Source organism: Tachysurus vachellii, chromosome 7 (assembly GCF_030014155.1).
Source record: "Tachysurus vachellii isolate PV-2020 chromosome 7, HZAU_Pvac_v1, whole genome shotgun sequence".
Lineage (NCBI taxonomy): Eukaryota > Metazoa > Chordata > Actinopteri > Siluriformes > Bagridae > Tachysurus > Tachysurus vachellii.
In genome coordinates, this window is record NC_083466.1 from 20,734,985 (window position 1) to 20,879,163 (window position 144,179).

Below are 144,179 nucleotides of genomic sequence, written 5' to 3' on the forward strand. Positions count from 1 at the left end.
CCACTGTTGGTCCCCTGAGCAAGGCCCTTAACCCTCATTTGCTCAGTTGTATAAAAATAAATGAGATAAAAATGTAAGTCGCTCTGGATTAGGGTGTCTGCTAAATGCTATAAATGTAAATGTTAGTTTTCATCTGCAGATGGATTGTGTTTGCCTGTTATCGGTTTTTGTCATATATTTGTCACCATACACACACACACCTTCTGCTTCAGTTCACGTCCCCCAAGAAGATGTCTTCCGTCTTGCACGTTCCTATTTTTAGTCTCATGCTGCTTAATAATTTTTCATTAATTGATCGACAGCCCAACACATTAATAGTGGCACCAGATTCATTCCGCCACATTTGTTAACAATAAATGAAAAATATACAGTGAAACCCAAAGGTCTGAGAGTTTTAGAAATCTTTGCATATGTTCCACAACATTTAAAGTAACGACAGACTGAAAGAAGTCTGACTTTGTTATAAATGTGTCATTGTTGTAGCTTTGCAGGGATACTGTATAAGAGGAATAAAGCACTCAAGCATACAGTTTTATGGAAAAATAATCAGCTCAGATAATCAGATGAGTTTTGTCCCTTATGTAAGAGCTACATTTACAAAAACTGTAACAAGCTGATCAGTTCATTTATTTATTCGTTTTTAAAAGAACACAAGAACTAATTAATAGACATTTTTATTTGTAAATAAAAAAGGAATTTGAAATCCAGACCCAATTGCAGGGATAACGTAAAAAGGGGATTTATTAAGAAATACAACAAACGCATGGAAAAACACTGGGGAAGACAAAGCAACTGAGATAATAAAACAAACAAGGAGTACAAAAACACCCAAAAAAAACACAAGCACAAGACAACAGGTATACATAAGGAGGACAATCAGACACACAAGAAACAGGTGTGCTGAGGCTGGAAGGAATTAGACACAGGCGGGGCAGACACATGAACACAAAATATAAACAAAAAACACATGGCACCAGTAGAAAGTCCTAGCTAGATCCTGACATTACCTTATGAACAGATGGCAACAGGATGTATTATGGGGAGAACACAAGCTAGCAGATGTGGTGTGATGCTCTGGACAATGTTCTGCTGGAAAGCTTGTGTCCTGTCATTCATGTGGATGTTACTTTGACACACACCATCTTCATAAACATTGTTGTAGACCAAATACACAACTTCATGTCAACAGTGTTCCCTAAGTGCAGTGGGCTCCGTCAGCAGGATAATGCTACGTCACAATGCAAACATTGCTCAGGAATGATCTTGCACAAAATAAAATAAATCCTAACGACTAAAAAGTAGAAACATTCAGAACTCATACATGTAGAAATATATACATGTAGACTTTCTCTAAGATAAAGTTTGCTTTAATAATGTCTCACTGAGCTCGATATCACTTAGCATAGCTATCTGTCTTTACAAACAGAAAAATAAAATAAAATGTATAAACTGTATATTTCAGGTTGGTTAATCCTGTTTCTTGCTCTGGTCAATTTGATCTCCTCAAGATGATTTTTCACAGCAGTCATAAAATGGTCACGTGCATCAACATGAAACGTCAGAACGTTTCACTGACCAATCAGGTAGCACTTACACTATGAATATTAATGAAGCTCCCTCTGCTGTCCATCCTTTTAGACATGAGCTTATTATTGCTGATAAAGAGATTTTAACCTGAGATTTTTATTTCTAAATAAAATATGAATTTCATTGTACAGAGTTTTTTTTGTTTTTATCTGTAAACTGTAAATGATCTTTATTTATATGTGATTTGTAATGACAAAGTTCCCTAATCATAATATCATATAATCATAAAAAACAGACTGTAGGCTTACAATTAAAACCAGGTATTAAAATAATCTGTACAGAACTTTGAAATGGAATATGTATTTCTAAAATTTAACCAAAAAAAAAGTAACAATTCTTTTTATTCTCAACATTTAATACATTATTAAGTTTTAAATACAGGCGAGATGATCAATGGTGCTGAATTTTCACCTCCTTCATTTAGACAAGGACTGAAGAATGGATAGAGTTTCTCAGTGAAAGTCTGAACAGTGAAAGAGTAGATATGAGATCTGGACTTCACATCATAAAAGGAGACCAGACCCTCCTCATAATCCACAAACACCCCCACAACCTCCACCTTCTCTCTCAGTGTGAGGGGGACAGAGGGATCAGCACAAGCCTTATACTGATTCTCATTCCTCAGAGCCACAGTCCAGAATCCATCCTGAGGTTTCAGTTTAATCTCCCCCTTCTTCCTGTTAATGTTCTCTGTGGCCACTCCAACATCCCAGTCAGTTTTCCCTCTGACCTGCACCTCATAATAAAATCTCCCTGAGGAGAAACTCTGCTTTCCCAGAACAAAGATATAATGATTAAACCTCTGTGGTGTATCAGGGAGATTCTGTAGTTCATCTCCATGTGTCACTTGTTTTCCATCATCAGACAGGATGAGATATGGATGAGCTGTATCAGGATCCAGAGTCACCTCCACTGAGAGAAACACACAGTGTGTGATATGAGTAAACATTCATTCATTCATTCATTCATTCATTCATCTTCTACCGCTTATCCGAACTACCTCGGGTCACGGGGAGCCTGTGCCTATCTCAGGCGTCATCGGGCATCAAGGCAGGATACACCCTGGACGGAGTGCCAACCCATCCCAGGGCACACACACACACTCATTCACTCACGCAATCACACACTAGGGACAATTTTCCAGAGATGCCAATCAACCTACCATGCATGTCTTTGGACCGGGGGAGGAAACCGGAGTACCCGGAGGAAACCCCCGAGGCACGGGGAGAACATGCAAACTCCACACACACAAGGTGGAGGCGGGAATCGAACCCCGACCCTGGAGGTGTGAGGCGAACGTGCTAACCACTAAGCCACCGTGCCCCCCTATGAGTAAACAGGTAAAAAATATTAAATCATCATCCAGTGGATCAGATTCATTATTGATTTATAAAAATAATTTGAAGAAAATTTTTAAGATTTCTTAAAAAAAGGAAACAAACTGGTACAGTTTATAATTAAGGAGTGTGTCAAAGATAATATGTTTACCTTCTGAAATTGAAGTGATTTACGAGTGAAGTGATTTAAACTAAAAGGTTTAGGTAGATGATTAAGATTGTAGAAATACTGGGCAGATTTTAAAACTCATCACACACACACAAGTGTCATGACGCGGTATAGAAACGGACCCAAACGCAGGATAGCAAAACAAACGGGGTTTTAATAACAAAGGAAACACTAAACAATACACGGACTAAAGACAGGACAAGACAACAGTAGATTCCGCGCTGCACAAGGCACAGTTAAATACACAGGGTAATCACAATAGGAAACAGGTGTGTAGACAGGGAGGAGCAGACGAAGGCAGGGCAGACACGTGACGAGAAACGTAAACAGATGCACGTGGCCAAAGTCCGGGTGACAACAAGTCTATGTGAAAGTTTTTTGTTGTTTACTTTCATGTGCTACATGAAGCTTTTTCTGTCATTAGTATGAGCATTTTGAGGTTTTTCTGATTCTGATGAGAATATTACGGAGGCCGAGAAGTGCAAAACAAATTAACAAATCCGAAAACACATTAACAAATCCGAAAACAAATTAACAAATCAGAAAACAAATGAACAAATCCGAAAACAAATTAACAAATCCGATAACACATTAACAAATTCGAAAACAAATTAACAAATCAAAAAACAAATTAGCAAATCTGAAAACACATTAACAAATCCGAAAACACAACGACAAGTCAGACAACCCGGAAGAGGTTGGTATAGTTTGTGAATGGAAACTTACCGATCATCGGACGAGACACCTTTCATTCACAAACTATACCTACCTCTTCCGGGTTGTCTGAATCGGTGCACGAAACACGTTAACAAATCCGAAAACACGTTAACAAATCCGAAAACACAACGACAATTCAGACAACCCGGAAGAGGTTGGTATAGTTTGTGATTGGAACACCTACCGATCATTGGACAAGACACCTGTCACTCAAGGTATACATGAAGTTCAACAGTCTGCCACAGGGAAAAGTTGGAATGGATGGATGGAATGGATTACTGTGGATTAATTCTGTTATATTTAATCGGAGAACTTTACACATTACACATAAGATTCCATACCTGTATATCTTGAGTGACAGGTGTCTTGTCCAATGATCAGTAAGTTTCCATTCAAAAAACGATACCTACCGTTTCCGGGTTGTCTGACTGGTCGTTGTGTTCTTGGATTTGTTAATGTGTTTTTGGATTTGTTAATTTGTTTTCAGATTTGTTAATGTGTTTTCGGATTTGTTAATGTGTTTTTAGATTTGTTAATGTGTTTTCGGATTTGTTAATGTGTTTTCGGATTTGTTAATGTGTTTTCGGATTTGTTAATGTGTTTTTAGATTTGTTAATGTGTTTTCAGATTTGTTAATGTGTTTTCGGATTTGTTAATGTGTTTTTAGATTTGTTAATGTGTTTTCGGATTTGTTAATGTGTTTTCGGATTTGTTAATTTGTTTTGCACTTCTCGGCCACCGTAGAATATAAATTGTTTTCCTTCTGCAAATGTACTTAGTGATATATTTGTGTTTGTGTTTTTTCACTGAGGAAAGACATACTGTAGAAATAGTCACAGAACATAAGAGAAAAACATTTGAGGAAAAATTGCATGAGTATAAAACTCACTTTTTGGCTAGACTGAAGATTTTTACCTTTGACAGGCAAAGAAATCATTATTGTATCATGCAGTTTAAAAAGGTTTTAACATTTCTGTTTAAACATACATGTTGCCTGAATTATTTTATTAGTGAAATGTAAGAAGATAAGAAGTAAAGTAGAAAAGGGTTTAAGGGCTTTAGTGCATGACAGTAATAAGGAGCTATAGTGAGGAGGATAATGAGACACTTTAATACTCCTTTTATCTGGAGAGATCTACAGATGAAAATAAGTCTGATGATGCAGTGGTGTAATGCTGATATGTACATTTTAATATGAGAGGAAATCAGAAAGCTCAGTGTACCTGCATACTGCTGAATCCTCTTCAGTTCTGTGGAAACTAATTACAACAAAACATCACTGTCATTAGATTTCAGATCAGTTATTGGTATTTTTTATTTAGCAAAAATGATATAAAACATTATGTTATTAGAGACTCATTGGTCAAATCTAATGTACAAAATAATTTCTCACCTGTTTCCTTTAACTTGTCATGAAGTGTTTTAGTGAGTTTCTCATTCAGAGTCTGCTGAAGCTGAGACAGAGCTGTCCTCACAGTGTCCCCACTCACATCAGTGTTAATACTGATCTCAGTACAGTTCTTGGTGTGTGGAGGGCTGCACATGGAGGAGTAAATCTACAGTAGAGCAGGAGAGAGGAGAAATCCCTCAGCATGGTGAGTGTTGTTCTGTGATGTTCTGCATTGTCAGTGAGCAGAAAGAGGAACACTGACCTGTAGGAGGTGGAGATGTTCCTCAGTGTGTGAGAGCTGCTCCAGCTCAGTGTCTCTCCTCTTTAGCACACTGATTTCCTGCTCCAGCTCTTTAATGAGTCCTTCAGCCTGCGTCTCTGCTGCTTTCTGCTTCTCCTCCATCACCTCCAGCAGCTCAGCCTGACTTCTCTCAATGGAGCGAATCAGAGCAGTGAAGACTTCAACACTGTCTGCTTTCTCTTTCTCTGTGCTTCTCTAAAAGAGGAACGCATTTTCACTTCTATCAGATAACACTGTAAGTGTACTATGTTCATTTCTACATACTAAAAAAAACTACTGAATGTATCAGATATAAACTCATGTCATGTTCATACACACTTTTCTTTGCTCTGCTGAGTGTTTGATCTCTTTTATCTTCTTCAGTCGGTCCTGAATCATCTGCTGCACAACTGTGTGTGTTTTCACCAGCTGAGTCTGAGGAAAGTGCAGAAGACACATAATTTTGTTAAAGTAGTAATTTGGCTAAATTTAAATTGTCTTTAAGAACAATTACTGGAAAAAATACTTTACATTATCTATCATAATGTCCAAAAGTTGATGTTAATCAGTGTTTCTCACCTTCCTCTCTCTGCTCTCCTCCTCTATAGGAACAGTGTTGTGATTCTTGTGGTCTCCTTCAGTACAGAACTGACACACATACGTCTGATCATCTCTACAGAACAGCTCCAGAGCTCTCTCATGTTTCTGGCATATGTAGTCCTCCAGGATCTCCACAGGGTTTATTAGCTTGTGCTTCTTATGTTTGGGCATATTATTATGAAATTCTAAATGGGTTTTACACAAACTAGCACCACAATCCAGACAGGATTTCAGGGCCTTCAACTTCTCTCCACTGCAGGCATCACAAAGAACCTCAGGTTTGTCAGAACCACTTTTCTTCTTGAAGTGATCTGCAACCTCTCTCAGTGTTGTATTAATCTTCAGTTCAGGTCTCTTGGTGAATTTCTCTTTACATAATGGACAGTGACAGTGTTGACTCTTGTTCCAGCACTGTGTAAGACAGCTCTTACAGAAGTTGTGTCCACATGGAGTGGTGACTGGATCAGTGAACACATCCAGACAGATCGAACACAGCAGCTGATCTTCAGACAGCAGACTGCTGGAGTCATGAGAAACTAGATTTGATAGAAAAGAAAAAGTTACACATTGTTGATAAATGGTGTAAATGGAGTAAACTGCATCTGTAGTTGAGGTGTGAAAATCACTGACCAGAATGTCTACAAGTTTTCCTAAACTGTGTAAAGGCACTTGTTGGGGTGTCAGTTACCGTTAGTGTAAAAATGTTATTTTTGTAGATTAAATTCATGAATTTTTCAGTAAAGGTTATTTGCAAATATAGCACTTTTGGACCTCAATGTGTATATTAAAATGTTGTATTATACAATATATAGTTAATAAACACAGAAAACTAATCATGCATAAGCTGTATAACTTACATGAACGTGGTTCTTCCATGCTCCTCCTTCTTCTGCCTTTTGTTGGTAATGAAGATTCAGCCATTTCTTTCTTTCTGTGTGTTTAAACTTTTCAGTAATAAATCCCAATATTCACTTCACACATGTAACAGTATGAATCATCTTGGTGAGATTGTAATAAACACAGAATTTCACAGATCTTTCTCATAGCTCTCAGATCAGTGAGTGTATCATTCACAGTTTTTCACTTCTAGATATGATTGTAGGTGTTTATATTTCACCCACATGCTCAACACTGTACTCTGTACAAACACACACACACACACACACACACACACACACACACACACACACACACACACCTTTTCCAGTTCATTCAGAGTAGCTCAGACATATAACTTTATAAGTATATATTATATATAGCATAAGATATAATTGTTTTTTTTTTTGTATGTATACTTGTATTTAAATCTTCATGCTGTAATCAGTTCAAATATCCATTTTAGAGCACGTAATGAAACATGACAACCTTTGACCCTGTTTTTTAGTCTCAGTTGATCACGGATCATTAAAGGCAAAGATTTATTTTTAAACATATTTAGCTCGTATTTTATAATCAGCTTCTATTTCAGTGTCACAGTGTGTTAGAGACCCTGTTTTTGTCTGACATTTTTAATGTGCAGTTTATTCTGATAAATCACACACAGACAAAACCTCTGAACTACACAACACTCACTGATGTACATAACTTTATTTTACTTGCCTCTTTTCAGGGAGTCAGAATTCACTGCATTATAATACTTTCAGACTCGGTGAATATCCTGTAGATAATTTCAGAAGTTTATGTAAAAATAAAAGATTTCTTCTTGACTAGAGAGCTAATTGTTTTTCACTTTCACTTCAGTCACGTCCTTGTTCACTTCATAGTGGTTGATAAAGGGGCAGTTACACATATGATCACAAAGCAGTTAGTCTTCATCTCACTATCTTCACTTGTGTATTATACAGTCATTCAAACTGCACATGTAATAAGAGTTATGTGGTTTATTTATCCTGCACATTAACCTGATAACTGGATAAAATCGTTTTTCAACAAACATCATTCAAAATTATGTCATCTTTCTACCAGCAGATGGCAGCATTTAGTGATCCAGGCCAACATGGCAGAGGGAGGAGGTGAACATTTACAAGCAGTTTTACAGTTTACAGCTTTTACACTTCTAAATATAATTGTTTAATATAATCTGACGACAAAAATATATTACATGTAGTTTAGTCAAAATAATACTAAAGATGGAATAAAAAGTCCATAAAGTAAATAAAAACAGTTTTCTCTGATGGACTTGTATACTGTAACTTCATTATTGTGAAGTCTGACAGGTTTGAATACAAGCTGATAACTCAGTTTATTTCACAACAGTCAAAAGGGAAAATCTCTGTGAAATGTGCTAATTTAAAGCCAGACTGGTTTGGATCTTGGAGGTTGTTCTTTACATCAGGGGATTGACATCTACTCCATGCAGCTTTACACAGCAATTAACTGAAGAATAGCACTTGGACACTGGATACAGGTTTCTCATCTCAACTCACTCCTTCACTCTTCTTTTCGTTTTTTATCAGAACAACCTACAATACCGGGGGCACGGTGGCTTAGTGGTTAGCACGTTCGCCTCACACCTCCAGGGTCGGGGTTCGATTCCCGCCTCCACCTTGTGTGTGTGGAGTTTGCATGTTCTCCCCGTGCCTCGGGGGTTTCCTCCGGGTACTCCGGTTTCCTCCCCCGGTCCAAAGACATGCATGGTAGGTTGATTGGCATCTCTGGAAAATTGTCCCTAGTGTGTGATTGCGTGCGTGAATGAGTGTGTGTGTGTGCCCTGCAATGGGTTGGCACTCCGTCCAGGGTGTATCCTGCCTTGATGCCCGATGACGCCTGAGATAGGCACAGGCTCCCCGTGACCCGAGGTAGTTCGGATAAGCGGTAGAAGATGAATGAATGAATGAACCTACAATACCATCTAGTGGACACAATAAATTCCCCCCTTTGTATGAAAGAAATGTTATAAATTCAACAGCAAGTAATAACAACACACAACAGCATTGTTTACTACTTTATATAACAACAAGAATCTATTTTTTCTCTTGTTTTCTAAATTAACACAAAAAATTAAATTCCATTGTTTTGACTTTAACATGAACTGATGAAATCCTTTGTTCTTTTTTTACGCAAGCTACATAGTCTTTTATCCATATTGGACTCTTCTTCATCATAACACTCCTTGGGGATGTGTGTTGATGCGTTTGAGATTTCTCAAATGAATCTCCCTTCTCTTTCCCAGCACACTTGGAGAAATTGACTCCAATCACTGAGAAGGAACTTTATCTCCTGGTCGAAAAGAAGGAATTCTTGCACAGTCCTTGGGTCTCTCAACAGGAAAACCTCAGCTTTTGATGGTGAACTGTGATGGTTATTTTAGGAAAAATGTAAATAGCTATGAAATAATTAAATATTCTATAATTCAGATAACTAGCAGACCATTAATTTTACATTTTAAATCATTTTTAAGTGTTATAGAGCTGACAGTTTGTCATTGTTTCAACGACTCAGATATGAAGACACTGTTATAATACAAATGAACAGAGAACCAGTGGAGACTTTCATCCCATTGTGTACTCAATTAATGAGGATTTGAAGCTAGTGGGTGCAAGTGTTGAGGATGCAGAAGATAGGGTTAGGTGGAGAGAGATGATTCGCTGTGGCGACCCCTGAAGGGAAAAGCCGAAAGAAGAAGAAGAAGAATTCTATTATTCACACATATTCTAATTTTTTCACAATCACAGTACATATAGCTTGAATTTGATACCATAAGACACTCCAGCTTACATTCATCAAAGTTAAATGGTGCTGATCATGTTAGACAAATTAATAACTTTCCCAAATACAGAGTTTTACCCATATACTGTACATATAAAATAGAAAAAAAAAATCATTTTTTCAAAGTCAGATTTTCAGCACTAAAGAGGTTTATATTTTATCACTCAGGCCAAAGTACGTTTTATCAATGACTCACATTGATGATTGTTTCCTTTAATTGTGTTTATTAAAACCACACAGATACGCATAGGAATAATGCAGCATCTGTATCACAAAAGGAAACATCATTTTATATTTCCTCAGTAGTTCTGATCTGTACGTTGTAGAGATTATTGACAGAGTTGTTTTTTAGTGTTTACGAGAGGGGTTGAGGTTTAAGATTCTAACATACTCTGAACAAATTAAGAAGTAATCATGGTATTTTGTGCTACACCTCTGTGGCATTACATGATTTATAAAACAATAAACCTTAATGCACTAAATAAAATTATCTGTGTTCTTATTATTAGGTCTAAGTAACATTCTATTATACTTTATTGCATTAGAAATATTTGTGCATAATTTGAATGGCTTTACACATATATTGTTACATACATTATACAGTACAACATCCTGTTTGATGCTGAGCGCAGCTCTTATATGATATCTATTGAATTAAGTCAATCTATTTCTATAAAGCAGTTCCATTGCAAGGGCATTTTAATGGAAGTTTCAGACCAGAAATTTAAACGCTGGTAAGTTTAACTGTCCCTGTTTATTGATGTCACATTATTCCTAAATCCATCATGAATTAAAAAGGTTTAAATGACTGTATGAGACCTGCCAAAGACCTTTTAACATTAGAGCTGGAACACAAATAAGAAAATACACCAAACAGAGCCAAATTTCATTTCAATACACCAAATTTCATTTTTTAAATGAAAAATCTGAGTTCATTAATAATTGTATGCTTACTATCAGTTAGCAATATTTATTATATAGGCCACTGAAAAGTGCACTGAACTTTTAAAAGAGAAAAAGGCAAAGATTTTGAAATAAGGCCTAAAATGAAGTGTCACATCTGACATTACAAATTACCATGCTCAGCTTTCCTCAACATTTTATTAAAATTCAGTAATAAAATATTTAATACATATTTCATAAGTATGTTAATATTATTCATTACTGTTGGTGAAATTCAATAGCAGTATAATGTAATCAGCAAAACTAACAATCACTGCATGATTTAATATTGTATTCTCTCAGTGGATGTGACTCTGGATCCTGATACAGCTCATCCCAAATCTCATCCTGTCTGCTGATGGAAAACAAGTGACACATGGAGACAAATGACAGAATTGCATGACAGAGGTTTAATGTGTCCTTGGAAAGCAGAGTTTCTCCTCAGGGAGATTTTATTATGAGGTGCATGTATAAGTATTAATTACTCTATTACTCAACTCACTTTGGGCTTCTGAAACTTTGTCATTAGAAGATTTATATTGTTATATTTTGAGATATTTTTATCTTAGTTACTTTAGGTCTTGGAATGAAAAAGTGAATATATAAATAAACATATACATCATGCAATTGTACCAGGAATTACTGTTGATCACAAGAGAAAACACACCACAGTCAAGCCAGACAAACAGCAAAAATAACAGTGTGCCAATAAATAAGAAGACAACTAGCTTCAATAATACCCTGAATTTTCTTCACATTAAAAAGTGATTTGATTTTAAGCTCAGTAATTATCCTGATACTGCCATAGTGAAGAGATTCATCCTTGTTATTATACTCATAAGGTTTAAGGACAATCATTTTAATGTGACTTGTATTGTAAATTGTAAATTCACTTTTGATAACATAGTTCCAATAACATAAGCATAAGCAGATCTGTGTCATAATATACTTTCAAATATATCAGTCAGGTGAAAAGAGATCATGAGAGTCATGAGAGAACTTGTGGAAAGAAAATACAGGACAAGGTGTGCTGCCTGTTATATATAAGACACAATATTTGACCTGGACATCTGAATGAACCATTTGTGTGTGAGATACCATGGATCATGGTGCTATATTAAAGCAAAGACAGAGCTGAGGACTTAGTAAATAGTCCTAGCCACATAAAGTGCAACTGTGCAACCTGGTGCAAACAGTGCAGGACAAGACAAACAAGACAGACAAGACAGTGCTGGACAAAAGACTTACATTACAAAAAATTACAAGACAATACAAAAAAAAAGACAATAAACAGAAATAGTGCCGACCAGTGTAAATACTGTATGTTCAAACTATATTGCGTGTGCAGAAATACTAAAATAAACACAGTGTTATAGCAGCAGGTCCCTGAGATATTGTGAAAGATTGTGCAAAACAGCAAAGTGACCAGGTGAAGTTTTCCGCTAGATGAACACCAAGAAATTTGGTGCTCTTGACGATCTCTACAGATGATCCGTCGATGTTCAATGGAGAGTGGTCGCTCTGTGCTCTTCTGAAGTCAACAACCATCTCTTTAGTTTTATCAACATTCAGAGACAGGTTGATGGCTCTACACCAGGTTGTTAGATGTTGCACCTCCTCTCTGTATGCTGACTCGTCGTTCTTGCTGATGAGATACACCACGGTCGTGTCAACGGGGAACTTGATAATATTAATGAAAAATCATTCATTTTAAAGACAGTTAATTAGAGAATTAATTAGAAAAAAGAGCCAAAAAGAACAGTTTGTTGGCAACTTCTATTGTTCTAGACTTATCGATGCATTTCATCTGTGAATATATTATTTTATGTGTTCCCTTTTTGTAACCTGGGTGGATTTTGTTGTTAACTATTTTGCTGTTAAGGAAACAAGTTAAGTGTATGTTTAATTAAGACAGATTTTTTTTATTTTTATATATGGCTGTTGTTAACCTTTTACCCTACAGCAGGTCGGTAGTAGAGAAGTCAGTCGGTCACTTAGCTGGACTTAACTATCTCACTGGTTGTGTTGGGACTGAACTAATAATGCTTCAACAAAAGGACCCTTCACCAGCTACTCTTTAACCAGCACCGTGCTATCCTTCAACCTTATGGAATATACACCAAAGGTCACTAACAGGCGGACCGCGGTCCGGGTCCGGACCCAGAAGCTGTCCAATACGGGCCCGGACCTACAGCCAAAACAAAAGGATATGATTTAAAACTTGACGAAGCGCTTCTATTTTACTAGGCGCAGCTTTTGCAATCTTTACGGTAACGGTAGTGGAAACGCACAGACCAATTGCATGCGCGTTAAGCCATCCCACGTGATACCACTCAGCCAATCAAGTCCGTGCATTCCTGAAGTAAACACTGCGACTTAACAGTGCAAGACAGATGAGAGAGAATTAGAGTAAAGTTACACGTGAAAGAAAGATAGTGATACATGTAGAAAACAAAGGGAGAGAAACAGACGAGTGAGACGGAGAAAGGGAGAGAAACAGACGAGTGAGACGGAGAAAGGGAGAGAAACAGACGAGTGAGACGGAGAAAGGGAGAGAAACAGACGAGTGAGACGGAGAAAGAGAGAGAAACAGACGAGTGAGACGGAGAAAGGGAGAGAAACAGACGAGTGAGACGGAGAAAGGGAGAGAAACAGACGAGTGAGACGGAGAAAGGGAGAGAAACAGACGAGTGAGACGGAGAAAGAGAGAGAAACAGACGAGTGAGACGGAGAAAGGGAGAGAAACAGACGAGTGAGACGGAGAAAGGGAGAGAAACAGACGAGTGAGACGGAGAAAGGGAGAGAAACAGACGAGTGAGACGGAGAAAGGGAGAGAAACAGACGAGTGAGACGGAGAAAGGGAGAATAAAGAACAAATGCCGCTCTCCAAAAAAAGAAAAGTGGACAGCGTTTGCCTTTAATCCAGAATATACAGACTCATTTATGTTCCCACTTCACACTAAACCAGTGTGTCTCATATGTTCAGAAACCGTGGCACTTATTAAAAGTGACAATGTGAAACGCCATTATGAGACAAAACAAAGGTTTTGAACAAACATTTCCACTCAAATCTGAAGACAGCGTCCCTGAGACAGCTTTCCCAGGTCTGAGGGAAGTAGCCCTATACATCCTGACCATGTTTGGCTCTACAATGAACATAATCCAAACTAAATATGGTTCCAGGGTCACTAATGAGCACCTCCACATGTGTATGAGAGCGGCCCTGACTCCATTCAAGCCCAGGTTTAACCCTAACCCAAGCCAAGCTAGAGCTCAGTTCTCTCACTGAGATATAAAAGGGAAAGTTAAGCACTTTATTTAAACATACACAATGTTCACATTTTATTTATTTTCTCCTATTTTGAAATGTAGCCTTACTTTTATTTATTTAATGAGAGAACGTTATACATATCTACAGTCATACATATGTTCAGTTCTATGTTATGTGTCAATAAATATTGTCAAAAAGTTTTTGAATTGTACTGAATTTATTTGATTTGACAATCAGGTATTGATTGCTTGCAGATGTTGATACAACTACTAGGCTACATAAATATATATCACACTAACGAGTTAGACATTAAGATCTTCCGGACCTTTGCTTCAAGAAATTTTCTCTTACTGGACCTCTATAAATTTTAGTTGAATACCTCTGCTCTATGGGGTTTACTTACTTCCCTTTCTCTGCTGAGCCTGGCTCTCTGCTGTGTTTCTCAGGCAGAGGGTGAATGTCACTTTGCTCTGCCACCACTATATACATATATACCTACATAATTATTTATAAGTGATTATTATTAAACTTTGTAATTATTAGACTTTTGGACTTCACTGTGTATTCAGCATTACATTATACATTTTTAAGTTATTTATAAAGTTTAATGGACTTATGTAATAATCATTAAAGATGACTCGCATTTTTTTATCAAATTATTAGTTTTGTTAAAGGCATCAATTGAACAATTTGTAAATATATTGTTTTATAACACAGTAATATTTGATGTGTATGAAAGAAATGTCAACAGCAAGTAAAAACAACATACAGTTGTGCTCAAAAGTTGGCATACCTTGGGAGAATTTGCAAGATGTGTACCATTTTATAAAGAAAACATGAGTGAGAAGGCAAAACAAATTTATTTTATTGCTTATAGTACTCAAGTTAATATGTAAGGCATAACAGAATGGCACAATCATCAAACAAAACATAACAAAAAAGAAAATAAGTAAATAATCGCTGTTCAAAAGCTTGCATACATTTAGTACTAAATATGGTGTATTGCCCCCTTCAGCATTAATGATGGCATGCAGTCTTTTGTAATAATTGTGCATTAAGTCTTTAATTCTCTCAGTTGGTATAGCTGTTCATTCTTCTTGGCAAAATGTGTCCAGTTCCTGTATTTTTTTTGGGCTGCCTTGCACAAACTACACAATTGAGATCTCCCTAAAGTGGCTCAATGATATTGATGTCAGGAGACAGTAATGGGCTCCAAAACCTTCACCTTTTTCACCTGTCAATCCTGCCTCACACTTTGGATTATTGTCATTTTGGAACATCCGAGAGCTTTCCTTGTTCAGCTTTCATGCTGTAGAATGCAAACTGTCTAGTATTTTCTGATAACATGCTGCATTCATCTTGCCATTACGTTTTGCTAATTTCCTGTGCAACTGGAGCTCACTCCATAGTGTTTATGGTTGTGACTATAAAGTTAAATTTTGGTCTAAATATTAAATATTAGAGTTTTTATGATAATTCACTAGGAAATCAATATCAGATGGTTAAAACAGAAAAGTTTCATCAACCGAAATAGCACAATATCGTGATCACTTATCCTATAAATAATAAACAATCTGTTACAGATGGAAAGCAATAAAAAAATTCCGCATAATTATAGGTATATTTGATATTATTTACAGTTATGAACAATTACACAATGTATGCTTAATATCATCTATAAGCCATCCATCAGCCATAAGTCACATTAAGCTCCTCTTTACTGAATCATAACAAAGTTTTTCAAACAGATTTTTTTCAACCACATTAAACCTTTGGGCTTAATTTTTAATCATGTTTAAAGAAATACATTTGAACCAATTCAATGTGCAGCAAAGTTACCGGAAGAGACAAACAGGAGGCTTCTGTAGAAAAAAGGTGTGACTAATGAAAAGTTATCACGTGACAAAAATGAAACTAAAAGTGTTGACTTAGACAAAGAAGCTTCTAGCGTCGTCTTACGATACACTGACTATTAGGGAAAATGCTTTGGTGTGTGACTCTTATTCTTGTCAGCTTTACTGAATCTCGATCAGGTATGAAAACTGTGTGTGTGTGTGTGTCTGTGTTTGTGTGTGTGTGTGTGTGTGTGTGTGTGTGTCTGTGTTTGTCTGTGTGTGTGTGTGGAGTGACAATATTAAAAATGATACCGTTTACTTGAAGGCACAATTTATGTCACATTTTAAATAGAAAAACAAAGTTCATCTGCAGTTGAATTTCCTGTCTTTCAAGTTACAACCCTGACATATTTTAATCTCAATAGAAATTCACCATTTGCTATTTCACTTCCTCTGGCGTCGCGTACAGAGCCTGACAAAGCTACATAAATGTGATCACAATTCCTTTTGCATTTGCGTTTCCAACATCTGCACGTAAATAAATTATTATGGGGGGGTTATATTATGTCATTCATGGTCAAGCGCCTCGTGGTCAGTGAACAGGACAGAACACGTGTGAATTATTTCTCTACTGATTACCTCTTACTGTAAAGACATAATTTTAGACAGGTTAAGTGAGTTTGTGGTCTTAATAAATAGCAACAATAATAATGTTGTTTTCACCAACCTCAGAGAAGTGAATGAAAGGCTTTCTGTCTGTATTCAATAACAAAAAAGTTAACAACAAAATCTAAATGTTTGTTCTCCAAAAAAACCTGATTAGCTGCACTGTAAGTGGTGGAAGTATAATCTCTCTGGATTGTAACCAGTTCTGTACATCTCTCTGAAATGGTTTTACCAATGCACACAGAAAGAAAGGTCTAAACTTTCAATATTAGTTTTACAATTTTACACAATTTATAATATATTAATACACAATTATTCACCTCAAGATTGAATTTTAGTTTTAAAAACTTGTTTCTGGGATAAATCTCATTTAAGTTAACTTTCTTAGTCTTTGTAGGAAGAGGAGTAGATGGATATATTTTAATAGGGTTTGGGTAAAATGCTTGTAAAAGATTTAATACAACTCTATTTGTATATTTTTTATCACAAAAGTACTGGGAAAACCTTGGAGTACTCTATCTTTAACCATTAGTTACCGACAGACAATATACTGTTTTAAGAAAATAGCACACTGGTAGACACGGGCAAGAGTAAAAAGGTTCACAATGTATTTGTGATGTTGCACAACAGGACCCAACGCTCCTCATGTATAAAATTGTATTTTATACAATATTTTATACAAACAATCTCTGGTAATAACAATTTCTAGTCACAACCAACTTCTGGTCCTGCACACAGAAGGTCAGAACTTCACAAACAGCTTCTTAATAAAAATGTCCATCACAATACCAAAAATAATGACTATTTTGGATGAAGGACTTTAACAATTTTAATTTTAAACATCATTTATAATCTTGAAATTAATTGGATTTATACTCCATCTACATATTTTTAATTAGGTCCACTTTTAATTTAAAATTTACTCTATTTATTCATTTTATCATACATGTTTATTAGTAAGGAGAAGGCTGGGTAAACTATCTATCTTAGACAGAAGGATCTTGCCAAAAATTGTAAGATCTCTCTTAATTTGAATGTTGTATTAAGACTTTAGTTTCACATCTCACATATGACTAGATTCAACATTAAACCTGAATCTTTAGAAAATTGTTTAACAGAATGCAGAGCTAATGGTATTTGAGATATTGGAAACGCAAATGTAAAGGGAATTGTGATTATATTTAAGTTTTGGCAGGCAGAAGTGAAATATCAAATGGGGAATTGCTATTGGGATTAAAATATGTTTTTACATATGTTTTTACAACGACAAGTAAGAAACGCAATTGCAAATATTATTTGCTATTCCTTTTTAATATTGTCCAAAAAAATCACTGCATGTGTGTGTGGCTGTTTAATAGAATTTTAAGCTCGTTTTATCAAATCTGATATTTTGTGCTTATATTTTTATTGAGTCGTATGTGAAGATTCTCAGTCATCCATGTGAGGTTATCTGGAAGTTGAGTCATGTCAAGTGGACATCTTTCTAATTAGATCACAACGTTTCACTGCTCATCTGAGTAACTTCATTAGCCTGAGGGAAGTTTGCAGGAAATTAGAAAGAAGTCCAGTTGATATATTGATATGACTCCAGGCTCAATTACCAAACTCTGAGTCATATGTACATTTAGTTAGAACATTTGTCTTTGTGAAAGCTGATTACTGGAGTGACACATGGCAACTTAAAGATCTTTAAATAGAAATTCTTCTATGTGAAAAATGACATAGGCCACCACTTGGCAACATGCAGCAGATGTACAAAGCACATAGAAATGTATAAAACTCATGCATTAAACTGGCAGTACGTTCAGAGAGGCTCAGAAACAGCATCTGCAAATTCTTCCGCATACTGCACACATTAACAAACTTGAAGCCACACCGACTGCATGTAGAAACACGCTGTCTTCTTCTTCTTCTTTCGGCTTTTCCCTTCAGGGGTCGCCACAGCGAATCATCTCTCTCCACCTAACCCTATCTTCTGCATCCTCAACACTTGCACCCACTAGCTTCAAATCCTCATTAATTACATCCATATACCTCCTCTTTGGCCTTCCTCTTTGCCTCCTGCCTGGCAGCTCCATGTCCAACATTCTCCTACCAATATACTCACACTCCCTCCTCTGAACATGTCCAAACCATCTTAATCTCGCCTCCCTAACTTTGTCCCCCAAACGTCCAACATGGACTGTCCCTCTGATGTACTCGTTCCTAATCCTGTCCAATCTTGTCACACCCAAAGAGAACCTCAACATCTTCAGTTCGGCTACCTCAAGCTCTGACTCCTGTCTCTTCTTCAGTGACACTGTCTCTAAACCATACAGCACGGCCGGTCTCACCACTGTCCTGTACACCTTCCCCTTGATTCTTGCTGATATTTTCCTATCACACAGAACTCCTGACACCTTTCCCCACCCACTCCAACCTGCCTGCACTCGCTTCTTTACTTCTTTCCCACTCTCTCCATTACTCTGGACTGTTGACCCCAAGTACTTAAACTCCTGTACCTTCTTCACCTCTTCACCCTGTAACCTTACTGTTCCACTTCCCTCCCTTTCATTCACACACATGTACTCAGTCTTACTACGACTGACTTTAATTCCTCTTCTCTCCAGCGCAAACCTCCACCTCTCCAGGTTTTCCTCCACCTGCTCCCTGCTCTCACTACAGATCACAATGTCATCTGCAAACATCATCGTCCAAGGAGACTCCTGTCTGACCTCCTCTGACAACTGGTCCATCACTATAGCAAACAGGAAGGGGCTCAGAGCCGATCCCTGATGCAGTCCCACCTCCACTTTGAACTCCTCTGTCTGACCTACAGCACACCTCACCACTGTCCTGCTCCTCTCATACATGTCCTGCACCACTCTGACATACTTTTCTGCTACTCCTGACTTCCTCATACAGTACCACAGCTCTTCTCTTGGCACCTTGTCATACGCTTTCTCTAAGTCTACAAACACAAAGTGCAACTCCCTCTGACCATCCCTATACTTCTCCATCAACATTTTCAGAGCAAAAATTGCATCTGTTGTGCTCTTTCTGGGCATGAAGCCATACTGCTGCTCACAAATTTCCACCACCTTCCTTAACCTAGCTTCCACTACTCTTTCCCACAACTTCATTGTATGGCTCATCAACTTTATCCCCCTATAGTTGCTGCAACTCTGCACGTCACCCTTATTCTTAAAGATCGGCACTAACACACTCCTTCTCCATTCCTCAGGCATCCTCTCACTTTCTAATACCCTGTTGAACAAACTAGTTAAAAATTCCACTGCTGCCTCTCCTAGACACTTCCAGACCTCTACCGGGATGTCGTCAGGACCAACTGCCTTTCCACTTTTCATCCTCTTCAAAGCCTTCCTGACTTCATCCTTTCTAATCTTATCTACTTCCTGTTCCACAGAGTTCACCCCTTCTACTCTTTTTTTACCTCTGATTTTCCTCATTCATCAGCTCCTCAAAGTATTCCTTCCATCTCCTCTGTACACTCTCCTCACTTGTGAGCACCCTTCCATCTCTATCCTTAATAATTCTAACTTGCTGCACATCCTTCCCATCTCGATCCCTCTGTCTAGCTAACCTGTACAAGTCCTTCTCTCCTTCTCTAGTGTCTAACCTAGTGTACAACTCGTCATATGCCTTCTGCTTGGCCTTAGACACCTCCCTCTTCACTCTGTGCTGTAACTCCTTGTATTCCTGTCTATTCTCTTCAGTCCTGTCCATATCCCACTTCTTCTTGGCTAATCTCTTCCTCTGGATACTATCCTGAACTTCCTCATTCCACCACCAAGTCTCCTTATCTTCTTTCCTCCTTCCAGATGACACACCCAGCACCTTTCTCCCTGTCTCCCTGATCACTTCTGCTGTAGTTTCCCAGTCATCCGGCAGCACTACCTGACCACCCAGAGCCTGCCTCAACTTCTGTCTAAATTCCTCACAACATTCCTCCTTTTTCAGCTTCCACCACTTAGTTTTCTTCTCTATCTTTGACCTCTTCCTCTTACAGACCATCAGAGTCATCCTACACACCACCATCCTATGCTGTCTGGCTACACTCTCTCCCACTACCACTTTACAGTCACTAATCTCTTTCAGATTGCCTCTTCTACAAAGGATGTAGTCTACCTGTGTTCTCCTACCTCCACTCTTGTAAGTCACTCTATGTTACTCCCTCTTATGAAAATAAGTGTTAACCACAGCCATGTCCATCCTCTTAGCAAAATCTACTACCATCTGTCCTTCAAGGTTCCTTTCCTTAACTCCAAACTTGCCCATCACCTCCTCATCACCTGTGTTCCCCTCACCAACATGTCCATTAAAATCCGCTCCTATCACCACTCTCTCACCCGTGGGAATACTCTCAATCACCTCATCGAATTCACACCAGAATCTCTCTTTCTCCTCTAACTCACAACCTACCTGCGGGGCATAACCACTAACAACATTCAACATCACCCCTTCAATCTCTAACTTCAGACTCATCACCCTGTCTGACACTCTCTTCACCTCCAGAACATTCCTCACAAACTCCTCCTTCAGGACCACACCTACCCCATTTCTCTTACTATCCACACCATAATAAAACAGCTTGAATCCTGCTCCTATACTACGAGCCTTGCTACCCTTCCACTTGGTCTCCTGTACACACAGTATATCCACCTTCCTTCTCTCCATCATATCAGCCAGCTCTCTACCTTTCCCTGTCATAGTACCAACATTCAGAGTCCCTATTCTCAGTCCTACACTCTTACCTTTCCTCTTCTCTCTCTGTCTGTGCACTCTCCTCCCTCCTCTACTTCTTCGACCAACAGTAGCCCAATTTCCACCGGCGCCCTGTAGGTCAACGGCGCCGATGGCGGTCGTTGTTAACCCGGGCCTCGACCGATCCGGTATGAAATTCTTACTGACAATTCGCATGGTTAGATTTGGCAATGTTTTATGCCGGATGCCCTTCCTGACGCAACCCTCTCTATTTATCCGGGCTTGGGACCGGCACAGAAGTCACTGGACTGTGACCCCCATGGCTAGATTATGTAGAAACACGCTGTAATCTGAGAAAACATCAGAACCACTGCAATAAACTGAAAACACAGCATACAATGGAAAATGGAAATGGAAATGTTTTAAAAGAACATGTGCTATTAAGTTGCCTTCAAGTAGTATATAATTATTCTACATTCCATTTCTGGTCATAATACAAGCATCATGTGTAAATGCTTTGTTGTTGTAAAGTACATAAAACCTGCACAACGCCAGGTTTATTCATACATATTTTCTTCTCTTTTTTAACTTTTATATTAACAAAGCACAAATTATTTAGGTACCTTGCTAACGATAAAATAATTTTCTTGTTTATATACATAAATGAAAATGACCAGAATGGCGAGTTCTAACAATTAAAGAGTTTAAGTAAGATTAACATGTTCACATACAGTAAAGTGCATGTGTGCAACCTTGTTCAAATAGTGCAAGACCTGAGACAGTCAAACAGACAATACAATACACTTCCTGGTGGGGAAATTCTTATTTATAATAATTCCTTTAGCCCTTGAAGACAGCATAACTACTTGGCAGAGCATTTTATTTATTTTATTTTATATATGTATTTTACTGAATTCATTTGTTGATTTATATCTATTTTACATCAGAACATCAATCATCCACCAGAACAGTGTGACTCTGATAACTGCCTGTTGGAAACTACTAACATGTATTTAACTTTAATGTTTCCCATTAATGACCTGTATTTCTTTAATGCGACCTTAAATGTTTTTTGTAATACATAAATATTATATATATATTTTGTCTGACAAAAACAAGTGTTTTTCTGTAAAAATATGTAAAAACTTGCTTCTATATTTAAAAATAATGTATACAATTAAATAAAGTCAGTCATGTTACATGCACAGAATATAGTGATATATTGTATTTGCTCTTTATTACAGAGAGTTTACAGGTTATTGGTCCAGAAGCTCCTCTTGTTGCTGTAGCTGGTGAAGATCTGGTTCTGCCCTGTTTTATCAAACCCAACACCAGTGCTGTGGACATGACAGTGGAGTGGTTCAAACTATATGTAGAAGACTCATTAGTGCATCTCTATAGGGATCATAAAGACAGAAATGAAGGTCAGGCTCAGTCCTATACAGGAAGAACATCACTGTTTAAAGAGGAGCTACAGAAAGGCAACACTTCACTCAAACTCTCAGATCTCAGAGTCTCTGATGAAGGAGAATATAAGTGTCTTGTTGAGGACAAATCCTGGTCCGATGACATCACTGTGAAGGTCATTGTAGAGGGTAAGATCAAGTTCTGTGATGAAGGTTTCACAAAATTTCAGAAAAACTAAAGTTTGCCTTGTCTTGGTTTTAGTTTTAGTGTTGGACCTCTGTTGGGAAGATTTAATTACTGATGTTTATTATTATTGATGTTTTCTTTTCTAATTGATGTTTATTACTGTCTGTTTGTATCATTAAAATCTAATATTATTTTTTTCTTTGATTGTAGCTCAGGGAAGCCACCCAGTGATAATGATGGAGAGATATGATAACTCAGGAGGGATTAATCTAGTGTGTGAGTCCAGAGGCTGGAACCCTGAACCTGATGTTCTGTGGCTGGACAGAGAAGGAGTCACTCTGACTGCTGAAGATACACAGATACACAGAGACACTGAGGGCTTCAGTGTGAAAAGCCGCATCACTGTTTATGATTATAGCGACTCTAACAGGTTTTACTGCAGACTTCAGCAAAAACATCACCTGATGGAGACAGACATTATCATCAATAGTAAGTGTTTGTGAATATAAAACTTTTACACTTAAGTTAGATTGTTACATTTTACTGTAATCATTACAGATTAAGGTAATTAATAATGACACATGAGCTTGATGAACACCATTTACGCATCTGAACTTACATGTTATTTTTATTTTATCCATTAACAATAACTGCAACACTGTTGTGTGTAATAATACACCTTGTACCTATAAATTAATTGAGGGTTTAAAATATGTGATGTGTTAAATGTGGGTTTATTTTAGGTAAAGTCTTTCATGCTTGGAAGTGGATTGTCGGGATTTCAGTTTCAGCATGTCTTATTGCTGTTGGATTGATCGTAACTGCAGTTGTTTGTCACAAGAAAGGTAAAATTTAATAACACCACAACATTAAGCATAAACATGATTACTGATTACTCTCTTAATGGTTTATTTTAGTTTATATTTTACATCACATCACAAATCTGTCATTTTAACTGGGGTGTGTAGACCATCATATTAGCAGAAAATTACAATCCACAATCTACAGACATTGTAATGCCAGATGTCCAGTAGAGGACATAAGAGGACATAAAATGATGATAGTGTATGTACAAGTAAATGCTGCTAAAAATAAATCACTTCTAAACAGAGCAGAGAAACAGATAAAATCTACTCGTAAAAAAAAAAAATAATAATAATAATAATAAAAACACATGGAAGGAATTCTTTAATTTAATAATTCTTTTATTAATATTTTGCTTAATTAAAATACAAATTACAAATTTACTGTGTGTCATTCTCTATGCATTTTATAACTTAACCACAACACAGCCACCAATCTGTCAGTCACTTATGTAATCTGCAATCTTTTGTGTTGTCAGTGTTGCAGTGTGTAATCATTTTTGATTCATTTATATATAGATTTTCCACAAAATATTTCAAATCGAAGTTGTTTCATCAAATCTTTTTTTATCCACAGAGATGCAAAAGCAGACTATTATCTCTCAAAAAGGTGAGAGATAATTTTTTGTGCTTTTAAGATCATACCTATGATGTAACTGAGCAAGTTAAATAGTGAGAGGTGTCTTTAGAGATGTGTTCATAAATAAAAGTACACAAAGGTATATGGGAAGTTTGTGAGGTTGTTTAGGCTGCTGTAGTGATGTGGGTTTCACACAAAAAGTGTTTAAAACGGGTTTAAGACAATGTTAACTGTTTACTGAAATTATTATAATAAGTTGACTGATCTGAGATATGAGTTTTTATAAACTGAAAATTCAGATATCTGAAACTTTTCTGATATTTACTTGTAAAAAAAAAATTGGACACCATTTATAATTTTCATTTCAATTCAAAATGATGTGCCACTTTCAGTCTATTTCATAAAATCCCAATAAAATACACTTTTGTTTGTGGTTGTAACATGTCAAAATGTGGAAAAATTCAGTGGGTATGAATACTTTTGCAAGGCACTATATGAGTTTTTACAAACTAAAAAAAAACTTGACACTTGAGAATATTGAATGTAATGAATATAAATCTTATTAACACTTTAGTTTTAGATCATTAAAATGGTTTGTCTGGCAGTCATATGGGCTTCATAAAATCAGTAAGAATGACCTATAATAGATATAAACCACAGTATAGGGCAAAAATGTGCTTACCTGCCTTCTGTGAGGTTTATTAATGATATCTACTTCTTACAAGGTCATGGAACTGAATGGTCCGTACATTTGTACACATTTTTAATGGAGCTCTAGTCTATAAAGTTGGATAACTTTTTCTGACAGTTAATGAAATTATCTTTTAAAATGTTAATTTATTTACTTATTTACTATTTTAGTTTATGTCAAATTAAATTTTGTTTAAAGATATGAAACTGTTATATGTGACATACAAAAACAGATGACTCAGTAACGGGGCAAATACTTCCCCTGTATGCAAGTTAGCAGATTACATTATTTTGTAGAATAATATTGCATGTAGGTGAGCACAATGTCTTAGACACCACATTTCTGCTGTCAGCTCTTCAACTATAGCTGACTAATAAGTGTAATATGAATATATTAATTCTGTCTGTTTTCAGAGAGGCAGATACAGATGCTGGAAGCTGGTAATTATACCTGAACTTCTTAACTATTTTATACAATGTCTGAAGCGCTGTGAGTTGAGATCATGAGTTTCTGTCATCAGCACTGCATGTTATACTGCTGCTTTAATGTTGAGACTTCACCAGGAGTGACTGTGGTTATATGAAATCTGATGGCGAATGCTATTTATTTCATCTATAAAATCTATTTAATCTGATGGTATTTGCTATTTTGACTGACTTTGATTAAAATGATGAACTATGTAAGCTAGCATTTTATACATTTGATTGTGGTTTAAAATATTTCAAAAATATTTTTTTAAATAAATCTGTTTAATCAAATCGTTTTATCTTCAGAAATGAAAAAGGAGAAGGAGTACACAGGTGAGATTTTTTTGTGCTTTTAAGAACATATGGATTGAAAAAATTATAGATAGAACATGAATCAACATCAACAGACTCCAACCTCCAACAGACAGACAGTTAAATAGTGAGAGGTGTCTTCAGTTATGTGTTCACACTGAATAAATGTCATCACAAAGGTATCTGGGAAGTTTGTGAGGTTGTTTAGGCTGCTGTAGTGATGTAGGTTTCACACAAAAAATGTTTAAAAGGGGTTTAAGACAATGTTAACTGTTTACTGAAAATTTTACAGATGGGTATGTGTGTGTGGTCAGAAGTAAATAAACGACTGAGATGGACTACTATTCTTACTGATGACTAAATGATCACTAAACACAAATATCTGACATTTTAATAGGGTATAAACTTTTAATTTCCATTGTATTGGCAGAAAATTACAATCCATAATCTACAGACATTGTAATGCCAGATGATCCACTAGAGCAGGGGCCTTCAATCTTATACACAAAGGTCTGGTGTGGCTTATTCCTCTTATTCTTCTTCAAAGTAGAAGAATAAGAGGCATTGCTTGATATCTGAGACTGGATATGAGCTGATTAAAGTGGAGTCAGTTGTGTCTGAAAGCCTGCAGCCACATCAACACTTTGTGGGTAAGATTGAAGAGCCCTGAACTAGTGACACAAAATACATATATAAGTGTGATGGTAGTTTATGCACAGATAAACGCTGCTACAAATAAATCACTACTAAACTGAACAAAGAAACAGATCAAATCTACTCAAAATATTACTGGAAATGAATTATTTAATTTCAGTAAGTATATTAAGCATTTGGTATATCAGAACAATATTATAGGAATCTGGAATGACATTCCATTAATGTTTATAAATCAATTCATTATATGAAAGAAAGAAAGAAAGAAAGAAAGAAAGAAAGAAAGAAATGGTAATGTCATTTTAAGGCCACCTGCATAGAGCTTTTAAAATACATTCAAAAGCATAGCATAAATATTTTATAAAGCAGTCTCAAATTTCTTTGTCAAAGATATGAAGATATGAATCTATTGTATGTGACATGCAAAAACAGAGGACTCAGTAACAGGGCAAATAATTCCTCTGTATGCAAGTTAGTGGATTACATTTTTTTGTAGAATAATATTATTATGATAATCATAATTGAATTTACAAATAATTCACTAAAGAACTGAACGTAAGAAACAAATCAGATCAAATTAAATCTGGTTTACACACACACTTCTTGAATAGAAAATAATAATAATGTGTTAAACAGTATCAAGTATCTAAATAGATCTCTAATATTAATATTTTTCTCTTTTCAGAACTGCAGAGACTGAGTGTGGAATACGGTAATTACACCTGATTTTATAAAAATTTAGGATTTTCTGTGAGTGTAATATTTACAGTTCCCTCCAAATGTGTTGGGTTGTAAAGTCAATTGTATTTTGCTCTACACTGAACACTGGTTTGAGATCAACATGTGAACATGCAACAATAGATCAGATTTTCAGCCTCCTGACATTTACAGCTAGATGTGTTAAACAACTCAGAAAATGGCACCTTTTGTCTGAACCTGTGTCTTTTCAAGTGAAAGAAATGATTGAAATGTGACTGATACGTGTCCCTTGTTGCCCAAAAGTGCACTGTTAGATTGATTCACGATGAAGTACAGAGATGAGCTACAAAAGTGATGGAATGGAAGAAAGGATCTTCTCATGATCCAAAACATATGAGCTTATCTGTGAAAAATAGCGTCATGACTTGGGCTTTCATGGCTGCTTCTGCACTCACTAATCTTTATTAATGATGTAACTCAGGATGGTAACAGCAGAATGAATTCAGATGTTTACATTCTGTCAGACAATTTACAGAGAAATTCACCCAGTCATATTGGAAGGAACTTCAACATTCAGCAAATGACCCAAAACACACTGGCAGCAAAATACTGGACTTAATCAGGGGGAAAAGTGGAAGGTTTTATATTGGCCAAGTCAAAAACCAAACCTTAACCAAACTGAGCAGCATTTCACCTCCATTTCACACACAAAACTAACAATAACTGAAAGAAGCTGCAATACAAGTATTGAAAGCATCACAAAAGATAAATGCAGCAAATGAATAAAAGATGTAATTTTTGTACATTATTGTATATGTTATGATGTGTTTGTTTAACGTTACTTTATTTGGACTATATTGTCATTAAACTACATGTTTTCACAGAGTTATTAAAGAAGAAGCAGTATGCAGGTAAGAATAATTCTTTACACTTAAAGGCCCCAGATTAAAACCATCCTAACTGTAATAATACAGCACAGAACTACCCACTTTTAGGGCTTTTGTTGCCCCACATTGCTTCCACATGGTCCTCTGCTTTCAGGTGCGAATCCACACAGGATGCAAAACAAACATAGAGACAGAGACATAAGCAGGTCAAAGTCACAGCACAAACCTCATAACACAAGCAGGTAGCAACAAGTAGCCAAAGTACAATAATAGTCCACCAGCGCAGGTCTTTAATCCACGATGGTCACTGTCCATAAACAGGAAATAATACACACACGGGAAATAATCCACGGGGAAAATGGGAGAGCAAAAATAGTGAAAAAAAAACAAACAGAAAAAACACCAGAGCCGAAAACCAAAACAAAGTGCAGCAGCAAAAAGAGCACGACTGAAGTCCACAAAAACAGGTGAAACAAAAAGGAAAAGTAACTCCAACCTGGTAAAAGTCCACTCGGGCAAACAGCAGCGAGTCCCTGAGAAATAACTAGAACAGGAGGACGGTGAGAAAACTCACAGATCACGACGTAACTGTAGAGAGATCATCTGGTGAAAATCACACAGAAACACTTAAACAGCGCTGCCGGGATTCAGTGGCTGCTGACCGGTAAGTGACGTCACCAATGACCGCCGCAAACTGGAACTCCGGAGGAATCCGCTGACATCAAGTCAATATTCACATCTATTTTTTTTTTTTTACATCTATCTGTTCACTAATTTACATTCAATATTACAGTGTTTCAGCATAGAAAAGTCAAGTTTATCGTCCGTGTTACTCAGTGTTAGGTAAAGACAATCGAGCCTGGAGCATGTTGTACAGTTTTGTGTCCTGACATTAAATAAACACACAAAGGTTTTAGTCCAAATTACAGACTTGGAGTAAATCACTGTTCTTTCCCCTTCAATGTTCAGCTTTATGATTGGATTGAATTCAGCTTCACTGGATGATGATTTAATATTTTTACCTGTTTACTCATATCACACACTGTGTTTCTCTCAGTGGATGTGACTCTGGATCCTGATACAGCTCATCCATATCTCATCCTGTCTGATGATGGAAAACAAGTGACACGTGGAGACACACGACAGAATCTCCCTGATACACCACAGAGGTTTAATTCTGTCTGTGTTCTGGGAAAGCAGAGTTTCTCCTCAGGGAGATTTTATTATGAGGTGCAGGTCAGTCGAAAAACAGCCTGGATATTAGGAGTCGCGAGAGAGAACATTAACAGGAAGGAGTGGTCGATTATAAAGACTCCTCAGAATGGATTCTGGACTGTGTGGATGTGGAATGAGAATGAGTATAAGGCTTGTGCTGGTCCCTCTGTTCCCCTCACACTGAGAGAGAAGGTGGAGGTTGTGGGGGTGTTTGTGGATTATGAGGAGGGTCTGGTCTCCTTTTATGATGTGAAGTCCAGATCTCATATCTACTCTTTCACTGGTCAGACTTTCACTAAGAAACTCTATCCATACTTCAGGCCTGGTTTTAATGAAGGAGGTAAAAATTCAGCACCACTGATCATCTCTCCTGTATTTAAGACTGAATGAATTTTTAGTCAAATTTTCTTATAAATTTATTTATTTATTAAATGGTAAGAATAAAAATAAATATTTCACTTTTTTAGTTACATTTTAAAAACACATTTTCCCTTTTAAAATTCTGTACAGATTATTTTAATACCTGTTTTTTTATTGTAATCCTAAAGTCTGATTGTTATGATTATGTGACATTATGATTGTGGAACTTTGTCATTATAAATCACATATAAATAAAGATCATTTACAGTTCACTTTGAGTTTTACTGAAGAATTTAATTTGATCAATAAAATGTATAAAGTTCAGCTGCTGATGTCTGTGTAGATAAAAACAAACTAAACTCTGTTTCTCTTTAAAATTTCATCAAACACAATCAGATTCATATTTTATTTAGAAATAAAAATCTCAGGTTAAAATCTCTTTATCAGCATTAATAAGCTCATGTCTAAAAGGATGGACAGCAGAGGGAGCTTCATTAATATTCATAGTGTAAGTGCTACCTGATTGGTCAGTGAAATGTTCTGACGTTTCATGTTGATGCACGTGACCGTTTTATGACTGCTGTGAAAAATCATCTTGAGGAGATCAAACTGACCAGAGCAAGAAACAGGATAAAACAGACACCGGGAAAACAGAACACTGTATTAAACACGAGTAGAACAAACAACAGCTCAGTACAGCAGTAAAATACTAGACAATATATAATACTTCACGACGTAAACTAGCGTGAGCAGGATTTAAATGTCCACAAGCACCAGAAGTGACACTGTGACACTGTTAAAGTGTTAGAGCTCTGTCTCCCTCTGGTGGTGAGAAAGTGCAAGTGGAACTGTTACAATATAATAATAACAATAATAACAATCATAACAATAATAACAAAAATAATGGTAAACAACATAGATCATAGTGATTTTTGTATCAGGCCACACAATTTTTAGATGAACAAAAATACTAAAAATATGTAAATGTAATGTGACGTGTTTCTTATTACCCAGATGTGTCCTGTTAGATTGATCATTTAAATAATAAATAGTTCTGAACATCTACACTTGGTTTTAGTCTCCAGTTTTACTTGTGAAGACTGAATGTGTTGTTAAAAAGGAAAACATTTTATATTTCTCATCTTTGACAGACTCTATTATATTATAATTGTGGATTCTTTGTGTTTCTGTGTTAATGAAATGATTAAATAAAATTTGAGGCAGTGGACCATTCTGTATACTTCTCTGTTAAAATACTCAAATGAATAAAAATTACTTTTAATGTCACTGATGTGTAGAAAAAAATGTAAAAGAATATATAACTTATAGTTTACATAAAATATGTTTCTCATCAAAAATGTGATTTTAGTGTTTATACTAAACTAGCTTGAATTATGTAAAGTAAGCACATATAAAATGTTCCATATTAATATAAATGATGTAAATACTGTAACTATAATTGCTGTATTAATTGTTGGATGCTGCAGAATTCCACTGGCTTGGGTTTGATCCTTTGTTGCTCCCAAGTGAGAGTGTGGAGATTTATTTATACAGAGCTTTTAAAATATTGTGGTGGACCAGTTGGTGTTGGATAACTTTTTCTGACCGCGAATGAAATTATCTTTTAAAATGTCAATTTATTCACTCAATTTTTTTGTAGATTTCTGCTGTCAGCTCTTCAACTATAGCTGACTAATAAGTGCAGATGCTGGAAGCTGGTAATTATACCTGAACTTCTAAATGAGTAGAATATATAATAACAATGTTCAGATGTATAACATTGCATAGCTAGATGTGATTCATGGGCAGAAGCAATATTTTTCCAGCTTTAAAATAGGTTTTCTTGAGTGTAAACAATAACTGCAGTTTAGCAATAAAATATCAGCTGATAACTTATACAACCCAAATTCCTAAAGTTGCCAGGTTTTTTAAATTAAATTAAAAATTAAGACTTTCAAATCATATGCGCCAATATTTTATTCACAATAGAACATTGATAACATAACAAATGTTTAAAGAGAAAATTTTTAAACTTTTATCCATTAAATGAATTTCAAATTTGATGCCTGCTACTGGTCTCAAAAAAGATGGCATGAGGAAATTAATGGCTGAAAAGCAAGACATTTTATAAATATTAGCTGGGAGAACATCTAGCAATTAAGTTAATTAATATTAGGTCTGTAACATGATTAGCTATAAAAGAAATGTCTTAGAGAGTGTAAGAAATTACAGAAATTGCACCCAAATTCCACTCCAAGGTACACATCTAAAAGAGCTCATTCCTAAAAAGGTTTAAGTATCATAAGGTAATACGTTCAGGACTCTAAACGTATAAACTTGATTCAATTATAAATATGGGAACATGGCAGCAGGACATTAAGCATCACCATGAACAAAGGGTCTACGTGACTGCGATTACCATTTAAAGTGACCACTTGGTTGATAACAATACCAAGCCAAGGTCTACGTGGCCGCGATTACCATTTAAAGTGACCACTTGGTTGATAATAATTGTAACAATACCAAGACAAGGTGTACATGACCATGATTAACATTTAAAGACAATCAGCTAGACAACAAGGTGTAGCCCAGCCATTTGGGAGACATTCAATTCTTACACTCAACACACATTCAAAGCAGAACTTCATTTAAATTACCAAAAGGGAAAACTGTATATAATGCTTGAGCAGGATTTGCTCTGGGTTCTTGTTGACTCCGATGAACCCAAAGTACCTGATGTATTTTGTCACTGCTATGCTGGAATAAACTTCTTGTCCTTCATTAAGATCTTCAACATTATCGTCTTATTTTTACACTACAGTACGCATTTTTTATTTCTTACAAGAGTGTCTCAGAATTAAAGATAGGCAGAGATTCTCTAATCTGTGAAAGATTGCGAAATACTTTAAAAACAATGTTCCCCAACATCAGATTGCAAAGGCTTTGAAAATCTCATCATCTACAGTGATTAACATCAAAAGATTCAGATAAACTGGAGAAATCTTTGTGCTTAAGGGACAAGGCCAAAGGCCTTTATTGTGGGCTTCAGGCCCTCAGACGACACTGCATCACTCATCGGCATGATTGTTTCAATGACATTACTAAATGGGCCCAGGAATGCTTACAGAAACCACTGTCGGTAAACACAATCCACCTTGCCAACTAAAGCTCTATCATGCAAAAAGGAAGCCATATGTGAACATGGTCCAGAAGCACCATCCTGTCCTGTGGGCCAAGACTCATTTAAAATGGACTGTTTCAAAGTGGAAGTGTTTTATGGTCAGACGAGTACAAATTTAACATTCTTGTTGGGAATCACGAACACCTTGTCCTCCGGACTAAACAGAAGGGAGACCTTCCAGCGTGTTATCAGTGTTCAGTTCAAAAGCCAGCATCTCTGATGGTATGGTGTGCATAAGTGCATACGGTGTGGACAGCTTACATGTTTTGGAAGGCACTATATATGCTGAAAGGTATATAAAGGTTAAAAGCAACATATGCTCCCCTCCAGATGTCGTCTATTTCAGGGAAGGCCTTGTGTAGGACTTGCGCAGGACAATGCAAAACCAAATACTGCAGCTATTACAACAGCATGGCTTTGTCGTAAAAGTGTCCTGGTGCTAAATTGGCTGCTTGCAGTGCAGGGGTCTCATTTATAAAACTGTGCGTAGGATCCCTACTAAAAGTTTACGTACGCCCAAAAGCCAAAAATGGCGTACGCCAAAAAATATTCCGATTTATAAAACCGTGCGTACGCACTCCTCTAAGCAATGTACCCTTTATAAATCACTGATCACCCGCAGATGTGCGTACGTGAACCAGCCTCAATTCCCACCCTGTACATGCCCATTTTTAACCATAAATAGTCAATGCAACTGCGCAGGCACGAGAGTGGACCTCGTTATAATGAGTTTCTTCTGCGCTCTGCGGGTTTAAAAATGGGTTGAAGAGCCAGCGTCTCAGGGGGTAGCCACTGTCGCCTGCAGGTTATAATTATATTAAAAGCAACATTGTTATAATTATATTAAAAACAAAATTGTTACAGTTTCTACTTTTTAATATTGTTAAACTCACCAAAAAGCCAGCCATCATGTACTGCACCTGCATTTAGTCTGTTCCCTAAACTGCTATGTGTCAAGATAAAGGAATCATGTGTTGAACCAGACCAGCGTGCCACAATGTTTGTGAGGGTCATGTTGGAGTCACATATGATTTGCACATTAATAGAATGCACATGCTTTCTATTAACATAAGCAAATTCATTTTCAGATGGTGACCTTATAGCAACATGAGCGCAGTCAATTGCGCCGATTGCATTTGGGAAACCAGACATTGCTGCAAATTGCATTTTATTTTCGGCCTGTTCTCGCACAATGTAGGGCAGGGGTCGGCAACCCGCGGCTCCGGAGCCGCAAGTGGCTCTTTCATACCTCTGCTGCGGCTCCTGTAGATTTGGAAAATAAATATTTAATTTAAATTTATTTTATTTTAGTTAGTTAGTTTTAAAAAATGTAATTCTAAGATTATGCTCTTGTAACATTAAAATAATCCGTGTTTAATTTTTTTGTCGCTCGAAATATGCGTCATATTTTGTATTTCTCAAAATCAGCTTTCCTCCGCGTTGGACAAAATACACAAGTCTCATATGTGCGAACACCTGAGACAGATTCCAAGGGACCGTCTGCAAAGTGCAAAACCCGAAAAGCGAATACAAAAAAACAGTCAATAACTTCACTGTAATACACTGTACTGTCACCAGCTCACACATCACTGATGTCCTGATAGTTATACTACAACACTTATTTGGGAGCAATGTCTTTTTGTATAATTTTTAATGATTTTTCATAATAAAAAAAATCAATAACTTCACAGTGCAGTGTACAGTGTATTATTACACAGTACACAGTGTACAGTGTATAATATACAGTGGTTATTGACTGTATTTTTAGTTTTCGCTTTTCGGGTTTTTGCGATTTGCAGACGGTCCCTTGGAATCTGTTTCTCAGTCGTCTGCACATAGAGACTTGTGTGTTTTGTCCACCGCAGAGGAAAGATGATTTTGAGGAAAATTGTGTTGTAGCTGCGTCTCTACATTACTACGATAGAAAAGAGGTGTTATTTGTGTAATAAGAGCGTTTAGCTCAGGAGTTATTGACTCGGGAAACTCCAATCTGTGAATATGCGCCAACTTTACTTAAGTGTTAAAATTTTGATGTTGTTTTGAAGAGGAATAAATTAGACATTGAACATTTTATTTGAAAGTAACCTTCAACCCAGCGTCTTTTTTGTTAAGGTTAGTTCAAACTGTTCAAAATATTTTTGTTTGCTTACAGAAATAAAATTTCGTTTACTCAGTAGCAGTTCATTGATTTCATAAATGCAACACACTACAGTTTTTTCTATACTTTCCATAAAGGTAAAAAACGATATATGCGGTGTTATCTTCATTTTAGATGTCAAAAGGGTTTTGTGGCTCCCTGTGTTTTTTGTTTTTTTTTTGTGGGAAACGGGTCCAAATGGCTCTTTGGGTGTTTAAGGTTGCCGACCCCTGGTGTAGGGGAACCTGATGTATCGACTACCCATATTAAGTATACCATTCAAAACGACAGATATTATGGCACTCAGGGACGGCTGTGATATACCAGACCTATAGGGTGAGATGATAGATTCCAATAGAATTATTTCCTATAAAAAAGGTCTTAGAGACAAAGTTGAGGATTACTTATAGTTTTTTTATATAAATAATTTACCTGTCTGCCAATTCCCGCTGGAAACAGCCGGTTGCCAATAACCCCAGAGTTGTGAGGATTTGTATTTGGACTGGGATGGCATGGTTCCGGCGTGTTGCCCTCTCTAATACTAGACCCAATTCAGCACATAGATCCAAGAGCACAGCTCTAGGGAATCTAAATCGGCTTATTAGCCAGTCATCATCATGGCCAGGAAATCGTCATGGTCCCTGAAAACTCATTCTCTCCTTATTCTGCCATTGGCGTAATCCTCCAACAGTGCCAGCAGTGCCATCATGAAGCATTACATACCCGGGTCACCGGAGGATTTATATGTTTCTAGCAATTAGACTGATCATTAACACCTAAAATTTAAGACGAAAATGTTATAGTGAACACATACGTCTTCATGACGGTTTTGTAATGAACACCGTAATAGTTAGGACCGATGATGAGTAGCGATTGTGCTTCATGACTGTATTTGCAGACTTTGACATTTTATGATAGCTATATGTACATTAAGGAAAATATTTCGTTTTTACACTGTGTTCTGCAGTTCTCTAATAAAAGGGTATTTCATGCTATTCTGTATCACATGTAGTTGCGCCATCTCCTCCTGCGCTCCCGTTGTGGACAATGTGACTGTAAGACAGCGCTGATTATTATTATTTATTTTTTGAATACATTTAGAATTACGTTTGGATTTTACTAGATGTATATAGCCTAAAACAATCGGCACAAACACTGCTGGATTTAATCTTCATGATAATGTGGATATAACGTATGAAATGGAGTGAAAATTAAATGTCATTACTTCTTATAATCGTTCTTCTCACATTTATTTTCTACAATCTAACTTCACTTCATGACCTCACCATCTGTGTCACCAATTCCCTTTGTCTCTAGAATGTGCATACGCACAGCTCAAAGTTTGCTTAAAGGTGCGCACATTTTCCCGTCAAGTTTGTTTTTTATAGATCACAACCTTTGCGCGAAAACTGGCGTAGGTACGTTTCCAGCCCCGTTTTGTGCGTAGGCACGCTTTATAAATGAGACCCCAGATCTACCGTATCCACTCTTTCACTGGTCAGACTTTCACTGAGAAACTCTATTCATTCTTCTGTCCTGGTTTAAATGAAGGTGGTGAAAATTCAGCACCACTGAACATCTCCTGTATTTAAGACTTAATGATTTTAGTCATATTTTCTTACAAATTTATTTATCTACTAAATGGTGAGAATAAAAATAAATAATTTACTTTTTTAGTTCAATTTTTGAAACACATTCCCATTTTAAAGTGCTGTACAGATTTTAATACCTGGGTTTAATCGTAATCCTGCAGTCTGTTATTTATGATTATTTGATGATTGTGGATGTATAAAATGTATAAAGTTCAGCTGCTGATATGTGTGTAGATAAAACCAAACAAAATCCTGTTTCTGCTTAAAACTTCACACAAATACAATCAAATTCATATTTTATTTAGAAATAAAAATCCCTGTTTGCATGTTTTTCATATTACTGGACTGTTTCTGACTTTGTTTGATGTCTGTCCTGCATTGCCCTGTTTGCCCTGTGTTTCTGACTATTGGACTGCCTGTAATATTAAACTGTGCCTCCCTTGTTTTAAGCCAGCTCATATTAAAGACCTTTAACTTCACCCTGGTAATTCAACCAGAGTGAGGATGTCTTCCAGGTCTACCCCTGTCAGCTGAGCACACCACCATCCTCTCTGTTGTTGACCGATTCTCCAAAATGGCTCACATCATTTCCGTGCCCAAGTTTCCGTCAGCCAAGAAAACTACTCTGCTCATTCTTCAGCACATTTTTCACTTGCATGGCCGCCCTTTCACTCTTCCAGGCTGCCTACGGTTACCAGACACCACTGTCCTGTAGAGGAACTGCAGGGTTATCACCCTTTATCACGCTGGTCAGAGGGTTTGGCTAGCCACCAGATACCGGCTGCTTAAAGTCGTCTGTAGGAAGCTTGCTCAATGCTTTTTTCGTGCCATTTCCCATCTCCAAGGTTCTCAACCCAGTGGTGGTCTGACTCAAGCTCCCCAGAGATCTGCGTATTCACCCTACCTTTCATGTCTCTAGACTCAAACCTGTTTAAGCCTGCTCGCTGGTTCCCTCCACCAGACCACTGACAGAGGCCCTGCCTACACGGGAGAGAGGCCTGCAGTACCTTGTTGACTGGGAGGGCTATGGTCCTGAAACCCGCCACATTCTTGATCCAACCTCATCACGTGAGCACCCTGATCAGCTAGGAGAGACATCATGAGACGCCCTGTGGAGGGAGGGGTACCGTCAGCGTGTTCCCCATGTCACGATGTGCACTTCCGGTTTTGATGACGTCATTCAGAGGCCATCTTGGATTTTTTCTTCCGGGGCGGTGGCCATTTAATGTTACTAGGCAGTATATATGGCTGCTTGCACATGATTTTTGCCAGATGGTTTTTTCAGTCCATCTGAAGTCATGGAAGTCATCCCGCCATTGTTCCTGATCCTACTCTGCCTGGATTTGTCTTTGCCAGTTCCTGGTCCCTGATTCTGCCTGCCCTATGATACATCTGCCTGGTTTGACCCTGCCTATTTTTCTTGTTGCTATTTCCTGTCTGCCCTGTTCTGCTGTTTTTGGTTTTGGTTTCTGCCTTTTCCACATTGCCCTGTTTGAATGTTTTTCGGATTACTGGACTGTTTCTGACTTTGTTTGATGTCTGTCCTGCATTGCCCTGTTTGCCTGTGTTTCTGACTATTGGACTGCCTGTAATATTGAACTGTGCCTCCCTCATTTTAAGACAGCTCATATTAAAGACCTTTAATTTGAAATTTGATCTGTGTCTCACATTTGGGTCCTCACCTGCCATTCCTGAAATTTTTATTTTGTGCAAAATCTTTCCTGAGCAATGTTTGCTGTGTGACGGATCATTATCCTGCTGAAGGAGCCCACTGCAATTAGGGAATACTGTTGACATGAAGGTGTATATTTGGTCTACAACAATGTTCAGGAAGGTGTTGTGTGTTACAACTTGAATTCTGGAAATGTTTGGACATTTTTTAAATTTGAATAAAATTAAAAATAAAATACTTTTAATTTTAATTTGAATAAAATTAAAAATAAAATACTTTTAAATCACATAATCGAATATTTTATTCACAATAGAACATAAATAGCATAACTTAAATGTTTACACCGAGAAATGTTACACTTTTATACACTACTTTTATCCACTAAATTAGCTCATTTCAAATTTGATGCCTGCTAAAGGTCTCAAAAAAGTTGGCACAGGGGCATATTACCATGGTGTAGCATCTCCTTTTCAAAACAGTTTGAAGATGTCTGGGCATTGAGGTTATGACTTTCTGAAATTTTGGTGTTGGAATTTGGTCCTATTCTTGCCTGATTCCAGCTGCTGAAGATTTTTTCTTTGCCTTTGACGTTTTTTTAATTTAATGATGCGCAAAATATAGGTGAAAGATTTGGACTGCAGGCAGGTCAATTGATCACCTGAACTCTTTTATGACGGGGGGGCGCTCAAGCCCCTGCCCCTTTTGTCTAAAAGTGTAAAGTGCCCCTCTCTTATTAGTAGTATTATTATTATAAACAACAATACACTTCTATACCATTTGCCAGTAACAATAATAATTAACACAACACAAAAAAAAAAAATTAGGCAAACTTATTTACTCGGAGGTGGAGCGGAAGGCGGATTTACCTTTACACACTTTGCAGCCGCATCTTAGCCGCAAGTCTTCAAAACAAGAGCAGCAGACAGGTAACGTGGAAAATGGACATTTATCCTACCATAATGTTGTTGTACACTTAGCGAATATGCTAGCACGGGATTTATGATTAATTATAATATAAGTATTACTCGAATGCTGCCACGTTTCTGACATTGACATGTCTTATTTTTTTATCCAAGGCCACTAATAGGCACTAGCATAGTTTAGAATGTGCTCATGTCATTAGCTCGAGGAAATGCACTTAGTGAAATTAAAACTAATTCCACATCCAACTCTAACATAAAACACATTTATATCTTTGATTTAATGATAACTAACGCTTCATCCATGTAATACAAATAAAGTTTTCAATATCAACAAAACTAAACATGAATTCAACATGATTAACTTATTGATTCTCACTGTTATCATCATCTCCTTATTTTTGTTTGATGTGTGCATTCCATGTCTATCAACAAATTTAATAGAATGCCAAGGAAAGAAAGGATCAAAAGAAAAAACACAAGGAACTCTCTGATGCAGCTAAATGTAGCATCCCTCTCACAAGTTGGCTGAGGAGAGAGAATAAAGATGACGGTTCTGTTTGTTTGTTTGTTTTTATGTTTGTTTTTGTTTTTTTAAGCTAGTAAGCTATTACTTATATTACAGTCTAAACAATGCTTTTGACATTTTTGTTAAATGAATAAATCACCCAAATTGATTATTCTCTCATTTAATCATCTATATGTTTCAATTCTGTATGACTTTCTTCTGTTGAATATTTACAAAATTTGTTTTGTCCATATACTGAAAGCCAGTGGTGACCAAAATGGAGTCCCCATTAATTCCATTCATTATATGGCCATTTGTTTTTCATAGAGAGCTGCAGTTCACATAAGGAAAGTATTGAAGAGATTCAAGGGAAAGCAGCTGAGACCAGTGAGAAAGATAAAGGAGATGTTAGAGCCAATGAGGAAGAAAGTGGGGAAATACAAGGAGACATTAGGATCAGTGAGGAAGAGGAAGAGGTGGAAAGGGAGGTACAAGAAGAGATGAGTCAAGAAAATTACAGAGAGATAACAGAGGAAGGAGCTGCAGGAGCAGATATTGAATACCAGATTCAGGGTACAAGTGAACAAGACATTACAGTTTCCAACAGACCCAGCTCATGTTGATCAGCTTAAAATACAGGTTAATAGCGACTACATACAGCTCTGCTGCTCTCTTGGGCCATGTCAGCCAGTAGCTGGCTTTCCAAAAAATCCACAAGGAATCCTAAAGTGCCTAAAAGACAATGAGATTGAGTCTGTTTTCCCCTCTCTTTCTGAACTCCTAAAAATGTATGCAACATTGCCTGTCTCTACTTCTACAGTTGAGAGGTCATTTTCTAAGTTAAAACTTGTGAAATCCAGTCTTCGAAGTCTATGTAATGAAGAGAGGCTTTCTACCTCTCCATTGAGCGAGACATTCCAATTAATCGTGATGGTCATTCAAATATTTTAAAAGACAGCAGATGGACGAATACTTTAATATTTAAATACAGGTAATTTCATAAATGAGTTAAAATCTGTACAAAAATACATTTGGTTATGTTTTTTGAAGTAATATTTTTGTCTTTTTTTTTTTAGTGCCCTTTTTGGTCTTTCCGCCCCTGCCCCTCTGCAGGTCTGTGCACGCCACTGCCTTTCAGCATTCATAGTGCCTGCCAGAACATGCAAGCTGCCAACACCATATTATACCACTTATGCACACCCATACCATCAGAGATGCTGGCTTTTGAACTGAACACTGATAACACGCTGGAAGTTCTCCATCCTCTTTAGCCCGGAGGACAAGGTGTTCGTGATTCCCACAAGAATGTTAAATTTGTACTCGTCTGACCATAAAACACTTCCACTTTGAAACAGTCCATTTCAAATCAGCCTTGGCCCACAGGACACAACAGCACTTCTGGGCCATATTCACATATGGCTTCCTTTTTGCATGATAGAGCTTTAGTTAGTGTGGGATGTGGTAGCCTAGTGGTTAAGGTGTTGGGCTACCAATTGGAAGGTTGTGAGTTCTGTTCCTACGTCCAACAAGCTGCCACTGCTGGGCCCCTGAGTAAGGCCCTTAACCCTCAGTTGTATAAAAATGTAAGTCGCTCTGGATAAGGGCGTCTGCTAAATGCTCTAAATGTTATTTGGCATCTGCAGATGGATTGTGTTGGCCTGTTATAGGTTTTTGTCATATATTTGTCAAGGGCCAAATTGCAATAGCTGTGAGCAGTTTATACTCCTCACTTCTATGTTGAATCACATTAATGTGTGTGTGTGTCCACTGCTGCTGCATGTGACTGTTTTATGTTAAATCATCCAGAGGATATTACACTGACTCGTGTTTCTAGTAGCATTAATACATTAACATTTGTACATTTTACAGAAACAGTCATATTGGGAGCCTATTATAGGAAGATGAAGACAAACTGTTTTGTGATCATATGTGTAACTGAACCTTTATCAATCTCTATGAAGTGAACAAGGAAGTGACAGAATTGAAAGTGAAAAGCAGTTAGCTCTCTTCGAGAAGAAAGAGCATTTCCCCTGAAAAGAAGCAAATAAAATACAGGTACAGTATGTAAAGTTTAAATGTTTCGTGAATTCGATTACTTTCATTCTTAACTAATGAGGTCTGGGAAAAAACTCCAAATGCAACTAAACAAATAATCATAACTACATTAGAACTGCTAATGAAATATTCACAAATGTTACCTAGTAAATTATTATATTCTTTATATTCTGTGGCACTAAGCTACAGATCCACTAAACATTTACTGTGTAATTTCCACAAAGTGTATTTCAAATAGTTTAGCAATCGATGGATTTAAAAAATGATTGTTGTTATTAAATCTCCTGTTCCCAGTAATTTACGCAAAACAGAATATACATATACAGCTAAAATATAACATATGGTTGTGGAATGTCATTTTTTAACTATGATCATATCAAATAATCAAAAGTGATTTAAGTTCATCTTTAATTTAATGAAACCCTGTAACAATATTAAAGCTTATATAATAAATGTGTAATATAATGTAATTCTAATAAAAATGTGTAACGGTGGTGCCCCTGACTTACTACATTAGCAGAATTCTTTTTTTTTTTTGGTTGGTACTATGTTCGGGTGCCAGTAAGCACCTGTCAATCTTTATAAAGTCCGTATAGCTGTAACAGCACCACACCCACACACACCTTCTGCTTCCATTCATGTCCCCCAAGAAGATATCTTCTGTCTTGCACGTTCCTATTTTTATAGTCTCATGCTGCTATTAATGTGTTGACAGCCCAACACATTAATAGTGGCACCAGATTCATTTCACCACATATGTTAACAATAAATGAAAAATATCCAGTGAAACCCAAAGGTTTGAGAGTTTTAGAAATCTTTGAATATGTTCCACAACATTTAAAGTAACGACAGACTGAAAGAAGTCTGACTTTGTTATAAATATGTTATTGTTGTAGCTTTGCAGGGATACTGTATACAGTAAGAGGAATAAAGCACTCAAGCATACAGTTTTATGGAAAAATAATCAGCTCAGATAATCAGATGAGTTTTGTCCCTTATGTAAGAGCTACATTTACAAAAAACTGTAACAAGTTGATCAGTTCATTTATTTATTAATTTTTAATTTAAAGAATGCAAGAACTAATTAATAGGCATTTTTATTTGTAAATAAAAAAGGAATTTGAAATCCAGACCCAACTGCAGGGATAACGTAAAAAAGAGATTTATTAAGAAATACAAAAAACACGTGGAAAACACTGGGGAAGACAAAGCAACTGAGATAATAAAACAAACAATGAGTACAAAAACACCCAAAAAAACACAAGCACAAGACAAAAGGTATACATAAGGAGGACAATCAGACACACAAGAAACAGGTGTGCTGAGGCTGGAAGGAATTAGACACAGGCGAGGCAGACACATGAACACAAAATATAAACCAAAAACACATGGCACCAGTAGAAAGTCCTAGCTAGATCCTGACATTACCTTATGAACAGATGGCAACAGGATGCATTATGGGAAGAACACAAGCTAGCAGAGGTGCTGTGATGCTCTGGAAAATGTTCTGCTGGAAAGCTTGTGTCCTGTCATTCATGTGGGTGTTAATTTAACATGCACCATCTTCCTAAACATTGTTTTAGACCAAATACACAAGTGCAGTGGGCTCCTTCAGCAGGATAATTCTCCGTCAAACTGCAAACATTTCTCAGTAATCATGTTGCACACAATAAAATAAATCATAATGAATAAAAAGTAGAAACATTCAGAACTCATACATGTAGAAATATATAAATATAGACTTTCTCCAAGATAAATTTTGCTTTAATAATGTCTCACTGAGCTCGATATCACTTAGCATAGCTATCTGAATGAACAAACAGAAAAATAAAATAAAATGTATAAACTATTTCAGGTTGGTTAATCCTGTTTCTTGCTCTGGGGTCTCATTTATAAAGCGTGTTTTTTATAGATCACAACCTTTGCGCGAAAACTGGCGTACGCACGTTTCCAGCCCTGTTTTGTGCGTACGCCAGTTTTCACGCAAAGGTTGTGATCTATAAAAAAACAAACTTGACGGGAAAATGTGCGCACCCTTAAGCAAACTTTGAGCTGTGCGTACGCACATTCTAGAGACAAAGGGAATTGGCGACACGGATGGTGAGGTCGTGAACTGAAGTTAGATTGTAGAAAATACATGTGAGAAGAACGATTATAAGAATTAATGACATTTAATTTTCACTCCATTTCATACGCTATTTCCACATTATCATGAAGATTAAATCCAACAGTGTTATTTGTGCCGATTGTTTTAGGCTATATACATCTAGTAAAATCCAAACGTAATTCAAAATATATTAACAATAAAATAATAATAATAATAATAATAATAATAATAATAATAATAATAATAATCAGCGCTACTCCGTCCAGGGTGTATCCTGCCTTGATGCCCAATGACGCCTGAGGATAGGTACAGGCTCCCCGTGACCCGAGTAGTTCGGATAAGCGGTAGAAGATGAATGAATGAATGAATAATCAGCGCTGCCTTACAGGCCGAAATTAAAATGCAATTTGCAGCAATGTCTGGTTTCCCAAATGTAATCGGCGCAATTGACTGCGCTCATGTTGCTATAAGGGCACCATCTGAAAATGAACTTGCTTATGTTAATAGAAAGCATGTGCATTCTATTAATGTGCAAATCATATGTGACTCCAACATGACCCTCACAAACATTGTGGCACGCTGGTCTGGTTCAACGCATGATTCCTTTATCTTGACACATAGCAGTGTAGGGAACAGACTAAATGCAGGCGCAGTACGTGATGGCTGGCTTTTTGGTGAGTTTAACAATATTAAAAAGTAGCAATGTTGCTTTTAATATAATTATAACCTGCGGGCGACAGTGGCTACCCCCTGAGACGCACTGAGGCTCTTCAACCCATTTTTAAACCCGCAGAGCGCAGAAGAAACTCATTATAATGAGGTCCACTCTCGTGCCCGCGCAGTGATTTGCATTGACTATTTAAGGTTAAAATGGGCGTGTACAGGGTGGGAATTGAGGCTGGTTCACGTACGCACATCTGTGGGTGATCTGTGATTTATAAAGGGTACGTTGCTTAGAGGAGTGCGTACGCACGGTTTTATAAATCGGAATATTTTTTGGCGTACGCCATTTTTGGCTTTTGGGCGTACGTAAACTTTTAGTAGGGATCCTACGCACAGTTTTATAAATGAGACCCCTGGTCAGTTTGATCTCCTCAAGATGATTTTTCACAGCAGTCATAACACGGTCACGTGCATCAACATGAAACGTCAGAACATTTCACTGACCAATCAGGTAGCACTTACACTATGAATATTAATGAAGCTCCCTCTGCTGTCCATCCTTTTAGAAATTTGCTTATTAGGGCTGATAAAGAGATTTTAACCTGAGATTTTTATTTCTAAATAAAATATGAATTTCATTGTACAGAGTTTTGTTTGTTTTTATCTGTAAACTGTAAATTATCTTTATTTATATGTGATTTGTAATGAAAAGGTTTTCCTAAACTTAATGTCATATAATCATAAAAAACAGACTGTAGGATTACAATTAAAACCAGGTATTAAAATAATCTGTACAGAACTTTGAAATGGAAAATGTATTTCTAAAATTTAACCAAAAAAGTAACATTTATTTTTATTCTCAACATTTAATAGATTATTAAGTTTTAAATACAGGAGAGATGATCAGTGGTGCTGAATTTTCACCTCCCTCATTTAGACAAGGACTGAAGAATGGATAGAGTTTCTCAGTGAAAGTCTGACCAGTGAAAGAGTAGATATGAGATCTGGCCTTCACATCATAAAAGGAGACCAGACCCTCCTCATAATCCACAAACACCCCCACAACCTCCACCTTCTCTCTCAGTGTGAGGGGGACATCAGGATCAGCACAAGCACTGTATTGATTCTTATTCCACAGCCCCACAGTCCAGACTCCATTCTGAGGTTTCAGTATAACATCCCCCTTCCTGTTAATGTTCTCTGTGGCCACTCCAACATCCCAGTCAGTTTTCCCTCTGACCTGCACCTCATAATAAAATCTCCCTGAAGAGAAACCCTGCTTTCCCAGAACAAAGATATAATGATTAAACCTCTGTGGTGTATCAGGGAGATTCTGTAGTTCATCTCCATGTGTCACTTGTTTTCCATCAGCAGACAGGATGAGATATGGATGAGCTGTATCAGAATCCAGAGTCACCTCCACTGAGAGAAACACACAGTGTGTGATATGAGCAAACAGGTAAAAAATATTAAATCATCATCCAGTGAATTCTATTCATTATTGATGTATAAAATAATCTGAAGAAGATTTTTAAAAGATTTCTTTAAAAAAGGAAACAAACTTGTACAGTTTATAATAGGAGTCAAAGATGTAAAAATATAAAATGTTTTCTTTCTGACATTGAAGTGATTTACAAGTGAAGTGATTTACTCTGAAAGGTAGACATTTAGGTAGATGATTAAGATTGTAGAAATATTGGGCAGATTTTAAAACTCATCACACACACACACACAAGTCTATGTGTGTAATGAGGATTTGTATGGCTGGTGATCCATTTGCAGCGTATTTATTAACAAACACCCCCAAGTGGCGTCCACCTCCACTATGAACGGATGGTCCGGATCAGGGTGGCGGAGGATGGGGGCCGAGGTGAAGCTTTCCTTCAGGCGTCGGAATGCTGTCGTAGCTTCAGGGGACCAGGTAAGCCGAGTTGACGCCTTTTTTGTCATAGACGTGAGCGGTGCTGTGATCATACTGAACCCGCGGATGAAACGGCGGTAGAAATTGGCGAATCCCAGGAAGCACTGTAACTCCTTAATGCTCTGCTGTCGGGGCCACTGCAATACCGCACGCACCTTGGAGTCATCCATCGCGACCCCCTCGGCTGAGATGACGTAGCCTAGGAAGGTCGTTGAGGTCCGGTGAAATTCGTACTTCTCTGCCTTGGCGTACAGACGGTGCTGGATGAGGCATTTTAGTACTACTCGCACGTGCCGGATGTGTTCTCCCATGGTCTCGGAGTAGATCAGGATGTCATCTATGTACACAATCACCCAACGATCTAGCATATCGCGGAACACGTCATTAATGAATGACTGGAACACAGCTGGACTCTTCGAAAGGCCGAACGGCATGACTAAATATTCGTAGTGGCCCGATTGGGTCGAGAAGGCGGTCTTCCATTCGTCCCCCTTTCTGATCCGAATGAGATCAGAGGGTGACCGGAGACCTCCATCCTTTTTTTTCACAAAAAAGAAGCCTGAGGATGCCGGGGAAATGGAAGGTCGGATGAACCCCTTCTTGAGCTCCTCCTCGATTTAGTCATTCATGGCCACTGTTTCTGGCTGTGATAGCGGGAAGATTCTCCCTCTGGGTGGAGTTGTGCCAGGTAAGAGCTCTATGGCGCAATCGCCGGGTCGGTGTGGCGGCAGTTCGTTAGCCCGTATCTTGCTGAAGGCCTCCGTGAGGTCCAGGTATTCGGCTGGGAGTTCGGGGGTGTTGGAGACGGAGCACACAGTGATCGCGGTGTTGAGTTGAAGGAGCTCTGCTGTGGCCCGCCGATGTTGGATGCACGCTTCATCCCAGCATGAGATTCGCAGGTCTTTCCAGGAAATGACGGGGTTGTGGAGCTGAAGCCAGGGGAGACCCAGAATGAGAGTGTGACGCGGAGAGTGGATAATGTGGCAACGGATGAGTTCTTGGTGGTGAGGTCCCACCTGCAGCCGGAGGTCCTCCGTGATGCGTGTGATGCGGCCTTCACAGAGCGGCCGACCGTATATCGCCTCCACTGCCAAGGGGGAAACACATGAGGTTACTGGTACGTCGTGAGCTTGGGCAAACTCCCCTGACATAAAGTTCCCTGCGACACCGGAATCGATAAGAGCGGACAGACTAATCAATTCCCCTCATATTACGATTTGCACTTGAACTTGTGCGCAGATTGGAGATCGGGGAGTGAGGAGATCAGAACTCACCGAGGTGTTCCACCTGCTAGGAGGTCTGGTGGGGCAGGCAGCCAGTCTGTGTCCGTTGTGCTCGTTCTTCAGACGTGAGGTGTGTGAAGTCGAGCTGCATCGGTTCGGGGTCCGCAGGTCGGGGCACGCGTGTGGCTTCGGGTCGGGGGGCGTACGCGGATGCTTGGCGAGTTCGCATTAGATTGTCGATCTGCATGGAGAGATCCATGAATTCCGACAGGTTCCTCCCTTCGTTCCGGCAGGCGAGCTCGGCCTTCAAATCCGGGTTCAAGCCCTTGCGGTACCGCAATCTCAGGGGCCTTTCCTCCCAGCCTGCCTCGGCAGCGAGAGTGCGGAAAGCCAGTGCGTACTCCGCGGCCGGACGGTCTCCCTGGGAGATGGCTAGCAGGCGCTCCTCCGCGCTCTCCCCCGTGGCGGAGTGGTCGAGAGACGGCTTGGAATTGTGCGAGGAAATGTTCGAACGTGGGGAAGACAGAGCCGTCCTCTCCCCAAACCGCGTTGGCCCACTCCAGTGCTTTCCTGGTGAGAAGGGTGCATACAAACGCTATGCGGCTGGCGGCATTCGGGTACAGTGCCGGTTGCTGCGATACGAAGAGCGAGCACTGCATCAGGAACCCCCGGCACTTTCTGGGATCTCCGTTTAACTTTTCCGGAAACGCGAGCCGGGGGTTGGCGACGGTTGGAGCTGCAGCCGGAGCGGCTGGAGGGAATGCCGCCGGTGGTGGAGGATCCCACACAGGCCCTGTAACGCCGCGGCGAGCGAGGTGAGTCGCGTCAGTTGTTGGTGGTGCCTGGCGAGCTGCTGTGCTTGGGCGGAGAGCTGGGTGGCGAGCTGGAAGACGGCTGCTGGATCACTCGGTGGCGAAGTATGGCTGGTGATCCATTTGCAGCGTATTTATTAACAACTCAGAAACAGACAGGCAAGATCAAACACAGCAGATACGATATCGTAGGGCAGGCAAAATCAGAAACAAAAGAACAGGCAGGAGGTCAGGGCAGGCAGCAAACAATCAGAGAAACAAGGCACAGAAACTGAGTCGAAAACCGGAATCAAAACAAACAGGAAACGCTCAGAATGACTGCTAAAGCAAATCGAGACTTCGCACTGAGGTCAGGTTCAAGTCCGTATTTATACACACCGGCTGATAGGAAGCAGGTGGTGCAGCAATTAGAGTTCGCGATGGGTGCTGGGATGTGTAGTCCGGAAACGGTTAATATTCCGGAGACGCTTCTCTCCGTTGCTGGTCGGGAAGTGAGGCAGGTGCGCTGATCGTGACAATGTGAAAGTTTTTTGTTGTTTACTTTCATGTGCTACATGAACCTTTTTCTGTCATTAGTATGAACATGTTGAGGTTTTTCTGATTCTGATGGGAAATATACTGTAAATTGTTTTCCTTCTGCAAATGTACTTAGTGATGTATTTGTGTTTGTGTTTTATCACTGAGGAAAGACACAAAAAGTCACAGAACATGAGAGAAAAACATTTAAGGAAAAATTGCATGAGTATAAAACTCACTTTTTGGCTAGACTGAAGATTTTTACCTTTGATAGGCAAAGAAATCATTATTGTATCATGCAGTTTCTGTTTAAAAATACATGTTTCTTGCATTATTATTAGTTAAATTTAAGAAGCTAAAAAGAAACGTAAAAAAAGGGTTTAAGGTCTTTAGTACATGACAGTAATAAGGAGCTATAGTGAGGAGGATAATGAGACACTTTAATACTCCTTTTATCTGGAGATCTACAGATGAAAATAAGTCTGATGATGCAGTGGTGTAATGCTGATATGTACATTTTAATATGAGAGGAAATCAGAAAGCTCACTGTACCTGCATACTGCTGAATCCTCTTGAGTTCTGTAGAAACTAATTACAACAAAACATCACTGTCATTAGATTTCAGATCAGTTGTTTTTTTTTTTATTTAGATTTTGCAAAAATGATATAAAACAGTCTATTAGAGACTTATTTATCAAATCTACAAAATAATTTCTCACCTGTTTCCTTTAATTTGTCATTGAGTGTTTTATTGAGTTTCTCATTCAGAGTCTGTTGAAGCTGAGACAGAGCTGTCCTCACAGTGTCCCCACTCACATCAGTGTTAATACTGATCTCAGTCCAGTTCTTGGTGTGTGGAGGGCTGCACATGGAGGAGTAAATCTACAGTAGAGCAGGAGAGAGGAGAAATCCTTCAGCATGGTGAGTGTTCTGTAATGTTCTGCATTGTCAGTGAGCAGAGAGAGGAACACTGACCTGTAGGAGGTGGAGATGCTCCTCAGTGTGTGAGAGCTGCTCCAGCTCAGTGTCTCTCCTCTTTAGCACACTGATTTCCTGCTCCAGCTCTTTAATGAGTTCTTCAGCCTGCCTCTCTGCTGCTTTCTGCATCTCCTCCATCACCTTGAGCAGCTCAGCCTGACTTCTCTCAATGGAGCGAATCAGAGCAGTGAAGACTTCAATACTGTCTGCTTTCTCTTTCTCTGTGCTTCTCTAAAGGAGGAACACATTTTCACTTCCATCAGATAACACTGTTAGTGCACTATGTTTATTTCTACATAATAAAAAAAACTACTGAATGTATCAGATATAAACTCATGTCATGTTTGTACACACTTTGCTTTGCTCTACTGAGTGATTGATCTCTTTTATTTTCTTCAGTCGGTCCTGAATCATCTGCTGCACAACTGTGTGTGTTTTCACCAGCTGAGTCTGAGGAAAGTGCAGAAGACACATAATTTTGTTAAAGTAGTAATTTGGCTAAATTAAAATTGTCTTTAAAAACAATTACTGGAAAAAATACTTTGCATTATCTATCATAATGTCCAAAAGTTGATGTTAATCAGTATTTCTCACCTTCCTCTCTCTGCTCTCCTCCTCTATAGGAACAGTGTTGTGATTCTTGTGGTCTCCTTCAGTGCAGAAATGACACACACACATCTGATCATCTCTACAGAACAGCTCCAGAGCTCTCTCATGTTTCTGGCATATGTAGTCCTCCAGGTTCTCCACAGGGTTTATTAGTTTGTGCTTCTTATGTTTGGGCATATTATTATGAAATTCTAAATGAGTTTTACACAAACTAGCACAACAATCCAGACAGGATTTCAGGGCCTTCAACTTCTCTCCACTGCAGGCATCACAAAGAACCTCAGGTTTGTCAGAACCACTTTTCTTCTTGAAGTGATCTGCAACCTCTCTCAGTGTTGTATTAATCTTCAGTTCAGGTCTCTTGGCGAATTTCTCTTTACATAATGGACAGTGACAGTGTTGACTCTTGTCCCAGCACTGTGTAAGGCAGCTGTTACAGAAGTTGTGTCCACATGGAGTGGTGACTGGATCAGTGAGCACATCCAGACAGATGGAACACAGCAGCTGATCTTCAGACAGGAGACTGCTGGAGTCATGAGAAACTAAATTTAATAGAAAAAAAATTTTTACACATGGGGGGCACGGTGGCTTAGTGGTTAGCACGTTCGCCTCACACCTCCAGGGTCGGGGGTCGATTCCCGCCTCCACCTCATGTGTGTGGAGTTTGCATGTTCTCCCCGTGCCTCGGGGATTTCCTCCGGGTACTCCAGTTTCCTCCCCCGGTGTGTCCCTAGTGTGTGAGTGAATGAGTGTGTGTGTGTGTGTGCCCTGCGATGGGTTGGCACTCCGTCCAGGGTGTATCCTGCCTTGATGCCCAATGACGCCTGAGATAGGCACAGGCTCCCCGTGACCGAGGTAGTTCGGATAAGCGGTAGAAGATGAATGAATGAATGTTACACATTGTTGATAAATGGTGTAAATAGAGTAAACTGCATCTGTAGTTTAGGTATGAAAATCACAGACCAGAATGTCTACAAGTTTTCCTAAACTGTTGAAACGCACTTCTTATGGTGTCAGTTACTGTTAGTGTAAAAATGTTATTTTTGTAGAATAAATTCATGAATTTTTCAGTAAAGGTTATTTGCAAATGTAGCACTTTTGGACCTCAATGTGTATATTAAAATGTTGTATTATACAATATATAGTAGTTCTGTGTTACATTATACATTTTTAAGTTATTTAGTAAAGAAAATTAAGCCATTTATTGAGATCATTTTATAACAATATGGTTCATAATAGTGACCGTCCTTCATAAAATCATGTAGAATATTTATAATCACTAAACAGTAATATTTAATAAACACAGAAAACTAATCATGCATAAGCTGTATAACTTACATGATCGTGATTCGTCCATACTCCTCCTTCTTCTGCCTTTTGTTGGTGATGAAGGTTCAGCCATTTCTTTCTTTCTGTGTGTTTAAACTTTTCAGTAACAAATCACAATATTCACTTCACACACATAACAGTATGAATCATCTTCATGAGATTGTAATAAACACAGAATTTCACAGAGCTTTCTCAACACGCACACACACACACACACACACACACACACACACACACACACACACACACACACACACACACACACACCTTTTCCAGTTCATTCAGAGTAGCTCAGACATTATGTCAAATTTAGTCTTTAGGCATAAGATATAATTGTTTTTTTTTTATGTATACTTGTATTTAAATCTTCATGCTGTAATCAGTTCAAATATCCATTTTAGAGCACTTAATGAAACATGCCAACCTTTGACCCTTTTTTTTAGTCTCAGTTGATCACTGACCATTAAAGGCAAAGATTTATTTTTAAACATATTTAGCTCGTATTTTATAATCAGCTTCTATTTCAGTGTCACAGTGTGTTAGAGTCCCTGTTTTTGTCTGACATTGTTAATGTGCAGTTTATTCTGATAAATCACACACAGACAAAACCTCTGAACTACACAACACTCACTGAAGTACATAACTTTATTTTACTTGCCTCTTTTCAGGGAGTCAGAATTCACTGCATTATAATACTTTCAGATTCGGTGAATATCCTGTAGATAATTTCAGAAATATATGTAAAAATAAAGATTTCTTCTTGACTAGAGAGCTACGGTAATTATTTTTCACTTTCACTTCAGTCACTTCCTTGTTCACTTCATAGTGGTTGATAAAGGGGCAGTTACACATATGATCACAAAGCAGTTAGTCTTCATCTCACTAGCTTCACCTCTACTCATGTGTATTATACAGTCATTCAAACTGCACATGTAATAAGAGTTATGTGGTTTATTTATCCTGCACATTAACATGATAACTGGATAAAATCGTTTTTCAACAAACCACATCATTCAAAATTATGTCATCTTTCTACCAGCAGATGGCAGCATTTAGTGATCCAGGCCAAAATGGCAGAGGGAGGAGGTGAACATTTATAAGCGGTTTTACAGTTTACAGCTTTTACACTTCTAAATATAATTGTTTAATATAATCTGACGACAAAAATATTTTAGATGTAGTTTAGTCAAAAGTATATTAAAGATGAATGAGTAGTCCATAAAGCATGGCTGCCAACCCTCACGCAATTGAGACTCACGCAATTGACCCAAATCTCAAGCTCTCACGCCACACCCCCATATTCTCACTCAGTCTCGTGCAGCAGTGAGGAAAAAAAATCGCGCCGCATGAGCAACGCGCAGAGAGAAAAGACAGACAGCGTAGTGAGCTTTTGTTACAATTGTGAGGTATATACACAATTTATTCCCATAACCTGTGTAGTCAGCCGTTCTCCCTCCCATCTGCACCGTGTGAATTGTGAACGCAGGCAGGTCAGTGAGTTACAGGGCGCTCCGTGTCTCCGTCCAGTTTAGACTAGTAACTAATAGGCCTATGTGTTATACAGTACAGTTTACATAGAATTAAGTTAGCATTAGCAGAGTTGTTTGTTTTGCAGCGCTGAGCAGTTATTTTACATAACTTTACCATAAAAAAAGTACAAAAGCATTTCCAGATGACAAATATCTGGACATGCCTAGTAGTTGATGTTAATTATTGTTTTCTAAGAACAGAATGTCAAGTCAATGACATCCCATATTAAAATGATTTTATTTATATCAATCACAACTCATCAATCATGTCCAGATATTTGACTGGTGGTGGTGTCAGTATGGATAAATTAGATTTTTCTGTTATAGGATGTTATCTAAAGTTTCAGGGACAGACAAGAAAAGAACGCTTGTATCAATGTGGGCAGCTTATCAGCCCTCCAAGAAGTCATGTGACCCTGAGAAGCAGCAGGAAAAGACACAGGAGGAACTTGAAAGTCTATCTGAGACTTTAGAGCAGGAAACAGATGAGCCCTTCAGATAAAGGAGAGAGACCAGGCCAAAAGATTAAGGCCCAGAGCGGAGCTGCATCCTATCGATGCACCTTTAAAAATGAATGGTCAGAAAAATGGCCATTCATAACAAAGGGCACACTAAGTACACATATATCTCTAATGACAATCAAGATGGCAGACTTGGAGCCATTCTTCAAGTGGGAGTCATCCAAATCAGTGATTAAGGCTGCAAAATCAGCCACCAGCACTTACAATAGAGCACATGTTAATCTATAAACATTTTCTTTACAGATACCAAATCTGTAAACAATTCTGTACAGATACCAAATCAATATATACTTAATATATATATATAGATATACTTTATAAGCTTAATAAAAAAAAATTCCAAGCCAAGCCCCTCCCCATAACAAAAGCCCCGCCCCCAGAATCTCACTCTAAGCTGAACTCAAAAGTTGGCAGCCATGCATAAAGTAAATGAAAGCAGTTTTCGGTGATGGACTTGTATAACTTCATTATTGTGAAGTCTGACAGGTTTCCGAATACAAGCTGATAACTCAATTTATGTCACAACAGTCAAAAGGGAAAATCTCTGTGAAATGTGCTAATTTAAAGTCAGACTGGTTTGGATCTTGGAGGTTTTTTTTACTGAGAATCTTCATGCTGCTGGATCGGCCACGCTGTCATCTGTCCTCATCCTCCTTGACCTTTCAGCAGCATTTGTTACAGTCAACCACAAGACTCTTATCAACCCTCAGGAGTCTTGAAGTTTGTGCAGCAGCATGAGACTGGTTTGCTTCTTAACATGAAAGGTTGCTCATTTCAGGTAACATGGAGGGGATTGACATCTGCTCCATGCAGCTTTAGTGTACACTTAACAATCAACTAAAGAAAAGCGCTTTTACACTGGATACAGGTTTCTCATCTCAACTCACTCCTTCACTCTTCTTTTCTTTTTTCTTCAGAACAACCTACAATACTATTTAGTGGAAACAATAAATTCCCCCTTTGTATGAAAGAAATGTTATAAATTCAACAGCAAGTAATAACACACAACAGCATTGTTTACTACTTTATATAACAACGGAAAATTTATTTTCTCTCTTTTTTCTAAATTAACACAAAAAATTAAATTCCATTGTTTTGACTTTAACATGAACTGATGAAATCCTTTGTTCTTTTTTACGCAAGCTACATAGTCTTTCATCCATATTGGACTCTTCTTCATCATAACACTCCTTGGGGATGTATGTTGATGCGTTTGAGATTTCTCAAATGAATCTCCCTTCTCTTTCCCAGCACACTTGGAGAAATTGACTCCAATCACTGAGAAGGAACTTTATCTCCTGGTCGAAAAGAAGGAATTCTTGCACAGTCCTTGGGTCTCTCAACAGGAAAACCTCAGCTTTTGATGGTGAACTGTGATGGTTATTTTAGGAAAAATGTAAATAGCTATGAAATAATTAAATATTCTATAATTCAGATAACTAGCAGACCATTAATTTTACATTTTAAATCATTTTTAAGTGTTATAGAGCTGACAGTTTGTCATTGTTTCAACGACTCAGACATGAAGACACTGTTATAATACAAATGAACAGAGAACCAGTGGAGACTTTCATCCCATGTCTAATCTGAGAGAGCAAGCATCATAGTAAATTCATTCATTCATTCATTTATTCATTCATTTTCTACCGCTTGTCCAAACTATCTCGGGTCACGGGGAGCCTGTGCCTATCTCAGGCGTCATCGGGCATCAAGGCAGGATACACCCTGGATGGAGTGCCAACCCATCGCAGGGCACACACACACACTCTCATTCACTCACGCAATCACACACTACGGACAATTTTCCAGAGATGCCAATCAACCTACCATGCATGTCTTTGGACCGGGGGAGGAAACCGGTGTACCCGGAGGAAACCCCCGAGGCACGGGGAGAACATGCAATCTCCACACACACAAGGTGGAGGCGGGAATCGAACCCCGACCCTTCGTGCTAACCACGAAGCCACCGTGACCCTCATAGTAAATTAACCATGGAAAATGAAACTTTTTTTTAATCCATATTACTTTGTGATCTTTTTCTTAGTTTTCTGTTATTTTTACATTGTGTACTCAATTCTATTATTCACACATATTCTATTTTTTTTTTCACAACCACAATACATATAGCTTGAATTTGATACCATAAGACACTCCAGCTTACATTCATCAAAGTTAAATGGTGTTGATCATGTTAGACAAATTAATAACTTTCCCAAATACAGAGATTTACCCATATACTGTACATATAAAATAGAAAAAAAAAAGAATTTTTTCAAAGTCAGATTTTCAGCACTAAAGAGGTTTATATTTTATCACTCAGGCCAAAGTACGTTTTATCAATGAATCACATTGATGATTGTTTCCTTTAATTGTGTTTATTAAAACCACACAGATACGCATAGGAATAATGCAGCATCTGTATCACAAAAGGAAACATCATTTTATATTTCCTCAGTAGTTCTGATCTGTACGTTGTAGAGATTATTGACAGAGTTGTTTTTTAGTGTTTACGAGAGGGGTTGAGGTTTAAGATTCTAACATACTCTGAACAAATTAAGAAGTAATCATAGTATTTTGTGCTACACCTCTGTGGCATTACATGATTTATAAAGCAATAAACCTTAATGCACTAAATAAAATTATCTGTGCCCTTATTATTAGGTCTAAGTAACATTCTATTATATTCTATTGCATTAGAAATATTTGTGCATAATCTGAATGGCTTTACACATATATTGTTACTGTAGTACATTATACAACATCCTGTTTGATGCTGAGCGCATCTCTTATATGATATCTATTTATTTATATCACATTATTCCTAAATCCATCATAAATTAAAAAGGGTTAAATGACTGTATGAGACCTGCCAAAGACCTTTTAACATTAGAGCTGGAACACAAATAAGAAAATACACCAAACAGAGCCACCTATTTTTTAAATGAAAAATCATCATTTTCATTAATAATTGTATGCTTATCAGTTAGCAATATTTATTATATAGGCCACTGAAAAGTGCACTGAACTTTTAAAAGATAAAAAGGCAAAGATTTTGAAATAAGGCCTAAAATGAAGTGTCACATCTGACATTACAAATTACCATGCTCAGCTTTCCTCAACATTTTATTAAAATCCAGTAATAAAATATTTAATACATATTACATAAATATGTTAATATTATTCATCACTGTCGGTGAAATTCAATAGCAGTATAATGTAATCAGCAAAACTGATAATCACTGCATGATTTAATATTGTAATAACTGTGTGTTTCTCTCAGTGGATGTGACTGGATCTTGATACAGCTCATCCCAAATCTCATCCTGTCTGCTGATGGAAAACAAGTGACACATGGAGACAAATGACAGAATTGCCCTAATGCATGACAGCGGTTTAATGTGTCCTTGGAAAGCAGAGTTTCTCCTCAGGGAGATTTTATTATGAGGTGCATGTATAAGGGAAAACTGACTGGGATCTTGGAGTGGCCACAGAGAACATTAACAGGAAGGATAAAAGAATATTACACAGACTCCTCTGAATGGATTCTGGACTGTGATCCTGTGGGATGAGAATCAGTATAAGGCTCGTGCTGATCCTGCTGTCCCCCTCACACTGAGAAAGAAGGTGGAGGTTGTGGGGGTGTTTGTGGATTATGAGGAGGGTCTGGTCTCCTTTTATGATGTGAAGTCCAGGTCTCATATCTACTCTTTCACTGGTCAGTCTTTCACTGAGAAACTCTATCCATACTTCAGGCCTGGTTTAAATAAATTAGATAAAAAATCAGCTGCACTGATCATCTCTCCAGTATTTAAGAATGAATGAATTAAAACCTCAAATAAATTGATAACAAAAAAGTTTTAAGTTTCTGAGTTTTACTTTTTAAAGACAAAAACCTAAATTGATTTGGCATTACATACAAATCTCTCATTAAAATCTGTACATAAAATTTATACTGAATGTATTTTTTTAATGAATAATATCAAACCATAGAGTCTGTGATTACAATTTCAATTATTTATTATTGCAACTTTTATGCAACTTTAATTACTCCATTACTCAACTCACTTTGGGCTTCTGAAACTTTGTCATTAGAAGATTTATATTGTTGTCTTACAGAGCTAACACTCTTAGGTGTTATTTTGAGATATCTTTATCTCAGTTACTTTAGGTCTTGGAATGAAAAAGTGAATATATAAATAAACATATACATCATGCAATTGTACCAGGAATTACTGTTGATCACAAGAGAAAACACACCACAGTCAAGTCAGACACACAGCAAAAATAACAGTGTGCTAATAAATAAGAACACAACTAGCTTCAATAATACCCTGAATTTTCTTCACAGTATAATGTGATTTGATTTTAAGCTCTTTAAACATCCTGATACTGCCATAGTGAAGAGATTCATCCTTGTTGTTATACTCATAAGGTTTAAGGACAATCATTTTAATGTGACTTGTGTTGTAAATTTTAAATTCACTTTTGATAACATAGTTCCAATAACATAAGCATAAGCAGATCTGTGTCATAATATACTGTCAAATATATCAGTCAGGTGAAAAGAGATCATGAGAGTCATGAGAGAACTTGTGGAAAGAAAATACAGGACAAGGTGTGCTGCCAGTTATATATAAGACACAATATTTGACCTGGACATCTGAATGAACCAGTTGTGTGTGTTACCATGGATCATGGTGCTATATTAAAGCAAAGACAGAACTGAGGACTTAGTAAGTAGTACTAGCCACATAAAGTGCATCTGTGCAACCTGGTGCAAACAGTGCAGGACAAGACAAACAAGACAGACGAGACAGTGCAGGACAAAAGACAGTGCAGACAAAAAATTACGAGACAATACAAAAAAATACAATAAACAGAAACAGCGCCGACCAGTGTAAATACTGTATGTTCAAAATATATTGCATGTGCAGAAATACTAGAATAAACACAGTGTTATAGCAGCAGGTCCCTGAGATATTGTGAAAGATTGTGCAAAACAGCAAAGTGACCAGGTGAAGTTTTCCGCTAGATGAACACCAAGAAATTTGGTGCTCTTGACGATCTCTACAGATGATCCGTCGATGTTCAATGGAGAGTGGTCGCTCTGTGCTCTTCTGAAGTCAACAACCATCTCTTTAGTTTTATCAACATTCAGAGACAGGTTGATGGCTCTATGCCAGGTTGTTAGATGTTGCACCTCCTCTCTGTATGCTGACTTGTCGTTCTTGCTGGTGAGACACACCACGGTCGTGTCAATGGGGAACTTGATAATATTAATGAAAAATCATTCATTTTTAAGAGAATTAATTAGAAAAAAAGAGCCAAAAAGAACAGTTTGTTGGCAGCTTCTATTGTTCTAGACTTATCGATGCATTTCATCTGTGAATATATTATTTTATGTGTTCCCTTTTTGTAACCTGGGTGGATTTTGTTGTTAACTAGTTTGCTGTTAAGGAAACAAGTTAAGTGTATGTTTAATTAAGACTTATCTTTTTTATTTTTATACAGTGGCTGTTGTTAACCTTTTACCCTACAGCAGGCCGGTAGTAGAGAAGTCAGTCGGTCACTTAGCTGGACTTAACTATCTCACTAGTTGTGTTGGGACTGAACTATTAATGCTTCAACAAAAGGACCCTTCATAGCTACTCTTTAACCAGCACTGTGCTATTCTTCAACGTTATGGACTGTTTACACCATCATGGGGGTTGGAATATATTGTCCAGTGCCTCCATTGAGTGGAGCTGCTTGAATGGACTGTATACTTTGGGGACCTATACGGATTGAAAAAAAAGAAAAGAATACGAACATGGAAAAAAAAGAAATATGGGTAGCCATTGTGTTGAATGTATTTCTGCCTTCTAATAACACTGTGAATCTATGGTAATATTTTTTTAAACCTGTGTGTTGATGTAATTTGTATCCTTCATGTCATCTTGCTGGAGTGGTGTTAAGATTAATCAACATCCAGATTGGGGGTAGTGTTGTGGGAGAGGGCAAATAGGAGCTGCCGCTTTAAAGGCAGGGTCTCCGATTTTTGAGAAATGAAATCAAAAATCAAAACAAACGTGTAGCCAATACACGTGGGCGGGGCTTGTCAATATGCGGCAGAGACAGTGTTCAGTGCGCATGTGTGACATTAGCAGAAAGCGGTTTTAACATTGACATGGAGGATAAAAACAAAGAAAGAAAGCGAAGAAAGGCTTACGATAAGGCAAGAAGGAGGACCGTGTTAATATAGGATCAGCTTTCCAGCGCTGGAGAGAACTGAAGGAGCGGGAAGTTGGCCGCATATTCACAGATTGGAGTTTCTGTTGCCTGGGTTACGTACGTATGTGTGGGCGGAGCTATCAAAACGGGGTGGAACCCATTTGGGTTAGGGGCGTGTTTGTTTCGGTGATTTTATATGTCAACATTCGCTTTCAAATATCGGAGACCCTGTCTTTAAGATCGCTAGGTGTTGTAGTCCACATTGAAGTGCAGGGCCGGCCCTGCGCATTGGCAGATTAGGCAAATGCTAAGGACGTCGCCCACCACTAGGGGCGCCCGTGCGCCCAAATTATTATTTTTATTAATATATATATATATATTTTATATTAATATATATGTATATATATTTTATTACCTGAGAAGTATTTTATTTATATATTTATTATATATATATTATTGCTGTAAGAAAGGCAAGGAAAGCAAGGTCTCCGTAATATAGTTTTTTTTATATAGTTTGTGTGTTTCCAAAATATTTTCAAAATAAAGAAAAACAGGACAAAGCTGTGCAGTTTGTTTCTGTGTAAGTTTATGAACAAAATGATCGGAACCCAATTGTCTGTGATTCCAGGGGCACCAGGTGAAATCTTGCCTAGGGCAGCAAATTGGCCAGGGCCGGCCCTGTTGATGTGCATTGTGGGTAATGTAGTATGCGACATGTGCTGAGGTGACGTGCGCTCTCACTGTGTGCTGTGTAGGTGAAATCAGGGGGAAAGTTTGTACTCTGTTTTGTTTAAAGTTCACTCAAGTCAGTCCATCGGGGAGCTGTTTTTCACTGTAAACCCTGACCACACGATAACGAGTAAAAGAACGGCATGCATCGGTATTTCTCATTTTTTGCACGAACATGAATTGACGAGTTGTTACGCTGCTGAAAGTAACAAGAGGGAGTCTGCAAACCTGAGCGACTTGTGAGGGTGGCGATGCTTCCTGTAGCATGAAGAATTTGTAATGAAAAGAGGACAGTGCATTAGATCCTCTATGGGGTTTACTTACCTCCCTCTCTCTCAACCATCTTTTTCTGCTGTAGCCATTGGAGGGTCAATTCTGCCTCACGCTTTGGATTATTGTCATTTTGGAACATCCGAGAGCTTTCCTTGTTCAGCTTTCATGCTGCAGAATGCAAACTGTCTACTATTTTCTGATAACATGCTGCATTCATCTTGCCATTACGTTTTGCTAATTTCCTGTGCAACTGGAGCTCACTCCATAGTGTTTATGGTTGTGACTATAAAGTTAAATTTTGGTCTAAATATTAAATATTTTTATGATAATTCACTAGGAAATCAATATCAGATGGTCAAAACAGAAAAGTTTCATCAACCGAAATAGCACAATATCGTGATCACTTATCCTGTAAATAATAAACAACCTGTTACAGATGGAAAGCAATAAAAAAAAACAAAATTATATATATTCTATATTATGCAAAGTTATGAACAATTACACAATGCTTGCTTAATATCATCTATATGCCATTAACCTCCTCTTTACTGAATCATAACAGTTTTTCAAACAGATTTTTTCAACCACATTAAAGCTTTGGGCTTAATTTTTATTATGTTTAAAGAAATACATTTGAACCAATTCAATGTGAGCAAAGTTACAGAAAGAGACAAATAGGAGGCTTCTGTAGAAAAAAGGTGTGACTAATGAAAAGTTATCACGTGACAAAAATGAAACTAAAAGTGTTGACTTAGACAAAGAAGCTTCTAGCGTCGTCTTACGATACACAGTCTATTAGGGAAAATGCTTTGGTGTGTGACTCTTATTCTTGTCAGCTTTATTGAATCTCGATCAGGTATGAAAACTGTGTGTGTGTGTGTGTGTGTGTGTGTGTGTGTGTGTGTGTGTGTGGAGTGACAATATTAAAAATGATACCGTTTACTTGAAGGCACAATTTATGTTACGTTTCAAATGGAAAAACAAAGTTCATCTGTAGTTGAATTTCCTGTCTTTCGAGTTACAGCCCTGACATGTTTTAATCTCAATAGAAATTCACCATTTGCTATTTCACTTCCTCTGCCGCTAGCTTGTTGTAGTTAGCCTAGCACGCGAGCTCGAGCAAGGGATTACACAGTGTTTACGGAGCCTAAGCCGGAGCAGAAAAGAGCGTCTGACGTCGCGATGGATGGTCTCAAGCCGCCTCCAATACTTTGTTTGGATTCAACCAACTTAGCGAAAACTCGGAAAAGTTGGAAGGAGGAGTTTACGTTGTATACGGACCTCACTATACCCGATGCAGAAGAGACAACTAAAGTTAAGTTGTTTAATTACCTCCTCGGAGAGAGAGGGAGGGAACAGTGATACATCTGCGCGGAGGACAGTGAGTACAATGATGACGCTGTTTGATAAACATTGCAATCCGCAACTGAATGAGACTGTTGAGCGATATAAGTTTTTTGTTAGAGACCAAGGACAAGACAAAAATATTGACAGATGTGTCACAGATTTGAGAGTATTGGCCAGCACATGCAATTTTGGTGACATTAAGGACTCACTAATAAGAGACCGCATTGTGTGTGGTACTCAGAGCCCTGTGATGAGGGAAAGACTGTTAAGGGAAGAAAACATAACGCTGGATAAGTGCATGCAAATATGCAGAGCTACTGAACTGTCTAAAGAGAACAGCAAAACCATACAAGGTAAAACGGTGGAAGAAATACATGCACTGAAGAAGAATCCAAGGAGAGACAAAAAGGAGGAGATTAACTGTAACTTTTGTGGCAACATACATGAGAAAAATAAACACAGATGTCCAGCCTATGGAAAGAAGTGTAAGAAATGTGGAAAGGAGAACCACTTTGCTGCAAAATGCAAGTCCAGGTTTGAGAAAAACAATAAAGGCAGACCGGTACACACAATTTCAGAATCAAGTGAGTCGTGTGAGGACATCATGACAATAACAGATGTCAGTGAAAACCAAGAGACAATAAATCAAGTGAAAGAAGCACACAGCAAAAGTCAACATCTCTTTGCAGGTATGTTGTTGGACAAAAAGCTAGTTAACTTTCAGATAGACTGCGGTGCTACGTGTAATGTTATCCCAATGCAACTGTTGAACCCAAATATACAATTGGATAACACAGAGAAAATACTTGTCATGTACAACAAAAGCCGATTACAACCACTTGGAAAATGTAAAGTCAAACTCCGAAATCCGAGAAATGATAAACTGTATAGACTTGAGTTTCAAGTGGTGGACCAGGAGGACAGGATCCTGCTACTGGGAAGAAAAGCTAGAGAAGCCATGAAGTTGATCAAAGTACAGTATGAAAACATACTGGCGATTGACAGTATAGTGAAAACACAACGTACAGACAAAACGACTGACAACAGTGAGCAGCTGACAAATATGGAGAAAATAAAAACAGAGTTTGGAGATGTTTTCACGGGTGTTGGCTGCCTAGAAGGCGAGTACAACATTGAAATAGACAAAAGTGTACCACCAGTAAAACTGCCTAAACCAGAGTGCCTGTTGCAATGATGACCCCACTCAAAGAGGATCTAAAGAATCTTGAAAGCCAAGAAATCATAGCACCTGTGGAGCGCAGCACTGACTGGATAAGCAGTATGGGATCTGTATAGACCCCAAACCACTGAATAGAGCACTAAAAAGGAGCCATTTTCCTCTACCAACCATTGATGATATCCTGCCAGGACTCTTAAAATCCAAGGTATTCGCTGTTTGTGATGTAAAGCATGGATTTTGGCATGTCAAACTGGATGAAGAGTCCAGTTACTTCACCACGTTCGCAACCCCATTTGGACTGTATCGTTGGCTCAGGATGCCAATGGGCATAAGCCCAGCTCCGGAAGTTTTCCAAAGGAAACTCATGCAAGCACTTGAGGGCTTACCGGGTTTGTGTGTTACTGCAGATGATATACTGATCACGGGGAGGGTGACACACAAGAGGAAGCAGACAGAGATCATGAGAAAAACTTGAGATGTTTTCTAGTGAGGTGCAGACAAAGAGACATTAAGCTCAATGCAGACAAGTTTAAACTGAGGAGAGAGTCTGTACCCTACATTGGACACTTGCTGACAGCAGAAGGCCTCCGCATTGACCCGGAGAAAGTGCGGGCAGTGCAGGAGTTGCTGAGGCCTACAGATGTTAAGGGGGTACAGAGACTTGTAGGTATGCTGAACTACCTTTCAAAGTTTTGTGATCATCTTTCTGATGACTGTGAAGTTTTGAGACAACTTACACACAAGGAGAACATGTGGGAATGGACTGAGGTGCACAAGACAGCTTTTACAAGTTTGAAAGACAAAATAACAAATGCACCACTGCTCAAGTACTATGACCAAAATGAGGAGTTAACCCTACAATGTGATGCCTCAGAGACAGGACTAGGAGCAGCCCTGACACAGAAAGGTAAATCTGTGGCATTTGCGAGCAGAGCGCTGACACCCACAGAAAGGGGTTATGCACAGATCGAAAAAGAATGTTTGGCCATAGTGTTCGGAATGGAAAAGTTCCATCAATATACTTATGGTAGAAAAGTGACTGTTCAAAGTGACCATAAGCCACTGGAGAATATTGTGAGAAAACCGCTACTTAGTGCACCAAAGAGATTACAGAGAATGTTACTCAGGCTGCAGAAGTACGACATTAATGTGATCTATGTGCCTGGGCGAGACATGCTACTAGCTGACACACTAAGCAGAGCTTACTTACCTGACAGCAATCAGGGAGACACAGAGGCAGATCTAGAGACTGTCAACATGATTACCTACTTACCAATCTCTGCAGAAAGACTATCAGCTATTCGCGAGGCTACAAGGGAAGACACAAAGTTGCAGGAAGTGATTAAGCTGATTCTTACAGGATGGCCTCAGAACAAAAAAGACATTGAGCAAAACATTCAACACTATTTTGCTTTTCAGGATGAGCTGAGCTTTCAGAATGGCATAGTGTTTAGGGGAGAAAGAGCAGTTATTCCTGACACACTAAGAGCTGACCTGACCAGCCACATACACTCTACACATCTGGGAGTGGAAGGTTGCCTCAGACGAGCGCGCGAGTGTGTGTACTGGCAAGGGATGACTGAGCAAATAAAGACGTTTATTTCCAAATGTGACATCTGCAGGTCAGTTGACCCCAAGCAACAAAAAGAGACATTACATACCCATGACATTGCTTATAGACCTTGGGCTAAGGTAGGAACTGATTTGTTTTCTCTGCACAATAAAGACTACCTAGTAACCGTGGATTATTATTCAAATTTTTGGGAGGATGATTATTTACCGGACACCAAAAGTACCACAGTGATTCACAAATTGAAAGCACACTTTGCTCGTCAGGGGATTCCAGATGTGCTCATCTCGGATAACGGACCGCAGTACTCTTCACACGACTTTAAAATGTTCAGCAAAAAGTGGGAATTTGTGCACAGAACATCGTCACCCGGGTACCCACAAAGCAATGGGAAGGCAGTGTCAGCTGTTAAAACAGCAAAACGTCTTATGCAGAAAGCTGCAGCTGCTGGACAGGATCCATTCTTAGCCCTGCTGGACCATCGCAACACACCGAGCCAAGGTCTCACCACCAGTCCAGCACAGAGACTTCTCAGCAGGAGGACCCGGACCCTTCTTCCTACTAAAGATACACTGTTGGAGCCTAAAGTGTCAAACAACAAACAGGGACTGATTAACAACTAAGACAGGAGAAATACTACAACCGCACAGCAAAAGACTTGGACTGTTTCACATCAGGGGACAGTGTTCGAGTCCAACCATTTGAGCCTTGTACAACTTGGAAAACAGCGAGAGTGATTAGGCCAGTGAGTCTCCGATCTTATGAGGTTGAGTTGGAGTCGGGTAGTGTCCTGAGGAGAAACCGTCGCCTCCTCAGGCACAACTACTGCCCACCCTCAACATTTGCACAAACAGGAGTGTTGACAAACACACAAACTGTAGCTGCTAAATGTGGTCAGGGTCGTGATCAAAGCACTGTTACTACGAGGTCGGGTCGTCAGGTTAAAAGGCCTACCTATTATACTATGTGAGATTATTAATTGACATGTTTTGTCATTTTCTAAGTATAGTTGTGAGTTGCGGTTGCACTGTAAAAGAGAGGGGAAAAGGGTGAATGAAGAATTGATTGCACAGTTAATTTGCAAGGAATATATTGTCAAGAATAAGTTTACAAAATATGCATTTGAAGTTAATGTTCTAAGAGGACATTTCATAAGTTTATTTTTTTGTGTCCAGGCAAGATAATTACAGGCATTTTCTGAAGCATTAATGTTTACATCTGAAGAGAAAATGTTCATTTTGTTTACAAAGAAAATGTTCATTTTGTTTACCAAGAAAATGTATAACTTGTGAAAGAAAAAAAAAAGAGAAAGGATGTAACAAGTGGATTGTTAGTTTTCCAGTCATGTTCCCAAGGGGACAGATTTGAGTGATGTACAAATGGAAGTGAGTGACCTACAGACAGAGAACTAGGCTCTGGCACTTGTAATGCTGTTATGCACATGTGATGAATAAAGTAAGCAATGATACTGCTTTAATCGTCCATTCTGTATAGTTTGAGAAAAATAAACAGAATGAAACATGCACGTAAATAAATTATTATGGGGGGTTATATTATGTCATTCACGGTCAAGCGCCTCGTGGTCAGTGAACAGGACAGAACACGTGTGAATTATTTCTCTACTGATTACCTGATATTGATTATTTGCCATTCCTTTTTAATATTGTCCACAAAATCACTGCATATGTGTGTGTGTGTGTGTGTGGCTGTTTAATTAGAATTTTAAGCTTGTTTTATCAAATCTGATATTTTGTGCTTATATTTTTATTGAGTCGTATGTGAAGATTCTCAGTCATCCTTGTGAGGTTATCTGGAAGTTGAGTCATGTCAAGTGGACTTCTTTCTAATTAGATCACAACGTTTCACTGCTCATCTGAGTAACTTCTTTAGCCTGAGGGAAGTTTGCAGGAAATTAGAAAGAAGTCCAGTTGATATATTGATATGACTCCAGGCTCAATTACCAAACTCTGAGTCATATGTACATATAGTTAGAACATTTGTCTTTGTGAAAGCTGATTTCTGGAGTGACACATGGCAACTTAAAGATCTTTAAATAGAAATTCTTCTATGTGAAAAATGACATAAGCCACCACTTGGCAACATGCTGCAGATGTACAAAGCACATAGAAATGTATAAAACTCATGCATTAAACTGGCAGTACGTTCAGAGAGGCTCAGAAACAGCATCTGCAAATTCTTCCGCATACTGCACACATTAACAAACTTGAAGCCACACCGACTGCATGTAGAAACACGCTGCAATCTGAGAAAACATCAGAACCACTGCAATAAACTGAAAACACAGCATACAATGGAAAATGGAAATGTTTTAAAAGAACATGTGCTATCAAGTTGCCTTCAAGTAGTATATAATTATTCTACATCCCATATCTGAAGTGATAATACAAGCATCATGTGTAAATGCTTTTTTTGTCATAAAGAACATGAAACCTGCACAACGCCAGGTTTATTCATACATATTTTCTTCTCTTTTTTAACTTTTATATTAACAACAAAGCACAAATTATTTAGGTACCTTGCTTAACGATAAAGGAATTTTCTTGTTTATATATATATAAATGAAAATGACCAAAATGGTGAATTCTGACAATAAAAGAGTTTAAGTAAGATTAACATGTTCACATACAGTAAAGTGCATGTGTGCAACCTTGTTCAAATAGTGCAAGACCTGAGACAGTGCAAACAGACAATACAATACACTTCCTGGTAGGGAAATTCTTATTTACAATAATTCCTATAGCCCTTGAAGACAGCATAACTACTTGGCAGAGCATTTTATTTATTTTATTTTATATATGTATTTTACTAAATTCATTTGTTGATTTATATCTATTTTATTTTATCAGAACATCATTCATCCACCAGAACAGTGTGACTCTTATAAGTGCCTGTTGGAAACTACTAACATGTATTTAACTTTAATGTTTGCCATTAATGACCTGTATTCTTTTAATGTACCTTAATTGTGTTTTGTAATACATAAATATTATATATATTTTGTCTGACAAAAACAAGTGTTTTTCTGTAAAAATATGTAAAAACTTGCTTCTATATTTAAAAATAATGTATACAATTAAATAAAGTCAGTCATGTTACATGCACAGAATATAGTGATATATTGTATTTGCTCTTTATTACAGAGAGTTTACAGGTTATTGGTCCAGAAGCTCCTCTTGTTGCTGTAGCTGGTGAAGATCTGGTTCTGCCCTGTTTTATCAAACCCAACACCAGTGCTGTGGACATGACAGTGGAGTGGTTCAAACTCGATGTAAAGGACTCATTAGTGCATCTCTATAGGGATCATCAAGACAGAAATGAAGATCAGGTTCAGTCCTATAGAGGAAGAACATCACTGTTTAAAGAGGAGCTACAGAAAGGCAACACTTCACTCAGACTGTCAGCTCTCAGAGTCTCTGATGAAGGAGAATACAAGTGTCTTGTTGAGGACAAACGAGTTTTGTTCTGGTACGATGACATCATTGTGAAGGTCATTGTAGAGGGTAAGATCAATTTCTGTGATGAAAGTTTCACAAAATTACAGAAAAACTGAATTTTGCTTTGTCTTGGTTTTAGTATTTAGTGTTGGACCTCTGTTGGGAAGATTTAATTACTGATGTTTATTATTATTGATGTTTTCTTTTCTAATTGATGTTTATTACTGTCTGTTTGTATCATTAAAAGCTTATATTATTATTTTTTTCTTTATTGTCTGCAGTTCTAGGAAGCCACCCAGTGATAATGATGGAGAGTTATGATAACTCAGGAGGGATTAATCTAGTGTGTGAGTCCAGAGGCTGGAAACCTGAACCTGATGTTCTGTGGCTGGACAGAGAAGGAGTCACTCTGACTGCTGAAGATACACAGATACACAGAGACACTGAGGGCTTCAGTGTGAAAAGCCGCATCACTGTTTATGATTATAGCGACTCTAACAGGTTTTACTGCAGACTTCAGCAACAACATCACATGATGGAGACAGAGATTATCATCAGTAGTAAGTGTCTGTGAATATAAAACTTTTACACTTAAGTTAGATTGTTACATTCTACTGTAATCATTACAGATTAAAATAATTAATAATGACACATGGGCTTGCTGAACACCATTTATGCATCTGAACTTACATTTTTTTACATATTTTATCTATTAACAATAACTGCAACACTGTTGTGTGTAATAATACAACTTGTACCTATAAATTAATTGAATGGTTTAAAATATCTGATGTGTTAAATGTGGGTTTATTTTAGGTAAAGTCTTTGATGCTTGGAAGTGGATTGTTGGGATTTCAGTTTCAGCATGTCTTATTGCTGTTGGATTGATCGTAACTGCAATTGTTTGTCACAAGAAAGGTAAAATTTAATTAACTTTATTTAATAACACCACAACATTAAGTTATACTGCAGATTATAAAACAGCCATTTTAGACTTAACATAATTAATTGAGAGAAAACTTTTTACGCTGTACATAAATATACAATGGATATAAAAAGACTTTTATCCATTGTAAAATTGTAAAAGTTTAAAAATAAAGTAAAAACAAATAGAAAAACTTAAATACATAATAAAAATTTAAGTTACAAGAACCAGTTTGCATATGTTTTATAATTATGGATTTGGCCGTCTTCAAAATAAACCAATCACCTTCAATCTCATTTTAAAAAGTAATTATCATAAAGCTGTCATCAATAAAATTATTCAGATTAATTCAAAATAAAGATCAGCTGGATTTTTTTTCACATAACTAAGAACAGGATTAAAGGAATTCTTTAATTTAATAATTATTTTATTAATATTTTGATCAGTAACATGATTTGTCTGGCAGTCATATGGGCTTCATAAAATCAGTAAGAATGCTCTATAACAGATATATACCACAATGTAGGGCACAAATGTGTTCATCTGCCTTCTGTGAGGACTGATTCAGTGCGAGGACGTGATGGTTCAGGGGTTAAGGCTTCGGGTTACTGATCAGAAGGTCGGGGGTTCAAGCCCACAAGCTGCGGAGACATCATTGTTGGACCATTGAGCAAGGCCTGTGCTCTGACCCCAGGCTTATAATAATCTGGGATATGCAACAATTTAAAGCATTTCACTGCATGTCGTACTCTGGGGTGGCTATGCTGTTGGGCTAAAGTCCTACCTGGCCCTGCGGTCTGGTGTGTGGTCTTCGGAACGGGAGAGGTCTTTGGCCAGTGACTATTCTGTTCGCTGGCATTCCCTGGATCTATCATATGAGTTGAGTGCTCCCCTGGTCCCAGCTATGGTGACCACTGGTGTATATGGTTCTCCCCGTATTTACCATCGAGGAGTGTGCTTCAGCCATCTTTGCACTTTCCTCGGGCGCAGCAATCGGAGGAGCAGATGGATAATCCGCTTTGATTAAGATTGGGTCTGCTTAATTCAAGATCGGTAGTAAATAAGACTTTTATTATAAATGACTTTTTTACTGCGTGTGAGTTGGATTGCTTATTTATTACTGAAACCTGGCTTACTGTCGGGGATTTAAGCCCTTTTGCTGAACTTTTACCTTCAAAGTGTTTGTTTGTAAATTCGCTTTGCTTAACCGGCAGGGGTGGCGGATTCTATTTCTAAAGACAAATTTTCTCATCACCAAATAGTAGAATATGATTACAGAAGTTTTGAGCTGCAGTTATTTACACTTGAACTGAAAAGTCCACTATTGATTGTCTTGTTATATTGCCCTCCTAAATACAATGCAGACTTCTTAAATGAGTTTGCAGATTTGTTGGGAGAACTGGTACCAAAGTATGATAAATTGTTAATCCTTGGAGATTTTAACACATAGAACGGGACGCCTTTATTATCACCACATATACATTACAGCAGAGTGGAATTTTTTTTCTTCACATACCCCAACTGAGTAGTTTGGGGTCAGCTATGATACAGCGCCCCTGGAGCAGGGGGGTTAAGGGCCTTGTTCAAGGGCCCAGCAGTGGCAGAGAGTTTAGCCAAAGAGTTTATTACGTTAATAAATGCCTTTGATCTAGATCATCATATAAATGTACTTACCCATCAAGGTGGACACACTCTTGATCTTGTGTTATCATATGGTATTTCTCTTTATGATCTGGAGATAGTGGATAAAGGGTTTTCTGATCATAAATGTGTTATGTTTTCTATTCCTGCATTATCAAACTCCTTGCAAGTTAAAAGGCAGGTCCGTAAATCACGATTAATCAATTCTGGTGATATTATGCAAGCTATGGATGCAAACCAGTATGAATTTAGTGCAGATGAGTTATTGTTAGAGTTCAATTCTACATGTGGGAATGTTTTAAACACAGTTACTCCTGTAAAGATCTTAAAATCTAATCCAAGAGCTGAGCCATGGATTGATGACAACATACGCTTCTTGAGGCAGTTCTGCAGAATAGCAGAGCATAGATGGAAGAAAGATAAGCTTCATGTGTCTTTTGAAATATTAAGGTAGTCATTGTGTCATCAAAGACTGTGTGATGATTTTCTTACATTTTTTGTCAATAAGATTAGTGACATCAGATCGGGAATATCTTGTCCTTCTGCTGACCCTTCTATCTCTGTGGCTTGTATGACAGCGTTCAAGCAATTTGAACCTATTTCTCTTTCTCATCTACAAGAAATAGTGGGTCAATTAAAGCCGTCGGGCTCCACTATGGATGCCATCCCATCATTTCTATTGAAACAAGTATTTGATGCAGTGAACCCGTATCTTTTAAATATTATAAATCGATGTCTGGAAACTTGCATAGTACCGGAAGAGCTAAAACATGCTATAGTTCCATTAGTGCCATTGTTAAAGAAACCAAACTTGGACTTAAATGTTTTGGCTAATTTTAGACGTGTTTCTAATTTGACTTTTATTTCAAAGATTTTAGAGAAGACAGTTTTGCAACAATTGCAGAGTTTTCTGGATAAAAATAAAGTATTTGAGTTTTTCAATCAGGTTTTCAAAAATACCATTCGACAGAGACTGCATTCCTGAAGGTTCCTAACGATGTGTTAATAGCTGCTGATTCTGGAGTTTGTATCATACTTGTACTGCTAGATCTGAGTGCGGCTTTCGATACGATAGATCATTGCATTCTTCTTGCTCGCTTGGAGCGTTGTGCTGGTATTAAAGGAGCTGCCCTTGAATGGTTTAAATCGTATCTGTCAAATAGGAAGTTCAGTGTTGATATTTGGAAATATATGTAAGAGGCTGCTGTTCTATCTTGTGATGTTCCTCAGGGATCTATTTTAGCTCCCATTCTTTTTACATTATACAGTATATGCTCCCATTAGGGTCTATTTTCAGGAAACATGGGCTGTAGTCGCATTGCTATGCAGACAACACAAGTTTATTTACCCCTAAAACCTAATCTTGATGGGCAGGAAACACTTACGGCTTGCTTATCTGATGTGAAAGCTTGGTTATCTTTAAATTTTCTCAATTTTAATGAAAATAAAACTGAAATAATAGTTTTTGATTCAGTTAACTCTACTTGCCAAATAACACCATGTAATTTAACTATTTCTGCAAAGCCTTGGGCAGAGAACTTGGGCTTTGTTTTTGATGATGGCTTAAAATAAGCAGATCAATTCAGTGGTCAAATCCTGCTTTTTCAGCCTCGTCTTTTAGCTGAAGTTAAACCTGTTTTATCATAACTTTGAAAGAATAATTCATGCATTTTTAACATCAAGGCTAGATTATTGTAACTCACTGTACTACGGGATTAGTCAAACATCGTTATCTGGATTACAGATACTGTAGTACAAAATGTGACGGCAAGACTTCTGACATGTACAGTACTAAAAAACGAGACCATATTACTCCTGTACTACGTTCTCTGCACTGGTTGGTGATACGATATCGTGTTGATTTTAAAATTCTTCTATTAGTATCTTTAAACGGTTTGGCCCCTCCTTATCTCTCTGATTTACTGACAGAACATTGTCCAGTTGTGCCTGTCATCTAATCAGAGACTGCTAGCAATTCCGAAATCAAAGCTGAAAAGTAGGGGTGATCGTGCCTTTTCAGTAGCAGCTCCCAGACTGTGGAATGTGTTGCCTGTTAGCATTAGATTTTCTCCTTCCATGTTGGTTTTTAAAGTTAGGTTAAAAACATAACTTTTTGAATCAGCATATGGTCCAGTATGAAATTTATTGTACTGTATTGTGTGCTTATGTTCTTCTATGTTTTTTATCTATTATTGATATTTTATTGTTTTTTGCATTGATGTAATGCACACTGGCCAACTGGTGTTGTGTGTAGTTGTGCTATAGCAATAAAATTGACATTAAATTGACATTGACATTGACACGTGACAAATATAATTTGAATTTGATTTGATGTTTATTAATGATATCTACTTCTTACAAGATCATGGAACTGAATGGTCAGTACATTTGTACACATTTTAATGGAGCTCTAGTCTAATACAGATTTTTATCTATGAAGCACACATGCCAGACTAATTAATGATTTTAATGTCATTAAGTGATAATAATACATATATTCATTTTTATGAGGTTGTTCCTACAGGACCAGTTATTGTTGGATAACTTTTTCTGACAGTGAATGAAATTATCTTTTAAAATAATTTATTTACTTATTTACTATTTTAATTTATGTCAAATTAAATTTTGTTTAAAGATATGAAACTGTTATATGTGACAAGCAAAAACAGATGACTCAGTAACAGGGAAAATACTTCCCCTGTATGCAAGTTAGTGGATTACATTATTTTGTAGAATAATATTGCATGTAGGTGAGCACAAAGTCTTAGACACCACATTTCTGCTGTCAGCTCTTCTCTTCAGCTCGCACTATAGCTGACTAATAAGTGTAATATTAATATTCTAATGATACAGATGCTGGAAGTTGGTAGCTGCTTTTAATGCTGAGATTTCACCAGGAGTGACTGTGGTTATAAGAAATCTGATGGTGAATGAGCTACAACTTTACCTTTACTGCTGAGCTACATGTACATCATAGGCAGCAGCAATATTTTTCCTCCTTAAAAATAGGTTTTGTTGAGTGTAAACTTTGACTACAGTTTACTAGTATAATTTTAGTTGATACTTTACGTTTGCTATTTTGACTTATGTAAGAAATAAAAAGCATTATAAAAGTGTTCAAGCATTATATACAGTTTTCCCTTTGGGTAATTTAAATGAAGTTACGTATTGAATATGTATTGAGTGTAAGAACTGAATGTCTCCCAAATGGCTGGGCTACACCTTGTTGTCTAGCTGATTGTCTTTAAATGTTAATCATGGTCACGTACACCTTGTCTTGGTATTGTTACAATTGTTATCAACCAAGTGGTCACTTTAAATGGTGATCGCGGTCACGTAAACCCTTTGTTCGTGGTGATCCTGCTTGTCCTGCTGTGATGCTTTGTCCTGCTGCCGTTCCCATATTTATAATTGAATCAAGTTTATACGTTTAGAGTCCTAAACGTATTACCTTATGATACTTAAACCATTTTAGGAATGAGCTCTTTTAGATGTGTACCTTGGAGTGGAATTTGGGTGCAATTTCTGTAATTTCTTACACTTACTTTGATTAAAATGATAAACTATGTGAGCTAGCATTTTATACATTTGTTTGTGGTTTAAAATATTCCAAACAAATGTGTTTAAATAAATGTGTTTAATCAAATCTGTTTTATCTTCAGAGATGAAGAAGGAGAAGGAGAAAGATTTTTTGTGCTTTTAAGAACACATTGATTGGACAAATTATAGATAGAACATCTATGAAGCAATCAACAGACTCCAACATCCAAAAGACAGACAATTAATATGTGTTACATAGTGAGAGGTGTCTTCAGTTATGTGTTCACACTGAATTAAAGTAATCACAAAGGTACACTTGCAAGTGTGAAGTCAGTCTAGGTTGCTCCATATGATCAGCAGTGCTGACAGGATCAAGATGACTCTCATTTTCCCTTTATGGCACCCGGCACACTCTTTTTCCGTACCCCTAATCACTGGCCTGCCCAGCAGACTATTGGGTGTCTCAGTAATCTAGTGCACGTCACGAGTGTCCGTCGGTGGTGCCGGAACTTTCTGTGTGTAGCTTTGATGGATCCAGGACACTCGTCCGTCGTCAGTGGAACGATATGTCATGTCTCACAGGTCAAACGGTGCAAAAACCAATACAGATATAAAACATAAATCAACAACAAAGCAGGGGACAGATATGGACTATGCCATCAGTACAAAAAAAATATACTCAAGAAATAAATATAAATATAAGTATGTAGACTATACAATGCAACAATGCTACCCTTAATATTGTACACTTGCAACAGGAGGCATTCAAAGTTAAGCAGCTGGTAGCGGACTAGTGCAAGATGCAATGTGCAACACGAGCATGTAAACGTGTAATATTCGTGGGTTTAGAACACCGTTTTAGTTTTTGATGTGCCAGTGTGCTAATGCTGTAGTGAGTGCGGCAGGTGGCGATCAGGTGGGTTACGTCATAGGAGGCCTGTATATTTTCAGTGGTGGCAGTGGAGGTTTGAGGTTTGAGTTCAGGGCTGTCACAGCTTGGGGAAAAAACTGTTCTGCAGTCTAGCAGAGCATTTTCTGATGGTCCTAATGCTGAGCTGAAAACAAATGAACAGCATTCTGACGTGGGAATTTTTGTTTTCAAGGTGTGTGAGGGCTAGGTGGAGGCTAAGGGCAATTGCATCGTCTGTGGATTGGTTCCGGCGATATGCAAACTGGAGCGGATCGAGGGTGTTGGGGAGACTGGTTGCTATATTTTTCATGACTAGCCTGTGCGGTTGTTGTAGGTGGCTGCCTCTCTGAACATATTCCAGTCCATGCACTGAAAGCAGTCCTGGAGTTTTGAGGTAGCATCCTCTGGACAGACTGTGATAAGTTTCTGAACCGGTTTTGTGCGTATCAGGAGTGGTCTATATGCAGGGATTCGTATAACAGATATGTGATCTGAGAACCTGAGGTGGGGGCGAGTCTGGTATGTTGTTGTTCAGCCATGTCTCAATGAAAACAAACGCACAACAATCCCTTGTTTCTCGGTATGTTGAGTGACTGATTTGGATTAAGCCCAGTTTTTTTTCCAGAGAGCGAACATTAGAGAGCATGATGGATGAAATCGCTGGTCTGGTGGGGTTAGCCCTTAGCCTAGCTCCTTTGCTTTCGGCGCTTCTGTCTCCTCTCACACCGCCAGCATCGACGCTTTGGGCGGATAGCGTCAATAGGTGAGTCTGCGGTCTGGAGGTTCGGCTCCAGCAGCAAACAGAGGTTTCTTAGCCTTTCGGTGGTCTCCAGGGACAGCTGTTGTTTGTACGTGTTGCCGAATTCTAAGAGGCTATGTCGATTGTAAATATATTTCCAGTTGTTCTGATGATTTACTGATGGGTCCAGGGATGGGGGACAAGACTCACAGACATATGAACACCGTTTTTGGGACCTGGAGTGGCCTCAGCAAGTCCTCGCGCCGCCATTGTCTTCATCACAATAATACTGTATGTCAGTGCTCATCAGCACGTGAGCGGAAACCCAGTATTCCTTTCACAATGTGCACCAAAAAATTGTACTTACATGAATCGTTGTTTAAAAAAACCCTCTGGAGTCTGCTCGTTCTTTCTCTCTGCAAGGTTCTTTTTCCCTATAGGATAGTCCCAGTCCCACACTGAGTACCGCTGTCCTTTGGGTCAGACAGGAGGTTGAAACAACTTGACGTGACTTCTGCAGCAGTCCGTCGCCTCTCAGGTGGTCCTGTGAACGAACGAACTATCCAGGACGAGCCCCCAGAAAATGTGGAGGGAATTCGATTCTATTAATCAAAGATAATAGTTCAAGTGAACTTTTCCTAAGTTGCAGAGAAGAACACAACAGAGTCCTGTTAAATATCAAACTTCTTTATTCAATACACTTGCAAATGTGAAGTCAGTCTGTCCTGACCTACAGTAAGTCTGAACAGAGTGAGTTGAGTTGGATGTAAGGTCATAGTCTTTTATACATGGAGGTAGACAAAAGGTTCATAAGCATGTGTGTGTCTTCCACTGTGCATGACTTTCTCTAATCTTGTCTTTGCACAAGCAGTGCAACGGTCCCTCCGTTAGTCTCCGTTATTTCCACAAACCTGCAGCCTGCAATGTTCTTGTCTCTTCAGCCTAGTGTGCAACTGGAAACCGTTCAGTTCCCCTTTGTTACTTTTTTGCTGTTCCTAGTATTTGGTGTGTGAGTGTCTTGGTACAGAATGTTCAATGTTCATTTTTGTTATTCACAACATTTTCTATTAAAGTTTCACACAAAAAGTGTTTAAAACGGGTTTAATACAATGTTAACTGTTTACTGAAATTTTACAGATAGGGTGTGTGTGTGGTCAGAAGTAAATAAATGACTGAGATGGACTACTATCCTTACTGATGACTAAATGATCATTAAACACAGACATATGACAATTTAACAGGGGTGTATAAACGTTTTATTTCCATTGTATTGGCAAAAAATTACAATCCATAATCTACAGCCATTGTAATATCAGATGATCCACTAGATCAGGAATCTTCAATCGTCTACACAAAGGTCTGGTGTGACTGCAGTCTTTTAAAGCAGACAAATAAGACAAACTTCTTGATATCTGAGACTGGATATGAGCTGATTAATGTGGAGTAAGTTGTGTCTGAAATCCTGCAGCCACATCACCACTTTGTAAGTAAGATTGAAGAGCCCTGCACTAGAGGACACAAAATATACATATAACAATGTGATGGTAGTTTATGTACAGATAAATGTGCTACAAATAAATCATTACTAAACTGAACAGAGAAACAGATCAAATCTACTCAAAATATTACTGGAAATTAATTATTTAATTCCATTTAATTCAATGTCTAAAATAATATTAGATTTTAAAAGGAAGATACTGTAGAACAATGATTTATAATATCTCAGGTAACTGTTGCTATAGTACTGTGTTCATTCCAGTATTTCTGCACACACAATATTGTTGAACATACAGTATTTACACTGGTCTGCGCTGTTTCTGTTTATTGTCTTTTGTGTATTGTCTTTTTTTGTATTGTCTTGTAATTTTTTGTCTGCACTGTCTTTTGTCCTGCACTGTCTTGTCTGTCTTGTTTGTCTTGTGCTGCACTGTTTGCACCAGGTTGCACAGATGCACTTTATGTATCTAGGACTACTTACTAAGTCCTTAGCTCTGTCTTTGTTTTTATGTAGCACTATGATCCTGTTGTCTTATTTCACTGTGTACTGCAACAGCTATATATGGTTTAAATGACAATAAAAGCTTCTTAACCTGGCTTGACAATGATTCATTATTATAATTTGACTGATCTGAGATATCTAAGATATGTATTTTACAAACTGAAAAATACACTTGGAGAATATAGATGTCACAACCAGGGAAGGAAGGAGACGGACCCGTACACAGGACAGTTTCAAATGAATGGGGTTTAATAAATGATAAAGACAAAGACAGTAAATGACGAGGACTAAGACCATACAACTCACTTAAATACAAAAGACAATGAGATACAATTAGGATCAGGTGTGGAGACAGGGAGGAGCAGACGAAGGCGGGGCAGACACGTGACAACAACGATAACAATAACAGCACATGGCCGAAAGTCCGGGCTGATGCCTGACAATAGAATGTAATATATATAAATTTGATTAACACTTTAGTTTTAGATCACTAACATGATTTGTCTGGCAGTCATTTGGGCTTCATAAAATCAATATATATTTTTATATAATAGATATATATTTTTAGCCCCACAGTATAGGGCTAAAATGTGTTCACCTGCCTTCTGTAAGGTTTATTAATGATATCTACTTCTTACAAGGTCATGGAACTGAATGGTCAGTACATTTGTACACATTTTTAATGGAGCTCTAATCAAATACAGATTTTTATTAATGAAGCACACATGCCAGACTAATTGATGATTTTAATGTTATTAAATGATAATAATACATATCGTCACTGTCGGGCGGAAACCTCGTATGTCCAAATTTGGTCAATTTCATATTTTTCACATATTGATGCTATTGGTCAGTCCCCACATGGGTCTGTTATTTTTACAAGTTATTAACCAATCTAAAGTCTTGAAAATAGCTTGAGGGCAAATCTCATAACTCCATTGGACACTTCAACTGTCCACCTCTTCCTCACTCCGCGAGAGAGATTCGCGGCATATTTCTCCTTAATAAGAGTCGCAACGAATCAACACGTCTTCTGAGGTAAATGTGTTCAAAACACTGGGCTCAAAGAAAAAAAAATCTTGACCCCCGCTAGTTCTGGTGCTCGTCTGAGGACAGGAATTTAGCGCAAGACAATCCACTGCAACACGGACTAAACCCTGTGCACTGCAGATAAGGTATGGCGTTCCTGAAAAATAACGGTTTTGGATATACGAGGATTTCGTCTGACAGCGACGATATATTTACTTTTATGAGGTTGTTCCTACAGGACCAGTTGGTGTTGGATAACTTTTTCTGATAGTTAAATTGAAACCCTAACCCTAACTTCTAAAATGTTAATTTATTTGTCAAATTAAATTTTGTTAGAAGATAAGAAACTATTATATGTGACATGTAATATTTAGTATGTAATATTTCCCCTGTGTGCAATTTAGTGGATTACATTATTTTGTAGAATAATAATATAATTTACTAATAATTCAGAGCTGAAATGAACAAAAAACAAATTAGATCAACTTAAATCTGGTTTCTACACATAATTCTTGAATAGAAAATAATATTAATGATTTAAACAGTATCCATCAAGTATCTAAGTAAATCTCTAATATTAATATTTTTCTCTTTTCAGAACTGCAGAGACAGAGACTGAGTGTGGAATACGGTAATTACACCTGATTTTATAAAAATTTAGGATTTTCTGTGAGTGTAATATTTACAGTTCCCTCCAAATGTGTTGGGTTGTAAAGTCAATTGTATTTTGCTCTACACTGAACACTGGTTTGAGATCAACATGTGAACATGCAACAATAGATCAGATTTTCAGCCTCCTGACATTTACAGCTAGATGTGTTAAACAACTCAGAAAATGGCACCTTTTGTCTGAACCTGTGTCTTTTCAAGTGATAGAAATGATTGAAATGTGACTGATACTTGTTTATAAGCATTGGGTTTAGCCAGTGCAACAATTTGGGAGGATCTGAAAAAAAAGAAAGAAAAGTGACGATGGTAGTTGATGACAAATATTGTGAGAGCTGTGAAGAAAAACCCCAAAACAGCATTCAGTAACATCACAAACAACCTCCAAAGCAAACCCAAAACACACTGCCAGCAAAATACTGGACTTAATCAGGGGGAAAGTGGAAGGTTTTATATTGGCCAAGTCAAAAACCAAACCTTAACCAAACTGAGCAGCATTTCACCTCCATTTCACACCTAAAACTAACAATAACTGAAAGAAGCTGCAATACAAGTATTGAAAGCATCACAAAAGAAAAATGCAGTAAATGAATAAAAAATTAAAACGTTAGTCATTTTTGTACATTATTGTATATATTATGATGTTGTGTTTGTTTAATGTTACTTTATTTGGACTATATTGTCATTAAACTACATGTTTTCACAGAGTTATTAAAGAAGAAGCAGTATGCAGGTAAGAATAATTCTTTACAGTTAAAGGCCCCAGATTAAAACCATCCTAACTGTAATAATACAGCACAGAACTGCCCACTTTAGGGCTTTTGTTGCCCCACATTGCTTCCACATGCTCCTCTGCTTTCAGGTGCGAATCCACACAGGATGCAAAACAAACATAGAGACAGAGACATAAGCAGGTCAAAGTCACAGCACAAACCTCATAACACAAGCAGGTAGCAACAGGCAGCCAAAGTACAATAATAGTCCACCAGCGCAGGTCTTTAATCCACGATGGTCACTGTCCATAAACAGGAAATAATACACATACGGGAAATAATCCACGGGGAAAATGGGAGAGCAAAAATAGTGAAAAAAAAACAAACAGAAAAAACACCAGAGCCGAAAACCAAAACAAAGTGCAGCAGCAAAAAGAGCACGACTGAAGTCCACAAAAACAGGTGAAACAAAAAGGAAAAGTAACTCCAACCTGGCAAAAGTCCACTCGGGCAAACAGCAGCGAGTCCCTGAGAAATAACTAGAACAGGAGGACGGTGAGAAAACTCACAGATCACGACGTAACTGTAGAGAGATCATCTGGTGAAAATCACACAGAAACACTTAAATAGCGCTGCCGGGATTCAGTGGCTGCTGACCGGTAAGTGACGTCACCAATGACCGCCGCAAACTGGAACTCCGGAGGAATCCGCTGACATCAAGTCAATATTCACATCTATTTTTTACTGTTCACTAATTCACATTCAATATTACAGTGTTTCAGCATAGAAAAGTTTCTCGTCCGTGTTACTCAGTGTTAGGTAAAGACAATCGAGCCTGGAGCATGTTGTACAGTTTTGTGTCCTGACATTAAATAAACACACAAAGGTTTTAGTCCAAATTACAGACTTGGAGTAAATCACTGTTCTTTCCCCTTCAATGTTCAGCTTTATGATTGGATTGAATTCAGCTTCACTGGATGATGATTTAATATTTTTACCTGTTTACTCATATCACACACTGTGTGTTTCTCTCAGTGGATGTGACTCTGGATCCTGATACAGCAAATCCATATCTCATCCTGTCTGATGATGGAAAACAAGTGACACGTGGAGACACACGACAGAATCTCCCTGATTCACCACAAAGGTTTCAATTTCCCTGTGTTCTGGGAAAGCAGAGTTTCTCCTCAGGGAGATTTTATTATGAGGTGCAGGTCAGTGGGAAAACTGCCTGGACATTAGGAGTCGTGAGAGAGAACATTAACAGGAAGTGGTGGATTTCACGGTGTCCTCAGAATGGATTCTGGACTGTGGCTCTGAGGAATGAGAATCAGTACAAGGCTTGTGCTGATCCCCCTGTCCCCCTCACACTGAGGTTGTGGGGGTGTTTGGAGGTTGTGGGGGTGTTTGTGGATTATGAGGAGGGTCTGGTCTCCTTTTATGATGTGAAGTCCAGATCTCATATCTACTCTTTCACTGGTCAGTCTTTCACTGAGAAACTCTATCTATACTTCAGTCCTTATAGAGGTAAAAATTCAGCACCACTGATCATCTCTCCTGTATTTAAGACTGAATGAATTTTTAGTCAAATTTTCTTACAAATTTATTTATCTATTAAATGGTAAGAATAAAAATAAATATTTAACTTCTTTAGTTACATTTTAGAAACACATTTTCCCTTTTAAAATTCTGTACAGATTATTTTAATACCTGGTTTTAATTGTAATCCTAAAGTCTGTTTTTTATGATTATTTGACATTATGATTGTGGAACTTTGTCATTACAAATCACATATAAATAAAGATCATTTACAGTTTACTTTGAGTTTTACTGAAGAATTTAATTTAATCAATAAAATGTATAAAGTTCAGCTGCTGATGTCTGTGTAGATAAAAACAAACTAAACTCTGTTTCTCTTTAAAACTTCATCAAACACAAACACAACTAGATTTGTAAAGTTCGTCGAGACAAACTTTGATGTTGGCTTTGACGGTGCAAGTATTCGCAAAGGCCGGTGCTTTTTGGAGGCGAGTGGACATAAGGGTCAGTGTTACTTTTGGAGGGAAGTGGACAGAAAGATTGTGAAAGCTACTGGACCGCTAGGGTGCCAATACTTTTGGAGGCGAGCGGACATGAGCATGTCAATGAGTTCCCATCATTGTGCTGAGTGTTTTGATATGTCACATGTCCATGTTGTGCAAATTTTTTATTTCGCTTATTTTGGGGGCGGGGCTACACGTGACGTCACGTGACGTGACCAAAATACACGTGGGGCAGTTCCCCTCATTGTGCTGAGTGTTTTGATATGTCACATGTCCATGTTGTGCTAATTTTTTATTTTCACGTAACGACACGTGACATCACGTGACGTCAGGTGACGTGGTTAGAATACACGTGAGGCAGTTCCCCTTATTGTGCTGAGTGTTTTGATATGTCACATGTCCATGTTGTGCAAATTTTTGATTTCGCTTATTTTGGGGGCGGGGCTATACACGTGACGACACGTGACGTGAACAAAATACACGTGGGGCAGTTCCCCTCATTGTGCTGAGTGTTTTGATATGTCACATGTCCATGTTGTGCAAAGTTTTGATTTCGCTTATTTTGGGGGCGGGGCTATACACGTGACGTCACGTGACGTGACCAAAATACCCGTGAGGCACTTCCCCTCATTGTGCTGAATGTTTTGATATGTCACATGTCCATGTTGTGCTAATTTTTTATTTTCACGTGACGTCACTTGACGACACGTGACGTGACGTGACCATAACACACGTGAGGCACTTCCCCTCATTGGGCTGAGTGTTTTGATATATGACATGTCCATGTTGTGCTAATTTTTGATTTCGCTTATTTTGGGGGCGGGGCTAAACGTGACGTCACGTGACGTGACCAAAATACACGTGAGGCAGCTCCCCTCATTGTGCTGTGTTTTGATTTGTCACATGTCCATGTTGTGCAAATTTTTTATTTTCACGTGACGACACGTGACGTGACGTGACCATAACACACGTGAGGCACTTCCCCTCATTGGGCTGAGTGTTTTGATATATGACATGTCCATGTTGTGCTAATTTTTGATTGCGCTTATTTTGGGGGCGGGGCTACACGTGACGTCACGTGACGTGAACAAAATACACGTGGGGCAGTTCCGCTCATTGTGCTGAGTGTTTTGATATGTCACATGTCCATGTTGTGCAAATGTTTGATTTCGCTTATTTTGGGGGCGGGGCTATACACGTGACGACACGTGACGTGACCAAAATACACGTGAGGCACTTCCCCTCATTGGGCTGAGTGTTTTGATATGTCACATGTCCATGTTGTGCAAATTTTTGATTTCGCTTATTTTGGGGGCGGGGCTATACACGTGACGTCACGTGACGTGACCAAAATACACGTGAGGCACTTCCCCTCATTGGGCTGAGTGTTTTGATATATGACATGTCCATATTGTGCTCATTTTTGATTTCGAAAATTTTTTGAAAAAGTGGCTACTGAGGGTTTGGATTAACATTTCATGTCAATACTGCAGTCATTATGGGATTCTACTTATTATTATACTGCATCTACACAGGAGAGAAGCCGTGCCTGAGCTCTGCGCACGCTGCGTGTGTGAAAGCTTAGAGGAATTTTAGGAATTCCCCATTCAAGTCTATGGGACGTTCCATCGTCGACTACGGGAAAACCGAAAGTTCCGTCGGAATGCCGAGTCCGGAACTTTGTCCGGAGTAACGTCCTAAAGAACCTTTCCGAGTTTGGTGTAAATCGCTCGAAAACTTGCCGAGTTATAAACCTCCAAAGTTTATAATGGAAGTGGATATGAAAAAAGGCCACTTTGAGCTTCCGTACCGGGAATGCCGGAATTCCGATCGCTTAGAAAAGTAATAGCAACAAACTTCAGACCAGGGTCTACTACATATCCGAATTTGGTGCATGTGGCTCGAAAGGCCTAGGACGAGTTACTCTTGATAAATTTTTGTCTAAGAAGAAAATATAATATAACTAGATTTGTAAAGTTCATCGAGACAAACTTTGATGTTGGCTTTGACGGTGCAAGTATTCGCAAAGGCCGGTGCTTTTTGTAGGCGAGTGGACATAAGGGTCAGTGTTACTTTTGGAGGCAAGTGGACAGAAAGATTGTGAAAGCTACTGGACCGCTAGGGTGCCAAAACTTTTGGAGGCGAGCGGACATGAGCATGTGACGTGATCCGAATACCCGTGAGGCAGTTCCCCTCATTGTGCCGAGTGGTTTGATATGTCACATGTCCATGTTGTGCAAATTTTTTATTTTCACGTGACGACACGTGACGACACGTGACGTGACGTGACCATAACACACGTGAGGCACTTCCCCTCATTGTGCTGAGTGTTTTGATATATGACATGTCCATGTTGTGCAAATTTTTGATTTCGCTTATTTTGGGGGCGGGGCTATACACGTGACGTCACGTGACGTGAACAAAATAGACGTGGGGCAGTTCCCCTCATTGTGCTGAGTGTTTTGATATGTCACATATCCATGTTGTGCAAATTTTTGATTTCGCTTATTTTGGGGGCGGGGCTATACACGTGACGTCACGTGACGTGACCATAACACACGTGAGGCACTTCTCCTCATTGGGCTGAGTGTTTTGATATATGACATGTCCATGTTGTGCTAATTTTTTATTTTCACGTAACGACACGTGACGTCACGTGACGTCACGTGACGTGGTTAGAATACACGTGAGGCAGTTCCCCTTATTGTGCTGAGTGTTTTGATATGTCACATGTCCATGTTGTGCAAATTTTTGATTTCGCTTATTTTGGGGGCGGGGCTATACACGTGACGACACGTGACGTGAACAAAATAGACGTGGGGCAGTTCCCCTCATTGTGCTGAGTGTTTTGATATGTCACATGTCCATGTGCAAATTTTTGATTTCGCTTATTTTGGGGGCAGGGCTATACACGTGACGTCACGTGACGTGACCATAACACACGTGAGGCACTTCTCCTCATTGGGCTGAGTGTTTTGATATATGACATGTCCATGTTGTGCTAATTTTTGATTTCGCTTATTTTGGGGGCGGGGCTACACGTGACGTCACGTGACGTCACCAAAATACACGTGGGGCAGTTCCCCTCATTGTGCTGAGTGTTTTGATATGTCACATGTCCATGTTGTGCAAATTTTTGATTTCGCTTATTTTGGGGGCAGAGCTATACACGTGACGTCACGTGACGTGACCATAACACACGTGAGGCACTTCCCCTCATTGGGCTGAGTGTTTTGATATATGACATGTCCATGTTGTGCAAATTTTTGATTTCGCTTATTTTGGGGGCGGGGCTACACGTGATGTCACGTGACGTCACCAAAATACACGTGGGGCAGTTCCCCTCATTGTGCTGAGTGTTTTGATATGTGACATGTCCATGTTGTGCAAATTTTTGATTTCGCTTATTTTGGGGGCGGGGCTACACGTGACGTCACGTGACGTTACCAAAATACACGTGGGGCAGTTCCCCTCATTGTGCTGAGTGTTTTGATATGTCACATGTCCATGTTGTGCAAATTTTTGATTTCGCTTATTTTGGGGGCGGAGCTATACACGTGACGTCACGTGACGTGACCAAAATACACGTGGGGCAGTTCCCCTCATTGTGCTGAGTGTTTTGATATGTCACATGTCCATGTTGTGCAAATTTTTGTTTTCGCTTATTTTGGAGGCGGGGCTACACGTGACATCACGTGACGTCACCAAAATACACGTGGGGCAGTTCCCCTCATTGTGCTGAGTGTTTTGATATGACATGTCCATGTTGTGCAAATTTTTGATTTCGCTTATTCTGGGGGCGGGGCTACACGTGACGTCACCAGTATACCCGGTGGGGTGCCAATACTTTTGGCAAAAAGTGGCTACTGAGGGTTTGGACATTTCATGTCAATACTGCAGTCATTATGGGATTCTACTTATTATTATACTGCATAGAACACAGGAGAGAAGCCGTGCCTGAGCTCTGCGCACGCTGCGTGTGTGAAAGCTTAGAGGAATTTTAGGAATTCCCCATTCAAGTCTATGGGACGTTCCATCGTCGACTACGGGAAAACCGAAAGTTCCGTCGGAACGCCGAGTCCGGAACTTTGTCCGGAGTAACGTCCTAAAGAACCTGTCCGAGTTTGGTGTAAATCGCTCGAAAACTTGCCGAGTTATAAACCTCCAAAATTTATAATGGAAGTGGATACGAAAAAAGGCCACTTTGAGCTTCCGTACCGGGAATGCCGGAATTCCGATCGCTTAGAAAAGTAGTAGCAACAAACTTCAGACCAGGGTCTACGACATATCCGAATTTGGTGCATGTGGCTCGAAAGCCCTAGGACGAGTTACTCTTGATAAATTTGTGGCTAAGAATAATAATAATAATAATAATAATAATAATAATAATAATAATAATAATAATAATAAAAATAAATAACAATAAGCTTATAAAGGAAATCAGAATGTTGGCTTCTACAAACACAAACACAATCAGATTCATATTTTATTTAGAAATAAAAATCTCATGTTAAAATCTCTTTATCAGCATTAATAAGCTCATGTCTAAAAGGATGGACAGCAGATGGAGCTTCATTAATATTCATAGTGTAAGTGCTACCTGATTGGTCAGTGAAAAGTTCTGACGTTTCATGTTGATGCACGTGACCGTTTTATGACTGCTGTGAAAAATCATCTTGAGGAGATCAAACTGACCAGAGCAAGAAACAGGATAAAACAGACACCGGGAAAACAGAACACTGTATTAAACACGAGTAGAACAAACAACAGCTCAGTACAGCAGTAAAATACTAGACAATATATAATACTTCACGACGTAAACTAGCGTGAGCAGGATTTAAATGTCCACAAGCACCAGAAGTGACACTGTGACACTGTTAAAGTGTTAGAGCTCTGTCTCCCTCTGGTGGTGAGGAAGTGCAAGAGGAACCATATATAACAATAATAATAATAATAATAATAATAATAATAATAATAATAATAATAATAATAATAATAATAATGGTAAACAACATAGATCATAGTGATTTTTGTATCAGGCCACACAATTTTTAGATGAACAAAAATACTAAAAATATATAAATGTAATGTGACGTGTTTCTTTTTACCCAGATGTGTCCTGTTAGATTGATCATTTAAATAATAAATAGTTCTGAACATCTACACTTGGTTTTAGTCTCCAGTTTTAGTTGTGAAGACTGAATGTGTTATTCTTTGTGTTCTCTGTGTGAATGAAATGATTTAATAAAATTTGATGAGGCAGTGGGCCATTCTGTATACTTCTCTGTTAAAATACTCAAATGAATAAAATTATTTTATTTTATTTTAATATTAACATTTTTATAAGTGTCTGTTTTCAGAGAGGCAGATACAGATGCTGGAAGCTGGTAATTATACCTGAACTTCTGAATGAGTAGAAGATATAATAACAATGTTCAGATGTATAACATTGCATAGCTAGATGTGATTCATGGGCAGAAGCAATATTGTTCCAGCTTTAAAATAGGTTTTCTTGAGTGTAAACAATGACTGCAGTTTACCAGTAAAATTTCAGCTGATAACTTATACAACCCGAATTCCGAAAAAGTTGGCAGGTTTTTTAAATTAAATTAAAAATTAAGACTTTTAAATCATATGCGCCAATATTTTATTCACAATAGAACGTGGATAACATAACAAATGTTCAAAAAGAAAAATTTTAAACTTTTATCCATTAAATGAGCTCATTTCAAATTTGATGCCTGCTACTGGTCTCAAAAAAGATGGCATGAGGAAATTAATGGCTGAAAAGCAAGAAATTTTATAAAGATTCAGCTGGGAGAACATCTAGCAACTTCTTCTTCTTCTTTCGGCTTTTCCCTTCAGGGGTCGCCACAGCGAATCATCTCTCTCCACCTAACCCTATCTTCTGCATCCTCAACACTTGCACCCACTAGCTTCAAATCCTCATTAATTACATCCATATACCTCCGCTTTGGCCTTCCTCTTTGCCTCCTGCCTGGCAGCTCCATGTCCAATATTCTCCTACCAATATACTCACTCTCCCTCCTCTGAACATGTCCAAACCATCTTAATCTCGCCTCCCTAACTTTGTCCCCCAAACGTCCAACATGGGCTGTCCCTCTGATGTACTCGTTCCTAATCCTGTCCAATCTTGTCACACCCAAAGAGAACCTCAACATCTTCAGTTCGGCTACCTCAAACTCCGACTCCTGTCTCTTCTTCAGTGACACTGTCTCTAAACCATACAGCACGGCCGGTCTCACCACTGTCCTGTACACCTTCCCCTTGATTCTTGCTGATATTTTCCTATCACACAGAACTCCTGACACCTTTCTCCACCCACTCCAACCTGCCTGCACTCGCTTCTTTACTTCTTTCCCACTCTCTCCATTACTCTGGACTGTTGACCCCAAGTACTTAAACTCCTGTACCTTCTTCACCTCTTCACCCTGTAACCTTACTGTTCCACTTCCCTCCCTTTCATTCACACACATGTACTCAGTCTTACTACGACTGACTTTCATTCCTCTTCTCTCCAGCGCAAACCTCCACCTCTCCAGGTTTTCCTCCACCTGCTCCCTGCTCTCACTACAGATCACAATGTCATCTGCAAACATCATCATCCAAGGAGACTCCTGTCTGACCTCCTCTGACAACTGGTCCATCACTGTAGCAAACAGGAAGGGGCTCAGAGCCGATCCCTGATGCAGTCCCACCTCCACTGTGAACTCCTCTGTCTGACCTACAGCACACCTCACCACTGTCCTGCTCCTCTCATACATGTCCTGCACCACTCTGACATACTTCTCTGCTACTCCTGACTTCCTCATACAGTACCACAGCTCTTCTCTTGGCACCCTGTCATACGCTTTCTCTAAGTCTAGAAACACACAGTGCAACTCCCTCTGACCATCCCTATTCTTCTCCATCAACATTCTCAGAGCAAAAATTGCATCTGTTGTGCTCTTTCTGGGCATGAAGCCATACTGCTGCTCACAAATTTCTACCACCTTCCTTAACCTAGCTTCCACTACTCTTTCCCACAACTTCATTGTATGGCTCATCAACTTTATCCCTCTATAGTTGCTGCAACTCTGCAAGTCACCCTTATTCTTAAAGATCGGCACTAACACACTCCTTCTCCATTCCTCAGGCATCCTCTCACTTTCTAATACCCTGTTGAACAAACTAGTTAAAAATTCCACTGCTGCCTCTCCTAGACACTTTCAGACCTCTACCGGGATGTCGTCAGGACCAACTGCCTTTCCACTTTTCATCCTCTTCAAAGCCTTCCTGACTTCATCCTTTCTAATCTTATCTACTTCCTGTTCCACAGAGTTCACCCCTTCTACTCTTTTTTCCCTCTGATTCTCCTTATTCATCAGCTCCTCAAAGTATTCCTTCCATCTCCTCTGTACAATCACCTGTGTTCCCCTCACCAACATGTCCATTAAAATCCGCTCCTATCACCACTCTCTCACCCTTGGGAATACTCTCAATCACCTCATCGAATTCACACCAGAATCTCTCTTTCTCCTCTAACTCACAACCTACCTGCGGGGCATAACCACTAACAACATTCAACATCACCCCTTCAATCTCTAACTTCAGACTCATCACCCTGTCTGACACTCTCTTCACCTCCAGAACATTCCTCACAAACTCCTCCTTCAGGACCACACCTACCCCATTTCTCTTACTATCCACACCATAATAAAACAGCTTGAATCCTGCTCCTATACTACGAGCCTTGCTACCCTTCCACTTGGTCTCCTGTACACACAGTATATCCACCTTCCTTCTCTCCATCATATCAGCCAGCTCTCTACCTTTCCCTGTCATAGTACCAACATTCAGAGTCCCTATTCTCAGTCCTACACTCTTACCTTTCCTCTTCTCTCTCTGTCTGTGCACTCTCCTCCCTCCTCTACTTCTTCGACCAACAGTAGCCCAATTTCCACTGGCGCCCTGTAGGTCAACGGCGCCGATGGCGGTCGTTGTTAACCCGGGCCTCGACCGATCCGGTATGAAATTCTTACTGACAATTCGCATGGTTAGATTTGGCAACGTTTTATGCCGGATGCCCTTCCTGACGCAACCCTCTCTATTTATCCGGGCTTGGGACCGGCACAGAAGTCACTGGACTGTGACCCCCATGGCTAGATTGGGAGAACATCTAGCAACTAATTAAGTTAATTGATATTAGGCCTGTAACATGCTTATCTATAAAAGGGATGTCTTAGAGAGGCAGAGTCTCTCAGAATTAAAGATAGGCAGAGATTCTCTAATCTGTGAAAGAGTGCGAAATACTTTAAAAACAATGTTCCCCAATGTCAGATTGCAAAGGCTTTGCAAATCTCATCATCTACAGTGATTAACATCAAAAGATTCAGAGAAACTGGAGAAATCTCTGAGTCCCCTAAGGGACAAGGCCAAAGGCCTTTATTGTGTGCTTCGGGCCCTCAGACGACACTGCATCACTCATCGGCATTATTGTTTCAGTGTCATTACTAAATGGGCCCAGGAATACTTACAGAAACCACTGTCGGTAAACACAATCCACCTTGCCAACTAAAGCTCTATCATGCAAAAAGGAAGCCATATGTGAACATGGTCCAGAAGCGGCATCGTGTCCTGTGGGCCAAGGCTCATTTAAAATGGACTCTTCCAAGTGGAAGTGTTTTATGGTCAGACGAGTACAAATTTAACATTCTTGTTGGGAATCACGGACACCGTGTCCTCCGGACTAAAGAGAAGGGAGACCTTCCAGCGTGTTATCAGTGTTCAGTTCAAAAGCCAGCATCTCTGATGGTATGGGTGTGCATAAGTGCATACGGTGTTGGCAGCTTGCATGTTTTGGAAGGCACTATATATGCTGAAAGGTATATAAAGGTTAAAAGCAACATATGCTCCCCTCTAGATGGCATCTATTTCAGGGAAGGCCTTGTGTAGGACTTGTGCAGGACAATGCAAAACCAAATACTGCATCTATTACAACAGCATGGCTTTGTCGTAAAAGTGTCCTGGTGCTAAATTGGCTGCTTGCAGTCCAGGTCTTTCACCTATAGAGAACATTTGGCACATCATTAAACAAAAAACATGTCAAAGACAACTACGAAACTTTCAGCCGCTGGAACTCTTTACCAGGCAAGAATCATCAAATTAGAAATGAGCTCATTTAGTGGATAAAAGTGTCAAATTTCTCTGTTTAAACATGTGTTATGTTTTCTATGTTCCATTGTGAATACAATTTTGGCTTATGTGATTTGAAAGTCTTTTTATTCAAATTTAAAAAACTTCAGAACTTTTTTGGAACTCAGTTTGTATTTGCTATTTTTATTTTTAATATTTTTACCGTTTGACTTTGATTCAATTTGATTTGTTAAACTGATGGATTATGTGAACTAGCAAGCGAATCTTAATGCAGTCAGTCATGAATCAAAGCTCTAAGACCTGAAAATTAAAACATATGAACTATTAATATTTAACTATAACTACATATTTATTAATTATGCTGGAAATTAAAAAAGACCATCCTTTAGTTCTATGTTTTCATTTATCAGGTCCTAAAAAGCAATTGTGTCGTCTTTACCAACTTCTGTAAACAAATAACTAACTTCAGGTGACAAAAAACAAAAAATTTCATATTCTGTCATTTACCTACTTTTTTATTTATCTACTTTTTTGCTTAGCAAAGATGGACATTTTATTAGTTTATTAGGACATTTTATTAGTTCACTCTGATAACCAGACAATTTCATTCAGAAATAATTTTAGAAGTAACCAGTCATCATATTTGACTGGTAATCTTTTACTTCTACAGGTTTATTATTATTTCTGTCATCCATTTTATGTTCTTTATGAAATGCTGTGTGTGTGTGAGTGTGAGTGTGAGTGTGAGTGTGAGTGTGAGAGAGAGAGAGAGAGATTATAAATAAATACAAATATTTTCCACATTTATAACTAAAAACCAAGTCTACATCTATAGTGATGCACAAGGACATCCAAGGACACCAAATGCAAATATAATACACCAAATGTGGTTGTAAATGGTAGTGAGATTTAAACTTAAATCTGGTTTCTACACACAGAATTCATGAATAGAAAATAATAATAATGTATAAAACAGTATCCAATAAGTATCTAAGTAGATCTAATAATATTTATCTCTTCAGAACTGCAGAGACTGAGTGTGGAATATTGTAATTACACCCGGTTTTGTGAAAATTTAGGATTTTCTGTGAGTGTAATATTTACAGTTCCCTCCAAATGTGTTGGGTTGCAAAGTCAATTGTATTTTGCTCTACACTGAACACTGGTTTGAGATCAAATATAAACATGCAACAATAGATCAGATTTTCATCCTCCATTTCCTGGCATTTACAGCTAGATGTGTTAAACAACTCAGAAAATGGCACCTTTTGTCTGAACCTGTGTCTTTTCAAGTGAAAGAAATGATTGAATCGTGACTGATACCTGCTGCCCAAAGGTGTCCTGTTAGATTCATTGTTTAATCAGCCAGTGGAACAATTTGTAAGGATCTGAAAAAAAGAAATAAATTACTGGTGTACTAATAACCAGACATGGAACAGGCCAAGGAAATTAACAGCAGTTGATGACAGAAACATTGTCATCTGTACATGTCCAAACCATCTCAATCGTGCCTCTCTAATCTTGTCCCCGAAACAGCCAACCTGAGCTGTCCCGCTGATGTGACCGTTCCTAATTCTGTCGCTCCTCATCACTCCTAAAGAGAACATCAACATCCTCATCTCTGCTACTTCCATCTCTGCCTCATGTCTTTACCTCACTGCTACAGTCTCTAACCCACACTGCATAGCTGACCTCACTACTGTCTTGTACACCTTTTATTTGATTTGTGGATAAAATTCAGACTCAAACAAAGTGATAGCTAAAAAGAAACATGATTTATTTAATAAAAAAACCAGAAAACACTGGGAAAAAGACAACTGAAACTCAACAGAACAAGGAAACAGACAATACAAAGACAAGGATTCTGCGCTGCCAAAAGCAACGTCGCATGGATAAATAGAGAGACAATTAGAGGAACAGACACAAGAGCCCGTCCACCTTGAACTCCTCTGTCTGACCTACAGCACATCTCACTGCTGTCATGCTCCTCTGAAATACTCTGACGTACTTCTCTGCCGCTCCTGACATCCTCATACAGTACCATACCTCTGTAGTTGCTACAACCCTGCACATTTTAAATGATTTTTTTGTATTTTGACTGCTAGTGAATATATTACATTTTGTTTGATCTAACTTTTTATATAAATTGTTCATTTAGATGACTTCATAGAGATTGTAAAGAAGAAACAGTATGCAGGTAAGAAAATGTTTACATTTTTGTCTTCATTACAGTTAACCAGTAGCTCTACTGTATTTTATTATTTATTTTTTTCTGTGTGTATGTGTGACATGGTTGTGCAGTAGGCAGCAAAGCCCAGGTTAAAACAATCCTAACTGTAAAAATACACCTCAGGACTATAGGATTATTTTTGGAAACATTAAGCTGTGCAGAAAACCACCAATTACTATCAGCAATGTTGTCATTTGTAATAAGACATAAAACTAACAACAACTTTTGTGCCACAGGCCAAAAATGTTGATTTAAGGAGCATGTCATTTATAAAAAGTATACTATTGTGGTTAATCATGTGTTAAGTGACATGGTGTCTGGATCAGGTTGTAACACCTCCTTTGTTTGTTTGTTTTTTTATGTTACTCTGAGGGGTTCAGAAATTTGACCTGTCCGATATACACACCTTCACAAAACAAAATAAGCTTTCACAACTATTTTATTTTTCCCACACATACTTATATACATGTGCCCCAAGTAAATGAATAAACTTGAAAGTAATTGTTGGCCTTTTGGTTTTTAAATGAGTCAATAATGAGTAAACTTAGCATTTGAATGCCCAGTCTCTTCTAATGAGTGATGATGAAGATGAGAGGAGATGAGCTTTAAATCCACAAGGTTATTTGAGTGCGATGCAATGTTTAAATCTCATGATCCACAGTAAGAGAGACAATTGTGGTCTTCCAGCTTGCTTTAAACTGGGCTTCAAGGTCTCCAATCAGTATTAAGTGTTCTCATAATGAACACCATGAAGAGACACAAGTGACCCAAGAAAAAAAAGTCATGAAAAGTCCTTTCTAGAAAGAAAGCAAATAACTAACATTAGTCACCATTTTTAGCAACCAAAACAGAAGGTATAATGACAATCCATACTTACAGTTGAGCAGAAACTCAGGGTTCTCAACAAGGACTTAAGACAAGAAAGGTAGCTTGAGTTGAAACCATGATGCTTCTCTCTACCAAACAAATTAACTTCTTCTATGATATCCCAGTTTATATGCTGGTTACCTCCAGGCACTAGCACCCTCAAACTGCCCCTAGGGGTACTACAACCCTGCTTGCAGCTACCCCTAAGAAATCACCATGCATAAAGGAGCAAAATAATACAATAAAAGAAACAGGTAACGTTTTGTCTGTTACAAGGTAAAGTTATATAATATGGTGATATAAAGAGCTTTTTCAGCTTTTCTGACCATTTTGTCTTCCATATTTATACTAATAACAATTTATATTAATTCATTTTATATTAATGTGTATCATAAATGTTAAAGACATCTGTTTGATGTGTGATATTTGTTGTTACTATTTGAGGTGTGTTTGTGTGTGAGTACTTTTACCACAGCATCACAGTGTTTGTGTGTACAATTGTGATCTTCTTACCAATACTCATGTTTATATCTGTAATGAAGAGGCGGAATCCGATGGAGGAGAAAACATTTGCTGAGATGTTTATTGAAAACTCAGACAGAAAATAAATCATGAGAGTCAGAGACAAAACCGGAAAACAGACAATAATCCAAATAAACAGAGAGTCAAACAGAGGGGTGAACAAATCTGAAATCACTAAACACAAAGAGCAAAAACCGGGAAAACAGAACACTGTATTAAACACGAGTAGAACAAACAACAGCTCAGTACAGCAGTAAAATACTAGACAATATTTAATACTTCACGAGTTTAGAGTTAGAGAAGAGTTTACAATTTCAGTTTTTATTTACTAATATTTGTATGAAGATTGTTTCTATGGTAAACAACATAGATCATTTTTTTCAGATCATGTACTTTTTCATGAACAAAAATATTGAAAATATTGAAATATGACTGTCAGGTGTTATTATTATTATTACCCAGGTGTGACCTGTTAGATTGATCATTTAAATAATAAATAGTTCTGAACATCTACACTTGGTTTTAGTCTCAAGTTTTACTTGTTAAGACTGAATGTGTTGTTAAAAAGGAAAAACCAGCATGAAGATCAGAGAGCTGTCTATGGGAGAAAAGCCTCTGTACTGTAGCAACACTGTTATCATGGAGTGTAAAATCTCTTACATTTACATTTATCACTGTATAATCATTCCCAGTGTGACATTTGGTTTGACGCTCTAGTAACCGGAAGTAAACATTACTCAGTGCTAGGCAAACGCAATCTAACCTGGAGCATGTTGTGCCGTTTTGTGTCCTGGCATTAAATAAATCCACAAAGAATTTAAAAACATACAGTTTCCCTCAATCACTTGAGAGTCACGTTTTCTTTCTAAATGTAAAACATACCAGATATTTATCACTAGAGACACTCAAGGTTTTTACCTCAAATGTTTTTCTCTCATGTTCTGTGACTCTTTCTGTGTATTTCCTGAAACACACAAATTACAAACACAAATAAATCACTAAAATTTCAGAAAGAAATAATTTTTATTTCTCATCTGTGACAGACTCCTATTATAAACTCTACAAGTTTGTTTCATTTTTTAAATAAATCTTTTAAAAATCCTTTACAAATGTTTTTATAAATCAATAATGAATCTGATTCACTGGATGATGATTTAATATTTTTACCTGTTTACTCATATCACACACTGTGTGTTTCTCTCAGTGGATGTGACTCTGGATCCTGATTCATCAAATCCATATCTCATCCTGTCTGCTGATGGAAAACAAGTGACATGTGGAGACACACGACAGAATCTCCCTGATACACCACAGAGGTTTAAATATTGTCCCTGTGTTCTGGGAAAGCAGAGTTTCTCCTCAGGGAGATTTTATTATGAGGTGCAGGTCAAAGGGAAAACTGACTGGACATTAGGAGTCATACAGTAAGAGAGAACATTAAGAGGATGTGGTTGATTATAGAGACTCCTCAGGATGGATTCTGGACTGTGGCTCTGTGGAATGAGAATCAGTACAGTGCTTATAATGATACTGATGTTGCCCTCACACTGAGAGAGAAGGTGGAGGATGTGGGGGTGTTTGTGGATTATGAGGAAGGTCTGGTCTCTTTTTATGATGTAAAATCCAGATCTCATATCTACTCTTTCACTGGTCAGACTTTTACTGAGAAGAAACTCTATCCATATTTCAGGCCTGGTTTAAATGAAGGTAGTGAAAATTCAGCACCACTGATCATCTCTCCTGTATTTAAGACTTATTGAATTTTTAGTCAAATTTTCTTACAAATTTATTTATCTATTAAATGGTAAGAATAAAAATAAATATTTCACTTTTTTAGTTAAATGCTGTACAGATTTTAATTGTGATCCTATAGTCTGTTATTTATGATTATTTGACATTATGATTGTGGATGTATAAAATGTATAAAGTTCAGCTGCTGATGTCTGTGTAGATAAAACCAAACCAAACCCTGTTTCTGCTTAAAACTTCACACAAATACAATCAAATTCATATTTTATTTAGAAATAAAAATCCCTGTTTGCCTGTTTTTCAGATTACTGGACTGTTTCTGACTTTGTTTGATGTCTGTCCTGCATTGCCCTGTTTGCCTGTGTTTCTGACTATTGGACTGCCTGTAATATTGAACTGTTCCTCCCTCATTTTAAGACAGCTCATATTAGACCTTTAATTTGAAACTTGATCTGTGTCTCACATTTGGGTGCTCACCTGCCATTCCTGAACATTTTATTTTGTGCAAAATCTTTCCTGAGCAATGTTTGCAGTGTGACGGATCATTATCCTGCTGAAGGAGCCCACTGCAATTAGGGAATACTGTTGACATGAAGGTGTGTATTTAGTCTACAACAATGTTCACTTGAATTCAACTTGAATTCCGGAAATGTTGGGACGTTTTTTAAATTTGAATAAAATGAAAAATAAAATACTTTCAAATCACATGAGCAAATATTTTGTTCACAATACAACATAGATAACAACATAAACCGAGAAATTTGACACTTTTATCCACTAAATGAGCTCATTTCAAATTTGATGCCTGCTAAAGGTCTCAAAATAATTGGCACATATTACCATGGTGTAGCATCTCCTTTTCAAAACAATTTGAAGATGTCTGGGCATTAAGGTTATGAGTTTCTGAAGTTTTGGTGTTGGAATTTGGTCCTATTCTTGCCTGATAAAGGTTTCCAGCTGCTGAAGATTTTGTGGTCGTCTTTGATGTTTTTTTAATTTAATGAATGTTAAATTAAAAATGTTCTCTATAGGTGAAAGATCTGGACTGCAGGCAGGCCAATTCATCACCCAGACTCTTCTATGATGAAGCCATGCTGTTGCAATATCTGCAGTATGTGGTTTTGCATTGTCCTGGTGAAATACACAAGGCCTTCCCTGAAATAGATGCCATCTGGATGGGGGCATATGTTATTCTAAGACCTTTATATACCTTTCAGCATTCACGGTGCCTTCCAAAACATGCAAGCTGCCAACACCATAGGCACTTATGCACACCCATACCATCAGAGACGCTGGCTTTTGAACTGAACACTGATAACACGCTGGAAGGTCTCCATCCTCTTTAACCCGGAGGACAAGGTGTTCGTGATTCCCAACAAGGATGTTACATTTGTACTCGTCTGACCATAGAACACTTCCACTTTGAAACAGTCCATTTTAAATCAGCCTTTGCCCACAGGACACAACGGCGCTTCTGGACCATGTTCACCTATGGCTTCCTTTTTGCATGATAGAGTTTTATTTAGTGTGGTATGTGGTAGCCTAGTGATTAAGGTGTTGGGCTACCACTCGGAAGGTCGTGAGTTTGATTCCACCAAGCTGCCACTGCTGGTCCCCTGAGCAAGGCCCTTAACCCTCATTTGCTCAGTTGTATAAAAATAAATGAGATAAAAATGTAAGTCGCTCTGGATTAGGGTGTCTGCTAAATGCTGTAAAAATAAATGTTAGTTTTCATCTGCAGATGGATTGTGTTGGCCTGTTATCGGTTTTTGTCATATATTTGTCAAGGGCCAAATTGCAATAGCTGTGAGCAATTTATACTCCTCACTTCTGTGTTGACACATTAATGCGTGTGTGTGTCCACTGCTGCTGCATGTGACTGTTTTGTGTTAAATCATCCAGTGGAGATTACACTGACTGGTGTTTCTAGTAGCATTAATACAGTAACATTTGCACATTTTACAGAAACAGTCATATTGGGAGCCTATTATAGGACTTTCATTCATTCATTCATTTTCTACCGCTTATCCGAACTACCTCGGGTCACGGGGAGCCTGTGCCTATCTCAGGCGTCATCGGGCATCAAGGCAGGATACACCCTGGACGGAGTGCCAACCCATCGCAGGGCACACACACACTCTCATTCACTCACGCACTCACACACTAGGGACAATTTTCCAGAGATGCCAATCAACCTACCATGCATGTCTTTGGACCAGGGGAGGAAACCGGAGTACCCGGAGGAAACCCCCGAGGCACGGGGAGAACATGCAAACTCCACACACACAAGGCGGAGGTGGGAATCGAACCCCGACCCTGGAGGTGTGAGGCGAACGTGCTAGCCACCGTGCCCCCCCTATTATAGGACTTAAATATTTAAATTAAGCCTTAATTTTGCATGCTGGTCATTTTTGCACATTAATCTGCAGGAACAATAAACTTCATGTGCAGTTTAAATAACAGTGTAAGGAGACATTAGGAAGATGAAGACAAACTGTTTTATGATCATATGTGGAACTGATCCTTTATCAATCTCTATGAAGTGAAAAAGGAAGTGACAGAACTGAAAGTGAAATGCAGTTAGCGCTCTTCGAGAAGAAAGAGCATTTCTCCTGAAAAGAAGCAAGTAAAATAAAGGTATGTAAAGGTTAAATGTTTTGTGAAATCGATTACTTTTATTCATAACTAATGAGGTCTGGAAAACAATCAAAACTACATTAGAACTGTTAATGAAATATTCACAAATGTTACCTAGTAAATTATTATATTCTTTATATTCTGTGGCACTAAGCTACAGATCCACTAAACATTTACTGTGTAATTTCCACAAAGTGTAGTTCAAATAGTTTAGCAATCGATGGCCTTAAAAATGATTGTAGTTATTAAATCTCCTGTTCCCAGTAATTTACGCAAAATAGAATATACATATACAGCTAAAATATAACATATGGTTGTGGAATGTCATTTTTTAACTATGATCATATCAAATAATCAAAAGAGATTTAAGTTCATCTTTAATTTAATGAAACCCTTTAACAATATTAAAGCTTATATAATAAATGTATAATATAATGTAATACTAATACCAATGTGTAACATTGTTGCCCAATGTAATGTGTGACTTACTACATTAGCAGAATTCTTTTTTTTTGGTTGGTACTATGTTCGGGTGCCAGTAAGCACCTGTCAATCTTTATAAAGTCCGTATAGCTGTAACACCACCACACACACACCTTCTGCTTCAGTTCACGTCCCCCAAGAAGATGTCTTCCGTCTCGCATGTTCCTATTTTTATAGTCTCATGCTGCTTAATAATTTTTCATTAATTGATCGACAGCCCAACACATTAATAGTGGCACCAGATTCATTCCGCCACATTTGTTAACAATAAATGAAAAATATACAGTGAAACCCAAAGGTCTGAGAGTTTTAGAAATCTTTGCATATGTTCCACAACATTTAAAGTAATGACAGACTGAAAGAAGTCTGACTTTGTTATGAATGTGTTATTGTTGTAGCTTTGCAGGGATACTGTATAAGAGGAATAAAGCACTCAAGCATACAGTTTTATGGAAAAATAATCAGCTCAGATAATCAGATGAGTTTTGTCCATGTAAGAGCTACATTTACAAAAACTGTAACAAGCTGATCAGTTCATTTATTTATTCGTTTTTAAAAGAACACAAGAACTAATTAATAGACATTTTTATTTGTAAATAAAAAAGGAATTTCAAATCCAGACCCAATTGCAGGGATAACGTAAAAAGGGGATTTATTAAGAAATACAACAAACGCATGGAAAAACACTGGGGAAGACAAAGCAACTGAGATAATAAAACAAACAAGGAGTACAAAAACACCCAAAAAAAACACAAGCACAAGACAACAGGTATACATAAGGAGGACAATCAGACACACAAGAAACAGGTGTGCTGAGGCTGGAAGGAATTAGACACAGGCGGGGCAGACACATGAACACAAAATATAAACAAAAAACACATGGCACCAGTAGAAAGTCCTAGCTAGATCCTGACATTACCTTATGAACAGATGGCAACAGGATGTATTATGGGGAGAACACAAGCTAGCAGATGTGGTGTGATGCTCTGGACAATGTTCTGCTGGAAAGCTTGTGTCCTGTCATTCATGTGGATGTTACTTTGACACACACCATCTTCATAAACATTGTTGTAGCCCAAATACACAACTTCATGTCAACAGTGTTCCCTAAGTGCAGTGGGCTCCTTCAGCAGGATAATGCTCCGTCACAATGCAAACATTGCTCAGGAATGATCTTGCACAGAATAAAATAAATCATAACGACTAAAAAGTAGAAACATTCAGAACTCATACATGTAGAAATATATACATGTAGACTTTCTCTAAGATAAAGTTTGCTTTAATAATGTCTCAATGAGCTCGATATCACTTAGCATAGCTATCTGTCTTTACAAACAGAAAAATAAAATAAAATGTAGAAACTGTCTATTTCAGGTTGGTTAATCCTGTTTCTTGCTCTGGTCAATTTGATCTCCTCAAGATGATTTTTCACAGCAGTCATAAAATGGTCACGTGCATCAACATGAAACGTCAGAACGTTTCACTGACCAATCAGGTAGCACTTACACTATGAATATTAATGAAGCTCCCTCTGCTGTCCATCCTTTTAGACATGAGCTTATTATTGCTGATAAAGAGATTTTAACCTGAGATTTTTATTTCTAAATAAAATATGAATTTCATTGTACAGAGTTTTTTTTGTTTTTATCTGTAAACTGTAAATCATCTTTATTTATATGTGATTTGTAATGACAAAGTTCCCTAATCATAATATCATATAATCATAAAAAACACTGTAAAAGTGTTTCACAAAAAAAAAATATAATCACAAAAAAGACTGTAGGCTTACAATTAAAACCAGGTATTAAAATAATCTGTACAGAACTTTGAAATGGAATATGTATTTCTAAAATTTAACCAAAAAAAAGTAACAATTCTTTTTATTCTCAACATTTAATAGATTATTAAGTTTTAAATACAGGCGAGATGATCAATGGTGCTGAATTTTCACTTCCTTCATTTAGACAAGGACTGAAGTATGGATAGAGTTTCTCAGTGAAAGACTGACCAGTGAAAGAGTAGATATGAGATCTGGACTTCACATCATAAAAGGAGACCAGACCCTCCTCATAATCCACAAACACCCCCACAACCTCCACCTTCTCTCTCAGTGTGATGGGGACAGAGGGATCAGCATGAGCCTGATACTGATTCTCATTCCTCAGAGCCACAGTCCAGAATCCATCCTGAGGTTTCAGTTTAATCACCCCCTTCTTCCTGTTAATGTTCTCTGTGGCCACTCCAACATCCCAGTCAGTTTTCCCTCTGACCTGCACCTCATAATAAAATCTCCCTGAGGAGAAACTCTGCTTTCCCAGAACAAAGATATAATAATTAAACCTCTGTGGTGTATCAGGGAGATTCTGTAGTTCATCTCCATGTGTCACTTGTTTTCCATATCAGCAGACAGGATGAGATCAGGATGAGCTGAATCAGGATCCAGAGTCACATCCACTGAGAGAAACACACAGTGTGTGATATGAGTAAACAGGTAAAAAATATTAAATCATCATCCACTGGATCAGATTCATTATTGATTTATAAAAATAATTTGAAGAACATTTTTAAGATTTCTTAAAAAAAGGAAACAAACTGGTACAGTTTATAATAGGAGTGTGTCAAAGATGAGAAATATAATATGTTTTCCTTCTTTCCTTCTACCAACCTCTTCCGGGTTGTCTACGTCTTGTTAACGTGTTTTCAGAATTGTTAACGTGTTTTCTGATTTGTTAACGTGTTTCGTGCACCGATTCAGACAACCTGGAAGAGGTAGGTATAGTTTGTGAATGAAAGGTGTCTCGTCCGATGATCGGTAAGTTTCCATTCACAAACTATAACAACCTCTTCCGGGTTGTCTGACTTGTCGTTGTGTTTTCGGATTTGTTAATTTGTTTTGCACTTCTCGGCCACCGTAGAATATAAATTGTTTTCCTTCTGCAAATGTACTTTAGTGATATATTTGTGTTTGTGTTTTTTCACTGAGGAAAGACATAGAAAGAGTCACAGAACATAAGAGAAAAACATTTAAGGAAAAATTGCATGAGTATAAAACTCACTTTTTGGCTAGACTGAAGATTTTTACCTTTGACAGGCAAAGAAATCATTATTGTATCATGCAGTTTAAAAAGGTTTTAACATTTCTGTTTAAACATACATGTTGCCTGAATTATTTTATTAGTGAAATGTAAGAAGATAAGAAGTAAAGTAGAAAAGGGTTTAAGGGCTTTAGTGCATGACAGTAATAAGGAGCTATAGTGAGGAGGATAATGAGACACTTTAATACTCCTTTTATCTGGAGAGATCTACAGATGAAAATAAGTGTGATGATGCAGTGGTGTAATGCTGATATGTACATTTTAATATGAGAGGAAATCAGAAAGCTCACTGTACCTGCATACTGCTGAATCCTCTTCAGTTCTGTGGAAACTAATTACAACAAAACATCACTGTCATTAGATTTCAGATCAGTTATTGGTATTTTTTATTTAGCAAAAATGATATAAAACATTCTGTTATTAGAGACTTATTGGTCAAATCTAATGTACAAAATAATTTCTCACCTGTTTCCTTTAACTTGTCATTGAGTGTTTTAGTGAGTTTCTCATTCAGAGTCTGCTGAAGCTGAGACAGAGCTGTCCTCACAGTGTCCCCACTCACATCAGTGTTAATACTGATCTCAGTCCAGTTCTTGGTGTGTAGAGGGCTGCACATGGAGGAGTAAATCTACAGTAGAGCAGGAGAGAGGAGAAATCCCTCAGCATGGTGAGTGTTGTTCTGTGATGTTCTGCATTGTCAGTGAGCAGAGAGAGGAACACTGACCTGTAGGAGGTGGAGATGTTCCTCAGTGTGTGAGAGCTGCTCCAGCTCAGTGTTTCTCCTCTTTAGCACACTGATTTCCTGCTCCAGCTCTTTAATGAGTCCTTCAGCCTGCGTCTCTGCTGCTTTCTGCTTCTTCTCCATCACCTCCAGCAGCTCAGCCTGACTTCTCTCAATGGAGCGAATCAGAGCAGTGAAGACTTCAATACTGTCTGCTTTCTCTTTCTCTGTGCTTCTCTAAAGGAGAAACGCATTTTCACTTCTATCAGATAACACTGTTAGTGTACTATGTTCATTTCTACATTTTAAAAAAACTACTGAATGTATCAGATATAAACTCATGTCATGTTTGTACACACTTTGCTTTGCTCTACTGAGTGACTGATCTTTTTTATCTTCTTCAGTCGGTCCTGAATCATCTGCTGCACATCTGTCTGTGTTTTCACCAGCTGAGTCTGAGGACATTGAGGAAGATAAATAATTTTGTTAAAGTAGTAATTTGGCTAAATTTAAATTGTCTTTAAGAACAATTACTGGAAAAAATACTTTTCATAATACATATCATAATGTCCAAAAGTTGATGTTAATCAGTGTTTCTCACCTTCCTCTCTCTGCTCTCCTCCTCTATAGGAACAGTGTTGTGATTCTTGTGGTCTTCTTCAGTACAGAACTGACACACATACGTCTGATCATCTCTACAGAACAGCTCCAGAGCTCTCTCATGTTTCTGGCATATGTAGTCCAGGTTCTCCACAGGGTTTATTAGCTTGTGCTTCTTATGTTTGGGCATATTATTATGAAATTCTAAATGGGTTTTACACAAACTAGCACCACAATCCAGACAGGATTTTAGGGCCTTCAGCTTCTCTCCACTGCAGGCATCACAAAGAACCTCAGGTTTGTCAGAACCACTTTTCTTCTTGAAGTGATCTGCAACCTCTCTCAGTGTTGTATTAATCTTCAGTTCAGGTCTCTTGGTGAATTTCTCTTTACATAATGGACAGTGACAGTGTTGACTCTTGTCCCAGTACTGTGTAAGGCAGCTGTTACAGAAGTTGTGTCCACATGGAGTGGTGACTGGATCAGTGAACACATCCAGACAGATCGAACACAGCAGCTGATCTTCAGACAGGAGACTGCTGGAGTCATGAGAAACTAGATTTGATAGAAAAGAAAAAGTTACACATTGTTGATAAATGGTGTAAATGGAGTAAACTGCATCTGTAGTTGATGTGTGAAAATCACAGAGCAGAATGTCTACAAGTTTTCCTAAACTGTTCAAAGGCACTTGTTGGGGTGTCAGTTACTGTTAGTGTAAAAATGTTATTTTTGTAGATTAAATTCATGAATTTTTCAGTAAACGTTATTTGCAAATATAGCACTTTTGGACCTCAATGTGTATATTAAAATGTTGTATTATACAATATATAGTTAATAAACACAGAAAACTAATCATGCATAAGCTGTATAACTTACATGAACGTGGTTCTTCCATGCTCCTCCTTCTTCTGCCTTTTGTTGGTAATGAAGATTCAGCCATTTCTTTCTTTCTGTGTGTTTAAACTTTTCAGTAATAAATCACAATATTCACTTCACACACGTAACAGTATGAATCATCTTGGTGAGATTGTAATAAACACAGAATTTCACAGATCTTTCTCAAAGCTCTCAGATCAGTAAGTGTATCATTCACAGTTTTTCACTTCTAGATATGATTGTAAGTGTTTATATTTCACCCACATGCTCAACACTGTACTCTGTACAAACACACACACACACACACACACACACACACACACACACACACACACCTTTTCCAGTTCATTCAGAGTAGCTCAGACATATAACTTTAAGCATAAGATATAATTGTTTTTTTTTTTGTATGTATACTTGTATTTAAATCTTCATGCTGTAATCAGTTCAAATATCCATTTTAGAGCACTTAATGAAACATGCCAACCTTTGACCCTGTTTTTTAGTCTCAGTTGATCACGGATCATTAAAAGCAAAGATTTATTTTTAAACATATTTAGCTCGTATTTTATAATCAGCTTCTATTTCAGTGTCACAGTGTGTTAGAGACCCTGTTTTTGTCTGACATTGTTAATGTGCAGTTTATTCTGATAAATCACACACAGACAAAACCTCTGAACTACACAACACTCACTGAAGTACATAACTTTATTTTACTTGCCTCTTTTCAGGGAGTCAGAATTCACTGCATTATAATACTTTCAGACTCGGTGAATATCCTGTAGATAATTTCAGAAGTTTATGTAAAAATAAAAGATTTCTTCTTGACTAGAGAGCTAATTGTTTTTCACTTTCACTTCAGTCACGTCCTTGTTCACTTCATAGTGGTTGATAAAGGGGCAGTTACACATATGATCACAAAGCAGTTAGTCTTCATCTCACTATCTTCACTTCTACTCATGTGTATTATACAGTCATTCAAACTGCACATGTAATAAGAGTTATGTGGTTTATTTATCCTGCACATTAACCTGACAACTGGATAAAATCGGGGCACGGTGGCTTGGTGGTTAGCACGTTCGCCTCACACCTCCAGGGTTGGGGGTTCAATTCCCCCTTACGCCTTGTGTGTGTGGAGTTTGCATGTTCTCCCCGTGCCTCGGGGGTTTCCTCCGGGTACTCCGGTTTCCTCCCCCGGTCCAAAGACATGCATGGTAGGTTGATTGGCATCTCTGGAAAATTGTCCGTAGTGTGTGATTGCGTGAGTGAATGAGAGTGTGAGTGTGTGTGTGCCCTGCGATGGGTTGGCACTCTGTCCAGGGTGTATCCTGCCTTGATGCCCAATGACGCCTGAAATAGGCACAGGCTCCCCGTGACCCGAGGTAGTTCGGATAAGCGGTAGAAAATGAGTGAGTGAGAGTGGATAAAATCGTTTTTCAACAAACATCATTCAAAATTATGTCATCTTTCTACCAGCAGATGGCAGCATTTAGTGATCCAGGCCAACATGGCATAGGGAGGAGGTGAACATTTATAAGCAGTTTTACAGTTTACAGCTTTTACACTTCTAAATATAATTGTTTAATATAATCTGACGACAAAAATATTTTAGATGTAGTTTAGTCAAAAAAATACTAAAGATGGAAGAAAAATCCATAAAGTAAATAAAAACAGTTTTCTCTGATGGACTTGTATACTGTAACTTCATTATTGTGAAGTCTGACAGGTTTGAATACAAGCTGATAACTCAGTTTATTTCACAACAGTCAAAAGGGAAAATCTCTGTGAAATGTGCTAATTTAAAGCCAGACTGGTTTGGATCTTGGAGGTTGTTCTTTACATCAGGGGATTGACATCTACTCCATGCAGCTTTACACAGCAATTAACTGAAGAATAGCACTTGGACACTGGATACAGGTTTCTCATCTCAACTCACTCCTTCACTCTTCTTTTCGTTTTTTATCAGAACAACCTACAATACCATCTAGTGGACACAATAAATTCCCCCCTTTGTATGAAAGAAATGTTATAAATTCAACAGCAAGTAATAACAACACACAACAGCATTGTTTACTACTTTATATAACAACAAGAATCTATTTTTTCTCTTGTTTTCTAAATTAACACAAAAAATTAAATTCCATTGTTTTGACTTTAACATGAACTGATGAAATCCTTTGTTCTTTTTTTACGCAAGCTACATAGTCTTTTATCCATATTGGACTCTTCTTCATCATAACACTCCTTGGGGATGTATGTTGATGCGTTTGAGATTTATCAAATGAATCTCCCTTCTCTTTCCCAGCACACTTGGAGAAATTGACTCCAATCGCTGAGAAGGAACTTTATCTCCTGGTCGAAAAGAAGGAATTCTTGCACAGTCCTTGGGTCTCTCAACAGGAAAACCTCAGCTTTTGATGGTGAACTGTGATGGTTATTTTAGAAAAATGTAAATAGCTATGAGATAATTAAATATTCTATAATTCAGATAACTAGCAGACCATTAATTTTACATTTTAAATCATTTTTAAGTGTTATAGAGCTGACAGTTTGTCATTGTTTCAACGACTCAGATATGAAGACACTGTTATAATACAAATGAACAGAGAACCAGTGGAGACTTTCATCCCATTGTGTACTCAATTCTATTATTCACACATATTCTAATTTTTTCACAATGACAATACATATAGCTTGAATTTGATACCATAAGACACTCCAGCTTACATTCATCAAAGTTAAATGGTGTTGATCATGTTAGACAAATTAATAACTTTCCCAAATACAGAGTTTTACCCATATACTGTACATATAAAATAGAAAATAAATCATTTTTTCAAAGTCAGATTTTCAGCACTAAAGAGGTTTATATTTTATCACTCAGGCCAAAGTACGTTTTATCAATGACTCACATTGATGATTGTTTCCTTTAATTGTGTTTATTAGAACCACACAGATACGCATAGGAATAATGCAGCATCTGTATCACAAAAGGAAACATCATTTTATATTTCCTCAGTAGTTCTGATCTGTACTTTGTAGAGATTATTGACAGAGTTGTTTTTTAGTGTTTACGAGAGGGGTTGAGGTTTAAGATTCTAACATACTCTGAACAAATTAAGAAGTAATCATGGTATTTTGTGCTACACCTCTGTGGCATTACATGATTTATATAACAATAAACCTTAATGCACTAAATAAAATTATCTGTGTTCTTATTATTAGGTCTAAGTAACATTCTATTATACTTTATTGCATTAGAAATATTTGTGCATAATTTGAATGGCTTTACACATATATTGTTACATACATTATACAGTACAACATCCTGTTTGATGCTGAGCGCAGCTCTTATATGATATCTATTGAATTAAGTCAATCTATTTCTATAAAGCAGTCCCATTGCAAGGGCATTTTAATGGAAGTTTCAGACCAGAAATTTAAACGCTGGTAATTTTAACTGTCCCTGTTTATTGATGTCACATTATTCCTAAATCCATCATAAATTAAAAAGGTTTAAATGACTGTATGAGACCTGCCAAAGACCTTTTAACATTAGAGCTGGAACACAAATAAGAAAATACACCAAACAGAGCCACCTATTTTTTAAATGAAAAATCTGAGTTCATTAATAATTGTATGCTTATCAGTTAGCAATATTTATTATATAGGCCACTGAAAAGTGCACTGAACTTTTAAAAGAGAAAAAGGCAAAGATTTTGAAATAAGGCCTAAAATGAAGTGTCACATCTGACATTACAAATTACCATGCTCAGCTTTCCTCAACATTTTATTAAAATTCAGTAATAAAATATTTAATACATATTTCATAAGTATGTCAGTATTATTCATCACTGTTGGTGAAATTCAATAGCAGTATAATGTAATCAGCAAAACTAACAATCACTGCATGATTTAATATTGTATTCTCTCAGTGGATGTGACTCTGGATCCTGATACAGCTCATCCCAAATCTCATCCTGTCTGCTGATGGAAAACAAGTGACACATGGAGACAAATGACAGAATTGCATGACAGAGGTTTAATGTGTCCTTGGAAAGCAGAGTTTCTCCTCAGGGAGATTTTATTATGAGGTGCATGTATAAGTATTAATTACTCTATTACTCAACTCACTTTGGGCTTCTGAAACTTTGTCATTAGAAGATTTATATTGTTATATTTTGAGATATTTTTATCTTAGTTACTTTAGGTCTTGGAATGAAAAAGTGAATATATAAATAAACATATACATCATGCAATTGTACCATGAATTACTGTTGATCACAAGAGAAAACACACCACAGTCAAGCCAGACAAACAGCAAAAATAACAGTGTGCCAATAAATAAGAAGACAACTAGCTTCAATAATACCCTGAATTTTCTTCACAGTATAAAGTGATTTGATTTTAAGCTCAGTAATTATCCTGATACTGCCATAGTGAAGAGATTCATCCTTGTTATTATACTCATAAGGTTTAAGGACAATCATTTTAATGTGACTTGTGTTGTAAATTGTAAATTCACTTTTGATAACATAGTTCCAATAACATAAGCATAAGCAGATCTGTGTCATAATATACTTTCAAATATATCAGTCAGGTGAAAAGAGATAATGAGACTCATGAGAGAACTTGTGGAAAGAAAATACAGGACAAGGTGTGCTGCCGGTTATATATAAGACACAATATTTGACCTGGACATCTGAATGAACCATTTGTGTGTGAGATACCATGGATCATGGTGCTATATTAAAGCAAAGACAGAGCTGAGGACTTAGTAAATAGTCCTAGCCACATAAAGTGCAACTGTGCAACCTGGTGCAAACAGTGCAGGACAAGACAAACAAGACAGACAAGACAGTGCTGGACAAAAGACTTACATTACAAAAAATTACAAGACAATACAAAAAAAAGACAATAAACAGAAATAGTGCCGACCAGTGTAAATACTGTATGTTCAAACTATATTGCGTGTGCAGAAATACTAAAATAAACACAGTGTTATAGCAGCAGGTCCCTGAGATATTGTGAAAGATTGTGCAAAACAGCAAAGTGACCAGGTGAAGTTTTCCGCTAGATGAACACCAAGAAATTTGGTGCTCTTGACGATCTCTACAGATGATCCGTCGATGTTCAATGGAGAGTGGTCGCTCTGTGCTCTTCTGAAGTCAACAACCATCTCTTTAATTTTATCAACATTCAGAGACAGGTTGATGGCTCTACGCCAGGTTGTTAGATGTTGCACCTCCTCTCTGTATGCTGACTCGTCGTTCTTGCTGATGAGATACACCACGGTCGTGTCAACGGGGAACTTGATAATATTAATGAAAAATCATTCATTTTAAAGACAGTTAATTAGAGAATTAATTAGAAAAAGAGCCAAAAATAACAGTTTGTTGGCAACTTCTATTGTTCTAGACTTATCGATGCATTTCATCTGTGAATATATTATTTTATGTGTTCCCTTTTTGTAACCTGGGTGGATTTTGTTGTTAACTATTTTGCTGTTAAGGAAACAAGTTAAGTGTAGGTTTAATTAAGACAGATTTTTTTATTTTTATACTATGGCTGTTGTTAACCTTTTACCCTACAGCAGGCCGGTAGTAGAGAAGTCAGTCGGTCACTTAGCTGGACTTAACTATCTCACTGGTTGTGTTGGGACTGAACTATTAATGCTTCAACAAAAGGACCCTTCATAGCTACTCTTTAACCAGCACTGTGCTATCCTTCAACCTTGTATACACCAAAGGTCACTAACAGGCGGACCGCGGTCCGGGTCCGGACCCAGAAGCTGTCCAATACGGACCCGGACCTACGGCCAAAACAAAAGGTTATGCTTTAAAACTTGACAAGGTGCTTCTATTTTACTAGGCACAGCTTTTGCAATCTTTACGGTAAAGGTAGTGGAAACGCACAGACCAATTGCATGCGAGTTAAGCCATCCCTCGTGATACCAGCCAGCCAATCAAGTCTGTGCATTCCTGAAGTAAACATATGAGAGAGAATTAGAGTAAAGTTACACATGAAAGATAGCGATACATGTAGAAAACAAAGGGAGAGAAACAGACGAGTGAGACGGAGAAAGGGAGAGAAACAGAAGAGTGAGACGGAGAAAGGGAGAGAAACAGACGAGTGAGACGGAGAAAGGGAGAGAAACAGACGAGTCAGACGGAGAAAGGGAGAGAAACAGACGAGTGAGACGAAGAAAGAGAGAGAAACAGACGAGTGAGACGGAGAAAGGGAGAGAAACAGACGAGTGAGACGGAGAAAGGGAGAGAAACAGACGAGTGAGACGGAGAAAGGGAGAGAAACAGACGAGTGAGACGGAGAAAGGGAGAATAAAGAACAAATGCCGCTCTCCAAAAAAAGAAAAGTGGACAGTGTTTGCCTTTAATCCAGAACATACAGACTCATTTATGTTCCTACTTCACACTAAACCAGTGTGTCTCATATGTACAGAAACTGTGACACTTATTAAAAGTGACAATGTGAAACACCATTATGAGACAAAACAAAGGTTTTGAACAAACATTTACACTCAAATACAGCGTCCCTGAGACAGCTTTCCCAGGTCTGAGGGAAGTAGCCCTATACATCCTGACCATGTTTGGCTCTACAATGAACATAATCCAAACAAAATATGGTTCCAGGGTCACTAATGAGCACCTCCACATGTGTATGAGAGCGGCCCTGACTCCATTCAAGCCCAGGTTTAACCCTAACCCAAGCCAAGCTAGAGCTCAGTTCTCTCACTGAGATATAAAAGGGAAAGTTAAGCACTTTATTTACACATACACAATTTTCACATTTTATTTATTTTCTCCTATTTTGAAATGTAGCCTTACTTTTATTTATTTAATGAGAGAACGTTATACATATCTACAGTCATACATATGTTCAGTTCTATGTTACATGACAATAAATATTGTCAAAAAGTTTTTGAATTGTACTGAATTTATTTGATTTGACAGTCAGGTATTGATTGCTTGCAGATGTTGATACAACTACTAGGCTACATAAATATATAATCACACTAACTAGTTAGACATTATGATCTTCCGGACCTTTGCTTCAAGAAATTTTCTCTTACTGGACCTCTTTCAATTTTAGTTGAATACCTTCTGGTATACACCATCATGGGGGTTGGAATATATTGTCCAGTGCCTCCATTGAGTGGAGCTGCTTGAATGGACTGTATGCTTTGGGGGCCTATACGGATTGCTGAGAAAAAAAAAAGAAATATGGGTAGACATTGTGTTGAATGTATTTCTGCCTTCTAATAACACTGTGAATCTATGGTAATATTTTTTTAAACCTGTGTGTTGATGTAATTTGTATCCTTCATGTCATGGTGCTGGAGTGGTGTTAAGATTAATCAACATCCAGATTGGGAGTAGTGTTGTGGGAGAGGGCAAATAGGAGCTGCCGCTTTAAAGGCAGGGTCTCCGATTTTTGAGAAATGCTTCAGAAAACTGAGTCGGGCCGATAATAAACAAAAATCAAAACAAACGTGTAGCCAATACACGTGGGCGGGGCTTGTCAATATGCGGCGGAGAGAGTGTTCAGTGCGCATGTGTGACATTAGCATTGACATGGAGGATAAAAACGAAGAAAGAAAGCGAAGAAAGGCTTACGATAAGGAAAGAAGGAGGACCGTGTTAATATAGGATCAACTTTCCAGCGCTGGAGAGAACTGAAGGAGCAGGAAGTTGGCCGCATATTCACAGATTGGAGTTTCCCGAGTCAATAACTCCTGAGCTAAACACTGTTACTACACAAATAACACCTCTTTTCTATCGTAGTAATGTAGAGAAACAGCTACAACCGTGTTTTGTGTAGTAACTGCGTTTAGCTCAGGAGTTATTGACTCGGGAAATTCAACTTTACTTAAGACGCCGAGACGCTTTTTTCCTTCTCGATAGGTGAGTAACGTTGGTTTTGTTTTGTTACACAGAACTAATATATGCCGTCCTTTGCATGATTATGCTTGTGTGCCATTTTTGCTTGTTTGTTTATCTGCAATCGTGTTGTTCTTCCCTTCAGCTAAGATAAAGACACATTTCTTTCCATTAGTTGCCAGGGTTACGTATGTATGTGTGGGCGGAGCTATCAATACATTCCTTTGGGTTAGGGGCGTGTTTGTTTTGGTGATTTTATATGTCAACATTCGCTTTCAAAAACACATGCATGTTCTTCAGATGCTAAATTGTGGAAAAGTCAATGGGGAAAAGAAATTTGGTTATCATTTGGTAGTAATCGATCGGCAGGGGTCGCTATTTTACAAGATAGATTTACCGGGCAGATATTAGGGTTTGAAAAGGATGATTGTGGAAAATGGATACTACTTGTTATAGTAAAGGACAACGAGTTTTTTATTTTTGTTAACTGTTATGCCACCAATAACAAAGCCAACAATAATCTACTTTTTTCACACATTGAGTCTAGAATTCAGCATTTTATTGTCATATATCCTTTGGCCAAAATTGTATGGGGAGGGGATTTTAATACCGTGTTTGATGAAACACTTGATAGATGGCCTCCTAAAAGATATCCTGGCCCTAGTAGTGAACTGGTCAATGTATGTTCTACCAAATCTGTCTCATTTTATAAACGATTTCAAGTTATACGATAATTTTTTGGAAAAAGTAAAAAACAAAAAAGCTCAGAAAACGTGATATTTTAAAAGAATTAAATTTTTTGTAACTTTGTTTTCCTTTCTTTTCTGGTAGCCAATGTGAATGATACCTCTTGTTTGTATGGCATTGAACAAAATGTGTACTTTTTGCATTAATAAAATAAAAATAAAAATAAAAAAATCGGAGACCCTGCCTTTAAGATCGCTATCTAGGTGTTGTAGTCCACATTGAAGTGCATTGTGGGTAATGTAGTTCGCAACATGTGCTGAGGTGATGTGCGCTCTCACTGTGTGCTGTGTAGGTGAAATCAGGGGGAAAGTTTGTACTCTGTTTTGTTTAAAGTTATGTTATGTTCTGAGCTATGGTTGATATGGTTGATTGACCTGTAGGGGGCAATCTATTGTCGTTTGACCCGGGTTAAATACAGCAAAGAAGACGATGCTAATTGCAGATATAATCCACCTGTGATTCTGTGAAATGCGAATGTATGGTTTCTCTTGAGTAAACATTTTTCCCTCTAGACCAGACCTGCCTCTGTCAAGTTATTACATTTTGGCGATGAGGATGAAAGCGAGGAGAATAAGGTGAAAAAGCTGGATCCGTACATGTGGGAGCTTTGGATAAGATGGCCAACATGGTAGGAACAGTAACACCATTTGATAGTCAATTGCAATCTTGGGAAGAATATTGTGAAATTTTGCAACATTTCTTTCGAGGCAAATGGGATTGCGGCTGCAACCAAGCAAAGAGCTATACTGTTGAGTATTGTAGGAATTCAAACGTACAGTCTGCTTAGGAATTTATTGAGTCCAGTTAAACCAGGAACAAGGACTTTTGGAGAATTAGTGGATTTATTGAAAGAGCATTTCAATCCAAAACCCAGTGAGATTGTACAAAGGTTTAAATTCAATTCAAGATCGAGAGCGGAAGGGGAGAGTGTTCTTGAGTATGTGGCAGTATTGAGGAAACTGGCTCATGATTGTAATTATGGAGAAAAATTAACAGAGATGCTGCAGGACAGACTAGTCTGTGGAATAAGCGATGACCGTATTCAACGTAGATTGCTGGCAGAATCAGAGTTAACGTTTGAGAAGGCGTTGAAACTAGCTCAAGCATTGGAAACAGCCAATAAAGACGTAAAGGATTTACAAGTGTAGAGCCCTGCTAAAATTAGGGCCTAATAAGTATTTAGTTTGTGTTTCTTTTGCACTAAATAGTTAAAAAATTATTACTTTGAAACAAAGGAGAAATAACTAAGAAAATGCTGTTATAAAGAAAAATGTGTGTTGTATTAACCAATGAAAAGCGCACCAATGTAACCATTGTAAAGCGCAAAAACCGAGTTTGCAGACGGCATAAATGGACACCTAGCAGATAAGAGACTGCTAAATAAAATAAACATAAATGAACTCTATGTGGGGAGCGCAGGGTGAGAGTGGCTCGGCTTGCGTGCGTGCGTTCCCGCGAGAGACAAAGGATACCGCAAGTTCTCTTCATCTCAGTGCTTAACGGTTTGCAACGCTAATACTCGTGTACAGTGAGTGAGCAACGGAGAGACTAAGGCTACGCGATTCGGCAGGAGAGACCGGAGGACTCGTGGAGACTTCTACTGCATCTTGGCCTTGTTTACATCGTTGGATGTTGGATGTTTCACTTTTGAGTTTCCCTGTTCCATTGGATTGCGTGAGTACTACAGTATAAAGTGTTCATACGTTCACCTGAGCTCCAACGAAGTGCACCACCGAGACATTTAAATCCCAGCTGGGTAACATTACATTTGGGGGGGTTTTGGTTTGTTTTATTTACACTTGTTTGAGAGAATAAATGTTTGTTTATTGTTTCTACAATTTAATCTTCTGTGTTTTCTTGTTTAAAGAGATTGGACTGTTATGTGACTTGAAATACGTTTTTGAAGGGTGGTACAAATACCTTCATTATTATTATTGGTTATCATTAATTATTGTGAGTGATGGAAGAGACGTATTACGCATTCAGCAAATTTAGATGTGCCTCTCACGTTTAAAGTTATATCCCTAGACAGAGTAGAGCCAGTTAATCAGTGAGAGGGCTACACAAGCTCAATGTTCAGAAACTTCCACTTCAATGAGACTGCATAAAATGTCAGTGAAGCAAGATGGTCAAGGTAGAGCATGTTACCGATGTGGAAATTTGCACCATTTGGCCAATGAGTGTGGATTTATTTCAGAGAAATGTCACAGGTGTGGGAAACAAGGACATGTAATGAAAGTATGTAGATCAAAAATTTCCATCATGGACCCAAGCTTTCAAGGGGGAGAAAGACGCAAGCAAGTTGCGGCCAGGAGAGGACAGAGATCACATTGTCAGAGATGAAAAATATGAATCTGATGAAGAAGGTATTTTTACAGTGTACAGTTTGGAAGAGATTCCGAAGGTTGCTCCTCTGACTATCACATTGGCTGTAAATGATTCGAACATACCTTTTGAAGTGGATACCAGATGTGGCGTGACTGTAATGAATGGGTCAAACTTTTCAGAATTATGGGAAGAACATAATAATCCAGAATTAAAGACTTGTTCTTTGAAGTTAAAAACTTATACTGGTCAAACCTTACCAATGTTGGGGTCTGCGCAAGTGGTCGTCAGACACAAGAGAACAGTGAAGGAATTGTCAGTAGTGGTAGTGCCTGGAACAGGACCTAATTTATTGGGCAGAGGTTGGATCAAGGAGCTGGGCATGAAATGGGAGGCTATACACAAGATTCAAGGGACTGAAAATTTAACCTTGCCTGACGTACTTAGTAAACATACAGAATTGTTCAAAGAGGAGTTGGGTGAATGGAACGGTCCACCAGCAAAGATTTATGTGGATAAAGAAGCCATTCCCAGATTTTTCAAAGCCAGACCAGTTCCTTATGCAATGAAAGCAAAGGTAGAAGTTGAAATAGAACGCCTGTTAAGAGAAAACATCATAGAACCTGTTAAACATTCTGAATGGGCTGCACCTGTAGTGACGTTTTAAAGCCTGATAAAACAGTACGACTGTGTGGTGATTATAAGCTAACAGTGAATCGCGTTTCAAAGTTGGAACGGTACCCCATTCCTCGATTAGATGATCTGTTTGCAACATTGTCAGGAGGGCAGAAGTTCACCAAACTGGATACGAGTCATGCTTACCATCAGATTGCATTAGATGCAGAGTCCAAGAAATATGTTACAGTAAATACCCATAAGGGGTTGTTCACTTATAGTGTTTTACCCTTTGGAGTTTCTTCTAGTCCTGCTATCTTCCAAAGGACCATGGAGGGAGTGCTACAAGGTATTCCTTATGTGGCAATTTTCCTTGATGACATCTTGGTGACCGGTAGCAATGATGGGGAGCATCTCCAAACGCTGGCCAGGGTATTGAGAAGGTTGCAGGAAGCAGGACTGCGTTTGAAACGGAGTAAATGTACTTTCATGGAAAAGGAGATAATGTTCTTGGGTCATAAAGTAGATGGAACTGGCCTACATCCAGTACCTGAAAAAGTGACTGCTATTCAGAATGCTCCCTCACCGAAGACTGTGACTGAGTTGAAGGCCTATTTAGGATTGTTAAACTACTATAACAAATTTTTGCCCAATTTGTCTACTGTTTTGGCCCCAGTGCACAAGCTGCTGCGAAAAGATTCAAAATGACACTGGGGTTGCGAACAAGAAGCTGCCTTTGTTCAGTCAAAGAAATTGATCCAATCAGTACAAGTTCTGGTCCATTATGACCCCCAGAAGGATGTGATTTTATCGTGTGATGCTTCTTCTTATGGCTTAGGTGCCGTTCTTTCGCATAAGATGCCGGATGGTAGGGAAAGACCCATTGGATTTATGTCACGGACATCGAATCAAGCTGAGCGGAATTATTCACAGTTGGACAAGGAAGGATTAGCTATAATGTTTGGCTTACAACGCTTTCATAAGTATTTGTATGGTCGGAAGTTTACCATCGTGACAGATCATAAACCCTTGTTGTCTTTGTTTAACGAGTTAAAATCTGTTCCTCAGATGTCATCTCCTAGGATCCAGCGATGGGCAGTGACATTAAGAGCATATGAATACAACATAATCTACAAGCCTGGCAAAGATCATGCAAATGCTCCAAGTCGGTTACCCTTGCCAATAGAATCTGTCCCTGAACAGGAGGAAAGAGTGTTAATGCTGGAGAATGCAGACATAACCTTGATTACAGCAGAACAGGTGAGAAGTTGGACACAAAAAGATCCAGTATTATCTAGAGTGAGAGAAATGGTGCAACGAAGATTCCTGCAGGATTTAATAGGAACAGAATTTGACCCATTCACATCAAGAAAAGATGAATTAAGTGTACAGGATGGTTGTGTGCTTTGGGGGGCTCGTGTAATCATTCCCAGTGTGAGTAGATCAGAAGTCCTGAAACAACTGCATCAGTGTCACCCTGGAGTGGCTAGGATGAAAGCGTTAGCCCGAAGTTATGTATGGTGGCCTAAATTGGACCAGGATGTGGAAAGGTTAGTTAAAACCTGTCGTATCTGTCAAGAACATAGAAACGTTCCCACTGTAGCTCCACTGCATCCCTGGAATTGCATGTAGATTTTGCAGGACCCTTCATGGGAAAAATGTTCTTGGTCTTGATTGATGCACATTCAAAATGGATGGATGTGTACCCGGTGAACTCCGCTACATCTGCCATAACTATTGAATGTTTGTGTACTAGCTTCAGTAACCATGGACTACCTGAACTGGTGGTATCAGATAATGCCACTTGTTTTGTGAGTGTGGAAATCAAAGAGTTCCTAAAAAAAAATGGAATACGACATGTTACTTCTGCATCCTATCATGCTTCCAGTAATGGGTTAGTAGAACGGGCCGTGCAAATTGTTAAAGGCATGTTAAAAAAATGCGTTGAAGGAACAATGGCAACTAAATTGGCTCGAGTTTTGTTCAGTTACAGGATTACTCCTCAGACCACCACAGGACTTTCTCCAGCTGAACTGTTACATGGACGGAAATTGCGATGTTCTTTGGATTTTATACATCCTGATTTAACAAGGAAGATTCAGGAACGACAACAAAAGCAAAAAGTTCATCATGACAAAAAGGCCCATGAACGTAGCTTTGGTGTTGGAGATCCAGTACATGTTCGGAATTTTACTTATGGACCAAAATGGATTCCGGGGCATACTGAAACTGTGACTGGACCACTGTCTTGTAAAGTGATGCTGGGTGATGGGAGAGTGGTCCGAAGACACATGGATCAAATTCTGGCCCGACAGAAATTGCTTGTGAACCTTTCAGAGGAGGTTATGGACTGTAAATATCCTGATTTGGACTTCTCTGATAACTTCGCTCCTGTAGTGACTAAAGAGACTGATGGAACAGAGGATGAGGACATTTCTAGTGAGACTAATCCCCTTGAATTAATTGGGGATACTGCTCAACCTGGTGAGAGAACCACTGAATCACTGACAAAATCCTTTAGCCCTGTTGTGAGACGGTCACAGAGGACCAGGAAATTGCCTGGTCATTTAAAAGATTATGACCTGATGTAAAATAAATAAATAAATAAATAAAATTATGTTGTAACATGATTGTTGAATGAAGTTTATTGTATTGTGATTTATGAAGGAATATTGTAAACTTGGGGGGGGGTGTTCTGAGCTATGGTTGATATGGTTGATTGACCTGTAGGGGGCAATCTATTGCCGTTTTACCAGGGTTAAATTCAGCAAAGAAGACGATGCTAATTGCAGATATAATCCACCTGTGATTCTGTGAAATGCGTATGTATGGTTTGCTGCTGGTTACCATTGAGTAAACATTTTTCCCTCTAGACCAGACCTGCCTCTGTCAAGTTATTACAGTTCACTCAAGTCAGTCCATCGGGGAGCTGTTTTTCACTGTAAACCCTGACCACACGATAACGAGTAAAAGAACGGCATGCATCGGTAATTCTGTCCGTCTCATTTTTTGCACAAACATGAATTGACGAGTTGTTACGCTGCTGCCAGGAATCACTGAAGCAGAGAAAGTAACAAGAGTGAGTCTGCAACCTGAGGGACTTGTGAGGGTGGCGATGCTTCCTGTAGCATGAGGAATTTGTAATGATAAAGAAAAGAGGAGACAGTGCATTAGATCCTCTATGGCAGAGGTCACTAACGGGTGGACCGCGGTCCGGGTCCGGACCCAGAAGCTGTCCAAAACGGGCCCGGACGTACAGCCAAAACAAAAGGATATGATTTAAAACCTGACGGGGCGCTTCTATTTTAATCGGCGCAGCTTTTGCAATTTTTACGGTAGTGGTAGTGGAAACGCACAGACCAATTGCATGCGAGTTAAGCCATCCCACGTGATACCACTCAGCCAATCAGGTCCGTGCATTCCTGAAGTAAACCCTGCGACTCTACAGTGCAAGACAGGTGAGAGAGAATTAGAGTAAAGTTACACATGAAAGAAAGATAGCGATACATGTAGAAAACAAAGGGAGAGAAACAGACGAGTGAGACGGAGAAAGGGAGAGAAACAGACGAGTGAGACGGAGAGAGGGAGAGAAAACGAGTGAGACGGAGAAAGGGAGAGAAGACGAGTGAAACGGAGACTGATTTCTGTTCACACTTCCCACTTCACCAGTGTGCCTCATATTAAAAGTGGCAATGTGAAACACCATTATGAGACAAAACATAAAGGTTTTGAACAAACATTTCCACTCAAATCTGAAGACAGCGTCCCTGAGACAGCTTTCCCAGGTCTGAGGGAAGTAGCCCTATACATCCTGACCATGTTTGGCTCTACATACAACTGCGAGGCAGCTTTCTCTACAATGAACATAATCCAAACTAAATATGGTTCCAGGGTCACTAATGAGCACCTCCACATGTGTATGAAAATGGCCCTGACTCCATTCAAGCCCAGGTTTAACCCTAACCCAAGCCAAGCTAGAGCTCAGTTCTCTCACTGAGCAAAAAATAGAATATAAAAGGGAAAGTTAAGCACTTTATTTAAACAAACAATTTTCACATTTTATTTATTTTCTCTTATTTTGAAATGTAGCCCTACTTTTATTTATTTAATGAGAGAACGTTATACATATCTACAATCATACATATGTTCAGTTCTATGTTATGTGTCAATAAATATTGTCAAAAAGTTTTTGAATTGTACTGAATTTATTTGATTTCACAATCAGGTATTGATTGCTTGCAGATGTTGATACAACTACTAGGCTACATAAATATATATCACACTAACTAGTTAGACATTAAGATCTTCCGGACCTTTGCTTCAAGAAATTTTCTCTTACTGGACCTCTTTAAATTTTAGTTGAATACCTCTGCTCTATGGGGTTTACTTACCACCCTTTCTCTGCTGAGCCTGGCTCTCTGCTGTGTTTCTCAGGCAGAGGGTGAATGTCACTTTGCTCTGCCACCACTATATACATATATACAGTATATACCTACATAATTATTTATAAGTGATTATTATTAAACTTTGTGATTATTAGACTTTTGGACTTCACTGTGTATTCAGCATTACATTATACATTTTTAAGTTATTTATAAAGTTTAACAGACTTATGTAATAATCATTAAAGATGACTCGCATTTTTTTATCAAATTATTAGTTTTGTTAAAGGCATCAATTGAACAATTTGTAAATATAATTTTTTATAACACAGTAATATTTGATGTGTATGAAAGAAATGTCAACAGCAAGTAAAAACAACATACAGTTGTGCTCAAAAGTTGGCATACCTTGGGAGAATTTGCAAGATGTGTACCATTTTATAAAGAAAACATGAGTGAGAAGGCAAAACAAATTTATTTTATTGCTTATAGTACTCAAGTTAATATGTAAGGCATAACAGAATGGCACAATCATCAAACAAAACATAACAAAAAAGAAAATAAGTAAATAATCGCTGTTCAAAAGCTTGCATACATTTAGTACTAAATATGGTGTATTGCCCCCTTCAGCATTAATGATGGCATGCAGTCTTTTGTAATAATTGTGCATTAAGTCTTTAATTCTCTCAGTTGGTATAGCTGTTCATTCTTCTTGGCAAAATGTGTCCAGTTCCTGTATTTTTTTTGGGCTGCCTTGCACAAACTACACAATTGAGATCTCCCTAAAGTGGCTCAATGATATTGATGTCAGGAGACAGTAATGGGCTCCAAAACCTTCACCTTTTTCACCTGTCAATCCTGCCTCACACTTTGGATTATTGTCATTTTGGAACATCCGAGAGCTTTCCTTGTTCAGCTTTCATGCTGTACAATGCAAACTGTCTAGTATTGTCTGATAACATGCTGCATTCATCTTGCCATTACGTTTTGCTAATTTCCTGTGCAACTGGAGCTCACTCCATAGTGTTTATGGTTGTGACTATAAAGTAAAATTTTGGTCTAAATATTAAATATTAGAGTTTTTATGATAATTCACTAGGAAATCAATATCAGATGGTTAAAACAGAAAAGTTTCATCAACCGAAATAGCACAATATCGTGATCACTTATCCTATAAATAATAAACAATCTGTTACAGATGGAAATCAATAAAAAAAATTCCGCATAATTATAGGTATATTTGATATTATTTACAGTTATGAACAATTACACAATGTATGCTTAATATCATCTATAAGCCATCCATCAGCCATAAGTCACATTAAGCTCCTCTTTACTGAATCATAACAAAGTTTTTCAAACAGATTTTTTTCAACCACATTAAACCTTTGGGCTTAATTTTTAATCATGTTTAAAGAAATACATTTGAACCAATTCAATGTGCAGCAAAGTTACCGGAAGAGACAAACAGGAGGCTTCTGTAGAAAAAAGGTGTGACTAATGAAAAGTTATCACGTGACAAAAATGAAACTAAAAGTGCTGACTTAGACAAAGAAGCTTCTAGCGTCGTCTTACGATACACTGACTATTAGGGAAAATGCTTTGGTGTGTGACTCTTATTCTTGTCAGCTTTACTGAATCTCGATCAGGTATGAAAACTGTGTGTGTGTGTGTGTGTGTGTGTTTGTGTGTGTGTGTGTGTGTGTGTGGAGTGACAATATTAAAAATGATACCGTTTACTTGAAGGCACAATTTATGTCACATTTTAAATAGAAAAACAAAGTTCATCTGCAGTTGAATTTCCTGTCTTTCAAGTTACAACCCTGACATATTTTAATCTCAATAGAAATTCACCATTTGCTATTTCACTTCCTCTGGCGTCGCGTACAGAGCCTGACAAAGCTACATAAATGTGATCACAATTCCTTTTGCATTTGCGTTTCCAACATCTGCACGTAAATAAATTATTATGGGGGGGTTATATTATGTCATTCATGGTCAAGCGCCTCGTGGTCAGTGAACAGGACAGAACACGTGTGAATTATTTCTCTACTGATTACCTCTTACTGTAAAGACATAATTTTAGACAGGTTAAGTGAGTTTGTGGTCTTAATAAATAGCAACAATAATAATGTTGTTTTCACCAACCTCAGAGAAGTGAATGAAAGGCTTTCTGTCTGTATTCAATAACAAAAAAGTTAACAACAAAATCTAAATGTTTGTTCTCCAAAAAAACCTGATTAGCTGCACTGTAAGTGGTGGAAGTATAATCTCTCTGGATTGTAACCAGTTCTGTACATCTCTCTGAAATGGTTTTACCAATGCACACAGAAAGAAAGGTCTAAACTTTCAATATTAGTTTTACAATTTTACACAATTTATAATATATTAATACACAATTATTCACCTCAAGATTGAATTTTAGTTTTAAAAACTTGTTTCTGGGATAAATCTCATTTAAGTTAACTTTCTTAGTCTTTGTAGGAAGAGGAGTAGATGGATATATTTTAATAGGGTTTGGGTAAAATGCTTGTAAAAGATTTAATACAACTCTATTTGTATATTTTTTATCACAAAAGTACTGGGAAAACCTTGGAGTACTCTATCTTTAACCATTAGTTACCGACAGACAATATACTGTTTTAAGAAAATAGCACACTGGTAGACACGGGCAAGAGTAAAAAGGTTCACAATGTATTTGTGATGTTGCACAACAGGACCCAACGCTCCTCATGTATAAAATTGTATTTTATACAATATTTTATACAAACAATCTCTGGTAATAACAATTTCTAGTCACAACCAACTTCTGGTCCTGCACACAGAAGGTCAGAACTTCACAAACAGCTTCTTAATAAAAATGTCCATCACAATACCAAAAATAATGACTATTTTGGATGAAGGACTTTAACAATTTTAATTTTAAACATCATTTATAATCTTGAAATTAATTGGATTTATACTCCATCTACATATTTTTAATTAGGTCCACTTTTAATTTAAAATTGACTCTATTTATTCATTTTATCATACATGTTTATTAGTAAGGAGAAGGCTGGGTAAACTATCTATCTTAGACAGAAGGATCTTGCCAAAAATTGTAAGATCTCTCTTAATTTGAATGTTGTATTAAGACTTTAGTTTCACATCTCACATATGACTAGATTCAACATTAAACCTGAATCTTTAGAAAATTGTTTAACAGAATGCAGAGCTAATGGTATTTGATGTTAATTTTTTTAGAAATAAAGTTGTCCTCTGTAAACTGCGTTATTATTTGTCTATCTAACACATTTAGCCCTTCAATGCCATTATTTTTTATCAGTATGGATAGCAGTTCTGCAACCATTATAAATAATAGTGATGAGTTACCGCAATCTTTACAAATTCCTCTTGTAATTAGAAATCTTGGACAGGCTCAATGACCAAGAGCTACAGAGCTATTGGTATCATTATATAACTTCTTATGAAATGAATAAAACACACCGAGTTAAAGAGTAAATAAAAACTGCACGTATTCTGTTCGGAACAAAGGTTGACTGTGAATGACATCACTGCAGATACAAAAAGGCCTCATAATATAATCCACACCCACAATAATGACTGACAGGTTGACGTGGAGATATTGGAAACGCAAATGTAAAGGGAATTGTGATTATATTTAAGTTTTGGCAGGCGGAAGTGAAATAGCAAATGGGGAATTGCTATTGGGATTAAAATATAGCAGGCTTGTATCTCGAAATTGTACATTGTACCTTCACGTAAACAGAAATGCAAACGGTTTGAATTATGTGGCTGTTTTTACAACGACAAGTAAGAAACGCAATTGCAAATATTATTTGCTATTCCTTTTTAATATTGTCCAAAAAATCACTGCATATGTGTGTGTGGCTGTTTAATAGAATTTTAAGCTCGTTTTATCAAATCTGATATTTTGTGCTTATATTTTTATTGAGTCGTATGTGAAGATTCTCAGTCATCCATGTGAGGTTATCTGGAAGTTGAGTCATGTCAAGTGGACTTCTTTCTAATTAGATCACAACGTTTCACTGCTCATCTGAGTAACTTCATTAGCCTGAGGGAAGTTTGCAGGAAATTAGAAAGAAGTCCAGTTGATATATTGATATGACTCCAGGCTCAACTACCAAACTCTGAGTCATATGTACATTTAGTTAGAACATTTGTCTTTGTGAAAGCTGATTTCTGGAGTGACACATGGCAACTTAAAGATCTTTAAATAGAAATTCTTCTATGTGAAAAATGACATAGGCCACCACTTGGCAACATGCTGCAGATGTACAAAGCACATAGAAATGTATAAAACTAATGCATTAAACTGGCAGTATGCTCAGAGAGGCTCAGAAACAGCATCTGCAAATTCTTCCACATACTGCACACATTAACAAACTTGAAGCCACACCGACTGCATGTAGAAAAACGCTGTAATCTGAGAAAACATCAGAACCACTGCAATAAACTGAAAACACAGCATACAATGGAAAATGGAAATGGAAATGTTTTAAAAGAACATGTGCTATCAAGTTGCCTTCAAGTAGTATATAATTATTCTACATCCCATTTCTGGTCATAATACAAGCATCATGTGTAAATGCTTTGTTGTTGTAAAGTACATAAAACCTGCACAACGCCAGGTTTATTCATACATATTTTCTTCTCTTTTTTAACTTTTATATTAACAAAGCACAAATTATTTAGGTACCTTGCTAACGATAAAATTATTTTCTTGTTTATATACATAAATGAAAATGACCAAAATGGCGAGTTCTTACAATTAAAGAGTTTAAGTAAGATTAACATGTTCACATACAGTAAAGTGCATGTGTGCAACCTTGTTCAAATAGTGCAAGACCTGAGACAGTGCAAACAGACAATACAATACACTTCCTGGTGGGGAAATTCTTATTTACAATAATTCCTATAGCCCTTGAAGACAGCATAACTACTTGGCAGAGCATTTTAATTATTTTATTTTATATATGTATTTTACTAAATTCATTTGTTGATTTATATCTAATTTACATCAGAACATCATTCATCCACCAGAACAGTGTGACTCTGATAACTGCCTGTTGGAAACTACTAACATGTATTTAACTTTAATGTTTGCCATTAATGACCTGTATTTCTTTAATGTGACCTTAAATGTTTTTTGTAATACATAAATATTATATATATTTTGTCTGACAAAAACAAGTGTTTTTCTGTAAAAATATGTAAAAACTTGCTTCTATATTTAAAAATAATGTATACAATTAAATAAAGTCAGTCATGTTACATGCACAGAATATAGTGATATATTGTATTTGCTCTTTATTACAGAGAGTTTACAGGTTATTGGTCCAGAAGCTCCTCTTGTTGCTGTAGCTGGTGAAGATCTGGTTCTGCCCTGTTTTATCAAACCCAACACCAGTGCTGTGGACATGACAGTGGAGTGGATGAGAATAGAGGAAGTGGCTTCATTAGTGCATCTCTATAGGGATCATCAAGACAGAAATGAAGATCAGGTGCAGTCCTATAGAGGAAGAACATCACTGTTTAAAGAGGAGCTACAGAAAGGCAACGCTTCACTCAAACTCTCAGATCTCAGAGTCTCTGATGAAGGAGAATACAAGTGTCTTGTTGAGGACAAACGAGTTTTGTTCTGGTACGATGACATCATTGTGAAGGTCATTGTCGAGGGTAAGATCAATTTCTGTGATGAAGGTTTCACAAAATTACAGAAAAACTGAATTTTGCTTTGTCTTGGTTTTAGTATTTAGTGTTGGACCTCTGTTGGGAAGATTTAATTACTGATGTTTATTATTATTGATGTTTTCTTTTCTAATTGATGTTTATTACTGTCCTTTTGCATCATTAAAATCTAATATTATTTTTTTCTTTATTGCCTTTAGCTCAGGGAAGCCACCCAGTGATAATGATGGAGAGTTATGATAACTCAGGAGGGATTAATCTAGTGTGTGAGTCCAGAGGCTGGAAACCTGAACCTGATGTTCTGTGGCTGGACAGAGAAGGAGTCACTCTGACTGCTGAAGATACACAGATACACAGAGACACTGAGGGCTTCAGTGTGAAAAGCCACATCACTGCTTATGATTATAGCGACTCTAACAGGTTTTACTGCAGACTTCAGCAAAAACATCACATGATGGAGACAGAGATTATCATCAATAGTAAGTTACTGTGAATGTAAAACTTTTACACTTAAGTTAGATTGTTACATTCTACTGTAATCATTACAGATTAAAATAATTAATAATGACACATGAGCTTGATGAACACCATTTATGCATCTGAACTTACATGTTATTTTTATTTTATCTATTAACTATTAAATTGAATGGTTTAAAATATGTGATGTGTTAAATGTGGGTTTATTTTAGGTAAAGTCTTTCATGCTTGGAAGTGGATTGTTGGGATTTCAGTTTCAGCATGTCTTATTGCTGTTGGATTGATCGTAACTGCAGTTGTTTGTCACAAGAAAGGTAAAATTTAATTAACTTTATTTAATAAAACCACAACATTAAGTTATACTGCAGATTATAAAACAGCCATTTTAGACTTAACATAATTAATTGAGAGAAAACTTTTTACACTGTACTTAAATATACAATGGATATAAAAATACTTTTATCCTCATTGTAAAATTGTAAAAGTTTAAAAATAAAGTAAAAACAAATAGAAAAACTTAAATACATAATAAAAATTTAAGTTACAAGAACCAGTTTGCATATGTTTTATAATTGGGGATTTGGCTGTCTTCAGAATAAACCAATCACCTTCAATCTCATTTTAAAAAGTAATTATCATAAAGCTGTCATCAATAAAATTATTCAGATTAATTCAAAATAAAGATCAGCTGGATTATTTTTTCACATTAAGAACAGGTTTAAAAAAAAAATAAATAACTTGAAAGGAATTCTTTAATTTAATAATTATTTTATTAATATTTTGATCAGTAACATGATTTGTCTGGCAGTCATATGGGCTTCATGAAATCAGTAAGAATGCTCTATAACAGATATATACCACAGTGTAGGGCACAAATGTGCCTTCTGTGAGGACGCGATGATTCAGTGCGAGGACGTGATGGTTCAGGGGTTAAGGCTTCGGGTTACTGATCAGAAGGTCGGGGGTTCAAGCCCACAAGCTGCGGAGACATCATTTTTGGACCATTGAGCAAGGCCTGTGCTCTGACCCCAGGCTTATAATAATCTGGGATATGCAACAATTTAAAGCATTTCACTGCATGTCGTACTCTGGGGTGGCTCTGCTGTTGGGGTCCTACCTAAAGTCCTACCTGGCCCTGCGGTCTGGTGTGTGGCCTTCGGAACGGGAGAGGTCTTTGGCCAGTGACTATTCTGTTCGCTGGCATTCCCTGGATCTATCATATGAGTTGAGTGCTCCCCTGGTCCCAGCTATGGTGACCTCTGGTGTATATGGTTCTCCCCGTATTTACCATCGAGGAGTGTGCTTCAGCCATCTTCGCACTTTCCTCGGGCGCAGCAATCGGAGGAGCAGATGGATAATCCGCTTTGATTAAGATTGGGTCTGCTTAATTCAAGATAGGTAGTAAATAAGACTTTTATTATAAATGACTTTTTTACTGCGTGTGAGTTGGATTGCTTATTTATTACTGAAACCTGGCTTACTGTCGGGGATTTAAGCCCTTTTGCTGAACTTTTACCTTCAAAGTGTTTGTTTGTAAATTCGCTTTGCTTAACCTGCAGGGGTGGCGGATTCTATTTCTAAAGACAAATTTTCTCATCACCAAATAGTAGAATATGATTACAGAAGTTTTGAGCTGCAGTTATTTACACTTGAACTGAAAAGTCCACTATTGATTGTCTTGTTATATTGCCCTCCTAAATACAATGCAGACTTCTTAAATGAGTTTGCAGATTTGTTGGGAGAACTGGTACCAAAGTATGATAAATTTTTAATCCTTGGAGATTTTAACACATAGAACGGGACGCCTTTATTATCACCACATATACATTACAGCAGAGTGGAATTTTTTTTCTTCACATACCCCAACTGAGGAGTTTGGGGTCAGCTATGATACAGTGCCCCTGGAGCAGGGGGGTTAAGGGCCTTGCTCAAGGGCCCAGCAGTGGCAGAGAGTTTAGCCAAAGAGTTTATTACGTTAATAAATGCCTTTGATCTAGATCATCATATAAATGTACTTACCCATCAAGGTGGACACACTCTTGATCTTGTGTTATCATATGGTATTTCTCTTTATGATCTGGAGATAGTGGATAAAGGGTTTTCTGATCATAAATGTGTTATGTTTTCTATTCCTGCATTATCAAACTCCTTGCAAGTTAAAAGGCAGGTCCGTAAATCACGATTAATCAATTCTGGTGATATTATGCAAGCTATGGATGCAAACCAGTATGAATTTAGTGCAGATGAGTTATTGTTAGAGTTCAATTCTACATGTGGGAATGTTTTAAACACAGTTACTCCTGTAAAGATCTTAAAATCTAATCCAAGAGCTGAGCCATGGATTGATGACAACATACGCTTCTTGAGGCAGTTCTGCAGAATAGCAGAGCGCAGATGGAAGAAAGATAAGCTTCATGTGTCTTTTGAAATATTAAGGTAGTCATTGTGTCATCAAAGACTGTGTGATGATTTTCTTACATTTTTTGTCAATAAGATTAGTGACATCAGATCAGGAATATCTTGTCCTTCTGCTGACCCTTCTATCTCTGTGGCTTGTATGACAGAGTTCAAGCAATTTGAACCTATTTCTCTTTCTCATCTACAAGAAATAGTGGGTCAATTAAAGCCGTCGGGCTCCACTATGGATGCCATCCCATCATTTCTATTGAAACAAGTATTTGATGCAGTGAACCCGTATCTTTTAAATATTATAAATCGATGTCTGGAAACTTGCATAGTACCGGAAGAGCTAAAACATGCTATAGTTCGGCCAGAAACCAAACTTGGTCTTAAATGTTTTGGCTAATTTTAGACCTGTTTCTAATTTGCCTTTTATTTCAAAGATTTTAGAGAAGACAGTGTTGCAACAATTGCAGAGTTTTCTGGATAAAAATAAAGTATTTGAGTTTTTCAATCAGGTTTTCAAAAATACCATTCGACAGAGACTACACTCCTGAAGGTTCCTAACGATGTGTTAATAGCTGCTGATTCTGGAGTTTGTATCATACTTGTACTGCTAGATCTGAGTGCGGCTTTCGATACGATAGATCATTGCATTCTTCTTGCTCGCTTGGAGCGTTGTGCTGGTATTAAAGGAGCTGCCCTTGAATGGTTTAAATCGTATCTGTCAAATAGGAAGTTCAGTGTTGATATTTGGAAATATACGTAAGAGGCTGCTGTTCTATCTTGTGATGTTCCTCAGGGATCTATTTTAGCTCCCATTCTTTTTACATTATACAGTATATGCTCCCATTAGGGTCTATTTTCAGGAAACATGGGCTGTAGTCGCATTGCTATGCAGACAACACAAGTTTATTTACCCCTAAAACCTAATCTTGATGGGCAAGAAACATTTAGGGCCTGCTTATCTGATGTGAAAGCTTGGTTATCTTTAAATTTTCTCAATTTTAATGAAAATAAAACTGAAATAATAGTTTTTGATTCAGTTAACTCTACTTGCCAAATAACACCATGTAATTTAACCATTTCTGCAAAGCCTTGGGCAGAGAACTTGGGCTTTGTTTTTGACGATGGCTTAAAATAAGCAGATCAATTCAGTGGTCAAATCCTGCTTTTTCAGCCTCGTCTTTTAGCTGAAGTTAAACCTGTTTTATCATAACTTTGAAAGAATAATTCATGCATTTTTAACATCAAGGCTGGATTATTGTAACTCACTGTACTATGGGATTAGTCAAACATCGTTATCTGGATTACAGATACTGTAGTACAAAATGTGACGGCAAGACTTCTGACATGTACAGTACTAAAAAACGAGACCATATTACTCCTGTACTACGTTCTCTGCACTGGTTGGTGATACGATATCGTGTTGATTTTAAAATTCTTCTATTAGTATTTAAATCTTTAAACGGTTTGGCCCCTCCTTATCTCTCTGATTTACTGACAGAACATTGTCCAGTTGTGCCTGTCATCTAATCAGAGACTGCTAGCAATTCCGAAATCAAAGCTGAGAAGTAGGGGTGATCGTGCCTTTTCAGTAGCAGCTCCCAGACTGTGGAATGTGTTGCCTGTTAGCATTAGATTTTCTCCTTCCATATTGGTTTTTAAAGTTAAGTTAAAAACATAACTTTTTGAATCAGCATATGGTCCAGTATGAAATTTATTGTACTGTATTGTGTGCTTGTGTTCTATGTTTTTTTATCTATTATTGATATTTTATTGTTTTTTGCATTGATATAAAGCACACTGGCCAACTGGTGTTGTGTGTAGTTGTGCTATAGAAATAAAATTGACCTTAAATTGACATTGACATTGACACGTGACAAACAAAATTTGAATTTGATTTGATGTTTATTAATGATATCTACTTCTTACAAGATCATGGAACTGAATGGTCAGTACATTTGTACACATTTTAATGGAGCTCTAGTCTAATACAGATTTTTATCTATGAAGCACACATGCCAGACTAATTAATGATTTTAATGTCATTAAGTGATAATAATACATATATTCATTTTTATGAGGTTGTTCCTACAGGACCAGTTATTGTTGGATAACTTTTTCTGACAGTGAATGAAATTATCTTTTAAAATAATTTATTTACTTATTTACTATTTAAGTTTATGTCAAATTAAATTTTGTTTAACGATATGAAACTGTTATATGTGACATACAAAAACAGAGGACTCAGTAACAGGGAAAATACTTCCCCTGTATGCTAGTTAGTGGATTACATTATTTTGTAGAATAATATTGCATGTAGGTGAGCACAATGTCTTAGACACCACATTTCTGCTGTCAGCTCTTCAACTATAGCTGACTAATTAGTGTAATATTAATATTCTAATGATACAGATGCTGGAAGTTGGTAGCTGCTTTTAATGCTGAGATTTCACCAGGAGTGACTGTGGTTATAAGAAATCTGATGGTGAATGAGCTACAACTTTACCTTTACTGCTGAGCTACATGTACATCATAGGCAGCAGCAATATTTTTCCTCCTTAAAAATAGGTTTTGTTGAGTGTAAACATTGACTACAGTTTACTAGTATAATTTTAGTTGATACTTTACGTTTGCTATTTTGACTTATGTAAGAAATAAAAAGCATTATAAAAGTGTTCAAGCATTATATACAGTTTTCCCTTTGGGTAATTTAAATGAAGTTACGCATTGAATATGTATTGAGTGTAAGAACTGAATGTCTCCCAAATGGCTGGGCTACACCTTGTTGTCTAGCTGATTGTCTTTAAATGTTAATCATGGTCACGTACACCTTGTCTTGGTATTGTTATAATTGTTATCAACCAAGTGGTCACTTTAAATGGTAATCACGGTCACGTAAACCCTTTGTTCGTGGTGATCCTGCTTGTCCTACTGTGATGCTTTGTCCTGCTGCCGTTCCCATATTTATAATTGAATCAAGTTTATACGTTTAGAGTCCTAAACGTATTACCTTATGATACTTAAACCATTTTAGGAATGAGCTCTTTTAGATGTGTACCTTGGAGTGGAATTTGGGTGCAATTACTGTAATTTCTTACACTTACTTTGATTAAAAAGATGAACTATGTGAGCTAGCATTTTATACATTTGTTTGTGGTTTAAAATATTCCAAACAAATGTGTTTAAATAAATGTGTTTAATCAAATCTGTTTTATCTTCAGAGATGAAGAAGGAGAAGGAGAAAGATTTTTTGTGCTTTTAAGAACACATTGATTGGACAAATTATAGATAGAACATCTATGAAGCAATCAACAGACTCCAACATCCAAAAGACAGACAATTAATATGTGTTACATAGTGAGTGGTGTCTTCAGTTATGTGTTCACACTGAATTAAAGTAATCAAAAATGGTATCTGGGAAGTTTGTGAAGTTGTTTAGGCTGCTGTAGTGATGTAGGTTTTGTGGCGGAAATTCTATTCTATTAATCAGAGATAATAGTTCAAGTGAACTTTTCCTAAGTTGCTGAGAGTTCTGTGGAATATCAAACTTCTTTATTCAATACACTTGCAAGTGTGAAGTCAGTCTGGGTTGCTCCATATGATCAGCAGTGCTGACAGGATCAAGATGACACTCATTTTCCCTTTATGGCACCCGGCACACTCTTTTTCCGTACCCCTAGTCACTGGCCTGCCCAGCAGACCAGTGGGTGTCTCAGTAATCTAGTGCACGTCACGAGTGTCCGTCGGTGGTGCCGGGACACTCGTCCGTCGTCAGTGGAACGAGATGTCATGTCTCACAGGTCAAACGGTGCAAAAACCAATACAGATATAAAACATAAATCAACAACAAAGCAGGGGACAGATATGGACTATGCCATCAGTACAAAAAAAATATACTCAAGAAATAAATATAAATATAAGTATGTAGACTATACAATGCTACAATGCTACCCTTAATATTGTACACTTGCAACAGGAGGCATTCAAAGTTAAGCAGCTGGTAGCGGACTAGTGCAAGATGCAATGTGCAACACGAGCATGTAAACGTGTAATATTCGTGGGTTTAGAACACCGTTTTAGTTTTTGATGTGCCAGTGTGCTAATGCTGTAGTGAGTGTGGCAGGTGGCGATCAGGTGGGTTACATCACAGGAGGCCTGTATATTTTCAGTGGTGGCAGTGGAGGTTTGAGGTTTGAGTTCAGGGCTGTCACAGCTTGGGGAAAAAACTGTTCTGCAGTCTAGCAGAGCATTTTCTGATGGTCCTAATGCTGAGCTGAAATGAACAGCATTCTGACGTGGGAATTTTTGTTTTCAAGGTGTGTGAGGGCTAGGTGGAGGCTAAGGGCAATTGCATCGTCTGTGGATTGGTTCCGGCGATATGCAAACTGGAGCGGATCGAGGGTGTTGGGGAGACTGGTTGTTATATTTTTCATGACTAGCCTGTGCGGTTGTTGTAGGTGGCTGCCTCTCTGAACATATTCCAGTCCATGCACTGAAAGCAGTCCTGGAGTTTTGAGGTAGCATCCTCTGGACAGACTGTGATAAGTTTCTGAACCGGTTTTGCACGTATCAGGAGTGGTCTATATGCAGGGATTCGTATAACAGATATGTGATCTGAGAACCTGAGGTGGGGGCGGGGCTCAGCCCTGTATGCATGCTTCTCTGTAGTGTAAACCAAGTCCAGTATATTATTTCCCCTTGTTCCACGTGAGCGGAAACCCAGTATTCCTTTCACAATGTGCACCAAAAAATTGTACTTACATCAATCGTTGTTTAAAAAAACCCTCTGGAGTCTGCTCGTTCTTTCTCTCTGCAAGGTTCTTTTTCCCTATAGGATAGTCCCAGTCCCACACTGAGTACCGCTGTCCTTTGGGTCAGACAGGAGGTTGAAACAACTTGACGTGACTTCTGCAGCAGTCCGTCGCCTCTCAGGTGGTCCTGTGGACGAACGAACTATCCAGGACGAGCCCCCAGAAAATGTGGAGGGAATTCTATTCTATTAATCAAAGATAATAGTTCAAGTGAACTTTTCCTAAGTTGCAGAGAAGAACACAACAGTGTCCTGTTAAATATCAAACTTCTTTATTCAATACACTTGCAAATGTGAAGTCAGTCTGTCCTGACCTACAGTAAGTCTGAACAGAGTGAGCTGAGTTGGATGTAAGGTCATAGTCTTTTATACATGGAGGTAGACAAAAGGTTCATAAGCATGTGTGTGTCTTCCACTGTGCATGACTTTCTCTAATCTTGTCTTTGCACAAGCAGTGCAACGGTCCCTCCGTTAGTCTCCGTTATTTCCACAAACCTGCAGCCTGCAATGTTCTTGTCTCTTCAGCCTAGTGTGCAACTGGAAACTGTTCAGTTCCCCTTTGTTACTTTTTGCTGTTCCTAGTATTTGGTGTGTGAGTGTCTTGGTACAGAATGTTCAATGTTCATTTTTGTTATTCACAACATTTTCTATTACAGTTTCACACAAAAAGTGTTTAAAACGGGTTTAATACAATGTTAACTGTTTACTGAAATTTTACAGATAGGGTGTGTGTGTGGTCAGAAGTAAATAAATGACTGAGATGGACTACTATCCTTACTGATGACTAAATGATCATTAAACACAGACATATGACAATTTAACAGGGGTGTATAAACGTTTTATTTCCATTGTATTGGCTAAAAATTACAATCCATAATCTACAGCCATTGTAATATCAGATGATCCACTAGATCAGGAATCTTCAATCGTATACACAAAGGTCTGGTGTGACTGCAGTCTTTTAAAGCAGACAAATAAGACAAACTTCTTGATATCTGAGACTGGATATGAGCTGATTAATGTGGAGTAAGTTGTGTCTGAAATCCTGCAGCCACATCACCACTTTGTAAGTAAGATTGAAGAGCCCTGAACTAGAGGACACAAAATATACATATAACAATGTGATAGTAGTTTATGTACAGATAAATGCTGCTACAAATAAATCACTACTAAACTGAACAGAGAAACAGATCAAATCTACTCAAAATATTACTGGAAATTAATTATTTAATTCCATTTAATTCAATGTCTAAAATAATATTAGATTTTAAAAGGAAGATACTGTAGAACAATGATTTATAATATCTCAGGTAACTGCTGCTATAGTACTGTGTTCATTTCAGTATTTCTGCACACACAATATTGTTGAACATACAGTATTTACACTGGTCTGCGCTGTTTCTGTTTATTGTCTTTTGTGTATTGTCTTTTTTTGTATTGTCTTGTATTTTTTTGTCTGCACTGTCTTTTGTCCTGCACTGTCTTTCTGTCTTGTTTGTCTTGTCCTGCACTGTTTGCACCAGGTTGCACAGATGCACTTTATGTATCTAGGACTACTTACTAAGTCCTTAGCTCTGTCTTTGTTTTTATGTAGCACTATGATCCTGTTGTCTTATTTCACTGTGTACTGCAACAGCTATATATGGTTTAAATGACATTCATTATTATAATTTGACTGATCTGAGATATCTGAGATATGTATTTTACAAACTGAAAAAAACACTTGGAGAATATAGATGTCACAACCAGGGAAGGAAGGAGACGGACCCGTACACAGGACAGCTTCAAATGAATGGGGTTTAATAAAAGATAAAGACAAAGACAGTAAATGACGAGGACTAAGACCATACAACTCACTTAAATACAAAAGACAATGAGATACAATTAGGATCAGGTGTGGAGACAGGGAGGAGCAGACGAAGGCGGGGCAGACACGTGACAACAACGATAACAATAACAGCACATGGCCGAAAGTCCGGGCTGATGCCTGACAATAGAATGTAATATATATAAATTTGATTAACACTTTAGTTTTAGATCACTAACATGATTTGTCTGGCAGTCATTTGGGCTTCATAAAATCAATATGATAGATAATAGATATATATATTTTTATATAATAGATATATATTTTTAGCCCCACAGTATAGGGCTAAAATGTGTTCACCTGCCTTCTGTAAGGTTTATTAATGATATCTACTTCTTACAAGGTCATGGAACCGAATGGTCAGTACATTTGTACACATTTTTAATGGAGCTCTAATCAAATACAGATTTTTATTAATGAAGCACACATGCCAGACTAATTAATGATTTTAATGTCATTAAGTGATAATAATACATATCGTCACTGTCGGGCGGAAACCTCGTATGTCCAAATTTAGTCAATTTCATATTTTTTCACATATCGATGCTATTGGTCAGTCCCCACATGGGTCTGTTATTTTTACAAGTTATTAAAGAATCTAAAGTCTTGAAAATAGCTTGAGCGCAAATCTCATAACTCCACTGGACACGTCAACTGTCCACCTCTTCCTCACTCCACGAGAGAGATTCGCGTCATATTTCTCCTTAATAAGAGTCGCAACGAATCAACACGTCTTCTGAGGTAAATGTGTTCAAAACACTGGGCTCAAAGAAAAAAAAATCTTGACCCCCGCTAGTTCTGGTGCTCGTCTGAGGACAGGAATTTAGTGCAAGACAATCCACTGTAACGCAGACTAAACCCTGTGCATTGCAGATAAGATACAGCGTTTTTTTAATTTCCTGAAAAATAACGGTTTTGGAGATACGAGGATTTCGTCTGACAGCGACGATATATTTACTTTTATGAGGTTGTTCCTACAGGACCAGTTGGTGTTGGATAACTTTTTTCTGATAGTTAAATTGAAACCCTAACCCTAACTTCTAAAATGTGAATTTATTTGTCAAATTAAATTTTGTTAGAAGATAAGAAACTATTATATGTGACATGTAATATTTAGTATGTAATATTTCCCCTGTGTGCAATTTAGTGGATTACATTATTTTGTAGAATAATAATATAATTTACAAATAATTCAGAGCTGAAATGAACAAAAAACAAATTAGATCAACTTAAATCTGGTTTCTACACATAATTCTTGAATAGAAAATAATATTAATGATTTAAACAGTATCCATCAAGTATCTAAGTAAATCTCTAATATTAATATTTTTCTCTTTTCAGAACTGCAGAGACAGAGACTGAGTGTGGAATACGGTAATTACACCTGATTTTATAAAAATTTAGGATTTTCTGTGAGTGTAATATTTACAGTTCCCTCCAAATGTGTTGGGTTGTAAAGTCAATTGTATTTTGCTCTACACTTAACACTGGTTTGAGATCAACATGTGAACATGCAACAATAGATGAGATTTTCAGCCTCCTGACATTTACAACTAGATGTGTTAAACAACTCAGAAAATGGCACCTTTTGTCTGAACCTGTGTCTTTTCAAGTGATAGAAATGATTGAAATGTGACTGATACTTGTTTATAAGCATTGGGTTTAGCCAGTGAAACAATTTGGGAGGATCTGAAAAAAAGAAAGAAAAGTGACGATGGTAGTTGATGACAAATATTGTGAGAGCTGTGAAGAAAAACCCCAAAACAGCATTCAGTAACATCACAAACAACCTCCAAAGCAAACCCAAAACACACTGGCAGCAAAATACTGGACTTAATCAGGGGGAAAAGTGGAAGGTTTTATATTGGCCAAGTCAAAAACCAAACCTTAACCAAACTGAGCAACATTTCACCTCCATTTCACACCTAAAACTAACAATAACTGAAAGAAGCTGCAATACAAGTATTGAAAGCATCACAAAAGAAAAATGCAGCAAATGAATAAAAGATGTAATTTTTGTACATTATTGTATATATTATGATGTTGTGTTTGTTTAATGTTACTTTATTTGGACTATAATGTCATTAAACTACATGTTTTCACAGAGTTATTAAAGAAGAAGCAGTATGCAGGTAAGAATAATTCTTTACACTTAAAGGCCCCAGATTAAAACCATCCTAACTGTAATAATACAGCACAGAACTGCCCACTTTTAGGGCTTTTGTTGCCCCACATTGCTTCCACATGCTCCTCTGCTTTCAGGTGCGAATCCACACAGGATGCAAAACAAACATAGAGACAGAGACATAAGCAGGTCAAAGTCACAGCACAAACCTCATAACACAAGCAGGTAGCAACAAGTAGCCAAAGTACAATAATAGTCCACCAGCGCAGGTCTTTAATCCACGATGGTCACTGTCCATAAACAGGAAATAATACACACACAGGAAATAATCCACGGGGAAAATGGGAGAGCAAAAATAGAGAAAAAAAAAACAAACAGAAAAAACACGAGAGCCGAAAACCAAAACAAAGTGCAGCAGCAAAAAGAGCACGACTGAAGTCCACAAAAACAGGTGAAACAAAAAGGAAAAGTAACTCCAACCTGGTAAAAGTCCACTCGGGCAAACAGCAGCGAGTCCCTGAGAAATAACTAGAACAGGAGGACGGTGAGAAAACTCACAGATCACGACGTAACTGTAGAGAGATCATCTGGTGAAAATCACACAGAAACACTTAAACAGCGCTGCCGGGATTCAGTGGCTGCTGACCGGTAAGTGACGTCACCAATGACCGCCGCAAACTGGAACTCCGGAGGAATCCGCTGACATCAAGTCAATATTCACATCTATTTTTTTACTGTTCACTAATTCACATTCAATATTACAGTGTTTCAGCATAGAAAAGTCAAGTTTATCGTCCGTGTTACTCAGTGTTAGGTAAAGACAATCGAGCATGGAGCATGTTGTACAGTTTTGTGTCCTGACATTAAATAAACACACAAAGGTTTTAGTCCAAATTACAGACTTGGAGTAAATCACTGTTCTTTCCCCTTCAATGTTCAGCTTTATGATTGGATTGAATTCAGCTTCACTGGATGATGATTTAATATTTTTACCTGTTTACTCATATCACACACTGTGTTTCTCTCAGTGGATGTGACTCTGGATCCTGATACAGCAAATCCATATCTCATCCTGTCTGCTGATGGAAAACAAGTGACACGTGGAGACACACAACAGAATCTCCCTGATACACCTCAGAGGTTTGAATATCCATGTGTTCTGGGTAAGCAGAGTTTCTCCTCAGGGAGATTTTATTATGAGGTGAAGGTCAGTGGGAAAACTGACTGGACATTAGGAGTCGTGAGAGAGAACATTAACAGGAAGTGGTGGATTATAAAGACTCCTCAGGATGGATTCTGGACTGTGTGGCTGAACAATGAGAATCAGTATAAGGCTCTTGCTGGTCCCTCTGTCCCCCTCACACTGAGAGAGAAGCTGGAGGTTGTGGGGGTGTTTGTGGATTATGAGGAGGGTCTGGTCTCCTTTTATGATGTGAAGTCCAGATCTCATATCTACTCTTTCACTGGTCAGACTTTCACTAAGAAACTCTATCCATACTTCTATCCTGGTTTTAATGAAGGAGGTAAAAATTCAGCACCACTGATCATCTCTCCTGTATTTAAGACTGAATGAATTTTCACCTCACAAATTTAATCTATTAAATGTTGAGGATAAAAAAGCAACATTTTACTTTTTTAGTTAAATTTTAGAAACACATTTTCCCTTTTAAAATTCTGTACAGAATTTTATTTTAATACCTGTTTTTTTATTGTAATCCTAAAGTCTGTTTTATATGATTATGTGACATTATGATTGTGGAACTTTGTCATTATAAATCACATATAAATAAAGATCATTTACAGTTTACTTTGAGTTTTACTGAAGAATTTAATTTGATCAATAAAATGTATAAAGTTCAGCTGCTGATGTCTGTGTAGATAAAAACAAACTAAACTCTGTTTCTCTTTAAAACTTCATCAAACACAAACACAATCAGATTCATATTTTATTTAGAAATAAAAATCTCATGTTAAAATCTCTTTATCAGCATTAATAAGCTCATGTCTAAAAGGATGGACAGCAGATGGAGCTTCATTAATATTCATAGTGTAAGTGCTACCTGATTGGTCAGTGAAATGTTCTGACGTTTCATGTTGATGCACGTGACCGTTTTATGACTGCTGTGAAAAATCATCTTGAGGAGATCAAACTGACCAGAGCAAGAAACAGGATAAAACAGACACCGGGAAAACAGAACACTGTATTAAACACGAGTAGAACAAACAACAGCTCAGTACAGCAGTAAAATACTAGACAATATATAATACTTCACGACGTAAACTAGCGTGAGCAGGATTTAAATGTCCACAAGCACCAGAAGTGACACTGTTAAAGTGTTAGAGCTCTGTCTCCCTCTGGTGGTGAGGAAGTGCAAGAGAAACTGTTACAATATAATAATAACAATAATAACAATAATAACAATAATAATAATAATAATGGTAAACAACATAGATCATAGTGATTTTTGTATCAGGCCACACAATTTTTAGATGAACAAAAATACTAAAAATATATAAATGTAATGTGACGTGTTTCTTATTACCCAGATGTGTCCTGTTAGATTGATCATTTAAATAATAAATAGTTCTGAACATCTACACTTGGTTTTAGTCTCCAGTTTTAGTTGTGAAGACTGAATGTGTTGTTAAAAAGGAAAACATTTTATATTTCTCATCTTTGACAGACTCTATTATATTATAATTGTGGATTCTTTGTGTTCTCTGTATGAATGAAATGATTTAATAAAATTTGATGAGGCAGTGGGCCATTCTGTATACTTCTCTGTTAAAATACGCAAATGAATAAAATTATTTTTAATGTCACTGATGTGTAGAAAAAAAATTTAAAAGAATATATAACTTATAGTTTACACAAAATATAAATTTCTTATCAAAAATGTGATTTCAGTGTTTATACTAAACTAGTTTGAATTATGTAAAGTAAGCACATATAAAATGTTCCATATTAATGTAAATGATGTAAATACTGTAACTATAATTGCTGTATTAATTGTTGGCTGCTGCAGAATTCCACTGGCTTGGGTTTGATCCTTTGTTCCTCCCAAGTGAGAGTTTAGAGATTTATTTATACAGAGCTTTTAAAATATTGTGGTGGACCAGTTGGTGTTGGATAACTTTTTCTGACCGTGAATGAAATTATCTTTTAAAATGTTAATTTATTCACCCAATTTTTTTGTACATTTATGCTGTCAGCTCTTCAACTATAGCTGACTAATAAGTGTAATATTAACATACAGATGCTGGAAGCTGGTAATTATACCTGAACTTCTGAATGAGTAGAAGATATAATAATAATGTTCAGATGTATAACATTGCATAACTAGATGTGATTCATGGGCAGAAGCAATATTTTTCCAGCTTTAAAATAGGTTTTCTTGAGTGTAAACAATAACTGCAGTATACCAGTAAAATTTCAGCTGATAACTTTTACAACCCGAACTCAGAAAAAGTTGGCAGGTTTTTTAAATTAAATTAAAAATTAAGACTTTTAAATCATATGCGCCAATATTTTATTCACAATAGAACGTGGATAATATAACAAATGTTCAAAAAGAAAAATTTTAAACTTTTATCCATTAAATGAGCTCATTTCAAATTTGATGCCTGCTACTGGTCTCAAAAAAGATGGCATGAGGAAATTAATGGCTGAAAAGCAAGAAGTTTTATAAAGATTCAGCTGGGAGAACATTTAGCAACTAATTAAGTTAATTAATATTAGGCCTGTAACATGATTAGCTATAAAAGGGATGTCTTATAGAGGCAGAGTCTCTCAGAATTAAAGATAGGCAGAGATTCTCTAATCTGTGAAAGAGTGCGAAATACTTTAAAAACAATGTTCCCCAACATCAGATTGCAAAGGCTTTGCAAATCTCATTATCTACAGTGATTAACATCAAAAGATTCAGAGAAACTGGAGAAATCTCTGTGCCTAAGGGACAAGGCCAAAGGCCTTTATTGTGTGCTTCGGGCCCTCAGACGACACTGCATCACTCATCGGCATGATTGTTTCAGTGTCATTACTAAATGGACCCAGGAATGCTTACAGAAACCACTGTCGGTAAACACAATCCACCTTGCCAACTAAAGCTCTATCATGCAAAAAGGAAGCCATATGTGAACATGGTCCAGAAGCGCCATCGTGTCCTGTGGGCCAAGGCTCATTTAAAATGGACTCTTCCAAGTGGAAGTGTTTTATGGTCAGACGAGTACAAATTTAACATTCTTGTTGGGAATCACGGACATCGTGTCCTCCGGACTAAAGAGAAGGGAGACCTTCCAGTGTGTTATCAGTGTTCAGTTCAAAAGCCAGCATCTCTGATGGTATGGGTGTGCATAAGTGCATACGGTGTGGACAGCTTACATGTTTTGCAAGGCACTACTGTATATATGCTGAAAGGTATATAAAGGTTAAAAGCAACATATGCTCCCCTCTAGATGGCATCTATTTCAGGGAAGGCCTTGTGTAGGACTTGTGCAGGACAATGCAAAACCAAATACTGCAGCTATTACAACAGCATGGCTTTGTCGTAAAAGTGTCCTGGTGCTAAATTGGCTGCTTGCAGTCCAGGTCTTTCACCTATAGAGAACATTTGGCACATCATTAAACAAAAAACATGTCAAAGACAACTACGAAACTTTCAGCCGCTGGAACTCTTTACCAGGCAAGAATCATCAAATTAGAAATTAACTCATTTAGTGGATAAAAGTGTCAAATTTCTCTGTTTAAACATGTGTTATGTTTTCTATGTTCCATTGTGAATACAATTTTGGCTTATGTGATTTGAAAGTCTTTTTATTCAAATTTAAAAAACTTCCCAACTTTTTTGGAATTCAGTTTGTATTTGCTATTTATATTTTTAATATTTTTACCGTTTGACTTTGATTCAATTTGATTTGTTAAACTGATGGATTATGTGAGCTAGCAAGTGAATCTTAATGCAGTCAGTCATGAATCAAAGCTCTAAGACCTGAAAATTAAAACATATGAACTATTAATATTTAACTATAACTACATATTTATTAATTAAGCTGGAAATTAAAGTTTATGTGAGAAATAAAAAAGACCATCCTTCAGTTCTATGTTTTCATTTATC

The 144,179-nt window shown here is 37.7% G+C and overlaps 5 protein-coding genes and 2 pseudogenes across 11 annotated transcripts; 4 read left to right on the forward strand and 3 right to left on the reverse strand.

Moving 5' to 3' along the window:
- Positions 1-1,898: 1,898 nt before the first annotated feature.
- On the reverse strand, positions 1,899-7,821 carry LOC132848842 (E3 ubiquitin-protein ligase TRIM39-like). Of its 2 annotated transcripts, XM_060874886.1 has the most exons (8): positions 7,680-7,821; positions 6,938-7,011; positions 6,060-6,616; positions 5,820-5,915; positions 5,463-5,696; positions 5,204-5,366; positions 5,034-5,069; positions 1,899-2,499 (listed from the first exon to the last, which is right to left on the reverse strand). In XM_060874886.1, the coding sequence occupies exons 2-8, from the start codon at positions 6,999-7,001 to the stop codon at positions 1,952-1,954; spliced, it is 1,698 nt and encodes a 565-aa protein (XP_060730869.1). In that variant the 5' UTR covers positions 7,002-7,011; positions 7,680-7,821; the 3' UTR covers positions 1,899-1,951. The 2 variants fall into 2 exon arrangements, with proteins under 2 accessions (XP_060730869.1, XP_060730870.1); XM_060874887.1 differs by lacking the exon at positions 7,680-7,821 and having other exon boundaries at positions 6,938-7,222.
- Positions 7,822-15,906: 8,085 nt separating this feature from the next.
- LOC132848847 (butyrophilin subfamily 2 member A2-like) lies at positions 15,907-82,544 on the forward strand. Of its 6 annotated transcripts, none has more exons than XM_060874894.1 (10): positions 15,907-16,034; positions 22,451-22,801; positions 23,010-23,288; positions 23,543-23,644; positions 24,240-24,272; positions 25,347-25,373; positions 25,707-25,733; positions 27,052-27,078; positions 27,950-27,976; positions 29,010-29,689. In XM_060874894.1, exons 1-10 carry the CDS (start codon positions 15,983-15,985, stop codon positions 29,555-29,557), a joined length of 1,473 nt encoding a protein of 490 aa, XP_060730877.1. In that variant the 5' UTR covers positions 15,907-15,982; the 3' UTR covers positions 29,558-29,689. The 6 variants fall into 6 exon arrangements, with proteins under 6 accessions (XP_060730877.1, XP_060730878.1, XP_060730880.1 ...); XM_060874895.1 differs by lacking the exons at positions 27,950-27,976; positions 29,010-29,689 and adding exons at positions 80,720-80,746; positions 81,762-82,544 and having other exon boundaries at positions 15,942-16,034; XM_060874897.1 differs by lacking the exon at positions 24,240-24,272 and having other exon boundaries at positions 15,947-16,034; positions 29,010-29,700.
- On the reverse strand, positions 42,781-52,555 carry LOC132848844 (E3 ubiquitin-protein ligase TRIM39-like). The gene is made up of 8 exons (XM_060874889.1): positions 52,409-52,555; positions 51,760-51,846; positions 50,407-50,963; positions 50,167-50,262; positions 49,810-50,043; positions 49,554-49,716; positions 49,387-49,422; positions 42,781-45,784 (listed from the first exon to the last, which is right to left on the reverse strand). Exons 2-8 carry the CDS (start codon positions 51,821-51,823, stop codon positions 45,240-45,242), a joined length of 1,695 nt encoding a protein of 564 aa, XP_060730872.1. The 5' UTR covers positions 51,824-51,846; positions 52,409-52,555; the 3' UTR covers positions 42,781-45,239.
- Positions 61,747-97,600, forward strand: LOC132848855 (butyrophilin subfamily 1 member A1-like). The gene is made up of 8 exons (XM_060874906.1): positions 61,747-61,868; positions 68,271-68,630; positions 68,846-69,124; positions 69,381-69,482; positions 79,946-79,978; positions 80,720-80,746; positions 94,083-94,121; positions 96,748-97,600. The coding sequence occupies exons 1-8, from the start codon at positions 61,817-61,819 to the stop codon at positions 96,969-96,971; spliced, it is 1,116 nt and encodes a 371-aa protein (XP_060730889.1). The 5' UTR covers positions 61,747-61,816; the 3' UTR covers positions 96,972-97,600.
- A 3,460-nt stretch (positions 97,601-101,060) lies between these two features.
- Positions 101,061-106,564, reverse strand: LOC132848864 (E3 ubiquitin-protein ligase TRIM39-like; annotated as a pseudogene).
- A 10,342-nt stretch (positions 106,565-116,906) lies between these two features.
- On the forward strand, positions 116,907-119,877 carry LOC132849232 (uncharacterized protein K02A2.6-like; annotated as a pseudogene).
- A 3,312-nt stretch (positions 119,878-123,189) lies between these two features.
- LOC132848853 (butyrophilin subfamily 1 member A1-like) lies at positions 123,190-140,872 on the forward strand. The gene is made up of 7 exons (XM_060874903.1): positions 123,190-123,317; positions 127,009-127,368; positions 127,581-127,859; positions 128,070-128,171; positions 138,282-138,314; positions 139,046-139,072; positions 140,094-140,872. The coding sequence occupies exons 1-7, from the start codon at positions 123,266-123,268 to the stop codon at positions 140,636-140,638; spliced, it is 1,398 nt and encodes a 465-aa protein (XP_060730886.1). The 5' UTR covers positions 123,190-123,265; the 3' UTR covers positions 140,639-140,872.
- Positions 140,873-144,179: the final 3,307 nt, after the last annotated feature.

Coding starts and splice junctions, on each gene's coding strand:
- LOC132848842 (XM_060874886.1), bottom strand. CDS start 7,001: ATGGCTGAATCTTCATTACCAACAAAAGGCAGAAGAAGGAGGAGCATG. Junction 5,916..6,059: donor AGGAGAGCAGAGAGAGGAAG/GTGAGAAACACT, acceptor CACTTTCCTCAG/ACTCAGCTGGTGAAAACACA. Junction 5,697..5,819: donor ACTCAGCAGAGCAAAGAAAA/GTGTGTATGAAC, acceptor TTCCTCTTTTAG/AGAAGCACAGAGAAAGAGAA.
- LOC132848847 (XM_060874894.1), top strand. CDS start 15,983: ATGCTTTGGTGTGTGACTCTTATTCTTGTCAGCTTTACTGAATCTCGA. Junction 25,374..25,706: donor GATACAGATGCTGGAAGCTG/GTAATTATACCT, acceptor TTTTATCTTCAG/AAATGAAAAAGGAGAAGGAG. Junction 27,079..27,949: donor GAGACTGAGTGTGGAATACG/GTAATTACACCT, acceptor ATGTTTTCACAG/AGTTATTAAAGAAGAAGCAG.
- LOC132848844 (XM_060874889.1), bottom strand. CDS start 51,823: ATGGCTGAACCTTCATCACCAACAAAAGGCAGAAGAAGGAGGAGTATG. Junction 50,263..50,406: donor AGGAGAGCAGAGAGAGGAAG/GTGAGAAATACT, acceptor CACTTTCCTCAG/ACTCAGCTGGTGAAAACACA. Junction 45,785..49,386: donor GAGGATTCAGCAGTATGCAG/GTACAGTGAGCT, acceptor TGTTTCTCTCAG/TGGAGGTGACTCTGGATTCT.
- LOC132848855 (XM_060874906.1), top strand. CDS start 61,817: ATGCTTTGGTGTGTGACTCTTATTCTTGTCAGCTTTATTGAATCTCGA. Junction 69,483..79,945: donor AATTGTTTGTCACAAGAAAG/GTAAAATTTAAT, acceptor TTCTCTTTTCAG/AACTGCAGAGACAGAGACTG. Junction 79,979..80,719: donor GAGACTGAGTGTGGAATACG/GTAATTACACCT, acceptor ATGTTTTCACAG/AGTTATTAAAGAAGAAGCAG.
- LOC132848853 (XM_060874903.1), top strand. CDS start 123,266: ATGCTTTGGTGTGTGACTCTTATTCTTGTCAGCTTTACTGAATCTCGA. Junction 127,860..128,069: donor GACAGAGATTATCATCAATA/GTAAGTTACTGT, acceptor GGTTTATTTTAG/GTAAAGTCTTTCATGCTTGG. Junction 138,315..139,045: donor GAGACTGAGTGTGGAATACG/GTAATTACACCT, acceptor ATGTTTTCACAG/AGTTATTAAAGAAGAAGCAG.